Source organism: Platalea leucorodia (genome assembly GCF_965183815.1).
Source record: "Platalea leucorodia genome assembly, chromosome: 11".
In the NCBI taxonomy this organism is placed as follows: Eukaryota; Metazoa; Chordata; class Aves; order Pelecaniformes; family Threskiornithidae; genus Platalea; species Platalea leucorodia.
The window spans coordinates 12,700,483-12,844,107 of NC_138833.1; the positions used below are offsets into that span (position 1 = coordinate 12,700,483).

At 44.4% G+C, this 143,625-nt stretch overlaps 2 protein-coding genes across 2 annotated transcripts; both read left to right on the plus strand.

Moving 5' to 3' along the window:
* The first annotated feature begins 3,041 nt into the window (after positions 1–3,041).
* HNRNPA0 (heterogeneous nuclear ribonucleoprotein A0) lies at positions 3,042–4,835 on the plus strand. Its single transcript, XM_082323858.1, has one exon. The coding sequence runs from the start codon at positions 3,399–3,401 to the stop codon at positions 4,335–4,337; it is 939 nt and encodes a 312-aa protein (XP_082179984.1). The 5' UTR covers positions 3,042–3,398; the 3' UTR covers positions 4,338–4,835.
* Positions 4,836–12,698: 7,863 nt separating this feature from the next.
* Positions 12,699–63,733, plus strand: KLHL3 (kelch like family member 3). Its single transcript, XM_082323789.1, has 15 exons — positions 12,699–12,796; positions 25,417–25,533; positions 28,493–28,599; positions 34,078–34,199; positions 42,228–42,390; positions 45,390–45,499; positions 50,431–50,547; positions 51,584–51,733; positions 54,327–54,444; positions 55,182–55,379; positions 56,199–56,300; positions 59,036–59,164; positions 62,715–62,855; positions 63,070–63,213; positions 63,463–63,733. The coding sequence occupies exons 1-15, from the start codon at positions 12,735–12,737 to the stop codon at positions 63,489–63,491; spliced, it is 1,809 nt and encodes a 602-aa protein (XP_082179915.1). The 5' UTR covers positions 12,699–12,734; the 3' UTR covers positions 63,492–63,733.
* The last annotated feature ends 79,892 nt before the right edge of the window (positions 63,734–143,625 follow it).

The window sequence follows — 143,625 nt, forward strand, 5'->3', positions numbered from 1 at the left end:
TTCTGTCTGTTCATGCATTGAGATAAATGGATCTGAACACGTGACATCTTTCCCTGTAAGTGGTTGTCAAACATGGACATTTAATATTCCTGTCATGTTAATAAGTTACTCTTAACAGACTTGGCTATAACAGAAAAAAACCAAATCCAATTTAAGAAAAATCAGATTACTATATTGCAAGTATTAATCCTACGGGTTAATGATAATCACAGCCTTTGAGACTAAAGCATGAAAACTTGGCCCGCTGATAGAAATGAGGCCAGAATTTCACTAGCAGCATTAATCTCTGCAGATGACACCATCTGAAGAGGAATAAGGAAGAATCTTTGTGCTGAAATGTTCAGCCTCTCTGGACTTCACCTGGGGCTAGAGCTAACTGACCTTCCAGCGCTGTCAATGTTACGCTTCTGTCTGCAAGCCTTCAAAGGCGCATTTCCACAGCAGTTGATCTAAACCAGGGGGACGTTGCAGTTCTGCTTCCTCCCTCCTGCCAGCACCAGCACTCATGGGACCACGCAAAAAACTGATTCAGAAAGCTGAGGCAGCTAAAAACTAAGCCCTTTTTCAAGATAAGATTATTTTTGGCTGTCTCAGTTCTCTTAAGTGGATTGCTGTGTGTTTGTACAAGCATCAGGGCTGGCACAGGGGAGAAGGCAGGATCACAGGGCTGGAGCGCAGCAATCCCAGCGCAGATCACTTCAGACGACTGTGGAACTACGTCCCAACACGGTGCCTGACACAAAACTGTACCCACTGGGTCAGGAGGATCGGATTATTCAGCCTTTTTATTCACCTTTACAAAAGGCTCCCAGCATTGGTATTGGGGGGAAAACTTAAACTCTTCTCCCTGCGCAAGGGACCAGTAACGTGCCTGACAAGGGATCCACGATGTGATCTTGCTGGAAACCAGGTGGTCTGATAGTCATTTTTTTATTAAGCCCGTCCCCAAAACCTCTGATTTCCAGTACACTAATCTGGATTTCCCGTCTGTGACTCAGGAGGGTAGTGACTTGTGACTGTGAGGTCTGGTGTCAGTGTTCTTGGATGGTGTGGAGAATAAAATAGCACAGATACAGGCTTTCGAGACCCAAGGACTGGGATATAAACCAGGTATTACACAGGGGACTTCAAGGAAGATTTTTGCAGGTCAAACGCTTTCTTTGGAGGTGCAGCTCTTGAGTGGCTGACAAATACTGCAGTGGTCAGAAATGAAACTTTCAACCTGTGCTAATAGGTAGAGGTACTATGACCCTTTCCTAGGGAAGTGTCCTAAAAAATCTTGGAAAACGTCTATGGAATTATCATCACAGATGAGAAGACAGACCTGCTTTTTGGGATCTAGTGCCTGAAAAAGCAAAGCAACAGAAAACAAGGAAGAGAGCAAACTGGGAGAGGTGCCTAAACAGAAGAGGAGGTGTTACCATCTGATAGAGCCCACAGTGTATTAGCATATACATCCACTTAACAAAGAAGAGTGGGTTGAGTACGCTATTAGGGATGCTGTCACACTTCATGAGTTCGAGGTTTGTGCTCACTTTAAATATATTTATGTGATTATTTTTTCAAAGGTTGTCTCAATGTGTAAATGGAAACTTTTATCTCCTTGTGGATGTAACGAACAAGGGAAGAAGCTACCTGAAGAGGCTGTAAAATTGCCTTCGCCGAAGGTTTTAGAGACAGATTCGACAAGTGTCTGGGAGGACTGAGCAAGTTAACATGAGTTTCAGGAGCTGTGGTGCAGGTGTTAATGTGCCCAGTGAAATCTGAACTGACCTTTTCACCTTCGAGGAAAGAAAATTCCACCACAAAAAGTCGTTCTTAGCTCCTAGACAATTTCCAACATAAACCCCAGTGGGTGTAAGAAAAAAAAAAATCCTGTTTCTGATGAAAAATTCAATATGTTGAAAATAGCGCTGCAGTCTTTAAGCTGACAATGTTTAAGGTGCTATTAAAGTAAAAAAAGAAAAGGAAATACATCTCACTATTAGTCATTTCACAGGACTTGCACGCCCTTGAACAGCTCCAATTACTTCTTTAAGAAAATACCTCCTTTTTAGAGCTAAGAAGAGATTTAAGGGCGAGAAGAGGAGGCAGCGGTAGGGTTGGAACGAGGACTGGGAAACGGGGGAGGGAAGCGGCAGGACAAGCGAGCAAGCAGCTGCCTGAGCACAGACTGGGTGGTGGGAGCGCGTCGGAGAGCGGGAACGGGACGCAGGCGAGGAAGAAGAGCCAAGGCCAAGAGGAGCAGACAGGAACGGCGTGGGGGAAACCCCCGAAGGGGAGTCGCTGCCCGCCAGGAATCCACTGTCCGTGCTGCCGTACAGCCGGGGAGGGCGGCCGAGCCCAGGGCAATGAGGCAGGGGCCGGCAGAGAGCGGAATACAGCCACACGGTAAGGCGAGCCCTGCCGGGCCGGGCGGGGGCAGCCCTCGGTCAGCGGGGGACCCTCGCTGCCGGCGCCCGCCCGGCCAGGCCGAGCCCTGGGGGGCCGCGGCCCCGCCCCCCCCGCGCCCTCGGGCTGGGGACGACGGCGGGGGGCGGGGCCGTGCGAGGGGGCGCCTCGCGGGGCGGGGCGGGGGGCGCGCGGCGCGGCCGCCTAACGGTCAGCGTTTCAAACGCTCCCGCGCGAGCCGCCCGCCGACCCCCCGCCCGCTGCCCCCGCCCGCGGGGCGGGGCCGCCGGGGAGAAAGCGCGCGGCCGGGCCGGCGGAGGCCCATTGGCTCGCGTCCGCGGGCCTGGCGCATTGGCGCAGCCCGTGCCGGTCCCCGCCCCTCCCCTTCTCTCGGCGCGCGCAGGGGGCGCCCCGCATCCCCGGCCGTTGCAGCGCAGCTCCATTGGCTGCGCGCCGCGTCCGTCACCGGCGGACCCCGGGCCTTTTGCCGACGCGCGGCGGAGGTCGCGCCCTGCGATTAGTCGCCGCGCTCGTCGATCGCGGCCGCGGCTCCGCCCCCAAAGGTGAGTCGCGGGCGGCCCCGGCGGCGCGCTCTCATTGGCTGCGCCGGCGCGGGGGGCGTGCGCGGCGGCGGCCGGGCGGGCGGGGCTCCCGGCGTCCCCTTTGTGTGGGCACCAGTCGCCGGCCGAGCTCCGGAGTAGCAGCCGCCGCCATTTTGTGCGTGCCTGTGTTTTCCCCCACCCCCACCCCCCTTTCCGCGGGAGCGGCGGCAGCCGGGACGCCCCGTCTCTTCTGCGGGTCAGGTGAGGCGACGCGAAGGCGTTGGGCCAGGCCGAGGGAGCCATCGCCGGCGGCTGCCGCAACCGTGAGGTCGCGCTGCTCGCAGCGAGCGAGGGGGAAGAAGCGGCAAGACGGAGAAGGGGGGGAAAAAACCTTCGGAGCTGCCCCCCAACAGGAGGAGGAGTCTCGGCGCCAGGCCCAGGCGCAGCCCCGGCACCGGCGGCAGCATGGAGAACTCGCAGCTCTGCAAGCTGTTCATCGGCGGCCTGAACGTGCAGACGACGGAGGCCGGGCTGCGGGAGCACTTCGCGGCCTACGGTACCCTCACCGACTGCGTGGTCGTGCTCAACCCGCAGACCAAGCGCTCCCGCTGCTTCGGCTTCGTCACCTACTCGGCGGTGGAGGAGGCCGACGCCGCCATGGCCGCCTCCCCCCACGCCGTGGACGGGAACGCGGTGGAGCTGAAGCGGGCCGTGTCCCGGGAGGACTCGGCCAAGCCGGGCGCCCACGCTAAGGTGAAGAAGCTCTTTGTGGGCGGCCTCAAAGGGGACGTGGGCGAAGGGGACCTGGTGCAGCACTTCAGCCAGTTCGGCCCCGTGGAGAAGGCCGAGATCATCGCCGACAAACAGAGCGGGAAGAAGCGCGGCTTCGGCTTCGTCTACTTCCAGAACCACGACGCCGCCGACAAGGCGGCCGTGGTCAAGTTCCACCCGATCCAGGGCCACCGCGTGGAGGTCAAGAAGGCCGTGCCCAAGGAGGACATCCAGCCGGGCGGGGGAGGCGGCGGCTCCTCCCGGCCCTCCCGGGGCGGCAGAGGAGGAGGAAGGGGTCGGGGCGGCGGCGGATCCGGCAACCGGGACCACAACGGCCTCTCCAAAGGAGGCGGCGGTTACAACAGCTACGGCGGCTACGGTGGAGGCGGCGGCGGCGGCGGTTACGGCTCCTATGGCAGCGGCTCCTACGGAGGCGGCGGCGGAGGGGGAGGCGGCGACTACGGCAACGGGTACGGCGGGTTCGGCAGCTACAGCCAGCACCAGTCCTCCTACGGCCCCATGAAGAGCGGCGGAGGAGGTGGCGGAGGGGGCGGCAACTGGGGGGGCCGCAGTAACAGTGGACCGTACAGAGGAGGCTATGGTGGGGGAGGCTACGGGGGCGGCTCGTTCTGAGCTGGAGCGCCCATACCCATTGGGGGTGGCGTGGAGAGCCCTCCCTTTGATACGGGGCAGCTTCTAAATGGTTTCTCCCCCCATTCGCCGAAGGGCAGCTCCTTTTAAATGCCTCCCCGCTGCGGGAGCAGCTCCTAAATGCCCCCCGGGGGTCGCCTCTGCTGCCTGTGCCACTTCTTTCTCTCTGAAGATGGACTGGGCCCCACATACACATACTTTGTGTTACAGTCATTGATGGACTCTATTTTTTTATTATTACTTGGACCTTGGTCGTTTTTATACTAGCAACGAAAAATGTCTTGTTTTAATTTGTTTTTTGGGGGTACGGGGTGGGAAGTGTCTTGCTGATCTGGAGTAAAAACTGGGGAGGGTTACGGGGGAATTTGCTTTGTTGTAAGGACTCGATACCTGGCTACTACATTTTTTTCTACAAAATCTACTCGGATCCCATGACTGAAATTAACATTTCTGTAAAGGAGGAAAAAAAAATCGTTTTTACGTTTTTTATTTTTTAAATAAATCATTGTGTTCATTGACCTTTACATGTCTAATTTTTTTTCCTAGGATCCATTCCGTACGGTTTTAAGGCTTTTCTAGGTTTGAAGCAAGTGTTCCTCTGCTTTAAAATCTCTGTGTACTTAGAGTAAAGATTTTATTGCCGGTAAAGGTCCTAATTGACTTTTTTGCTACTCCCCTAGTGGATTTCTTGGTTTTCAAACACTCGGCAGAGAAATTTTTGGAAGTACTAATCCGTGGATGTGGTCTGTTTTTTAAATATTCGTTCTCACTTACGCAGTTTGTGTGCATCCACCATCTTGTACTAGGCAGTTTGACGTGCTGACATGGTTGGTCAATTTTTTCTATAGGACTTTTCCATCAACGTATGTACTGTGTAGTTTTGAAGAAACAGTTTGTGTTAAGCATGTGCTTCATTCATATAAAATGTTCAGAATTTCCGATTGCTTAGTTTCAAGTCCTCTTATCGGTTTGTCTGTGTATGATTCCTTCCAGGAAAGGGTCGACATTTATCCCATCTATTAAAGGCATTCTTGTTTTCATAGTACCGGGTTAACAGACTTTTCACTCTGAACTATTGTCCTTCGTTAAAGTTCCCCGAGAATCTCTCGCAGCACCATCTACCGACAGGATGGCAGCCCCCTTGCTGCAGGCTTCGTTACAGCAGGAGTAAAATTGGTCCGCTAACAATTGTGCTAGACTTTTGAAAGTTATTTTATGCCACTAGATGACTGGTGTAGAATGCAATGATATCTGCATGTGAATAAAGATGGGCTCTATGAGTATTGACTGGAAAAAGGAATGCATTTGCAATACCTGCCTCAGCACGTATTCTTTTTTTTTTTCTTAAATAATTGCAATTGCCCATATTTCAAAAAGTGATAATCTAAACTACGTGGGCAAAGTGCTATGATAAATGAGCCAGCTAAGTGTACCAGTAACATAGGTGCCAGTTGTAAAGCAAAAATATCTGTGTAGTCTGCTTGATTAACAAATGTATACTTGTAGCCCTTTCACGCAATAGAATTGAAGTTTGTTGTTTATTAAAAAGCATAATGTTTTAGGGGAAAACTGCCTTCCTGCATAGAAATATAGAATAGCAACGTTTATGGGTTTATGGATATCAAATAAAGATTTGAATTCCTTATATGTTTGAGTGAGAGTATGTATGATATGGGGCATGGATTTAAAAAGTACAAAGTTATTTTGACTTCAGGTTTCTAAGCACTTAGTCTTTAATGCTGATGCTTTATGGGACTGCATCTTAAAAGCTGATTTTTGCTTTGCTCCAGACATGCAAGATACTAGGCATATAATTCCCGCTGATTCCAGTGGAAGGTAAATGTCTAGGGCTTTGTGCTTCTGGGCTGAAGGATTTCGCGTGAAATTTCAAGGTATGGCCAGTCTTTGATGTCAGTCTTACCTGATGCTGATTTTAGTTGAAATGAGTCTTTTTGTTGCTATTAGAAGCAAAACTAGCATCAACTTAATTACCTATGTAAGCTTAAATAAACAGGACAAACTTTTGGTATCATCAGGATTTAAACCAAGACCCGAGTGTCCTCTTGATTGTGATAACTTCTGGCTCTTGCAGTGGAACTGATTCTCTTTTGCTTAGCTTTTATAAATAGGTTCCAAGTAACTTGCCTTTTTTCAATTATATTGTAAGGTTTTTTAATCTCAAAAGCTTGTGAGCCTCAGTTGTGAACCGGTGTCACTGTTACGTTGTTGAAAGTGCAAGTCATTTCAGAGAACTATTTGTAAAACACTGCAGGTACCAGCTCTTGTCGGCAGACAGGTTCAGGTGGTTGGTTTTATTTCAGTTCATTGGGCTTGAAGTTTTTTTACTTTACCTTTGCACTTTAAAACTGTGTTGGACAGTCCTCCTCAAACTTCACTTAAAGCACAGCTTTCCTTTTTGTGGCTGAGATGACCTGCCGAGTTCCAGGTCTCGTGTTAGTTGGGGCATATGATTTAGTCCCTTGTGATGGTGAATTGCCTTAACCTTATCAAGGGACAGCCTGGTTTGGAAAGAAATAGTTAAATTGACTTCTGTGATGTGGCTTGTCATTTGCCTTGGGAAGGTAAAGATTTGTGCACCAACTATAGCTTTATGGTATTTTTACGTTATGTGCCATAAAAGAATATGTTGATACTAGAAACAAGTAGGTTTTTAGGAAAGTGGCTTCATGTGTGAAATCTGACAGTTTTGCCAAGCTATAGCTTGATTTTGAGAATTGTACTGAAACATGCTGTTGGATGGTCTGTGCGTAATAGTCCTCTTGTAGGACTGATGTCCTCTGGCATAAAAAGTAGATCCGAGAAGTTGCACCTGTATTAGGGAGTATGCTACCTACTTTCTCTCTCAAAAGATTGTCATCTATTTAACGATGTTCTGTGGTGAGCATCTTGAGCAGGTGGGACTTGCTCTGCTCTGACCTCTTGTCTCTTGGGAGCGAGAACTTCCTTATGACAGTGCAGGTCACGTTTGAGAGGCTCGTGTAAGCGCTTGTTTAATAAGGGGCAGTAGTGCTAGGATGTAACGTGGAACATAGAGATGCAGATCTGTATTGGATGGTGTTAAAAACACAGTGACTTAAAGACTCTTTGAATATAAACCTGTTTCTAGTACAGTTCCTAGTAAACGGAAGAGATTTGTTGCTAAAGCTTTGCTTATGTATTTAGTAATTTTCTGACCCCTGGGAGGATTTGTCGGCGTAGAGGTGCGTCGGAAGAACGAAGGTGAAATGAAGTATATAGCTGGCATGGAAATAAAGAAGTATGTGACTGCACAGTTGCTCTGGGATGGTCACAGAGAGAGAATTAAAGTAACTTTAGTTTGCTGTTCCTTAGTTTGTAGTTTAGTTCCGAAGTATATGTGTCTGAAATTATCTCGATAACGTAATGACCTTCTGTTCAGGAATGAATGCTGGATTGTGTTGGTTTCACCTGTGAGAAATGGGAAGCGAGAGCAATTAGTTCACTTACAGCATTTAATAATGAAAGTAGAAGCGCAGTAGTTTTCTTAAAACACGGATGTTCTGTTTATTTTTGTAATCTGCCTGAACAAAAAAAAATTCCATAAAACAAAAGTTTTCAGAGGCGACAGTATCACAGTATAGCTCCGTGTTGTGATGCGTGCAGTTAGTAATGGGTATTTGTGTCTACTCTGAAGTATAAGTTGTTCTTGATTCTGCTTCTTGTGGGACTTGTAAATTTTATTTGGCTAATAAAATTAGCCTAACTTACACTTTTATAATACTGATGACTACTGCATTAAAAAGAAACATGCTGAACACCTGTATATATAATGAATTGATACTTGCAGAAATCAGTGGAAGTACCTCTTGCTTGTTTGTTTTAACATGAGGTGATGAGAAGGTGGTTTAGAACAGCAGTAACGGCTGAAACAGCTTTGATCCCAGTAAACCTCTGTGGGTCACTGACTGTATTACAGCTCCGACAGACTTGTGAAATAAAAGCTGCGCCTTGCCCTGCAGGCCTGTGTAGTATACCGAGGTGGACAATCTTTACCCTCCAGGACTGAGCAAGCTTTTGGGTTTGTGTTGTGAGTTGAAACAGCTGCAAGCGGTGCAGCTGCCGTACCAGCTCTTGGACTCCCGGTTCTGCTTACAGGAGCGCAGACCTGCCGGGGGGCCAGCGGCCTGCACAGCGGGGGCACTGGCAGGAGATGTGCTTGAACTCTACCAGATACTTTGTGCATAGATACTTAACAATCAGTGAAGCCAAAATATTTAAGATGGTTAAAAATGTAATTTAAAGTTCTCAAATGCTTTATGGTGTTCTCTACCTCCCCGCCCCCCAACTTAGATCCCTTCTGTAAAGCAAATTTTGCTTTCCTTTAGCATTAAAACACCTATGTGGTTAGCGTAGGTCAGAACACTGGTTTATTTTCCTGCAATATAATGGCATTCCTATTGCTGCTGAAGAGGGTCTGAGCCTGAGTGGTGCTGAGGACCACAACCTCTCATTCAAGTCTGAAAATAGAGCAGCTTCTTTTTTCTGTGTACCTCAGAACGTTCTTTCTAAAATGCAAAAGTTTGGTTTAAAATGTTAATCTCTAGAAAATAAAACTGAAGGACACCCTTCTGATATGCACACAGTAAAGAAAAGCACGGTGCGTTTTGTGAGAATGGGATTTTGCTCCTACAGTCTGTGAGATGATTGGTTTTCTAACAGAAGGTAGCTTATCCAAGCTTTTTAAAAAGGATTGCTTGTCCTGTAGTAGCTATTATGGGTTAGTGTTTACCGCACAATCAACAGTTTGTACAACATTTATGTGGTGTAAGTTGTTACGGACCTCTGCTTTCTAAGCTATTTAATAGGAAGAAGGCATTTCAAATACGTTTTTCAAACTATCTGTCTATATATACTACCTTAGATTAATATTAGATGATTGAAGGTGTAACCCCCAAAATTTCAGTCTTTCACCTTAGCCAGAGGTGTAGTTTACAAAACAATGGGTTATTTAATATTTTTTGCATAAATGATTCTGTGATCTGGTGTATGCATCCCTTAAAGATGAGTTTTCTGCTTGTTATTTTTGTATTTCTTAAATGAATAAAACAGTTACATCCCTGCTTCACTTTAAAATGTATTTCACAATGCAAGCACACCATAAGGAGTTTTGAGCCAGCCTGAACAAGCACTATTTGCTTTTGTTGATGGGCTTTTTTAAGGTCTCCTATTAAGGTATTACTGCTCTATTATTTCTGGTATGTGCGTGTATACGCACACATGTACATTACCTCTACTTCCACTTACCTTTAATGAGTATCTATTTGTAGTGTAATGTACAACTGTACTGTAATGTACTACTATTGGTGGATGTCAGATGTGTATTTCTTATAACACGATGAAAGTCTTTCTATCTGTCTTTACCTAGGAATTTTCTATCATTTACCTGTATACTAGGACTTGTAAAGGGGCTGATGGAGTTGGGTGCTTTCCTCCTTGATGTTCCTTTGACAAATCCTCGCCTTTTTACCTTCTCTGCTCCCAGAGCTCTCTTCGATTTCTGTTATATATAAAGGGGAGGAAATATATAGTCACTTTTGAACTGATACCTCTTGTTCGTATGGTTCTGAGTGTTTTAATCATACCTATATTCCCCTTAAAAACATATAACCCATCTCGAGGGGAAAATGGGTAGTGGGAACGCTGGAAGAGCAAGGGCTGTAAAGCTGTAGTTTAGTGCAGAAGAGAGTCATTCTTCAGATTCTTGTATTTCCTGTAGTTCTCCTATCTACTGAATAGACTGAACAGTTAAAAAGATGGAACAGTTCAGGTCTAGGCTATAGCAAAAAAAAAACAAAACACACAAAACAAAACAAAAAAACAACAAAACCAACAAACCAAACACTCAAAAAAAGAAAACCCAGACAAACCAAAAAACAACATAAAAATAACATTCAAGTATTGTTCGCTGTCCTTGGTTCAGCCTTTGCCAGTAGGAGTCCTTAACTAAAAGTTGCAACAGCATTTTCTTAAGTACTTTCTCAGTGCGGTTGATCTTGGTCTAACTTTTTTTTTGCTAGAAGTCTGTTAGGCAAAGCTGTAGTATTGCCTATTGCTGTTATAGAAAGCATCAAGCTTAGAGCACTGGCTATTCTCAGATTGTCAGCCATCCAAGTAACCAAAGCTCCTTAACTTTGAAAACTAGATGTCGAGCCCAGTCAGACTAATAATGCCATCTGTCCGAGGCATCTGGATATTAACCCTCTTAGTCTGATGCATACAGTTTCATTCCCGAATGCTTTCACAAATGGAAAATACACAGATTTGGAAAGAACAACTCTTCCTCAAAGGCAAAAAAAAAAAAAAAAACTACACTGTGTAGAGCTATGTATAATTTTGATACATATTGCATTCATTAAACTACTATAAATATCTCTCTTCCTGTGTAATGCAGTAAGGAATCAATGCCAATTTAGAAAGGGATTAAGTTTGGCTGGAGATGTGTCAAGATGCACATTTGCTCACTACCATCAAAGTGCAAATCATCGATGAGCACTGCAGAAAAATTCCTTAGAAGCAGAATGAGCTGATGAATCTGAAAATACTTCAGCTGTTCAAATGCTACTTTATACCATGCAATTGCCAACCAGTTTGTCTCTCAGAAGCCCTGTTCCCGCTGGGAATACTGTTTTGAATTGAAAGGTGTGCAAAGCTACACGTCTGAAAATATGCTGTTAGTCTGTAATCTAGTCAATATAAAAGATGAATATCATCTTGGTCTCTTCTGTCATTTCTGTAACTTTTGTTGCTTTCTGTGGTTTTACAGTGGACTTTTTCTATTTTGTAAGAAATTTTCCACAAAATCCTGGAGGGAAGGAAGCATGAGTCTAGTCACTGCAGGCACTGATTGGGAAGAAGAAAGATCAGGAGTCCAGTTGCGATTTCCAGCATAGACTTGGATTAAAGCAAATTGCTGGGTAAAATGCACGAGTAGCATTTGGGACTGGAGGTTCATGCTCTTTTTACTTGTTCTTTTTCTCTGTGGATCAATAATCTTGTTTTCTTTACTGCAGTTTCAATGGAAAACCTGCCTCTCCCAACTGCATTCCCAACCCTGATGAACAAATTACAGGAACATGGGCAGGGCATGACCCTGGCAGGAGGCTGTGCTTACCTTGCTATTGTATAAAAGCACAGCACTATCAGCTGTGTTTTGAAACAGTTGACTCCTATTTCGTCCTCCAGATCCCCTCCCTCCTCAAAAGGGATGTCCTCTGGTTGCTGTCCCGCTGACTGCTCCCTGGCTGGGTCGCGGAGTTGTGAAAGATTTCTGATGCTAAATTCCTAGTTCTCTGTGTGGTTATCTGGTACCTTTTCAGGTTTTAGTAATCTTTTAAGTTTACTGGGTAACAAATTCAGCCAAAGTCCTTCACTGTGTGATTTCATTTGGGCTTGGTTAATTGTTTTCTTTCCACCGCTGCTGGAATAATGATGCTTCTTTTACTGGAGAGAGCTCCTTTGAGTCCTGTCTGATTGCAAGTTCAGGACTTCTCCCCCGGAGATCACTACTGGGCTGCGGGATGGTTGTAGTTGTAATTGCTAATGCCTCTTGCCTAGAATATTCAGCAAAGTGCATCCTGCAAGAGAAGTAATGCTAGATCTCCACTGTTATTTTCACGGTGACATATCCTCCTGAAAAAGGGAGATCCCCAGGAGTGCAAGGGGGGGGTTCAAGCCTTTGTGGTAAGTAACCTGCTACGAATTGCCATGCCTTTTTCCCTTTAGGCCTGCCCGTCCATTATTTCCTGCAATTTTAAATGTAGGCAAATTATTTTTCCTGTAATTATATCATTTAGAAGTTATTACCGGAGTTTTCTTTTACTCACTCAGCACCAGCTAGAACCTGGGCTTCCGCTCTGTGCTATCAGTGTTACTTTTAAAGCCTCTTTGAGGCATGAGCTTGGTGCTGAATCAGCACCACGTGTTTTCGAAATGTTATGTTGGGTTTGTATGCAGCTGGTGGCAATGGGGAGCTCTTGTTTTGTGTGCACTGGGGAGTCAGCTGAGAGGGAGTTGAGAAACATCGCCTTGGGAAGGAAGGTTGGGAAAGAAGAGCTGGGCTCGTTTTATTGCTGGTGCTGCTCTAGGCCAAAACTTTTGCAACAAGCTGATGCCACACGCTTTCTAATGCCTTCTCAAAGCGTGTTTTCTTTCTCCCTCACAGGGTGCACTTTTGGGGGGAGAGAGAGGATGGGAAAGCTGAGCCCTGAAAAGCACACCGCAAAAGGTCCCGTAAGTGAGCAGAAACCCGAGCTGAGTCCCTGACATACAGTTCCCACTCTGAATTATGCTATGGAGATTGAGCAGAAAAAAGCGTTTGCCCAGAAAATACCAAGCTGGATAATGAAGGACAATCTGTTGTCTGCCGGGAAGACGTGCTGCATGAGACAGCTTTTTCTGCTCAGGTAAAATAATGTGCCTGCAGAAACAATCTTGCCTAAATTTTCGTGTGTGGCAGCTGTGTGATTTACTCATTCGTGTTAATGTTGCAGCACGTTGTGTTACGATACTAGGGTGGCGGACTGTGTTTCTTGGCTTTTGCAAAGAATAAAAAAATTAAATGTTTTTTAAAATTTCAAGAGGAGAGCAAAGCAGTGAGTGTACAAGGAGTAAAGAGACTTGAGTTGGGGTGGCGAGATCCTGAATGAGAATAGGTTTGTTGGTCTCTGAGTTACAGTGCACAAATATTAATTAAGGCATACGTCTTTATGAAGCATATGAGTAGTTTCCCCTTACTACAGAAGGTGGTAGTGGAAGCATTAAGGGATGTATTATAAAGACAAAGAATCACATTAAAATGATATCATAACACGTAAGCAAAAATTTTTGGGAAAAAAAAATCCCACATTTTGGACCGTAGCCTAAACTTTTTCTCAAGTCCATGTGTTCAGCCTGTAGCGAGAACTGTACACTTCAGTAGGTGCAGAAATGGGAGTGAAAACTGAGGACTCCTGCGGCAGAGGGACTTGGTAGTATTTAGGTATCTGAATACTGGCCTTTGCCTTTGTTCCAGTGCCCGCAACAGTTGTTTTTACAGCTTTCTTCCTGAATGTTTATTTTTCCTTTTGAGCCCTCAATTCTAAACCATAAAATCTATCTGAAAATCTTCCAGCAAGTTTCTGATAAATATGTGCTATGACTACAGGGCAGGAAGCCTGTGCTTCTGACATAGGTGGCTGTGGGTGACACCAATTGCTTATGCTGCAGGAAAGAGTGAGAGGAGGAGCAGGAAGAACATTTTCGGCTGACCTGCGCCTGCTGTGTAGGGCGAGCAGTAGCGTAGCCTGTGCCCCAGAAATCACAGCCGGGGGGTGAAGATGGCCAGGGGTTATTATTCTCAAGCTGGTAACGTTATGATGAAACTATTGGAGTGAAACCGCTGTTTTTATAGGAATGGTGATTTATGTTAAAGATTAAAGGAAACCACATTTCATAAACCCCGATTTTGCTGGCCTGTGGCAGACGGGAGTGTGAAAGTGGGACGTCTACCAGCAGAGGGCAACAGTCCCGGAGGCTGGAGGTGCTGAGAGCTCCGGCAGCACCTCCGCCCGGGGAGCAGGGTCCTGGGGGGGCGCTGGGGTGGGTGCTGCAGCCCTCTCCTCTGCAAATCGCATGCTTCAGAAGACAGTGCTTCAGTGGGAGTCCCTGCCTCTCAAGCTTCAGCTGCCACAACATCACTGATTCCAGCTCTGGGAAGGTCCCTACCTAGAAGGTCTCCTAGAGCTTTCTTCTGAGCCATGTGTTAACTTGGATGCCTGTGAGTTGCTGTAATGGCTGAATTTTAGCTGCTGGTTTGGTTTTGTTACGTGAAAGCCATATGGCATGCTCTAAATTCCAGCAGTGGTTAGGCAGCAGATAACCTTCAGGACTTCTCTGCCAAGGCGCCTCGCCTCGTGCTCCGGGTGCCTTGGGAGTCAGCGCGGTACCCGAGTGTCGCCTCCAAGTCACCTCAGTTAGCCACTGAGGTACCAAGACATCTGTTTCAGTAGATATCTTTCACTGTTTTTCTTATATTAGTTTTCTTAGTGGACCTTTTCCCAGAAAATTTATGGTCTAAATACAGATCTAGCTAAATGAATATTTATTTTATTAGAATCACAGAATAATTTTAATTGGAAGGGACTTCTGGAGGTGATCTGGTTCAAACATCCCTCAAAGCAGGACCAGCTTCAGGGTTAGATGGGGTTGTTCACTCAGATATAGATATTCACTCAGATTATAGATAACCTAAGTTTGATTATAGGATTGAGACACATATGTCTTTTAAACAGAATGAAAAATAACTGAGGCTGAGAAGATGCAGCCTTGGAAGCTTCTGTGAATGCAGTGTTTTATGTATACCTTTCACAGCTCTTCAATGCAGAAGCCATGGTTTGTTAAGAAAGATGATTTGGTGGAGGGGATTATACAACTCAAAAGGAGAGCTGTTAAAGGTAGCAAATTGTTTATGATGTGGATCTCTAGAACCCGTATATTGGTACATACCTGAAAACGGGTATACCCAGGGGAGTGAAGGATTCCTGACTTGCTGCTTGCACTGTACTTAAGCTGTATGATCCTGTGATTTGTGGCCCTTGCAGAGCCAGGAAAGGGTTTTTTTCCACCTTGATGCAGAGTTTGCTTTCTGCTGGGTTTTGAGGAGGGGGCTCTTTCTGGCTTCTGCTGAAGCTGTGGAGGTTAACAGAATTCTCAGAAGCACTCCATGTGCTTGACTTACAATCTCAGGGTTAAACCAGCTGCCAGACTTTGGGCTGGGAGAGTTTTGAATCAGATTGGCAGGGGTTGTTTTTATTCCCTCCCTTCCTGGCGTTTTTATTGTAGAAATTCCTTGCTGTCAGAGGGACACTGGCAATGCTGTGATCTCTCTTCATCTCTCCCTACGGCTCGTTAGAGTTGGGGGGGTTTGGCCTTTCACTGTAGATATGAAGATTGTCACAGGAATCTGGAAAGGCTTTGGTGGGCCAAGGGCTGGTGGTACTGGCTGGAACAGGCATCCTGTGGACCTTTCTGCTCTGAGCATCGGTTATACGGTTGCCAGTGATTGAAGGTAGATTAGATGTAGGAGGAATTGAGGACTACTCGAGACTAGGAATTTTTGAAAGAGGCTAGTGTTACTCATTCCTTTTAATTGCCTGCTCTTTCAAGATGTCAATCTTTGCACTTAAAAACAAGCAAGAAATTTTTGTATTGGGGTTGTTACCCAGTCATGATTATTTTGCAAGACTGCTATAAAGATAATCTCTGATTACTGGAACATGCCTTTGCCCCATCCCAGCCATGACGATTCACCGATTTGCTCTCGTCTGTCGCTGGGATTTACCTTTCTGTGGTTGCTATAGGCATATGTAGAGCCCAGAGGTACACGTGCCGGTGGGGCAAAGCACATGAGAAGGTATTGCTGGTTTGGTTCAATTTAGGTGCCTAGTTCCCAGGTTAACTGAAGTGAAATATAGTTTTTGGTTTGTTTTTTTTTTTTTTTTTTTTAATGGTGAAAGCCAAATATTTTGTTATTTAAAAACTATGTGTTAATAAAAATACACAGGTTCTTGGCAGCAATTTCAGGACCTGCTCTCGTATCTGGACTTTTTATGATTACTGAGGCACTTACTCAATGGCAACAAGTGCCGGCCCTCGTTTTCTAGATAAAGCCTAGTATTTTTAGTATGGTTACCTCTTATTTGGTTTGAACTCTTGCGTTTTGCGGTTTTGCGTGTTGTGCATCTGTTGTGCACTGGGGAAGTACTTGAGGATCTGGATGTGTTAAACCAATAGTTTAACAGGATTCTCAAAGGGAAATGCAGGAATCATTTCCTTTTGCCTTGAATCCTGCGTGAGGTTTGACTTCATGGCTTTATCTCCATTTCTTCTGCTTATGTGGGGGGCTGCCAAATGGTGTTTAAACAGCAGGACTCTCAACTCTCCATCCCCATGAGACTGTGATAAAGTCCTTTAACTTCCAGGTGTGTTACGTTTTCTTACCTGAAGAATGGGGCTGATGACTAGTTAAGATTCTCAACAAGCTTTTGAAGCCCTCGTGTGGCTGGTGCAATAGCATCTGTTCAGTCGTCATTGCTGATACGTTTTAAAAGATGTATGAAGCTTAGGTTGGTAAGGAGGAGGACATGGTTTGAGGAGAAATGTAGAAGAGTGAGATAATTTTATTTACAAAAGAGATGGAATGGCATCTTACAAGGGAAATCTCTCGATACTTCTACTTATCTCTTTCCTTTGTACAAGAACATTTTGTTAATGGAGGAGTAATGAAGAAAGCAAATGTTTCTGTCTTTATTATAATTAACCTCTGGGGCCTCATTGTTGCAGAATAAGATTGAGAAAATCTTTTAATAAAATGAGGAAAAAATATAGATTTAAGTAAAAGTCCCTGTATTTGTACCAATTGGAATAAAAATGGCAAATGTTATTTAGTCTAGTGCTTCAGGCTAAATAGTACCTGCAGTTTAGAAGGACCCGTATTGCCTACGCGGCGTGTACCTGGCCTGATAGACCGCATAGAAGGACAGCAAGATTTTTATAAATCGGGGAACTGGAAGCTAGATCCTGCTTTCTGCGGAGGGCGTGGGGAGACCTGGGACCCTCTCCCCCGTCAGCAGGTCTGAGCATCGCTGGTCACTGCCCTGTGTGCGGGCTTGACCTTGTGGTCAGTACTGGGGGCTTTCAGTCCGCTAAAACTTTTCTTTAGTCTACCGGTTGCAAGGACTAACGTGGTTACGGGCCACCCAGCTCCTCTGCCACCTCCCCAGAGGCCACCTCTCGAGCCGTGGAGGCAGCGGCACCGATACAGGGACCCAGACCAACAGCCGGCAGACGGATGGATGCTGGGGAGACGAGGGCCGCTCCCCGCGGCTGCCAGCGCTCTCCCGCCCCGCCGGGCTGCCGCTCGCCCCCGCCGCTCCCCGGGGCAGGGCGGCCCGCGGCGGCCCGCTGCCCCTTTTGTTCCGGGCTGCCGCGGTCGCGGCTTGCGCCAGCGGCGCTCACCGGCGCCCGGGCGGGGAGGGCGCTCTCGGGGCGGCGGCGGGGGCCGGGCCGGGCGGAGCGGAGCGGCGGGGCCGCCCGCCGCAGCTGCCGTTGCCCGGAGACGGTGGCAAGCTGGCCGGGGCGGGGGCGGCGGGGAGGCGGAGGGGCGGCGCGGGCTGCGGCGGCGGCAGTCGGTGCGGCGGGGCGCGGCGGGGACGCAGCGCTCCGCTCCCGCAGGAAGCGGCCCGGGGCGGGGGCGGCCGCTCGCAGCCATGCCGGGCCCGGGGCGCTGAGCCGGCCCCGCCGCCCGCCCCGGCCCCGGCCCCCGCCGCGCCGCACGATGGAGGAGGAGAGGTGGGTGCCGCCGCCGAGCCTTTGTGTGCGCCCCGGCACCGCGGCTCGCCGGGGGGCGCGGTGCCTGCCCGGGGGGGTGCGGGGCGGCGGGGGTGCCGTTCCCCGGGGACCTCTCCGGGGCTGTGCGCAGGCATGCGGGGATCCCCCCCATCCCCATTCCTGCCCGCTCGCAGAAATCCCTTCTGCCATCAGCGCCTGCCGCGTTAGTACGAGATGTTGCAATGTCATGGTGACAGGCTGCTTCGCCCCGTGTGCCCGACCCGAGCGAGCAGAGGGGTTTTCGGTGGGATGCTCTTTGTACGTGAATGAGGAGGCGAGGCAGGCTGCCGGCGGGTGTTCCCCAAAACCGCTGGCGGGGCGCGGGCAGGAGGGTGGGCTGGGTGCTGCCGGTCGTTCCCTCGGCCAGATGCGCCCCGCACAACGCTGGGCTTGTGTCTGCCCCGCTCCTATCTGGAGCCTCCAGCAGCTGACTCGGTCGTTCCGGTGAAGACATACCCCCGGCACTTGCTGCTTTTTTGAGTAATGAGTGAAAATCGGTAACGTCTGTGGGGCTTTCAGAGGTCAATTTACCTGTCGGTGTACGTAGAAGCTGGGCACCGCACGGGTGTTACGGCAGGCAGAAGGGGAATCCCGTCTCTCCCTCACACGGTGGCTGGGCCATATCTACTTTATTTCCTGCAAGGCAGCTATTTTGCTCTAAAACGTGGGTGCAGAAGTGCTTGCAGAGTCGACCCGATGCCCACGGAACAGATAAAAGAGGTTATTGCTGCGCGGGGACTTCACAGATGCCAGCGAGATGGTCAGTGTTTCTGCTCTGCCTTCGTGCTTCCTCCCCTCTGTCGGGGTGCCTTTCGCACACCAGAAGCTCACTTGTACTGCTCCAAACTAAACATTAAGCTGTTTTGTTGGGTTGGTTTTTTTTTTTTTTTTTGGTATTTTTTTAAAAACAGGATATGCTGAGTGCTTCCTTTTGTGCTGGTGACCTTGCAGGGGGTGGGGGAACAGAGAGGGGGCTTGACCCCTTGGTAGTACTAATTGTCAGGGCTTGACAGAAGTTTTGTTTAAATATGATACATTGGAAAATTAAGCTGGGGTCAACCCCCAAATTCTGGAAATTTTCCCTCTGTTGAGGGAAAACACTCGCAGCAGCCTGTGGGAGTTGCTTTCCAAGCTCCGAAGGGCAGCTTTCTACCCTTAGGTGACTGAAGGGTTGCAATTGTTTGTGTATTTAATGTGCAAAACAAAACTTTCAGCCTGCCACATCTCTCTTTAAATTACATGGTAGGGCTTCTGCTTCCCATAAGGGTGTGAATGGCCACCTCTGGTTATTAATCCAGGTATTAATTAACGTCACATACCTTGAAATCTTAGATTACCAAGCTAGATGGTAACCCATGGAACGGGTTTTCCTTCTTTTTTTCTTCATATGTATAAATGAATCTAGTGTTTGAGGAAGTGGAGAGGAGTTGTTTTGATACCCCAGGCTGGGATCATCCTTGGCACTATTACTTATTACCGTTGTTTTTTATGGTTACCAGCAACGGTCTCGTTTTGACTGAAGGTCTTTTGCTGAGGATACAGCGGTGAAAAAGTCACCGGCAAAGTACCTGGTCTGTTTTGCCTCATCCTTTTTTTCCAGACCATCTGTTTTTGGAGCATGAAGGACTGTCCCCATCAGCATGTTCTCTGCCTCTGGAAGTGAGAATGATTACCCAAATTGCTGCTTAGATTCCTGGTTTTTGGGAAGAGGAAGGCAGCCCTGAACTGGTCGTGGGCAGTAAAGATGTGGAGTTTGATTCTTGGCAAGGAAAGCTGGAAATATTTACCTGCTTTCTGGTTTGAAAAGGCATGTCGTGTGGGACTGTGCCGAGGCTGCTTTGCCTGCTCTGAGCAAGTCCTGGAAGGAGGTGTTGAAAAATGACCTTGGTGGGCAAGCACCGTGGGCTGGTTCTGTTCCCGTTTTTTTGTACTTTTGCCTCGCATTTCAACTCGGATCTATGTCATGCAGATTAGGCCTCAAATTTTACACTCTGTGACTTTCACGGCAGCGGACGTCCCCCTGGTTTTTAATGTTATTGCTTTTTCCATTTTTGTAGTCAGCGAGGAACGTGTTATTGGTGCTCGCATCGCCTCTGACTCTGGTCCCAAGCCTGCCCGGACTGAAATACCCTGATAACTTGCACATCAGAGTTGTTCAGTGGTATCATGTGCCCATGTCATTGCACGTGGGCAGAAGCAGCTGGGGACAAGGGGGATTTAATCTGAAACATTCACATTTGGCAAAAAATTATTTCAGAATCCTGATTTTCTTTTACTGTGCTGATAGGGACTTTCATTTTATGGAGGAATTACATAAGGCTGTATGATCGCGCATGGTACTGTGGTTCTGAATTTGCAAGATTTGTTTGCGTTTGAATAGGGAAAAAACCCTGGAATGCTAATTTTTTTTTTTTTGTTAAAGCATTGAAACGCCTCTAATTTTAACTTTATCTTTGAATGGGGGTAGTCTCTTCATAGTATTTGTTTGAGAAATACAATATGTTGCCTTTGAAAGCAAATTGTATGTCATATTTGAGTTATTTTGTGTTGTTTCCATTACTGTCAGCAAAGACTTTTCTTCTCGGTAGTTCCTGAAGTCTGCTTTTCCCCCGAGGTCTCTTTTGATATGAATATCCTTTTGGGGATCTGTTGTATACCAGTTGTGTGTTTTTCTAAGCTAATGTCTCCATGTTGATGTAAGCACTGAAAAAATTCAAAAAAATAGGAATATAATATTGCTATTAAAAAAACCAATCCTTTCCATTATGCAACCTCCCATGTGTTTTAATGATAATATGTTTCTCTGAAATCGTCTCAAAATCCGTCTCAGTATTTGGATTCCTTCAGTCACATTTTTCTACTATCTTTGTATAAACTTAACGACAAATTCAAAAATTGTCATTTTTATAAATATGCCATTGCACTGACATCTTTTTCTTACTGTGTCTGCCTGACTCGAGGAATAAACCTGTTGGGCATAATGTATTTGCACCTTGATTTTGGCCATTGATTCTAAACACAGAATTACGCCAGTTAAGGTAAAATGATCTTTCATTTTGTTAAGACTAAATTAATATTTTGGTCTCCATTTATCTTAGTAGAGGCATTTAAGTTTTGCACACTAGTAATTGCTATTGGGCGTTTATCAAATTTTTAGATCAGAGCTATGTCAAACCTCTCAGTAACTGAAGATTAACATTTTACGGTGATGATTGTAACGTATCCCACAAAGAAGCTCCGTAGGCTTTGAAAATTTACAGTTAGGATGTCACTTAAGTTAATATAAGGGTATGAAGTGCCGACAGAGGCGTTGGATTGCCCATGCTGCAGGAGGGCAGGTCGCCGAGCCCCATCGACTCTTCAGCCAGCCCTGGGGGGCCGAAGCTCCATGGCGTTATGGGACAGCCCAGGAGAGCAGACCTCCGCCTGTGGTGTGCAGGCAGATGAGCAGCTCCCCCAAGACGCCCCCCCAGTCCTGCACAGTGGGATGAGGCTGGGCTGGACATGTCTGGAGTCCCATCATCTCGCCAATGTGAGAGCCTGGTGGAGAAGGACCTTCATGGTGTCCATGTGTGGGCTAGGAGCTGAGCTCGGCAGCTCTTCTTCCAGAAACATAAGCAGAAGCTCATCCTTCTCGGCTCCAAAGGAGAGCGCGTTTGAGATTTCACCCTCCTTTAGGGTGAACTCCTGGCTTCAGTAAAGCCAGTGGTAGAACTGGTTTTGGCAGAGATGGGATTTTTGTTCCTGGGGTTTACCAGCTCTCTGCATGGCAATAATCTTGCCAGGGACAGTTTAGCTCTAAGGAAGGCTTTTATTCTTTCACGTAGTCTACAAAGACATCTGTAATTACTGCTGGTAACTAAGGCAACCCAACTTTATAGTTGATGCATGCATGCAGCAGAGCTATGGGTTATGGGTTTTTAAAATACCTTTCCGTTGGTTGGTGTGCAGCCGTGCTCCGGCAGGAGCTGTGCTACGAGCCTGCGGGTAGCTTGAGCCGAGCCCTGCAGTGGGTCTTGGAGAGGAGGAACACAGTGTAAACGGGGTTGTGATTAGCTTCGCTGGCTTAACTGGGGCCTCTGAAATTGGGGTTAATTTGTTCTACTTGGGGACAGCATTGAAAGGCCACGCAGGAGGTGGCGGTGGGGTTGGCACTCTCTGAAAATAAGAGCCTCTTTGCTTATTTTAGGAGAATCCTGCTGTGTCCCTAACAAGGATGTTCATCTGGCCCAGGGAAATTAAATCATTTGTCCATTCACTCTGTGCGCGGCCTCGGATAGCCCAGGAATAGAACAAATTGCTCCTGGCAGCCGGCTTGCGAGTCCCGCTGGTGTGGTGGGACATGGGCTGTGCAAATGTGAAGGTGCTGGGGGGAAAGTCTGTGGTCACGGGGTGCAGGGGCTCCTGCACGGCCAGGTGGTCTCGGCGGGTACCTTTGACCAGAGGACTCTGTTCCTCCTTTGCTTTGCTCCATTAATATAGTAACAGTGTAATAAGTGTAATAATTCTTAGTGTTGTAGAGGAAAAAAAACTCAGAAAAGGACTATGCAATGCACTGTTTTGGTCTTCTTAGGGGTGGCTTTTGCTTTGTGGCAGGTTGCATTTGCTTGAAGTGTTTACGTTCTTGCATTTTTATGTTGGAAATGTGTTGGTGATCTGTGAGAGTGCGTGCATGGGGGTGTGAAATCTTTCTCCCAGATACAAGCATCCTCCGTGCATTACTGGAACACAGTTCTGTGGAAGCTGAGTCAGTCTCCAAGATGAGTTAAGGGCTCTTGGCCATTAATTTTTTAAATGTGTTTTTTATATGAGTCATTTGGAAAAACTTTAAATAGCATATCTTGATTTTTTGAAACAAGTTTTTAACCAGACAATCTGGAGTATTTTCTTATGGTGAGCCTTTGGCAAAATGTGAAATCCATCCCTGATAATAAAGCTGAGGGTGTCTTTTGGGATGCTTTTTCAAAAGTTACTTTTCATGCTTTTTGGGAGGAACTGATTGATCTTTTTGAAAAATTCTGGAGCAAGGTTTTTGCTTTTAAAATACACAGACAAATGTTGGTGGAGTTGGGGCTTTATGAAGTCTTGTTGATCTGACATTTACTTTGGTGTTCAATGAAACTTGCCATGTCCTTTGAACTGTATCTCTTGCCAGTGGAAAAGTTTGAAAATAATGAATCTTTGGTCTCTGGCACTGGAGTGCTAATAAATAAATCTCAGTGGTATGCCTTTTCTTATTAAAGCCACCTCATGATTTTTGTGTGCATCACTTGATTTTGGGCCCCGCGAGGTCTGTCTTTGACGGTGACCGAGGCAGTGTCCGTGGCGGTCCAGCTGTCCCGCCCCAGGCGCGATGGGTACAGCCGTCCCTGCCACCGCCTTTCGGTTTCACTTTCTTTTTTTTCTTTTTATTTCTTTTTGTTTGTTTGTTTTGTTTGCTTCCTGTATGTGCTTCAGCTTTGGAGACTGAAAACTGGGGGAAGTCACTTGCACTTCCAGAGCCTCATTTTTCTCTCCTTGGCTCCAGCGCGTTGCAAGGGCAGGTTTAGCTGTTTAAAAAGCAAGGGTTTACGCTGGGGTGTTTAAAGCTGTGGTCAAACTTCACTTGGCCTAAGATTTCAACTAAGGCTTTCAATAGCTGCAACACTGAGGCTTAGCTGAATTTGGCTGTGTCCCTGGAGCAGGGAGACTCCTTGCTGGGGCGTGCAGGCGTGGGGAAGAGCCGAGTGCCGCCGCTGCTCTGTGCCCACGAACGCCGCTGGTGCTACATGCGGCACAGAATGAGTTCAGCTTTTTTCAGGGACAGAAAAGCTCGTTGTGTCGGTGTCTGGTACCAGTCCCTTGAATACCGAACATTTAACAAGAGGTACTCTTTCTGCTTTTTTTTTTTTCCTTTTAATCCAGCCATACTAAGCTCGTTGGATGATAACTGTAACGCAGTCTGGGACGTTGTCTCCCTCATCCAGGACATGTGCTGAGTGATGTGCTCAGCCTCGCCGCTTCACTTATGACTGAAAATACTTCACTTGCTCAGCAAAGTGAAGGAATTGGACTTGGCTGGTTTTTGGCATTAACCTTTGTCTCGGGCACAAAGCTGGAGGCCGCTCAGTATGCAGGCGTGTATTCGAGCTGCGTGCAGCTTGGCTGCTATTCAGCGTCTTGTTTCTGGCAGAAGGACAATGCAGTGCCCTGAGGGCAGCCTGGGGGGCAAAGAGCTTCGTGTGGTCTTGGGTGATGTGGTGCTGGTAACAGCCACTGGTCAGGAGCAGGCAACGGGGAAGGTGTGATGTTCAGCAAGGCCTTCACCCTGTCAAGGGATTGTAAATTGTGAATAATGGTGTTTTTCAAAGGAAAAGTCACTGTGTGTGAGTACAGGTGTATACAGATATATATGTGCATGCATACACACCTTAGCAGAGGCTGGCAGACTGTTCTGGGGAAGGATCCCTCCACGCTTCCCTGGCTTTGCACCCTTCTTCAGATATCACCTGGTCACCAGTAGAGTCAGGATGCTGGGCTGCCCAGACCATTGGTTTAGCCTGATTCAGCCTTTTTTATCATGATACAAGCCCAACTAAGAAAGGCAGCGGGGGGAGGGGACAAACGTGAAGCTGAGAGAGACCATCCTTTGGGAAGAAAACTCTGAGAAGGTCTCCAATCCGGTGCATGGTGGTGATGGGGTTACCTCCAGTGGTCTGCCATTCGCTTGGGGTTGGCTTTTGCCATGGACAACCTTGCTCAATTTGTCTCATTTGCCTTTGCCTGCTGGCGGGTTTGAGGGGTGAGCTGTGGATGTAAGCAGAACAGCGACCTGGCTCTAAGTGCTGCTTTTTTTGTAGGTGGAAACCTTTAGCTCCGAGTGATTTCACACACTTTCAGATCAGGGAGGTAGGGATATTGACCTGGTGTCAATTCTGTATAAAGAGCCAGTGCTCCCAACAAAGTAATGAGGACGTCTATGTGCCTTAGGCACCTGTTGGCCTGGTTAAACACAGCACATAACTGGGTGCATCTGGTTTGACATTACCTATATAGCTGGTGGTTCTGGTAGAAAGGTCTGGTTTAGTAATTCTTTCTATACGTTTCAGTGGCACTAAGTAGACCTATTTCTAAAATGGAAATGAGATGTGGCCTCTGTAAAGCTAATGCTTTGGAAACTGTGCAGGGAGTTTTAATAGCCCTTTTCTACTTGCCTCTATAGACGAAGATACAAGTCATGTATTGTACGCTTGTGCTTTTCAGATGGGACATTGAAAACTAAACTTCTTTTTCTCTGTATGGATGTTAAAGTATCCACGGTACTCTTGTAGTTCCCAGTGCTGAAGTCTATGTCTATTCACTGAAGCAATTATGTTCTGGCTTGAATTTCAACTTATACTGCTTTCCTGGCCTGAAGCCTGTAAGGCTGGGCTTTGTCCTCGAGTGTTTGGCACTTTTTCCTTTTCTTCCCTGCTGACTGAAATATGGACTGGGTTGGCTTTCAACATCCGTGCAGAAGTAGCTGCATTTTGTGATGCTCTTCGTACGGTGAACCTGAGCCGACTAACAAACATGCAAGTAACTCCATATAATACCCTGTGCTGCAGTTTTATGATTTTTTTTTTTTTAAAGTGTCATTGAATCAAACTTTCTACTCCTTTTTTCTCCCTGTTTTTAGCGTTAAGCAGAGTTCCCGCTCCTCTGAGGCAGCTGAAGATGAGAAGGACCAGCGCACAGTGACAGTCAACCCCTCTCACATGAGAAAGGCATTCAAGGTCATGAATGAATTACGGAGGTACACATTTGATTTAATGGGCACCCTCTCTGGTTTAGCAGAAACGTGCTGATTGGAACAGAAAGGCTTCTGGGAGACTTAGGAAAAAAAAAAGTACCATCTTTGTCACAGCTAATGGTTGCACGTAGGGTATTAATAAACAAGTAGGAAGACACAGCTAAAATATAACCCTTTCTTGGTGGGTTGCTCTTCCCAATCTCAGACCTCTCTATCTTCCCAGCAGAAGGAAGCCAGCTATGGCTCAAAAACATTATCTGAGCAATAGCCTTCATTTATAGATGATAATTCATTTAGTCTTTTCCATTACTTACAGCAAATTCAGCTGTAAACTATGTTCTTAACTGAGCTAATGGTCTGAAAACCAATAATAGAACATTACAGACATTAAGACACCTACGCATAATTACAGACCAAAGATTATTAATGTACTGTTCTTATTCTCTTTAGCTAGCCGCGTTGCTCAGTCTGGGCTTAGCACTCCAAAGTAGGGGGTGAAAAAAGAAGCAACAACTCAGGAAGAATGTCAGCTCTCTACTTGCAAATTTTAAAATCCTGATATTGGTTAAAAGAGAACACCTTGGTCTCTACACAGCTGCATGGGTACAGGGAGAATGGAGGCTGAAGAAAAATATCAGCAAACATGGTCTTCAAGAACCGCTGTCATCACATCAGCAATGTGGTGGCCGTGGTTAAACCTGAGTTGTTTCTTGGTGGTTGTTATCCCACAAACCGGATAGAAATGCAGCGAACATTTCTCCGACTAGTTCATTTGAGTCCTTTATCATTCAAATAGAGACCTAGAAACCCAATTTTTAAAATAATTCCTGTGGAAAGTACATGTGTCATACACGTGAACGTATGTGCTCCCTTGCTATCCAGATGGTATGATGAAAGCAGATAACACCCTTTACTTTTCCTGCACACTCAAAGTACTCAAAAGATGCTGTAATAGCCGCCTCTCTTCTGTGGACTAATTAGTTTCGCAATGTACGTGTTCTCCGGTGTGGAGAAGGATTAGAAATGTCTCCTTCCACAGATGTCTGACAGCAATTCTCAGTTGCATAGGAACAGAAAATGGAAATATCCTTCCCTTGTAACAATTACATGAAGCAGAGTATGGTTTTTTTGCGGTTTGTTTTTTTATTGGCATCCCTCTAGTCCTTTCTTTGTACTGAAGGCAAAGGATCTGAAAATAGAGGTTTGTGCAGCTATATTCAGAAATCTATTGTGCTGCTATTATTCCTTTGTTAATTGAAGCATAGCGGGAATAGCTGGAGACTGACAATGTTTCTTAGTGCCTATAGTTAGCTAGATCTTGTGCAATACTGCAGTGATAAAACATAGAAGACCGAAAGCTGCCCTTAAGCACCTGTTTGATGTTTTATTCTTCTGGGCACTCCTTTTTGTCAGCTCCTGTTGCTGTTCTGGCATATGCAGTTCTCAGGACTATTGTATGTGCATTGAGCTTGCAGTCCCTTAAGCTGTCAACAATCAGTGTTAATAGCTACCTTGAATAACAGTGCCTCCATACAAATGCATCCAGAAATCTCATACAGAGGGTCTAGAAAAATCTTGCTAAGCCTTTAACGTGTTTGCTGTATGTTCCTGACTTAAAATTTTTAGCTTTCAAATGTAGGTGAAATTAATTTCATGAGTGGTACTTTAGGTAACTATAGTCCAAAGAGGAATTGAACGGAGCACCTTTTACATAAGCTGAAGGAAATGAGGAAGCCTCCATTAAGAGGCTGTTAAAGAGCTTCCCTTATTGCCATCACCCCTTCCAAACTGGGGTGAATGTAGAGCACAGACTACCAGTTCCAACTTTCTTCCTGTTTTCCAACTATAACCCTCCATTTCACAGATGTTTTGTTCATGTATTCCAATATATGGAGGAGACATACCTAGTCCATTAGAAACTCTATGTGTGTTTATTTGATATGCAGTTTCCTAAAGACAAAGTGCAGTGTGGTGATAAGCATTTCTGAAGAGAAGGTGACATCTAGATTTACAGACACTGATCCTTTTTCAGGCTTGACATTTGAAAAGAACACCCTTATTTTGCATTTGTATGCTCAAACATCTTAAACCAACTTATTGGGAGGCTGAGCACTTCTAGCTGTCTGCATCTCCGAAGCCCTGTGCAAACATTAACTAATGAATCCTCAAAGGATGTATGTGGGGCTGGTAGAAAAGGTCACTAGTTAATGAAGTGACTTTTCCAAAGCTGTACAATGAGTCAGTGGGGGAGCTGAGAAGTTTTTTGGTTTCTGTTTGGAACCCTGTGCTTTATCCCAGTGACTCTTAATCCCAGACTAATTCATGTGGTAAAAACAAAGTCCTCAGGCCCATGGATAAACCCCAGTGATTGACCTCTCACTGGGAGATGGCTGGGGCAGCCTCTGCGCTGGTCAGTGCCAGGAGATGTTTTGGTGATCACATTCTGTGGGGCCAAACATGGAAGGAAGTACAGAAATAACTTCATTTTTTCACTCTACCTTTCCCCTGTGGAAAGATGAAAGCACTGCTGGTGTTCCCTTGTATGGCTATTTCTGGTCTTACAGATCTACTAGAGCTTGGCTCTAGGTAGTGCCCAAACTCTTAAGCTCTTCTGTGCCTTCTCCAAGCCCTGCTTGTTTGAGAGGTGGAAGGAGCCCCTTACCCATCCATTCTTCGGGCAGCATGTATGCCTAGTTTGGCTTCCAGATATTTTTTTCTGGGAAAAGCAGAACCACGGGCAGGGCTGCAGCATCAGGAGGATTCAGGCTTTGCTTTGTAGGCAAACACTGATAGGAGCTGGTAGCTGAAGGATTAGAGGACCTTCCACTGGGATTTGGCAGAAGCTCAGGTGCCTTGTCTGTAATGGTGGGTCTTCTGCTTACTTTTCCAGGCTATACTGATGTAGCTTTTTGTCTGACCAGGAGTTCTGAAATGATCTTTGTCTTTTCTGGTGTTTTTCCAGCAAGCGGCTCCTCTGTGATGTGGTGATTGTGGCCGAAACTGTGGAGATGGAAGCCCACCGCGTGGTCCTTGCGGCCTGCAGCCCTTATTTTTGTGCGATGTTTACAGGTACTCTTCTTGACATCAGACCTGTACTCGGGTTGAATGGGCCATTGCAAACCCAGAGGCTTCGGTTGTGTCTCTGGCAGGAGCTGCAGCAGAGGCAGTAGGTATGGCCTGCCGGGAAGGGGATTTCTTGAGAGAAGAAGTACGTACGGTTAGGTCTGCAGTTTGCTGCACTTGATGGATGATGCTGGTCATCCTTGACTAATTCCTTGAGGCAGAGTATATGGGTATGGGGTGGTTGCATGGGTGCGGGGTGAGTGGGTAGCATATGAGTCACAGGAAGGTTATTATGAGGTTTGGCTCACTGCTTTTTGGGTTGGCTTTTTTTTCCCCCCCTTAACAAGACCTTGGGTCATGAAAGCACATCATTAACATCAAGCACGTGTGCAGTGCCCTAAATGTTCGTGCTGCACATCAAAGAAGTTGCTGGCACAGGAGTTGTAGTTTCAAGGCTCGGCCCTGCTGGTGCTGATTTGCAGTCACGGATGTTTAATCTCCCATGGCACTTTTTGCTGCTGCCCGAAATAACACTGTTGTTCTCTCGATCCCAGTGTGTTTTAGCAGCCCTGCCTTTTTGCAGGGTGCGTTGCTGCAGTCCAGTGTATTTTGGTAATGGCAGATGCAACCTGAGTGTGAAGGAAAGAAGAGGACAAAATTCGTGCTCTGATCTCTTGATCCCTATCTCATGGGCCCTTCGGAGGCTGTGCCAAGGTGGGGCAGCACAAAAAGCCGTGCCAATGCCAAGGCAAGGGAGTGACCAACTTATTTAAGTCATTCTAGTAAAATTAATCTGGTCAGGAGCTGCTGAGCTTCCTTTCCTTTTCCTTGCCGTCCTTTCCAGGGTAGAAACTTACTTAACCAAATACAAAGAAAATGATTGTATGCTCCAGGGAATGGTTGTTACTGTCCCTCAGCTTCAGCATAAATGAGGTGTGGGGGTTTTGCCCTTGTTTCATGTCCTTTTGCCTGTGGTCTAGGGATTGCTTCTTCCTTTTAAAAGCCTTGGGGTTAGACCTCGTTTTATTTGCTTTACTGGAAGCAGAACACAGTGTTTCTCAGGAAAAAGCTTGTCATTTGGGAAGCTTTCTTCCCCTTCTGTAATGGAGGGGGGGAAAAATCCTCAGGTGTAAACAGATGTCTGAATGTGAGATGAGATGTGATGTTCGCCGTGATGGCTTTGTCAGTGTGGTGAGCTAAGGTGGAGAGCATTTGTGCTTCCCCCCACTGGCACTGCCTGGTGGATGTGGGTATTGGCCGTGGTGGCGAGGCGGGGGAGCAAACCCTGCTCAGAGGCAACCATTTGCGCAGGGCAGCTCGGGGAGGACTTGCGAGACCTTGTGATGCTCGTTCCTGAAGAGAAGTTTGAAAAAGAAAAATTATTGGAAAAACCCTCTGATCCTTAGAGGTCACCTGAGTGGGACGGCGGTGGCGCGGGGCTGCTCATGTTTCCATGCAGGAATTCTCCAGGCCGTGTAATCCCTCACGCCGCGAGTTAAACAGTAATCAGCTAACCGCTGTCACGTGGCTGGCTCAGCAGCTCCCCTGGGCTGGGTGACAGCCTCGGCGGCCACCGGTCCCCTCCCCCTGACACGTCCCTGGGGGCAGCGGGTCAGGCAAAGACCGGTTCTCCCTTTGCTTTCAGTCTAGCTAGTCCCAAATTTCTAAGGTCTGGATCTCCCTGTTGCAAAGATCAAGTGTGTGATCTCCTTCCAGCTGTGTGATGGTTCACTCTCTAGAGGGGGAGATTTTATAATCACAGCGTGAACATTAGTTGGTTGTTGTGGCTTTTTTTTTTTTTTTTTTTTTCCTTCCTTGCATTGCATTGCACATCAGTGATGCAACCCGATGACTCGGGGGCAGCCACACAGCATGGGTGTTTGCAGGACTGGGCAGGAGCTGCTTGTGCACGCTGGGTCCCCACTGGAGGAGCCACTTTCTGGGGGCGCGGGGAGCTGGAGGGGTCCCCCAGCAGTGCCAGCGGCCATGCAGTAGTGAGTGATCAGTGGGAACCAAACTGAGAACCCCAGCTCAACCACCTTTGCGTGATGCTTGCTCTGCATGCCCTGTCCTTGTAGGTTGGGCCTGACTTTGGACTCATGGATGACCTTGGGGTCTTTCCTAAACTATCTAGTGTCTTCTGGTTAGGCATTCCTCTTTGAAATAGCCTTGGGAAGTCTGGAAATAAGCAGGCACTTCTTCCATTTGTATCTTCCACTGCTGAAGGAGAGATGGGACCCAGCACTTCCTGAGTGTCCCTTCCCGTACTGGCTTTCTGGAGCATTTTGGGTGGTGGCTGGTCCTCCTTGGCACCATTCTGTGGGGATGATTTGGGAGAGTAATTTCCATCTGTTTAGAAGAGAACACAATAGTTTCAGAAAGGATAACAGATACTTCAGTGATGCTGCTAGGACTGCTCCTGTGAGATACCCAGGGGAACTTCAGAAGTGCTGAAGGAGGAAGCAGCAACGCAGAAACCTCCCTTGCAGGTCTTGCGTACCGCTTCAAAGCCCTTGCCCTATTCACGAGAGGCTGTGGTTTTGTTATCCAATGCACTCGTATTCTCCTTCAGCACATCTCTGACTTGGGAACAAAAGCTGTAGCTGTGCACTGGGAAGCCTCTCTGGAGTGCAGTATGTAGGAGGCAGGGCAAGCTGCTGTGCTGGGTAAACAAGGCACCGCGAGCTGCTGCAGTTTTTACTGTAGTTTATCTTGTGACAGAGCAGGCGAGCTCCGTTCTCTCCCTGCCCTCATGAGCAGAGGGGAATGGAGAAAGCACCGCTGGGTGTTGAGCGTGATGCATGAAGGGCTTGCCTTCACGGGGGGCTGGTGCCTGCGAAGTCTGTGCCCTAAAGAGGGTCTGCTTGGAGCCACTCTGCCCGTTTTACCTGCCTTTGCTCCCTTCTACCCTGTCCCTCCTGTCTGCTCGACGGCAGCGGTGCGGGGATGGGGTCTGTGCAGGGCAGCTCTTTCTCAGCGCAGCCCTTGTGTATGAGAGATGATGCTAGTGTTTTGAATTATTCTGTAATTAAGGTATCAAGTAAGGCTCGAGTCTGACTTATGAAAGACATCCTAGGAGTTGGGTTTTGTGGGCTTTAAGGTACGGGTTTTTTTTCTGAAGGGATGTGGGATGAGATGCCTTAATTGACCCACCATTCGGCGGCCCGCAGCCGTGCTTTAGAGGCTGGGTCTGTGCTTGGAGGAGGGGGCAGCTTGTTGCCTGCTCCCAGTCTGCACCAGTCCTTGCCTTCGTTCGCTTGTGGTGTGTTCAGGCTCTTCCTCGCTCTGCAGCATTAGACATGTCCAGAGCAGCACCCTCTGGCAAGTGGCAGGCACTTGATCACGCCAGCATGGCTGGAGGGGTCGGATCCCACCCGGCCGTGGGGCACAGCACACGAGACTCCCCTTTCTCATCGTGCGCTGGGCTGTTACCAGAGCAGAGGCAGCGGAGGCCGTTAGTATGCAGGGCTGGCAGCTTGCTGGTGGGTGTGGAAGCCCACACAGCCTTTATTTTTGTTGCCTGTGTCACATGAACACCACAAAGACAGATGATGTTATCGGATCGGTCCCTCCAAGCTATTTCTGCATCGATCTCCGGGTGCGCGCGTCTGAGCCTCCCCCCTGCCCCGTGGGTCCCGGCACGCGCTGCAGGGCTCTGGCTGCTCTGTTTGCCCTCGCTGTGCAGGTGGGGTTTGGCTGGGTGCTCCTTACAGGCACCTCCAGCACCACGAACGGACTGGCCTCTTCTCAGAAGCCCCCTCTCTTCTCCGGAGATGGTTGTTCTGGCGGGGAGGAAGTGTATGAAGGAGGTGACGTTTATTTTGTCAATTAAGAAGTCCTACTTGCTTTGAAGGCATCACAAATGTAGGTCATTTATCCCTTTGTACTTGTACATTTGTATTCATAGGCTTCTCTGAATAACTCTTTATTATTTAATTTTAAAAATTGGATTTGGGGCAAATATTATTTCAGTCTACGTTTCTCCTGGGACGTTGTTGGCTCTTCTGATACTTATGGTCTGATCCCCCTCCTGTTGTTTAACCTCCTTATTGGCATAAGTGAAGCCCTCAAAGTTCAATTTCCAGGATCCAGATTTCGCTCAAGCTTGGACCCCCTTTAGCGTCTGACTGTGTGCTGTGCACTTAATGTGTCCGGCCACGTCTTGTCACACACCGTACAGAGATGTAGGCTGTAATTACTTCTCCCATAGGCTGCAGGAAGTATTTTTCCTCTTAATCCCACAGCAATACTGAGTCACCGGATTTCTTAGAGTAGTGATTGTTCATGCCTAGGTTTAAGAATTGGCATTTCTTCACGCTCTCCTTTGTTTAGCTTTGTTTTTTTCACTTATCATTTTCTTTCCGCTTGGGAGTTTGTTCTTTCTTTTCTGTGGTTCCTCAAGATCTTGGCGATTAAAATCTGGGTGAGGTCACCCTGTGCGTGGACGCTGGAAGGGCCCCAGGGAGTCCTTTCTCCTCCTCCCCACAGCATGCTTTTGTTCTTGTGACGTGCTTCTGTTACACATGGGCTATGTGCGTATGGTGCCTGCACAGCGTTGGCCACAACGGCGATGGGCAAGGGGCACATAAAGCACTGGTTCATGTATAGGCCCTTACACAGATATGGGTTTTACTTGTACATCCATAGGAGAAATTATTGCTTTAGTTATGCATGTTTGTTTCGTTTTTTTTTTTTTTTTTTTTCCTCCTAAGTTATGTATTTGGAGAAAGGATACAGTTTGGATTCAAAGGCTGCCTTGCCTCTGAGGTGCAAGGTTGGGAAGGCGAGAGAAGAGAAATACAGCTTTCTGCACAGATACTTTGTGTAAGGTGTAACTGTGTGGATGGGTTACAGCAGGGCAATTTAGGAGAGAAGCTTGCAGCGCGCTGGGTGTAACTGCTGGCATGTGTGCTCGTTTTCCTCAGCAGGTTTCAGGTCCTTTCTAAAGAAATAGGGTGATGCTGCCTTGCTTTTATTGTAGGGTATACCACAAAGCATCCTAACTTAGCTGTTGCAACTTACTCACCTACCCATATATATGTATATATAAAATTTAAAAATATTTTTAATAAATATATAACTTACATATTTTTTTAAAAAGTCCTTCTAAGACTTGTCCACAGTCTCTTTGAGTCTGTCCCTGTGCTGAGACATGGCTGACGGTCATACTGGGGTTTTTTTTAGCCCCTATATGTGTTTGAGTGCAGGTGAACTATGGCAGGTTCTTTTCTGGCAAGAAATTGAGCTTGTTGCATTTATTGACTTCTTTTATTTTACACTAGTGTTTTCCAATGTTGAGATGTGTTTTAGGTGGTATTAGGAGGCTTCTGGGAATCTCCCTGGTTGTCCTTGGAGGGTCAGGGATAGTGCCAGAGCAGTCTTTTAGTCAGATACCGGGAGGATGTGCTGGATGTATGGGGAGCAAGGACCTGCAATGAGGTCCTGCAAAGCAAACTCTAACTGTCCTTTTGAAATTAATTTCAGGAGACATGTCTGAAAGTAAAGCCAAGAAGATTGAGATAAAAGATGTTGATGGGCAGACCCTGAGGAAGCTGATTGATTACATCTACACTGCTGAGATCGAGGTCACGGAAGAGAATGTGCAGGTAGGTCTGGTTCAGTGGCTCCCATGGAGACCCAAGTTAAAAGCTTGAAACTCAAAGGCACAGGTCCTTGGGGGTGAGTGATCTCTTCAGGCTGCAGAAAGTAAAAGGCTGAGCTTGAAAAGAGCTACTTCCAGCCTCTGTTTAGTCTTGAGGCACTTTGCTGCTTTCCCCGCACTTAAGTCGTGTTGCATTTAGCTTTTGTGTCGAGCTCTTATAACAAGAGTAGGCATTTGCCTTCCAAGAAGCTGTGCTGACTTGTGGGTCAGTCTGTCAAAGGTCAAAATAGACTCAAACAAGCAGTGAGTCAAATGTTGTTTTAAGGTCATGGTCAAGGAATCTGGCTGTTAGTTTTCGAATTCTTCTGGGTAGTTTGAGTTGTTTGGCAGAGCTTTGAGTGGAATATATTGTTCAAATGAGGGCATTCTTCCTTTTTTGTGTGTGTGTGCACTCCATCTTGAAGTTCTTTGAGGTAAATATTTGTCTAGAAGTGAAAAGAGTAATTGAAAGGCAGCCTACAGATAAAGTGGGATGCTCAGGAAGAGAGCGTTTCGCTGTGTCATGTGGCTGTGGCTGCTGGTAAAGCTTTTTTTTGACTCTACTTGTATTTGTGGTAAGAAAACAGCTGTGCGCTTAGCCACTGATTTCTGGAAGGGATGCTGGGAGCTCGTGCGTGCATGTGCTTTTCGGTTGGTCTCTGGTTTTGTTTGCAAGTGGCACTTTGAGTTTGTCATCTTCCTCTGTGACTTGGATCCTGGGCAGGGTAACAAGTCTGGGTTCGTGATGCTGGGGAGAGAGGGGCAATGCTGCTGCATGCTTTATGTTGACCTAATTAAGATGGCAAGATTAGACTGGTTCTGCTTGCAATGAGGCTCTTGCTGTGGACGGGACACGCTCTTCTGCTCCAGTCCCTCAGGGAGGGCGCAGGTTCTTGCTGTCCTGTAGCGTATTGCGCTTCCTGCAGGAGCTTGGATAAAACCCTGAGCTATGTCCACTTTGCAGTCCAAGCCGCCTGTCATCCTTCATGACCTAAGTCTGTGGGTGCCTTTTCTTGCCTCTTCTGCCCACCAGTTTTACAAACTTGACTTTCTGGCATGCTCTCAACCTGGCAGTTGTCACATCGGTAGGAATGTGGACTCTGGCTGCCCTATGGTGAGGCTGAGGACCAGCAGTGAGGAGACCTTCAAGGTGCCATTACAGCAAAGAAGCTGAGGCTCAAACCCAACTGTGGGTCGCTTGGGCTAGCTGTCTGCTGCGTAGCCCGTGCTTAATTGCAGTGTATAGTCAGGGTCATAAGGAGCTGAGATACAACATTACTTCAATGGGGAACTGGGATGGAGTTCCTTGGACCTCTAGGATCTTCCATTGCTGGAGGAAAAGTGACATTTACACAGTCTTAAGCTGGTCCCTCTTCCTGTGGGAAACGTGAAGACTATATCCACATGCTTTCTCAAATGTATGCTTTCCTTCCATGCTGCTGGATGTTAGGTGGCCCAGAAGCACCCACTCGGCACGTGGGATGTGTTGAGCTCGGGATACCATCTGCTGTGCTGGCCCCAGTCAGCCTGCATTGAATGAAGCTTGCTTGAAGTGACTACGCGTGCTCTGGCTGTTTTCCCACGAGAGCATTTCAATACTCGCGCATAGGGCTGCACCTGGGTATAAACTGTGTTGCGGGAGCCGGAGCCGGCTGGAGAGCCCGCTCAGTGCTGCGCTGCGCCGGCAGCATGGACCTGCCTGGAATGTTGATGAAGAAGTCCAGATGTTTTCTGAGCAAACAGAATGCTATCTTTTTTTACTAAAACCTAACCAAAGTCTGCCTTCTGATGGCTTAGGGATTACAAAGAGTTAAAATAAGAGCCCTGTCTAGATTTCTGGCTCACATCTCTGACAGTAGAATCAAAAATATAAGTTTGGTGAATACTAAGGTTTGGGCATTAAGTTTTTTCCCTATCTAATAAAGCAGCTCCTTTTTCTACATGATTTATTTAAATAACCACCCTGTGAATAACTTTTTAGGCTGGAGGTAAATTAATTCATGGGAGCTAAGAAATGAAGCTGATCTAAAGCAAGATTAACTGACTAGTTTAAATTTTATTACGTGTTAGAAACATCCAAGTTGAAAATGTTTTATGGAATTTATTATAATTTTGTGATGAAACCAACAGAAAGTTTAAAGAGAAATTCCCATCCTATCTCTGGGTGTTTTACCCCTGAGCAGAATGCCACAAATAGGTTAATATTCACCTGCAGCCACAGGAAGAAAAGTTTACAGAAAAGAATATTCTGTGCTTCATTGGAAGGGTTCACATCAGTGAAGGCAAACAACATGAACAACAAAATATTAAGCTCCTTGCAGTCTCTGGTTTGGACTAGCAATGTCAGCCTTAAGAAGAAGTGAGCGGTTTGATCCCTTACGTTGTCACATCCTCCTGCCGCACAGCTTTGTGTCAGCCATCCAGCTGGGAGGATGCCTCAGTAGCGCCGGGCTGCGTTGTTTCAGCAACGTTCCTTCACAGACTTGCTTGAGCATGGCGAGACTTTCTCTTTTCCCAGCAGGTATCTCCTGAGGTCTCCTATTGCTGTGTCGTGAGCTCTAATTTTCTAGCAGGGTGAGGGTGCATGTTAAAGGGCTTTTGTGCGGTTTGACACATGGTTTTTCAGATTTCCTCAACAGCTGGGAGAAGCAAGTTCTGGGTATAGGTGCCAGGTAATTTCATTGTAGAAACTGCAAGAAAAAAGATTGCTAAATGGCATTAACTGAACAGATGCAGCCAAGCTACCAAACCGTGAATAAATGAAAAGACAAGTTCTTGTCAGTGAGCAAAATAAAATGAGAACAGAATTGAAATGAGAAAAAGATGAGCAGCAAAGGTAACATGAGAGCGCAGGAATGAGTGTTCCCAAGTGTTCTCAAATGCTGAGCGGTGCCCAGCACTTCACAACAAGCCTTTTTACAGTATTTTTGTTGTTTCTTTTCTAATAGAAACTTGTCTCTTTTTGCTTTTATAGGCCTGGTATGGTGTTCAGGAAGTGAGACTCTATTTTTCTAAGCATGTATTTTTGTAGCTGGTTGTCATTTCATTGCACAAAGTGTTGTTTGGGTTTTTTTTAAGGAAGGAAGGATGTGTGTACAAGGGGCCAAGCCTGTACAGTCAGTTCCAGTCATCGTCTACATAGTGAACTACTGGGGTGGGTAAAGGGGATTTTCAGTCCACCCTAGCTCCATGAGGGAGAGCACTGAGCCCATGTGGGAGCAAATACTCTCTTCTAACTCCACTGGGGGTACGTGGGTGAGAATTGCGCCAACAAATGCAATCCTGCTTTATACATTGGAACCTCGCTTTGAGAGAGAGGTTTCAAGGCAATATAGATGCAGTAGTAGGAAGGCTCAGGAATGACAGATGATAGAGAGGCTTCTGTGCCGAGCAGTGTTTTGCCTCTGAACACACATTTGGGATTTAACCTCCCACTTGTTTGGAAGGCACGGAGCAAGGAAGAATTTCTGTCTTCATTGCAGTCACGTTGTAGTCTCAGGAAAATCCATCCTGAGATTTCTGTCCACACTGCCTTCTGTTGTTCCTCTTCTTTCTCACCCCACATCAAGGTTAGTTGTAAAGACATCTGATTCATGTTGAATGACAAAAAGATCTCATACATTTGAAGGTGGAGCTTGATAAATTTATTTGGAAGAAAGTTGTGCTGTACAGTTTCTGTAAAAGTAAGGAAAGCTAAAGTGAGTGACTTGAGGAAGTTCACAGATGCTCCTGTGCAGCCCTGGCTGGCTTCAATGGAAACCACACGCACATGTCAAACAGAGCACAGGGCCTGCTGCTCCATACCTGTATGGAATAGCTGGCTGTTTTAACGTATCAGTTCCTTGAATTTTGCACTTAGGTCTCAATTTTGCAGCTAAACATCGCTGCTTGCTTTCCAACACTCATCTCAAACGTGCCAGCTCAGTGAAGAGTGATGGGGGCGAAGTCCAGCGATGGAGAAAAGGCTCAACATGGTGTTCCTGAGCAGAGCTGAACGAAGAGGAGATTTGGGAGGAGGCTTTTCGTTCTCCTAGGCAGTCCTGTGAAGACACCTCGACCTCTGACTGTAGACAGTGAATACAGTCCCGCTTTGGTGTGTCCCACTCATCCTTACTGATGGCACTTGCAGGCAGCCTGAGAATTACCCTCCCAATTAAGAAAGTCATTACCGTTAGGGTTGTAATGATTCCTCTGGCAAAAGTCCTGATTAACCTGATTTCACACATAAATTCTTATGAATGAGGTGCAGCGTACCACATGTGTGGTGTGTCCTTGTATACTACCACAGTTTGAGATATGGCTCATATAGAAAGAAGAGCGAAGAGGTGTCTGGAAGGAAGGAGGAAATAGATGTTGAAAGTGTCAGCTTTGCAGACATAATAATTGTAATAAAAAATGGCTTGAGAAAGGAGGAAAAAAGCTTTGCTAGAAGCTGTAGCATTTCCTTTTCAGAAGTGTGCTTCTGCACCTCAGCTTCCCCTAGGGACTTAGGACTTCAGAACAAAGGAAGGAGAGTATCTGTGGCAGATGCAGTTTTGATGATACAGGGATGATAAGTGCGTCAGTTCATCTCCCTTCCCCCTGTTCACTCCAAAAGCTGCAACTATAGTAGGTGCAAGCCCAGGGAGAAGCAGAAGTCTTTCAACTCAGCTTTAGGAGGTGCAATAAATCAGGGCTATCTTCCTCCCTGGAGCAAAAGCTCCTTGCCTTGCATCGCCCTCCTGGAGTGCTGGAGAGCCCTGGTCAACAGCAGGGCTGACTCCTCTGGGGTGTTACAGCAGTTGGGTTGGGGGCCCTTCCTAGGCCTATGGAAAGTCTTTTAGATTGGATTGGCCCAATAGGAAGGTGAGGAGAAACTTGTGGCTGTGGCACCAGAGGACTATGCTGTGTCTGACGGATGTGTCTCCGCATTTTTATCCCACTGTTTAACCAAGGGATGGTGTAGCTGTTCTGTGTGGTGAAGTTGGAGAAGGTAGATCAGGAGGAAGGTTGCCAGCTGCTCCCTCATTTTCTCTCTCACCTCACTATCCCTTCTCACGCCGGATCCTGGAGAGGTTTTGTGTCTCTCTGATCCTGCTACACAAGCCTCTGCCTTGGCTATTTCACCCCATTTAAGTAGAAGTACCATTGTTCACCCTCAGCACTGCCTGGTAGCAGTTGGGGAGTCACAGAGCCTAATTGCCTTCCTAACACTAAAAAACCACGTTACAGTAATGTAGTTTTTATCTCTGTTACTTGTGCAGTTTTAGAGCTGTTCAGTTAAAACCAAGTATTTAACCTGCCTTGCAAATGCAAGATCTACTTGTTTCTCTGGTCCCGGATTCCCCTGGGAGGGTGCTTGGAAGCTATCTCCCTGTTTGGGCAGATGTGCAGTCCCAGCTGTGGCCCTAGATGTGCTGCTGAGGATTACAGACAGTACCCTTATTTGGCTTCCAATTTGACTAAATTGGCAAAGGAGCTTATAAGCTTTAATATATCCCCTGCCTTGGGGGAATGCTCCTCTCCCAGTTTTGCAGAGGAGGAATGGTGTAGATTAACTCTTGGCCAAGGTTACCTGGAAGGCTGTGGCAGAGCAGGGAACAAACCCCAGTCTCTGAAGTCCAGCATTAATGCCCTGCCTATTGAATGAACCTTATAGCAACACAGAGCACTTTTGGCTGAAATATGTTTCTAGTTCAGAGACATCAAAGGTTTATGAAAGTATTTAATTGCACAGGCAATGTTCTGTAAAACCTGAGATTGGTACAGAGTTGGCAGAGTGAGAGAGCACAGCTGGTGAACTAGATGGTTATGAGCGTGTATATGTATATATACACACACACACACACACACACCCCCACACCCCATAGGTGAGGTTCTGGATGTAATTTATTTAGCAAAGAAGTCAGTCTCAGTAGTAATAGCAGATAAATTTGACACAGTTTCAAAAGATGATTGGATTTTGGTTATGGAGGCTGATCTGGTAGAGAAGCCAGCTCTCTGTAAATTGTTCACAGTGGTTGGAGTTCAAATAGTAAGAGCCAAATCCAGACCCAAGTGAGTAACTTGCCTGGATATTAATGGGATTGCAGTTTGGTCCTGTTGCATGTTTAGGCAGGGCATTTCCTCTTGTTATTTCTAAAGGAAACAGACTTCGTGCTTGCGGATATCCTTTGCTTGCTTTTCGCCTTCCCTGGTAAAAACAAGATGAGTGGTGAGACGTTCAGCTGGGAAATAAGAAAGAGAAAATCCACTCATCTCTTGATAGGCTATTTATATTCTACTTCTAAAAAGTATTATATGATAACGCTCCTTTCCCAATAACTGCGGTGGCGTAAGGCTCCTTCTACGCTGCCCTGTCAAGCCAGCACGAGGCTGTAATGGCGGTACTAGGATGTCCAGCGGGCTGTAGCATGTGGTATTAGTGATGGTAGTGAGTAGCCTCTGTTTTAGAGGCAATATCCCAAAACAGTTCACATAAGCAGCCCACCTGGATTTGCAGATGCGTCCACTGGATGGATGGGGGTGCATGGAGGAAGCTTTGGCTGGTGTATGGCCAGAGATGGTTTGTAGAGAGTCTGACTTCTGTACCCACAGGCCTTATGCAAGTCAGGTGCTTGCCTTTCTGCTGATATAAGGAGATGGTTCAGCTAGATAGAAAGTGGTTCACAGGTAAGTTTCAAAAATGGGAGAGCATTGCTATCTTGATTTAATCAAAACTACAAACTAATCTCCTCCTGGCATCAAGGGGCTTGGGCCAAAACGGGCTCCTGGCTTAATTGATTTCTTTTTTCTTTTTTTTTTTTTTTTTTTTTTTTTAATTGTTGCCTGTTGGGTTGGCTGCTTGGCAGCAGTCAGACACTGTACAGCTGGACTGGAGCTGGAATGCATCAGTGACTTAGAAAAGACCTGGGGCAGGTTGTCAGTGTCCTGCCCCAACGTGGAATGGGACTTTGGGGGCAGGCAGGGTCAGGGAAGGGATATTTTATTCCTTTCCCTGCCATTGAGATCCAGAGAGGTGATTGCAATTAATGTGTTTGTTTTGTTTAACAGCCACTTGTTTTTTTTGAGTTGGAAATAATTTTCCAGAAATCTGTGCTCAGATGGTGAGCGCAGATGCCCGGCTGGAAGGACATGTGTGAAGCAGCCAGAGCTATGGAAGAGCCGGGATGAGACACGTCTGCAGTTGCTGGACGACATAAGAAAGGAAGTGGCTGATGTCATGGGCTGTAACATCCCGACCGACTTTATTTTCTACTTCCTGTCCCGCTCACTGGCCTCAAAGGTGTTTTTTCCAGCAGATGTCACATTCCTGATCCAATTCTGTCTCCCTTTTCTGTACTTAGTTTTGTAGATACAAAGCAGTACCTTATTTTCAGATGCAGTCGTGAACCACAGGTGTCCACAGCATTTTGCGTGGGTGAAAATGAGGGCCATTGGTTTGAGTAGTTGGCCCCATCTTTCCTGAGAAGAGTGAGTCTTGCTGGCACCAAAACCTGCTTGAGCTTCTGTGAACTCCCTCTCTGCTATGGCAGTTTGGGCACCCTGCTCACAAGCCAATGTAGTTTTGTTGGAAATAAGAAAGTTCAAGGCTTTGAGGTTTTGAGGGTGATGGAGTGCTGGGCTGCTATGGGCTTTGAATGTGATGGTAATGCGTGTAGATAACATAAAGCTTTTCAGGGGGAAAAAAATAAATCTGTGTGCAGGACCTACATGTAACAAAGCCAGAAATTCAGGTGCGTCTGTGGTTGCTTGTGTTTTGTCCTCCCTTTACCTGCCTTGAGGTCTTTTGGGGGAGAAGACATGTTCTTAGTGCAGCATGGGATGGCTGTTTCCATCTCTCAGAGCAAAGGCAGGGATCTTTTGCATACAGATAGTGCTAAAATTTTAACCTTCCTTCTTGTACCCCACAGGAATGTGTCCCTGTCTGAAGGGGAATTACATCTAATTTGTGCAAGCTATGAATCAAACTTTCTTCGCTGCTCACTCTAATTTCCCTTTCTTGCCTTTGCAGGTTTTGTTGCCAGCTGCTAGTTTGTTGCAACTGATGGACGTTAGAAAAAACTGCTGTGACTTTCTTCAGTCCCAGCTGCATCCCACAAACTGCCTTGGAATCCGAGCTTTTGCTGATGTGCACGCGTGTACCGAACTGCTGCAGCAGGCAAATGCCTACGCAGGTGAGGGATGGGTCGTCCGTTTGTTGGGTTAAACCTGCTTCCAGGTACAGCGGCTCGTAGGCTGAGGGAGATCAGCACATCCTGGTTGGTCTCTTCATGCTTCCAGTATTGGAACACAGAAGGGAGTACTTTATTGGGTTGTAGACTTGTAACTTTCTGTGATGCTGCAAATTGTGAAATGTGCTTTGGTCACAGGGGAACACCTAAGGAGGTAAAAAAGTCTGATCCTCTGAATCTCAGCCCACAAAAGAGTTGCTTAGTATATTCCTAGTAAGCTCTTTGGCTGCCTGTTCAACAGCACTGTGTTGGTGTGCTGGTGTCCTGCCCGTGTACGCTGCCCCGTGAGAGCAGTAGGCAATGCTGGGGATTTGTGTGTTCTAGGAATAAATGGCACCAGGCAAAATTAAATCTTGTGGGCGGGAGTGGGAACGCTCAGCTAAAATTGTCATGCAGTTTGAGCCTCTGATCTGTGGAGCAATGGCCACTTACTCCAAGGGTGGATAGACTCTTGTTTCCTTGAGAGTGGATGTGTCTGGTTGGAATAAGTAGGTGCCGAAATGCTTTCAGCATTTCTCCTCTATGTTGTAAATATAAAGCTATTCCAAGTGGCCTCATGCTCTTAACTCCCCAGCACTTTCCAGTCTCCTCTGGCAGAGTTGTCCTTGACCTGTGCTTGGGAGAAGCTGGCAGTTTTTTCTACTCAGTTTGTTTTTCTGCTTTTCTGTCTATTTGTGTAGGGAAAAATGCACCTGCTGTCTCCCAGAGCACCTGCTCTGTCCTGCAACATTTTCCTTGGTACGGTTTTGTCCTTAATTGGACCATAAGTAGGCTCAGTGGAATAAAAATGTGCCCACCAAGTCCTCCCCTGTTCTCCTGCAAATAAAAGTAAAACCTTTTCAGCTGCTCTGGCTGTATTATCCCCTGGAGGAAAAGGTATCCTGGAAGGAATGGTTAATTGTATAAAGGCTTGCTTGTAATATCTCATTATCCTTGCTTCCAGGCCCTGTTTAATCTTTAACCCAACAAGCAGTGCATTCACTGTATATTTATTTCGTTGTTTGGCAATTAGAAAGTCTGCTTTGTTGTTTTATTGGCCTTCATAAGTCCCAGTTAGTACAACAGCCCATGTAATGTTAATGGAACTCCATTAATAAAAACGCCATTAAAATTCTTTTCACTATGTTGTTTATGTAACAGCGTTAAACCAAGACACAAGTCCCCAGGCTCAAGAGTTCATGCGTGCATGAGCTCAGTTACTTGAGAAACACTTAGTTCTGGCCAATGGATAGCTTTAGGAGGCAGAGGAGCCTTCTTGGTGCAGGCACAAGTTACTTTATTAAAATCAGTAAATATTTTTACTTGCTTCCAACTAATAACAAGAGATCAAATATCTTTCTACTGCCAGATGCCAGTCCAGAATGAATAGGAGATTGTGTCCAGAAGTCGGAGTGCATCCAGCTTACTGCGTGGGGAGCATTTCCTGCTTCTCAAGTGTTTAAGGCCAGAAGAGTTCATTAGATCTTATATATGATTTCCAACATAACAGAGTATTAAACTTTATCCAGATACTGCTATTTTTAGTCAGAGCCTTTGGCTTAGCTGTGGTGTTTTGGTCCCTATTAGACCAAGTAGGGTCCATGGTTGGGGAAGCCCACGTGCCCTCTGCAGCACCAGATTGGTGAGTTGTTGTTCAGGTGCGATCTCCAAAGAGCTCCTCTCTGGAAGTTACGCCAGCTTGTGTCCCTGTGGTGCTGCTTTTTGGCAGGCAGAGTACTTTGCAGAGGTGAAAACTAGAGGCAGCAGGGATACCTCTTTGGATACATGAGTCTGAGCTTCTCAAAGCTAAAGGGATTAGGGCTTGAAAAAAGCTGCTTCAGATAAAGTGTCCGAGATTCATGTTTCTGTATTTCAGTCAAAGAGAAATCGGACTTAGCAAAAGGCGGGTGAGATAAAATTGGCATGATTTGTAACAAATGCTTGCAAAACTAAAATTGTCTGCAACTGGCCAACAATGGTTTTGACCTGAAAATCCTTTTCTAGAAAGTAATCCTTTTCTAGAAAGTAATTGTTTCCTAGTGCCCTTTGGCTAAATGTAAAGCTCAACAGATCTGATGATCTCTCTTGGATCTGTATTGCAATTGGTCACAAGTCTCTCAGTTTGGGATTATAAGCAGTGATGTGAATTGCTGTATTTTGTTTTTCAAGTGGCTCCCAAAGTTACAGCATGGAGGGATTTGGAGGCAAAAAGGGAAAAAAAGAAATTTGTACAGTTACAGACTAAGTGGGAAGAGGCAAGGCTGCTGGGGAAGGTGGGTGTTGAGGGTTTGGAGCAGGGGAAAGGTTAAATTTATACATTTTGGGGAAAGAATTTAAAAGTGGGATCAGCTCTTCTTCCATTTGTATGCATGGGATGAGGATCCCCCCCCCTTGCATCTCCCTGAGAGGATTCAGCTGCATGCCCTACAGTCCCTCACTATTTGCTGCTGAGTGTCTGCACCAAACTGACTGACTGATTCATGTTAAAGATGGGCTTTCCTTTGAATGCCTACAAACATCAAGGACCCTTGCTGGAGTCTCTCGTCCAGGTGTTGAGCAGATCTGATTCCGTCTAGCTTGTTGAAGTGGGCAAGAACTGAATCTCGAGGTGGCCATGTTATTTACCACTTTAGAAAGGCATTGGCACTTTTCTCAATTGCCACTTCTAATAATATTTGCCACTGGCAGGTACTCAGTGGCTTTGCAGAAAGTTAAGTTCCCATTTAGTGTCATTTATGAAAGTGTCTCATGGGGCTTGTGTTACTTGAAATAACTTAAAATTTCTTTAACCTGCTCTGAGACTATTTTCTTTTTCTGTTCCGCCATGCAGTTGTGGTGCATTGTTTGTCTCGGGTGCTCAGAGCTGTAATTATAGCAGTTCTCTGAATGCTGTAGTCCTTCCATTGACTTAAAGCATGGATTTCATTATAATTTTCTATTCCCCCTTTTCATTTGTTGAACAGAGCAGCACTTTCCTGAGGTGATGCTAGGAGAAGAATTTCTTAGCCTTAGTCTGGACCAGGTTTGCAGTTTAATATCAAGCGACAAGCTCACAGTCTCCTCTGAAGAAAAGGTACAGTAAATTGTATAGCAACAGTGAATGTAAGAATGCTGGAATGTTTCTAGATCTTACATCGGGAACCGTTCTCATGTTGTGCTCTTTAGGGGCCATTTTCCAACAGAGCTCATGTGGAAAGGAAAATTGAAAATAATGTGAATCCTAAAAACACATAAAAATGACCTTCACTTGGTTGTTCTTTGTCAGAAGTAATGATTCTCAGATCCATATCTCTTCCAAAAGCCCTGGGGGACAGAAGCAAATACCTTCCCTCTCTGGAAAACTAGGACACTCCCATCTGCTGTTGGTGTAAAGCTTGTGTTACCTGCCATAAAACCTCAAAAAAAGGCAAATTTCATTAGGCCAGGGAGAAGTATTGGTTTCTGTTGCATGTTGGACAGAACAACTAAAGGAGGCCCCCAGCCAAAAAGAAGGAAGGAAACATTTTTCTAGCATCATCAGTGTTTTTAATGGAAGAGGGGGAAAAAAGGCACTGGGTGATGTTGTTTTGTGGCTGAAATGTTCAGCACATCTTGTGTAGCCTGTAGTCCTGTTAGGAGGGCTGTAACCCTCCTACCGTAACCTGTACCAGTGGTTACGGTACTTGGTGAACACCAGGTCCAGCCCCTTTCTCTGGTGTGGGCTTCTTGCATGACCTGCAGCAGGTTTCTGGGGAGAGGTATGTGCCTTGAGTCTTTCAGCTCACCTTCAAATTGTTGCTGCAGGCAGATGGACACTTGTGGGAGGCTATAGGAGAGCTTGAGGGTTATGTGGCTCGTAACTTCAAGACCCTTGTTGAATGCCTGCGTTTTGGTGGAATGAGCCTGGACCTGGGTGTGCTTGGTGCTGCTGGTCTGTACTGAGCTGGTCAGGCTGCGCGTCCAGGTGTGTGCACCATCCTGCTCAGCCCCTCCGGGCTGCAGACAGGCGGGCGCTTGGGCCCATACAGACCGTAAAGCTTGCCAGAAAGCCCGCGCCACGTGAGGTGCGAACGCAGCGATGCTTCATTCAGATCCTGAGCCAGCAATCTCGGAGGCTTTGGGAGCGTGTTTCCGCAGGCGTGGGGCTAGCGCAGGCATCTCGGTGGGGTGTTGTGAGGTGCCACACAGGCAGGGCCAAAAAGGGAAAAAACAAATGGCGTGAACTCACAGCAGAATTGCTTTGCATGAGCCAAACAGCCTGCAAAGGGAAGTGCAAGTTTAGTAACCAATTTTTCCAGTCCTGTGCAGCATTGTTAAAAAGCTTTTATTGGCCTTGTGCCCAGAGAAATCAAAGTACTCCCTCCCTCATCTGAGCTTTATACAATCAAAACCAGTATTTCTTTGCTGATTGTAAAAGTTGAGAATGCAAGGCAGTGGAAGGAAATGTAAGCATAAGCTGCCCGTTCAAAACAGCAGATATGAGTAACAGGAGAGAGGCAGAGAACGGGATTGGAACATAAACATGAAATATGTGCTGGAGAAAGAAGTGCTGAAAATTGAGGACAGACTTGTAGGCTGCTGTTTTATGTTAGCTTCATGACAGATGAGCAGTTTTCCTGACCTTTTTTCTTCCTATCTGCTAATGTATGAGATATCTATTATAAAAAAATAAATATGTATATATATAAAAGTATATATGTGTGTGTGTATTTATACACACATACACACACATATGTGTATGCATGGGCACATGCGATGGCTAGATAACTATTTTTAAGCAACTAGATGTTGTAAGTAGGCAAATACTTCAAACATCTGAGAGCTAAATTGTCATAGCCAGATTTCAGGACAGGCTTTCTTGTTCCCGTTCTTGCTGTCTCTCATACGTGTGCTGCAGCCTGTGAGCCAGAGCGTTGCCATCTCTGGGCCGTTGGGAAGCGTTATAGCCGAGTCCTGCCAGGGCCAGGAGGTAACAAGGCCAGGGAGGGAGGTACTGCCCTTACAATGCTCCAAGGCATGTGTGCCCACATCTTGTGTGCTCTCCCCTTCCTCTGCCACCCCCCAACTAATACCAATTGGCCGAATAAAATATATCCTTTATCTCCGCATATTTTGGCGTACTTATATCCCTAGGCCATCAGGACTACAAAAATTGTCTGCTACCACAGAAATTTATTTTAATTGTAAAACAGTGACGTTTCCCCGTTATTCAAAGATTATCTCCCTTTCTCTTCCTCTCCCCCTTGCTGTTGCCAGCCTCTGCAATTGCACAGGCCCTTTTGGCCTAGGGCAAGGGTTTATTTTGGTCTCTGCCTGCTCTTTTTGCTATAGCTGAGTACTTTGAAGACAGTTTTATCAATGCTTTCTGTACTTGACCTAATTGGCTCTTTAATTATAACAGTGTATGCAAGCAAGGAAAAACTATAAAAAAAAGTTTATTCATATTTACTAATGATGTGTGAAATGGAGGGGCTCCAAGCCCTCAAGAAAGGGCTCCTGCCAACTCAGAACGGTGACGAAAGACGTTTTTTAAAGGTTTGGGATTTTTGGATTGGGGATTTTACACAGAGTCCAGTAATCGACTCATCTCATGCTGCTAATGTGCAGTAGAAGCTGATGCGCAGTTTAGTCCTCACTCTGGGAGTATCTAACAGCTGGATTTTTGGCTTAAGAGACCAGGAAAACATCTGGGCTTGCTCTTTGCTTAGGTAGTGTGCAGAAAGGGGATACTTCAGGCTTTTACCCTTGTATTCCATAGAGTGGGAAATCTGCTTCTCCCAAGCTCAGGACTGCTCCTACAGCCGGGCAGGTGCCAGCTGCTAACTCAGCCCATGCCCCTGCTCCAAATAAAGCTGTGCGGGTAGCTGCTTCGTTTCATCGCACCCCGGCAGCAGGTCTTGCATGGCTGGAAAAACCCCTCTCCTGGGGGAGCGGCAGCAGCTGCTCGGGGTCTGCAGCGGGCACAGCGTGCGGAGGGAGGGCATGGAGGGACTGGAAACAGATGTGGCCTTTAAATAGATATATTGCTGTCTTGGATTAAGATCCGCCCCCCCCTCCCCCCCCAAATTAGGAATCAGAGCCAATGGAAGGTGCAGGAATCTGATTTTTTAAAAATTTGTTATTTTTAGAGTAGGCACAGCAGGGCAGTGTATGCCTAACTCAGGAGCGGTCTCCAGCACCAAGGAAGCAGTTTATTCCTCAGGCACACTTGCTTTACCTTCCTTTAAGCCTTGTTCACTGTTATCTTGGTCTGTAGCTGGGTATATCCCAGTCCTGTGACCTGCTCTGTAGCTCAGCGTTTGTGCAGAAGAGGTTAATGAAAAGCATGTTTGTTGGCTAAACATTTGCTTTATGCACTTTCCACACTCATTTGCAATTAAAAATCTCACAACAACCTAGTTTCTACTTTAAATGCCTTGTAGCCAGAGTGAAATTGTTTGTTTGTTTGTTTATTTTCATTTTAAAATACTTAAAGGTTCTGCAGTAGTTATTTTCCTCTGTATTTGCTGGGGTTTGATTACATGGCTCCCCACTGCGTTGCTTAAATCCTCATCGCAGTGTCCTGAATTCCAAACAGTTCAGCAAGAGCATTTGTTGGCATAGGAAATGAGGCTGGTGCTTTACTGCTTTTTTTAAGGATATAGTTTAGCCTAAGAGGAGGAAACCCCTTTCTGCTCTGCCTCCTTTGTGGGGGGATGCGTCTGCCGGTGCCTCCTGCAAATACGTTTGCCAGCAACAACTGGGGACTGAGAGAGGTGCCCTCAGTTCTGGTTAGTTTTGTCAAATTAGCGACCTTGGACTGAACAAAATGGTTTCTTAGGGAGTGATGGGAGGGGTGGAAAGAAGGAAAAAATATCTGTGCAAATTGGCCTGACCATTTGGTGACCCCAGAGGGAAGTTGAAACCAAGGGCACGTGTGGAGTGTGCCGGGGCGAAGGGCCAGCCCTGCCTTCTGGGGGAAGCACGGGACAGCCGGGGCCGCGGGAGACGGCTGTGCTCAGCCCCCCAGGAGTAACCGGGCAGCGAGAGCACTCGGGGAATTTTGTTTGTAGGTGCGAGTTAAGGGTCAGAATTTAATTCTGACTCTGCGGGGAGGCTCCCCTGCAAAGGCCCAGATCCTGCTGTGCAGCATCTGAGACTGCACCAGCCCCTCTCCTTGCCTCGCTGGGTGTCTCAGGAAGCCTTTCCCACTCCGGGTGACATTTTTAGGCCTTTCTGCTGGGAGGAGTGAAGCTCACAGTTATATAAGCACATGCATATTCATGCCAGGAGCCCACGTAGGATGCTTCTGCCCACATCTGTTCGTCGTGCAGGGCTCAGCGTGCCTCCTGCTGCACGGGGTTGTTTGTGCCCAGTTCGTCACGGAGTCAAAGGCTGGATGCTTATCTGAACTGGTTGGATCTGGGAGTAAAACTAGATTTTGCTTCAGACCAGAAGTCCAGTGTGCCCTTGTTTCCCTGCAGAAGTATCTGGGTATTTTTAGCGGTGAAATGCATGTGTGGCTGCAGACGGGTTTTCCTGCACGTGTGGTGAACTTGTCCTGAAGACTACTTGGTTTTTGGGATGGGGGGGTGGAACTGGTGCAGTGATTAAATATGATGGTGAACATAGTGACTTACTGTGTAGCCAGACTCCTTCGGGAGGGAAGATCTCTCTTATCAGAAGTAATCGTTGTGGCTGATTTCATGAATAATGTCCAGTGCAAATGTCAGCAGGCTAATTAAGTTTCCTGGCTGCCTTCCAGTACTAATGTCCAAGAGGTATATGATTGTCCCGGACACATGCTTAGCTTTGAGACTGATACAGCACATCTAGATTTGAAGTTGCTTATTAATATGCACGGTCAGCTCACCTCTTTGCTACCATGGTGCTTGTGCTCTGTGCATAGTCATGACTTTTCATGTTTGATAGAGATCTTGTACCTCCTGCCTTCGATATTGTAAAATCACAGTGCTTCTGGTTTTGGGTAGGTGACTGTGCAAGCCAGTTCCCTCTTCTCTGTTTAATTGTACTTTATCTGTGTAGGTGTTTGAAGCGGTTATTTCTTGGATAAATTATGAGAAGGAATCTCGCTTAGAGCACATGGCTAAACTGATGGAGCATGTTCGCCTACCCCTTTTGCCCAGAGATTATCTTGTACAGGTTAGTCTGCAAATAAGTAATTAATACTTGCACTTAAGTTGCTGGTAGCTCCTTAATCAATGGCTTGGCTGTTTGTGTCTGAGATGGGTAATTTGGCATGTCGCTGAGTCTGTAAACAGAGGAATAAAAGGAAAGACTGGGTGGCCTCCAAAATCAATGCGTGTGCATAGAAACCTTCTTGTAAATGTGACCTGTGCTCTGCTGGGCAGTGCCGAGAGCAGAACTCCTGCCCCTCTTGGTGGAAGCATTTAGAAGTTAATATCTTGGGATTTTTCACCCTGAAAATACCCAGGTGGTGGTGTTACAGCCTTGTGCAGGTTTTTTCCCTATTGCACAGGTAAATTTAGCTTGGTGAAAACACATCATGTGTGATAATTTTGGTTTAAGAGGTCTTCTGCGCATAGAGATGCGTCTGTGTGACTGGCAGGTGAGATGCTCTCTGACTTAGTCTGACAATCTGACAAGATTGTTCTTGATGAGTTAATTCCTGGGATCTGAGCCTTGAGAATGAGCTGAGAATCCCCAAAGAAGGGGTTGGCATATGGGCTCTTTGACTACTATGCTTTTATCATGTATCTAAAAAAAAAAAAAAAAAATCAATACAATTGAAATAAAATTGGTATTCACAAGATGAATCCATCATCTGTTTTTTTCTCTAGACTATATCTTCTGATCGACTAAAAGATATTGCCTCTCCTTAAAAATTCTGACTCAAATAAAAGAAATTACTTTGTACCCAGACCTGGTGAATTCTCCTCTGCTGAGTTAAGCGTCTGGCAGAGGGTGGTAAAGTAGAGGAAGCACTGCTACTCATGAGTGATACTGGAAAGAAGTGAAAAGCTTGGATGTTACTGCATGTGTTTCTTTGGGAAGAGCTGGAAGTCTGTGTTTGTCTTCTGCATTTTTTTTTTTTTTTAAATGTTAGTACTTTGGAAGAGAAATTCCAGGTTTCATGTTCTTTCTACAAAGCTCCTTGTGACCTGTGCCACCAAGTACTTCAGTTTAAATGATCTTTCATCTGTGTGTGTGTTCTCAGACAGTTGAAGAAGAAGCTTTAATCAAGAATAACAACACCTGTAAAGACTTCCTTATCGAGGCCATGAAATATCATTTGCTTCCTCTGGATCAAAGGCAACTGATAAAGAATCCCAGAACAAAGCCGAGGACTCCCGTTAGCCTGCCAAAGGTAAGCTGAGTTGGTCACTTCGTGTCACCTCACACCATATTACTGGTGGCATTTTCTGTCTTTGAAAGGAGCTTGCATACTTGCCCCATTACTTCTCACTAACTCCATGATCGTCCTTTGAAGTGTTTTATTCTCTCTTCTGATATTGCCTGTGCCCACCAAGGATACATAATTAAGTTGGATAAACTTAGATAAACCCTTAGGAGAAGCAATAGCTCTGCCCCCAGGGGCAAGGGTCTGCTCTTGAAATGTTTTGTCAGCCACAAGTGGTTTTGTGAATGGCTGTTGCTCCTGGAGCTGCGGCTTGAGAACTGCTGGCCCGTGGAGCGGCAGCGGCTGCAGGCAGCTGCCTGTAGGGCTTGGAGGGTTGGCTGAGGTTTCTGCTGGCTTGTAGCACTGTCATGGAGCCCTGCTGAGGAGGGTCACAGTAGGTGTCTTTCCTTTTCCCGTATCTGTAATCGGAAGCCAGGAAAGCAGGAAACAGCAGCACCCAGACCTGTGGGCAGGAAGCCTGAAGCAAATTTCAATAGACTCAAAGCAGCTACTGAATAAATAATCTGTGTTACTTCTTGCATTTATCCTCCAGGCATGTGATGCTCTGGCCACCACATTATTAGTGAAGAAAAAAATGACAACAGAAACTATTTATCCTGTGCCCCGGTGATAAATGCAGTTTGGCACGATGTCTCTCAACAGACTGTCGCTGAAGTTATTAATAAGCATTTCGGAGATTGTAAGACATCAAAACCACAGTGTATTATTTTTCTAAGCACAAATCATAGGGAGCTTGGTTTGTTGGATAATGAATGAGATCTGTGCTATGAGGGATTATTCAGATGTTTAGATATTGGACTGTCCATCAAGAAATTGTGGTTCTGCAGAGAGTGTGTCGGCATATTGTGTCCTTTCTGCCTGCTGGCGCTGAGAGAAGTTGGTAGAACATAGCCTAGGGGGTATCATGAAGGGCTGACGTGACCCTTGTTCAAGGACTAAAGTAGTTAAGGATAAAATGAACAGTGAACCAGTGAGTTCAGAGGTTCTCAACATCTTCTATAGCACGACCTATGAGTACAAACCCAAATCTTCTGCAGGTCTCTCTTCCCCTCTTTTTAACTGTAAAGGGGAGAAGGTGGTGATCTTCCAGCAATCCTGTTACTGAGAAACTTTCATCTGCTCTGTTGGTCCCGCTGATGAGGGATTACTGTCTGCTGTGAAATCTCTAATTCTGTAATCGTGTGAAGCTCTGCAGCTTTCCATGGAAGACTGTTACACAACTAGTAGTCAGGCTGCTAATTTGGACTCAATTTCCTTTCTAATGTCACGTTCTCATCTTTGTAGATCAAACAGTCCACTATTTTCATAGTCTTCAAATTCTTTAAATTTGCTGTCTAGCTCTGTACTCTTAAAGCAACTGTGATTGCAGTTGAGCTCATTACCTGAGTGACCTCGAGTGACAATCTTATCCCCTCAGCTACTCACAGCTGTCTTGCAGAGGCTAAAGCCTGTTTCTCATCTACTCTTGGACTATATTTGAAGCCCTGTTATCTTCCTTCTAGCTCCTTGGCCTTGTAAAAATCAGATTGTCTTGGGTAGTGTTTGCTCCTGCCGATTTGCTGTGATAAGGGGAGCACGTCCTCCCTCTTGGTAGCTGTGGAGGGTCGAAGAAAATGTGTTCAGAACAAAGTGCAGGTCGAGCCGTTTGTAGGTGCGGGTGGTTTGGACACTGCCTGTGCAGGCGTTGGTTTGCAGTGCCCTCGAGTGCTGAGCTGCAGGCTCCGGGGACCATGGCCCCTGGTCAAGTCAGCGAGTCCATGGGGAGTTTGTCTTCTGGTGGCAGACAGGGCAGATTTAGGAGGGACCACGCTGCACGCTGTCCAGGTCTCCTCACTTTTCCACCAGTGCCCACCACTTGCCGTTGCTGGGAATGGAGTCTGGGCTGGATGGACCTTTAGCCTGATCTGGCAGAGTGTTTTTTGTGTTCCTGAGATTGCCCTTGATCACCTTCACCTAGATCTTCCCTATCTGTAAGGAATTTAGGGTTTAGTTACTGGATTTGCATCAATACATGTCGCAGCCAAAAGCTGTAATGAAGCTGACAAATCACTTCCTTCGGCAGCCCAGCACCCCGGGTCTTAATAGTCCTGGTGATTTCCCCGAGTGTTGTCTTCCCCGCAGGTGGCAATACAGCTGTCAGGTTTTATTTGCTAAGTGGCATTGATTATTTTTAGCACTGCCATGGAGATAATGACTAAACAGTGGGCTGGCTCTGGAAATTACACTGGGATCTTCTTCACTTAAAAATACTTCTGGAGCGAGTCTTGTGTGTGCCAGTGGTGCCAAGTGGTTTTGTGTTTCATGGGGAAATCGGGCAGGCTCCCCACTTCAGAAACGGTGAGGAATCGTTAACGGTGCTGCCATATTTAGCGTGCAATAAATTAGAGATAACTTTTTCTCCCCCTGCAGAGGCTTTTAGTGGGCCTGCAGCATGTTTTTGGCAGCTGCTCTTGACCAGGTTGTGCAGATAGTTTCTTTGCAGAGAGCAGCTTCCCGGGCTGGTGTCTGAGGTTTTCTAGCTCTCATTTTCCCTCTCCAGGTGATGATCGTGGTGGGCGGGCAAGCGCCCAAAGCCATTCGCAGTGTGGAGTGCTATGATTTTGAGGAGGAGCGATGGGATCAGGTTGCTGAGCTTCCCTCAAGGAGATGCAGAGCAGGTAATGGGAACTTTTCCTGCAACCTTCTTCGTTTTCCCAGTGCAGCTCTTCAGGGCTGGATGGATGTCCTCAGTTGTCCCTTCAGCCTTCCTCTGCACTCCCAGCCTCAAGCAGCTCTTTCTTTTTGCCATTCCTTCCTCCTCTTTCCCTACACACGTGTATCCTTCTCATTCAGGTGGATGCCCTGCTCTCCAGAGGGGTTGCCACTGCCTGTCTGTCCTCCATAGTCACTGTCTCCCCTTCATCACCTCTCACTCCTGGCTGCTTCTCCATCAGTGTTTTCCTTCTTCCTCCCATCCTGCTGGCCTGGCAGCCCGCAGGGATCTAGTTTTACTTGCCTAGTGAAAATCAAAGGAGCTGAGTCAGTCCCTCTCAGTGCTGAGGAGTGGGTGATGGAGAGCAGATCTGTAAGTTGTGAGTGTTCCTCTGAAGACATCTGAGAGGGTTGTGAATGTGGATCACCATTTGGTGTCCTCTCTGGCTCAGAAAATTACTCATTCAGATGTGAAATTCATCTGTGCCTTATGTTGCCGTGTATTTATGTGCATTTCACCTTCCATACGAGACATATGTTTTATCATACTTGGCTCCAATGCTCTTAACCTGCAGAAAATGCCAAAGACTTGCCCATGTTCTGCTCTTCCCTGCTGTCTTACACACTTCGACAGACGCCAGATGATACTCGCTTCCCAAGCTGTTTGTAAAACCTCTGTAAAATCTCTCTCCTCTTTTATCAGGTGTGGTATTTATGGCTGGCAATGTTTATGCTGTCGGGGGCTTTAACGGATCTTTAAGGGTACGGACGGTTGATGTGTACGATGGCGTGAAGGACCAGTGGACATCCATAGCCAGCATGCAGGAAAGACGAAGCACTTTAGGCGCAGCTGTGCTCAATGATCTCCTGTATGCGGTGGGCGGCTTTGATGGCAGCACTGGTAGGTGACTGAGCAAAAATGAGGCAGTGCCTGACCCGAAAAAATGTTTTCAGAGACCCCTGCAAAGACTGCAGAGCTTTAGTGAGGTTCCTGCGCCTTTCCTCTATGATTTTGTAGAGAAAGAGTGAGACACTGGGTTTGCTGTGTGTTCTAACCACATGCATGTTCTGACCCATCAGTAATTGCAGAGTATCACACCCTAGTTTTTTTCTTTAGTGATACAATTCTTTCAGTCTCGTTCTCTGTATGAATATGCTTATTCTGGACTGAAAAGGTTCTTCTTCCGTGTTTTAGTTGAATTTTTCATAGCAACATGAATAAATGCCAGCAAGGCATCTTATGGGGTATGTGTGTCTGGGATTTATCTTGGCATAACTGAATGTTTAGATTCACACCTCTGCCTCTGTTGTAGAGCTTTGCAACTTGGTTAAGCCCTAAATTCACTATTTCAGCTGGTGATGAGTACAATGCAACGGGGACTGGGGGAATTTTTAAACCTTTGCATGGATATTTTGTAATGCTTGAAAGGACGTGGGACTTTTGGGCTTGGAATCTGGACTCTGCTGCACCTTGGTGTCCCTAGCACATCAGAGGGGCAGCAGTCCCGGGGCAGGGGCCATGGGGTAACAGTTTTTCCAGCTGCTGAAGAAGTGGCGTTGACATGCTGGCCCCAGCAAGGGACTAGAAAATTGGGTTGCAGGAGTGTGGGGGGAATTACGGGCTTGGGAGGAGGTGGAAGGCAGATGAAAGTGCAACACCAATCTTTTTTTCTTCTCTTTTTTTTTAATTAGAAAACCTGTGTATCCCCTTTTTAACTAGGTCTGGCATCAGTTGAGGCCTATAGCTATAAAACCAATGAGTGGTTTTTTGTGGCTCCCATGAACACAAGAAGAAGCAGTGTTGGAGTTGGAGTTGTGGAGGGTAAGAAAATCAGCAGCCATTTCCATCAAGCAAATGTTACTGTGTCAAACAGAAGCCTGAACATTTACGTGCAATAGAAGGGAACTGCAGGAACTGTTCTCTAGACAATCGTTAGTTGGTAAAGATCTATTTTATATGATGTAATCGCTGCAGCTTTTTCCATTCTCCTCTTTGTCTTAGTGAAAAATCACATATAGCTTTCCAAGAGCCTCAGACCCATATCAGACCATCCCATGCCTCTTGTGAATGCCATTAGGTGCGTGCAGGTTTCTTTGAATCCTTATTCTTCCTGGGCTGCTTCTTGCTGGTGAAAGCAAATGGTGTTGTGCAGTGTACGCTGTTGCCATCAGCAGACATTGCGTGGATGGAGTACCCATGACAGAAAATCTACTCAGCGAGAGCAACAGGAGCATAGTTCATCCCACAGCCCCAAGCTGGTGGTTTGGCAGGAATACTAAAACCTGTGTTTATTGACATCAGGCTGGCCGGCACGCACGGCACGATTTGCTGTGGTTCGTAAATGAGCAAGGACTGACAAAAGCAAATGCTGGTGCTGCTGCAGCTTGGGAGCAAGGCAGGCGAGGTGGGTGGAGAGGGTGCTTGGAGGGATCGCGGCGGCTGTTGGCACCTACGTGTCAGCACCAAACTCGAGTGAGCTGGAACCGAGCAGCTTGGTTTGGATCCAGGAGAAAGATCAGTTTAAGTAGGAACCTTTTCTTCCTTTAGCAACATCAATTCTGAAGCAAGTGAATGGTTTTATTTGACCTTGTCTCTAGTGTGGCGTAGCAATTTCCAATTAGTTCAGTGTGGAGCAGCTGCTGGCACAAGCCTTGTTATAAACTGCGCTTTGAAGTGACTTGGTTTGACCTGTGTGCATGGGAAATACATGAAATGTGTTTATGTACATGAAATGTGTTTATGTGAGAAGAGGGAGGGAGATAAAGGCAGAATAAAAAGCAGTGGTTGTGCTAAACTTGCATATTTAAGAAGCATCTCCTTCAAAATTGGCCCGTGCTTGTGAAGTGCTGGGCTGCTGGTAGTCAGTGGGATTTGCTGAAGTGGGTCAATCATTTGAATGTGGAACAAATATTAAGTACATACCTGAGGGATGCATTTCTATGGACAGGTTTTCTACTGGAGACATATGAAATCCTTTTCCTTTGCTTTGTTTGAAAGTGCAAGTAAGTGTTGCATATGTTGGAGTCCATGATAAAAAAAATGAGGGCATGTGGTGGGGAAGAAGAGCTCATCATATTGGTGTAGGGAACAAGCTGCAGCCTGCAGTTAATCCACAGCGTTCATCTGAACGTGCTGAAGATTGATCTGATGTCTGTGGGTATTGAAAATATCTGATAATTTATGCCAGCCAGGGAACTTTATCTTGTCTTGCTCTGTCTGGCACCCTTGCCTTGATTCATTGACTTAACACCAGACAGGTTGAAACAACAGCAGAAGTAAAGAGTTTGAAGTGTTTATAGAGACAGGCAGATGCAGAAGGAGCGCAGTCGTAAACTTGATCCTTGCAAACCTCTCCTAATGATCACAGCCTGAGGAAGGTGTGAGTGGAGCTGAGGGAGGACAGGGGTCAGAGGCAGGACCACGAGAAAGACAAGAGCTGGCCTGTTCTTTGAGCCTTGCAAACATCAAGGAAACAGGAGGATGGAAAAGCGTAAGAGTGTAGATGATAACTGCTGGTGAGAGTCTCACGTGATAAAGAATTGCGTAGCTCATTTGTAGCCAGGCTCTGCTGTTATGGACTGAAAATTGGTCTTATTCATGGGTTTTGTACAAAAATTTGGGTTAGAATTTTCCTAGTATTTGTTGAACTTTATTAACGGTTGTTTGTTGCAGTGTCTAGGAGGCCTGGTCTAGAACCAGAATGCTTTTGTGCTAGGTGGTCTAGTAAAGAAACACAAAGAAACCCTCTCTGCCCAGAGAGTTTGCTGCCTAAATGCAAGACAAGTTGATAGACGATAAGGAGAGATTATCAGTCAGGACTGTGAACAGAGGACATGGTGGAGCATCAGCCTTGTTTTATGTATGGTGTAGTCCTGTGACATCTGACTGTGTTTTTCCAGTCTCACTAGGTGTATGTTGTCCAGCTTTTGTTGAGTTGAGGTAGGGAGGGACAGAGACGCCATACTGTGAGGGTCTCCTGTGGTATCTTCTGTGTTGTGATCACTTGGCATGAGTGAGCAGGCTGGCCTCAGCCATGCTAGCAGCATTGGTTGGTTTTGATTTGGCCCAGGTTCTTCAAAATCAGGTCTAGGTTTCCATGCAGGTATTATATTAACGTAAGAGGCTATTGCATATTTGTTGCTTGTGTGATATTGTAATTAATGTACAGTCTTGACCTTTGACAGCACGCTTTGCCTTGTGGCACCTGAACAGGAGGAAACGCTTGATCAGCAGAACGTGCTTTGGTATTACCTTGTCTCCTGGGCCAACAAGTCATTTGGAAAACCCTCTGGGCTTTTGGCTTCTAATTAAGCTGTTGTGTCATGTATTTCCTTGTCTTAGTTGACAGCTTTAACAGCTTTAAAAACAATCCCACCTGTCTGCAAGTTTACTTCAGATCTTTTTGGCAGGATTTTCCCCAGACTTCCCAGCAAGTTTAGGCGCATCTCCCAGGGCCTCCCTTAGTTGGGATCTGTCCTCGCCTGGGGCCATCAGGCGTGATGGTAACGTAAATCAGTCGTAGCCATAATGCCGATGCCAACGTGTGTCTCTTCCAGGTAAGCTCTATGCCGTGGGGGGTTACGATGGAGCGTCCCGTCAGTGCCTTAGTACCGTTGAGCAGTATAACCCAGCCACGAACGAATGGACCTATGTAGCCGACATGAGCACTCGACGCAGCGGTGCAGGTACTGGCTCAGAGATGAGTTCTTAAGAGTGGATGATTGCTGCGTTCTCCTCTCTCATGGAAAGGCAGAAGTGTGTTTTGGCATTGCTGCGCTGGCAAGTGCAACCTGTTATTTCCCCCTCACCCCCGTGAGGGGAAAAACCATAATTGCTTGGAAGCTCTCAGCAGCTGTCCTGACTATGTTTAAATCTGCCAAATTGAAATTAATTTCTGGATTAATGAAATAATGTTCAGTGTTTCTAAGTAGCCTCGCTAACAGATGCATCTCACTTGTAAGCAAAGAGTTATCTTTCCAAATTGCCAGCTGCAGGCTCAGCCGGGGACTGGAAAGCCAAGCTGTGCCTCCTTCTCTCCTATCATTTGGGGGTTGTCAGATGGATTTTCCTTTTGGATCTTCTCTGCAAGCATCCAGTGGGTGCTTTGCAGCACAAAGCACATCTGCACTGGGTGATGTGCATACCAAGTCAAGGTACCAAAATTCATCTCAGATTTCCCTGCTAAGCTAGTTTGTCAGCGAAAGGTACACTAAAAGAGCTGGTGATCTGGAGGATTACACCAAGACTTTCCTCTAATCCTCCAGATCACCAACTCTTTTAGGAAAGGACATGTAAAAAGGATTATATTCTAGTCTTGGTGATTTCTAACTTACTACGTGACATTAGGCCAAGTAGGCACTTGTCCTCTTAATGGCTGTTCCTCTCTGAAAGGGATAAAAACACTTACCCATTGCATTTAAAATCATCTTCGGATGAAAAGCAATGTGTCAGTGTTGGTCCCGTTGCTCAGCGTGTGCAGTGGGTCCTCCCTGATGTCAAATTGCACAGCCCTTGTTTTACAACAGCCAAAGCGGCAGTTGCCCAGAGGTAGCCAAGCCCGGAGGCCTGCCTTTTGTATGCGGGCTGAAGGGACCCTGCAGGTTAAGCTGTGGTGGGAATTTCCTTCTGTGCTGGGCAGTTGGGAGGCTGCTCTCTACACACTGTTGTTCTTTCCTCACTTTAATACCTGTTCTGGAACTCCAGGTGAGGCAAATATGGTCACACACTGTTGGTTTGAACTCAGCTGAAGAGGTTTTTACTATCTGCTTGATACTTAAACCTAGTCCAGTGCAACCTTATAGGAGAACAGAATGAGTATCTCATGCTGTTGACAGCGTGTTGAAACATGGCAAAACAGTTTGTGCCTGTAGTGAGATGGATTTTAGTGAATTTTCTTTGTTTGAAACACTCTGCTCCCAGCAGTGCTTTGCAAGTACATCTCCACATGGCAAGTCCCGTATTAGGAATGCTCTTGCTTGCCTGCCAAATAGCCTTGCAATTCTCTGTTCCCAACTTGACAGCTGAGCTCCTCAAGTTCTGGTTGCCACCCAGATGCCCCTCCGGCCAGCACGGGGAGGGGACTGCCCAGCGCCACTCATCACGAGTGGTGCTGCAGCATCATCTGTCGCACAGCTCCATAAATGAGACCCTGCTCCGAGCTGCCGGCATTGCCGTCCCGGTGCTGACATCTAGCGGAGGCGAGGACGGGTGTCCCCGGGTGTCCCCAGGTCCCCGGGTGACCCCGATCTGGGCAGCGGGGCTGTGTGGGTGTGCAGGTGCTGGCAGTGCTGGGTTTGCTGGGCTTTCCCCTCCTGGCAGGGCCGTCCCATCCGTGTGTGCCCTGTCTCACTGCACGGGGAGGCAGTTTTAGGTGGAGAAGCCTTAGAATGTTTCCGACTTCTTTACTTTCCTATTTGCTTAAATTAGTTTACTAATTAATTAAATTATTTCTTAAAAGTGTAAAATTTTTGCTAACAGCTGAGTATAGTCAAACGCTAAGGTGCTGCAAACCCAGGCTGCTGGGCTCTGACGTGGTAGGCTTTGCTCACCAGTTAAATGAGTTCCCATTCCCCAGTCAACTGGGAGGCACCAGCTCTGCAGCCAGGACGTATACTGGGACGTGTTCTGCTCTTCTTAGATGGTGCACATGGGAGTACCTCAACCAGACTGAGAATTTCACCAAGTAAAGTGGATATTTGTGGCAGTTAGAGATTAATTACCAGGGTTTTCCAGAGATGAACCATGAATCCCAGTGTCATGTTGGGATTTCAACACCTCTTGGTGTGGTGAGAGACGGCTTGTCAAAGCTAAACCCAGCAGCAGCAAGTTAAGAAAAGCTGGAGAAGAGAGAGGTGACGGTGGTAGACCTGCGGCAGCATTCCTGTCCCCCAAGCGGTGGTGTGCTTGCTGGAGTTTTAATTCATCACTTGGTCTCAGTAAGGTGCTGGCCCGTTTTTGGGTGAGGGAGGAGCAATAATGCTCAGATGGTTTCCCTCCCTGCCTCCTGTTGCCATCCCACAGGTGGAGCACAGCGGCTGCTGTGGTCTGTACTCCTGCTGACCATGGCGAGACTCGGAGCAATGTGACACATTGTGGTTTTGGGATGTGACACACCACCAGGAGATGTTCCTGTGGCGCGGGAGCTGCCGAGCCCAGATGGTGCCTGCTCTCCAGCTCACTATCACAGCACTGCTCCTGTGCTTGTCTTTCCCTGTGCTGCACGTGGCAAAGAGGACAGACATTTGCACAGGGGCCAACTTGAAAAGCCGTCGGTTTTATGCTGGCAGGGCCACTCTCCTCCCTGCGCATGCCTTTCTGGCTCTGCCTTTCCCTCAATCATCAGCACGAGTCCATCTTCAGGGCATGGGGGCTGTCCTGCTGGTTAATGCCCATGGTTGAAATGATGCAATTCAGATCTATGTTTCTGTTTTACTAACATCCCACCTTGTTAATTTTAATAGAGGCCTTTGAACCTATTAACGAAGATATGTTGCTGGAAGTTTTAACTGTCACGGATTGGTGAACATTTTAATTAATTAATTTACTTAATATTGGGCAGAAGCACCCTTCAGATCCCTGTCATTGCCAGAGATTGAGCCAGGGGCCTGTGAACATGGCTGGGAAGGTGGCCTTGGAGGCACCTTGTCTGCCAAGTGCTGCTGCCATCTTTGGGGGCAGGAGTGGGGGGAGAGGAACCCAGTGGCAGCCTCAACAACCAGAGCCAGTAAGTTGTTGAGAAGAGGAAGAGTGTCCAAAAGGTGAAGCCGTGTGCACAAAGGCAACAGGAAAAGCAAAAATAAAGCTCCTGGGAGTGGGAATCAAGCTAAAAGCAAAGGGCCCCATGGTAGAAAAGATCGGGCAGATAGGGACGAGGTGGGGTGGGATGCAGCGGTCAGGAAGGTAAAGGGAAGAGAGAACAAGTCAGTCCAAAGGGATTGAATAAAGGCAGATGAATGTTGTGGGACAAGACTATTGATCTCAGATAGACTAAGATCTACCTGAGAAGGGGCACAGCCCTGAAAGAACGGACATCTGCCAGGTGTTACTGCGCAGGTCCGCTGTAGTGCCACGTGGTGGTTGGGTGGAGAGTTGACCATGTTCCAGGTGATCTTGAGGCACATGTGGCCCATGGTTTGGAAATGCCTTGGAGAGGCCAAGGCAATATGCAGTGGAAGACCCAGGGATATGCAGCCCTTTCCCCTGTATGTTTGGCTAACGCTGGGCTCTGTTCGGCAGGTGTTGGTGTTCTCAGTGGGCTGCTGTATGCTACCGGGGGGCACGATGGTCCCTTAGTAAGGAAGAGTGTGGAAGTCTATGATCCAGGAACAAACACCTGGAAGCAAGTAGCAGACATGAATATGTGTAGAAGAAATGCAGGTAACCGCGATAAGCCTTTCTGTGGTGTTTGTTTGCAGCTATCTGTGTGGTTTTTAATGCGACTAATGTGCTAGTGATGTAAGTGATTGGTATTGTAAGAAAGTGATAAAAATGGAAGATGAGGTATCTGCTTGGGAATGAATCAGCATGTGGCAGGCCACGTGTCGTGGGGGTTGAGTTAGCCCGTGTCTAACCATCTGCGCTCTGCTTTGAGGTGTGTGTGCGGTGAATGGTCTTCTCTACGTGGTGGGAGGAGATGATGGTTCCTGTAATTTGGCCTCTGTGGAATACTACAACCCCATCACGGACAAGTGGACGTTATTACCAACCAGCATGAGCACGGGGAGAAGTTACGCAGGTAAGTAGTCAGTGCGAGAGTTAGCAACAGCTGAGGTCATTCACAAACTTGAGGGCTGTGCCTCCTGAAGCTTTAATCTTGTATTTTTATATGTTTTATGTGGCTTTCAGTAGAGAAACCTTTCATAGAAATAGTAGACACCTCTCTCTCTGGTAGCTGGTCTTTGGCTTTGCAGGGTGATCTTAGCCAAATTGCAAGCCAGGATTTGCTCCTATGATAACTGTGTCTGTCTCTCCATTCTTACAACAGGTGTGGCTGTGATTCACAAACCGTTGTGACACACGATCAAGCCAATGTGAGGAGCAGGAGTGAAGTGGATCCAGCTAGGTGGTGTTGGGAAGATGACTGACCTCTGACTTGACCCATCTCATTGCTGTTAACGTCTTAGCATGACAAGTGATACGTTACAAACATCATCTGCTCTGCGGTGGACTGCGTAGCAAAGCGAAAATCCCTCTGGGGACATGTTCCATGCTAGACACGAGGTGTTGCTTGTTATCTGTGGTGCAATCAACCGTTCTTCTCAATGGCTAGTGTCCTGAGATAAACACTGTGCTTGAACTGCAGGCACTAAATTTCTTGTGTGAAACAAAACTGCTACGTTTGGGCATGTGAGTAAAAAACAACACTTCTGGATTTCTTCACTACTGATGCTCCATGCACATTATCGGTTGGACCGTTTACTCACTGTGCCTGGAGGGTGGACTTTACTACTGGCAGTGGAAACTTATGAGTACCAACCAAGAGAAGCAGTGAGCAGAAATGGACTGAACAGGGTGCTCTGGCTTGAGTGTGACGCTGTCTCAGTCATACATTTGTATATGCCACTGGACTACTGTATGTATCCCTGAAATGCTTGTCGTATGGTGGAAATAAATACCATGTGATTTTTCTACTTGCCATGAATGCTGTTTGCTGTACGTGATGGGACCTGCTGGGCAGTGCCTTCCCTGGGGCTGAAGTCTCAGCACCTGAACCATGCAAAACTTTGCAACCCCACAAAATATGTGCTGCTCCCGTGGGGTTTATTGCTCCTCTGAAGCAAATGTTGCTTGAATAGAAAGTGTTCCCAACCCGTGCATTTCAGCTGTGCTGAAAGCCCCAGTTCTAGCTCTGTCCAGTGTCTCAATGCCATTTCATAATAGAGCGTTTAGATGTTAAAAGAAATCTTATGGTGCCATTAATGTAGAGATGCGTACAGCGAGAACCCTCTGTCACCCAATCAGTGATTAATGAGCAAGGTAAAATACCTGCAGTGTTTTGATGCTTCCAGAGTATGGAGATTAACTAATCACTGTCACTGTAATTGCTATTTTAATCTTGCCCGTACTGAAGGTGTTCCTCTATTAGTATGAAGAATTCATAAGATTATTCAAAACAGACAAATCTAGATCCAGCTGTAATGTAGCTGTCTTGCTTACATCCCAAATTCTTAAAGTTTTTTGTTTAAGAAGATGTTTGACTTTAAAACACCTTTTTGTGTCTCTCTGTGAGCTCTGGAATGCTTCTGCATACAGGGGTGGACTCCCAAAAGACTCCCCAGCTAAAGAGAAGTAATGAAGAAAAATATTTTATCTCCTTTTCTGTATTTTGTGGGTTTTTTTGTTTTTCCTTCTGTAGATCAGCTGAGGCTTTTTGTAGTGGGCAGCTGGCCTGTGGAACAGAATCTGCCCATGTTACTGTTGAGCTCCAGCACTTACCACTGTTGTTCTGCTGATTTCTTTCTCCATAGATCTGCTATCAAAAAGACTCCATGTGACCTTCTACAGTAGAAAACAAAAATACTTAAAAACCTATTTTGGAGGGATCTAAGGCTACATCACCTTGTGCAGCTTTTGTAGAGGAGTGGGTTACTTCTGTAAATAAGTAGATTTTTAGTGTTGAGGTTGACATGGTACTTGTAAGACAGGTGCCTGTTCACTGTGGGGGAAACAGCGCCTACCTTTGCTGTGTTACCTCCCATAGAGCGTCTGACCTTCGTGGGAAACGTTAGGTAGCACCCACTCCTCTTTGGATGTTCTTGTTTTTACAAATAAAAGCAAACTGTCCAAAGAGATGGCAGTATTATTCTTGATGTCTACCCTTCCATTGTATGTTAGCTCAGAGGTCTTGAAAATAATAATTTAAAAAAAATAGTCTTTTCTATAATACCCTTTAAACCTTTTGCTTTGGGTTCTACCATCTGCAGTGAAACGTGCCAAAATGGTAGTATGACATGCTGCTCTTTTAGGAGGTGTTGCTTACTGTAAAAGCTATTGAAGCTGGTAGGAATGTATCCCTGACTGCTGCTGCCTTCAGATCAGAGTCCTGAGCTGCATCTTCACGGTGACATAAGCATGATGATGCCTTGGTTTGCACTGACTCAAATTCACTGCCCCAAAAGCAAACACCAAAAGGTGTTTCCCTTTCATGCAGCCTGTGGCAACAGAGGATAAAATGGGACAGGCAAAGCGTTTTGGTCAGAGTGAGCATCTCTTGTTAGACTGAGATGACTGGACAAGGGTGGACGGGCATTTGGGCACACGTGGCCCTCGTTAGATCTGGTATAGGCATAGGGAACGTAAAGCTGAATAGCTACTGTATAGCCCAGCTGCAGCTCAATAGTGGGAAACAGTTACCAGCTAACCTTCTCGCACTCATAGCATTACTGGAGCAAAGGCAAATGTTACCTAGAGAGTAAGAGTTTATGAGGGGTAGAGATAAAAACTACTAGTTAGTGCTAGACAGATGCAAGTTTGAAATTTGCTGTGTTTGTCAGATGTCGTGAAAGGTCAATACGCCTGAAAGTTGGATCATTTTTCCCCTGCTGTACAGCTCTTTATAAACCTTCCTGGCTTACAAGGAAAACAGTTTTTGGTGTTTTTCTGCTATTGTAAAATGGCATTTCTGCCCACTGCTGGCCCAGACCTGCGGCTTGCTGGACAGGGCTAGGACTCGCAGCCCTTGCCAGGGATGCGTGATGGTGTTCCTGGCTGCAGCCAGTTCTTCTCGATGGCAAAGGACACGTTTCTTTCTTTCCTTCTCAAACGTTGCAGTGTTATGCAAGTCAAGTGACCTCGTTTTCCAGCTATGCAATATGAACAACCATAACACATGACGAACCAGCTGTATCCCCCCTTGAAATGCTTTTTGAATTTGTCAGTCTTTGGCGTGTGGTTTCATGTTTGTATTGTTAATTCTGAGCACCTGAGTGAGATCCTTTAAAGATTGCCTTTTTCTAGGACTGAAAACGTAGCATTAGCACTAACAAATGTTACTGTAAATATTTTTATAAGACAATTTTAAATAATTTTTTGGATTGCTTTTTATGGTTGTCAATGACACTTCTGTTAAATTCTGGATCTAATTCTTACACTCCAGTGCAGCTTTTGCTGGCCATGATGTAGGTGTGAATCTGTAGGTTTTATGCACAAGAAATTAAATGTTGTAACTAAGATCTGGGATAGCTCTTATGTTGATTCTAACATATTAGAAGGACAGCATTGGGCTCAACATTATGAGATAAATTAAAATCCATTACCTCAGTCACCAGTACGCTCTTAGATTATTAGTTATTTTACAACAATTTCAATACTCTGATTTAATTTTCTTGTGCCATGTATTTGCTTCCCGGTCAGCTTGGTGGACAAGCTGTCTCTTGGCGGTTTCGTTTCTCGTCTCCTGCGTGAGTGCGGTGCTGCTTGAAGATGGAGGATGCCATGCACGCAACGGCGTGCGCGTGCAAACCCCCCAGGCTGCCAAAACCAGTGAAATTATTGCAGGAGGTTTTGTGAAAGCTTTACAAACCGAACTCAGGCTACTTCCTCGCAATGGTCCTTTGTGAATATGAAGGCTTTCCTCAGCTCTCTTCTGTTGTCGGCTCTTTTTGGGGGTCAACATGTGCTGACGCTCTGTGGGATTCTGGCCGTGGGCTTCCCAAAGGTGACTTTGCTCTTGTGAAGAAAGCATCCCCAGGGATGCGCACCCACAAACCCCAACAGCATCGCGCGTGGGTACACGTGCTGCTGCGTTTGCAAAACGGGCAAGCGTATGTAAAGCGGGATAGATTTGCCTCAAGCAATCTGTTGTTTAAACAAGTTTGAATCAAGTCCATCTTTTCCATTTGTGCCTAATAGATAAATTGGGGGTGATTAAAACCAATTTTCCGTTCATTCAGTTTATCCAAATACTTTTTTGTACAGATGTGTACAGCACTGTAATTACCATAAATATACTTGGCAGCATTTGCATGACACCACCATGAAAGCTTAATACTGTTCTCTCGTTTGCAGTGTTTGGAGACTAAAATCCTTAATATCCAGTGATGTGTGATGCCTATTCATCAAGCTAACGTGATGGTTCAACAGATAAACGCAGTTGGTTTTTAACCTTTGGGATTTGTTACTAATAAAATGTAGTATCAAAGCAGTTGCCCCCTTGGCTTAACATCATGCCCACTAATCACATTCACAGGAGCATAATTTGTTGCTCAAAGCTACAGCATTTGGGAGTGTGTTAGACATTATCATGTGGAAATGACTGAATTTACTTTTTTCCTCTGCCCTTATCTTTGTTTATGGGTTTATAAATTATTTTCCTCTAAGTGACAATAAATAAATATTGAGAATTTTAATTTGTATATTTTATGTATAAAAAAACCCTTTAAGAAACATGGATGATTGTGAAATAATTTACCTGGGTGTGAAATTCTTTCGTTTTGTAAAACAGACTTTGTTGATTCAATAGCTGACAGTATAAAGTAACATGTTGGTTGACTGTTTAAGCTATTTTTTCTAATTAAAGATTTTTTGCATGAGTGTGAAGGACCAAGGACTTTGCAAAGTAATTCTCTTGACAGCTGTCTTGTTCAGTGTGATAAATGACTCAAGAAACATTCTTCACTGGCATATTTATATTATAAAAGAAAATCACATTGTAGTTCCCCATCCTTTAATTTGAATAAAAACTGGACTAATGAAACTCTTCTGGGTCTGTTTTGATTTTGTTGGCTTCTGATAGCAAGGAACAATCTCATCACTCCACATGGCTTTTTTTTCCCCTCTTCAATTACAGCAGATACGAGCCCTGGGTTTGCTTTGTCCCCTTCGAAGTGGGGCTGCGGTACTCATGCGTGCCGATGCTGAGAGGTCCAAATGCTGGAGGAGATGCCGCCGTGATGCCTGGCTCCGATGCTCTCCCGGGGTCTGCACTGCTTCTTTTCCCAGGGAAGTTTAAAGCCGTTTGGCTGCTGGGGTGCAGGAGAAGAGCTTTTCTCTTGGGGGTGGGAAAGCCCTTGGTTAGGAGGGGCATTGATGGCAGAAGGCAGGACCTTTTACTGAATGTGATTGGGAAGAGAGAAAACATGCAAAAAGAGAGTTTGCCCCCATGGGCTCAGTATTTCTTAATAACACCATAAAGTAACACATTTCCTACACCACTGGAAAGATCAACACATTTAACACATAACAGCACAACTCATTTTGTCTTACGCTTATGTTCCATCTCACTGAGCTCTCGTTTTCTAGAAATGCTCCTCGTGCCTTATCTGTTAATAACGATGTATGACATCAAACGTACCATGTGAGATCCTGATATTTAATTGCCTGATGAACACAGGTAATGACATCTTTTTAGCAAGGCCTGCTGCGACAGGACAAGGGGTAATGGTTTTAAACTAAAAGAGGGTAGATTTAGACTAGATATAAGGAAAAAAATTTTCACGATGAGGGTGGTGAAACACTGGCACAGGTTGCCCAGAGAGGTGGTAGATGCCCCATCCTTGGAAACATTCAAGGCCAGGCTGGATGGGGCTCTGAGCAACCTGGTCTGGTTGGAGATGTCCCTGCCCATTGCAGGGGGGATGGACTGGATGGCCTCTAAAGGTCCCTTCCAACCCAAAGCATTCCATGATTCTACGATATTGTGTGTTGCTCTGTGCAGCCGGGGGACTTTGCAACTATTCCTTATTTTATTTCAAAATTATTTGTTTTCTGCACAGTGGGCCCCCTCCTATTCATGTTTAAACTGATAAATCTGCAAACCTATGAAGTTGTAGCTGAAGAAGATCCTTTGCAATACAGGAAGAAATCTCACTGCCTTGATTTTGCTGCCTGAATTTTTTCTATTATTATTGTTTTTTCTTTTTGCAGCCTACCTTTTAATCTTTTGGCATGTGTTCCACCCCAGATTTCACCTTTGGCAGGGCAAGGACCATATAGCAGTATCTCCCACCTTGTCTCATCCACGTCGGAAGGGCAAGTGCTTTTGCAGGAAGGAAAGGAATAGTCAAGGAAAGATGGGGAAAACTCACCCAGCAGGGTTGTATGGCGGAGCAGCTCTGGTCCCTGACCGAATTGGGCACTTCCCCACGCCGCTGCACCAGGCAGCACGCGTGAGCCCAGCAAGTTCAGGTCCCACCTTGTCTCTGCCGGTACACCGCACTGCTCTCGTGCTCCTGGCTTGCAGGAGGTCTGTTTCCAGGGAGCACCACCGATGTTGTGAGATGTGGCGATGTTGAGACTTTTACCTGCTGAAAGGCACTTGCTATGCTCCCCCCTGAATGCTCTCTCTGATAACCAAGCTGATCCCCTGAACTTCTCGGAGGTGATGCTCACTCCTGTTTTTCTCCTGCAGACTCCCTTGCACCCGCACATTTCTCAGGCTGGGTGCCCCGGCCTGGGTTGCTGTTGCCAAGCTCAGAAAAACAGGTCCCCTCTTTGTTGCTGGGTAGCAGGCATTTTGAAATAACCCAGGATGAGATATGCCTCTTCTGCAAGAGTGATACCATATAATTTGGTACATGAGTCATCTGGAAACGGAACCAAAAGTAGGGCAGAAAACAACCTCAGCAATGGAAATTGCAAACATCTGATAAAACACATACCTATTTAATTGTAGACCCAAATGAATAAATATGGCCAAAGAGGGATTCCCTGCATCCCCATGCCCTGAACTATAGTGGGAAGTTTGCACAGAACTTCCTTTTTCCGAGCAATGATGATGTGGCCTGGAGAGTGGACATAGATGTGGTGGCTTCAGAAGGCTAAACTGCTTCTCCCCTGGCTGGTGGCTTGTTCTTTGGCCGTGCTGAGAGTGCTGTGTGATGGCAAAGAATAATAGCAATTAAAAAAAAAAAAAAAATCTGTTGGATGCTTCTATAAAAAAATAGCCTGTAGGAGGCACAGGACCACTACAGAAATGTTGCCATGAGCCACACAGGGGTTCCTAGAGCATCCTGCAGTTGCTCAGTGACTAATGATATTGCCTCATATAATGTTATTCTGCACTGTAAACAAGCACAAAATCACTTAACTACTTAGTGACATGAAATATTCTAAGAAATTTGCCAAAGTGATTAATGTTAATGTTCTTGTTCAGCAAATTGAATGAGATTTAATTGGCACAGCTGCTGAAGCTCAATGCATTTGATTTGGCCCCGATTTACAAACTATATTATTATGAGCCTTCTCCTTCCCCTTCTTTCATTGCAAACCTCCACAGCCTCTGCTAAGCATATTGCTCAGTAAATTACAGGTCTTAAAATGTTAGAGTCTCTTTTTTCAATCAGTAAAACTTCTAAAGAGACCCTTTAAAGGATGCATGCCTGTCCCAAAGGATCTGTTCTTCTTCTCTAAAGCATAAAAGGTTTAAATGTTATTTTTGAATGTCCTTCTCATACTTCTTTATGTTAAACTCTTTTTGCAATTTTATCTCACCCAATGGTGAGTTTGTCCTGCTGGACGAATACTGAAGTGTAATTTAAATCATGTGCTTGAAGTCATTGTCATTGTGTTGGGACAGAAATGAACCCTAAGATTTTATTTGATATTTATTAAGGATATTTAAGCACAAGCAGTTTCTGCTGGTGAGTCCCAGCTGCCAGACCTGTGCAGGCAACATCAGAACAACCGCACTTGCTCATAAGACATTTTTAATTGCATTACAACCTGGTGCATATGCTGGTTTCTTCTTTCCTTTTTTTCCCTGGGAAGTGGCATCCCTTTCTGCCCTGCGTTTTGTCCTGCACAGCTCGGCTTTCCTGAATCTACCTACAGAAATTACTGGGCTCCGTTTTTCTGCCAGAGGAGCAGGGAAAGTCACATGGATCTGAGACACACACAGACAGAAAGTTTTGTTTTACTTTTACTTTATGCTTTACTCACAACCAAATCTCTTCCTGGTGCCCCATTCTGCCTCCCTGCAGCTTTCCTACCTGGCACATTATGCCTCCTGTATGTCTTGTAAAATACCACACAGCTCTGGTGTGAATGGTACGAAGCTTCCAGCTTTGCAGGGCTCCTGTGCTTGCAAAGTCACCTTGTTGATGTGTCGGGGGAGCTCAGCGAGCCGCCCTTCCAGCTGGAGCTACGGGCACCCGAGCCAAATTAGAGTTCAGGCCTTAATGACTGGGAACCATTGCGTGCAGCCCCTCCTCCTCCCAGGCTGGAACCCTTGCCAAGTTACTCTGGGTTTTGGGTTGGTTTTCTTTTTTTTTTCAGGACAGAATTTTCTCTGATGGCAACTACAGTATTTATAGAGTTATGGCCTTCCAGACAGCTCTAATTTAATTCAGAATTGGATAATATTTCTTACCTGTGTAAGGAAAGTTTAATGAACTATCAATTTGCATGTTATCAGTTTAGTTTTAAATGCAATAATATATATATGAAGTATGTAATCACCTGTGCTTTAATGCAATGCTGTAGCATCCCAGGGCACAAGTCGTGCCAGGGCGTTGGAGCTTTAACCCGGTGCCCACAAATCCCTTAGGCAGCTGCACAGACCTGAAGTGATAACAGACCTCAGTTAGTCAGTGGAAAAAATGCTGTTGATAAGTGGCAGCTAATTTGTGGACTAATGGAAAACAGCCTGGGACACTTCATTTGTGGTTACCTAGAAAGGTGACCATCATAAAATCATTCCAGGAGTGCTAGATTTTGTCTAAATTGACTTTCCAAGTTCAGACTAGGTTTGAGGGTTTAAATGGCTGAGGGCTCTTATGCTAAATAAGTTTCTAAGATTTTAGGACCTACCTCTACCACCCAACCTGATGTTAGGAAACCACTTGCTGACTGTGACTCCGAGTGCTTCTTCTCCCTTTATCCTCCAGTCTGACTGTATCCTGCCAAAACACCCGTTGGTTAACAGGGTCCTATGAGATAAGTGGTTCATGACTTGCTTTGTCTTCTCCTCCATGGTTCTTAAAATCCTCCTTAGATCAGGCTTTGCAAAGAACAAAGGCTGCGGGCCATGTCTTAGACTGTATCTGCTGTGGTGCGCTGTGGTCCAGGCTTGACCCAATGGATGGAGCAAAAGAGAAAGGAAGTTTAAAAGGCCTGTGGCTTACAAGAGCCCAGAGTGTGAATGGACTTGTGGACTGCATGTCTTAAAGAACTGGTATGTCTCAAAAATCAGTCCAGTTACTAGGTATGTATGTTGTTTTTAATAGCTGTATCTTGGATGCAAAACATGTTTCTTTTTTGAAAGCATATGAGATATTTGGAATAGTTTGGCTTATCTAACAAGAAAATAAACTTATTTTTATATTCTTAGCTAAACCCAGTGGTTATTAATATACAGATTGATACAAATTACAAGAGCAAATGATCAAATCATCACTGTGAAATGAGTCATTCAGCATGATGTGAAGATTGAGGCTCGGAGCATTGGTAATTTAATTGTTAAAATCGCTATGGCTATAATTGATCCTGGTGGTTACTGGGAACAAGCAGTGACTGCAGTTGCTTTGTTAGGGGGCTACCTTAAAAAAAAAAAAAAAAAAGTAGGAAACCAGGTGGAAGTGAATTACTTAAAAGAGGAACACCTGCTTGATGACTTAACCTTAATTGTGAGCAATTGGTTCAAGCTGCATGTGCTGACTGCTTCACTTGCATACATCCCTCTGCTCTTTCCCTGGCCACTCTGTGCTGAGGAAGTTTAATCACTTTTTTGGATTTCCTTCTGCTTTTTCTTTGTAAGAAATGTGTGACTCCTTGTTTGTGCCAAACAACTTGTCCCACTTGCTGAAGATGGGAGAGTAGCTTCTGTGAAAGTCATTGTGGTAGAAGTCATGGAAAGCAGTGTTGACCATGAAGGAGATGTGCCGGAGCAGGTTCCCAGGGGTGTCGTACCCCCTGCGGCCAGAGGACAGGGCTTGTTAAGTGAGGATGAAGTCGCAGGAGAAATGGCATGTACCAGATGGGTGGAAGCTCTTACTACTGGGTTATGCATGTTGCACGGGTGGCTTGTTGCTTGGATAGAGATGGATGCAACCCCTTCTTGCTGCAAATGAGCCTAGTATCAGGCATTTTGCAGATGCTGGTGGTGGTATTTATGCAAGGTCACAGTGAAGTCTTATGTTTTCTCTGTTGTGCCTTCTCTCTACATCCCTAATAACTTATGCTGGAGTGCTGGGATCCCTCCCTTAAGTGTAGAGGATGTTTTCCTACAAGGAGGAAATTGAGCATACAGCATCACAGCCTTTCTCTTGGCTTAACCTGTCCTTGGAGCTGGATATTTTCCTGAATAACTATTTTACATTTAACTAGTTCCAGTGTTTAACACACTTGTTTATGGCAAAATATTGCAGCCTCTGGTGCTGAATAAAGGAATGCAGGACTCTGCTGTGATCTTGCTGGCGGTGGGATGCACTGAGGCGCTGGCTGCAGCCAAGGCGCTGCTGCTGAGGGGCTCCAGCTCGTTTGCAGGTGGGAGTCCTGGTTCTGGCTCCCATTGGGCTGTCCTAGCATGGGTGATGTATCGGTGCTATAGCAGCCTGTTTGCTGATGTAGGGCTTCTGGGTAGTACATGGTCCTGAATGATACATCAAGCGATACTGCTCTTCTGGTTCATTTCTAGGATGCTATTTATTATGACTTGTTTTCCTTTTTTTCCTGCTTCAGCATTTTCCCTTTGTCCCCTGCGTGCACATGGTGTCACTGACAACCAGCTCTGCAGCTGGGGAGCACGTTGCCGCTCCGGCCGGGTGTCCAGCACACTGGTGGCAGAGGGGGATTAGGGGTGATGTCCCTGTTCACAGAGCCCTGAGCTACAGCAGTGGCTGAAGAGACAAGTGTCAGTCTAAAAAGTGGTGCAGAAAAAGGTGGAGGTTGGGAAGCACAGCCAAGAACAAAGATCCTGTCTTCACAGAAGGATAGAGATTATAAGAGATTTATCAGGTTGCCATTTGTGCAGAGAGGAGAGGGAAGATAATTCCCATCTGGGCTGTGAAAAATGCCTCTTGCCTAAAAACTTCTTTTTTTTTTTTTTTTTTTTTCCTCACCCCCTAGGCTGAAGGTGGCATTGAGCTTTAAAAGTACAAAAAGTATGTAGGTATATTAAACTTGCACAGCAAACAAGCCTTAAACCCTCATCCACGAGGAGACCTAGATTTGGGTAAGGAAACCGTATGGTATTTTTGGTGCTACGTGCAAGCAAAAGACACTTCAGTTAGTTCCTAGAGCAAAGGAGAAGGCACAAGGCAAGAATCTGATCCTAACAAATGACAAAATACTTTTTTCCCCCTAAAATGTACAGAGTCAAACCAGTACTTTAAAGTTTCCAGTCTGGCAGATTTTTCCGTGGCTATTTACCTATGAGCATATCGTTTTCAGCGGAAGTGCTGTGAACCAAACCCATGCCATGAATAAGTGTTTGCAGAACATACGTATTGCAGTGAAGACACCTATTCCTGTGAGGATGTACTCTCCCTGGTAGATATATAGGGAACGTGTAGCAAATAGTGTCTGCAAGGCATACACCTGGTTAGTATATGTGGGGAGCGCTGGGTAGGAAACAGTCCTGGCACGCAGTATTCTGTCTTTGTTTTCTTGCTTTCCTGATTTTAATGCTTAGTCCTTTGCAAGTTTTGAGTAAAAAGATCACATCATTTATGTCTAAATACAGTAAGGGCTCAGCTTCAAGGGTGAGAGAAGGCTTGGTAAAGCACTAGAGCTAAGGCAGTGGTTTTCATGGAGCCCAGCTCTTCCCACATCATCTTATCTTCAAGCATCTTGACTGATTTGAAGATTGTTTTCACCCCTTCTCCCCTCCCTGCTCCCCAGAGTATAAATGTTACTGAGCAATGGCTCGTTTGATTTTTAGTAAATAAAAATACTTTATGAAGTGTCAATTTTTACTCCCTTCCTAAAGCCTGAGAGATGTAATTGCCCATTCACAGTTCAGCTGCGTTCTAGAATGCCATCTACCGTTCACTGCCAATTTATTATGATTGCACCTTCAATTTATGATGAAGTTCATGTAAATATGGGTAGGTCCTGTGATGCGTTAATCTGTGCATGAAGTAGATCCATGTATCTTCAATTATAAAGCAGCCAAAGCGTCACGCAGTAACAGAGTACCTATCAGAAAGGGGGAGAGACAGAAATGTTAATTGTGGTAATAACTTTGCAGGGGAGTAAAGCAGGTGGTTTTGCTCATCTTTGATATCCTCAAGGTTTTAAGGAGTATGCAATACCATGGAGGCGTGGAGTCCCAGTCGTAAGGGATGTTGAAGTACTCTGAATAAGAGTAGCCTAAAATGAATGCTGGTAGAAGGAAGGTGCAGATTCTTATCAGTGAGATCTTGACAGACTTTCATTGCTCTTCCCAAGTTTCAGGCTTGTCCTAAGACAACCAATGGGGGGGGGGGGGGGGGGGGGAAGTGAATTAAAACAAAACAAAAAACCCAAAGCGAAAAAAGCAAATGTGTAAGTTTGACAGAATTGTTTTCATTTAGGGGAATAGTTGATTCACAAGTTCTTTATTTGGAGCCATAGGGGTTTTTTTTGTTTGGCACTTCACAAAGTGGGCCCCAAATCAACATTTCTTTCCTGAACAATATGAAGAGCTAGACCTGTCAAACTTAAAGATTAAATGCAGAGGGAGTAGATCACTTTAGCTTCCCCTTCTCTACAAAATAAACTGACAACCTCTGCAAATTTTCCAGTAGTCAGAATGAGCACAGGTCCCCCCAAAACCATCTAGCCTCTTTGTAGGTGGAATAGATACCCAACCCCATCCTGGGACTACCTGGGTAGGAACGTTCCCATCTGCTTTTCTGGTTTCTTTTTGGTTTTGTTTTTTTTTGTTTTGTTTTGTTTTGTTTGTTCGTTTGTTTAATTTTTATAGGGATCTATCACATCTGTCCCACTTCTCTTGTCCCTGCTTACAAGCTGAATCTTGTATTTCTTCATGGCTGGGATGAACTGGCAGATGAAGTGTGGCAGGGACACCGGCAAGTAGGAGCCCTGGTAGACGAGTAGGGACCCCCACGTTGCCAGCTGGAATTGGCTGTATCTCTGCAGTATGTTGTTGCAGGCAGCCCAGAAAGGGCTCTACAATGGATTTGGCAGCAAAAAGGAATCGGGGTGTACCATTGCTAGAAAGGACATGATGGGAGAAGACAGCACTGTGAGACGAGGAGGTCACTGTCTTGCAGATACATACAGAGCTCCTCGGGGCATCCCTTGCTGGCTCAGCCAATTGGTGCTGCAGGGAGGTGTGCTGCCTCGGTGGCGTTCACATGGGAACCACCCTGAGTGCGTCCTTTTCCCTGCCCTTGTCCTTCATGCAACTCTTGTAATCATGTTTGCCTTTGGGGACTTCTGAGCTTTAATCGATATGCTCTATTGTCCTGAGTTCTGAAACTGAGAAACTGTTTTTCTCAATAAAAAAAGAGAAGAGTCACTTAGCTTTCAGTGTCCTCCTGTGCTGGAGTGGTTTTGGTCTCCATCACAGTGGTTTTTAACATTGCAACTGTGTTCTAAACAATAATTTCTCTTAATGCAGCAATCACCTAAGAATAATTAACCAAAATTATCCATCTTTGTTTTCTGTGTGTTTAATAATGGTTGATTGGCATGTTTGATAGTTATTAATGTGGCAAACAATTATTGGAGAAAAATGGAAATAAAAGTTCTGAAGATGTACAATAGAAAATAGTACCACCTTCTCCCTGACTCAAGCAGCAGAAATGAAGGATTCCCTTCTGCCACAGCTGGTGCTTATCTAGTGATAATTTGGGTTTTGTCAGGTGTGTGGCTGGAGATATTAGATATAATCAAACAGCTTCCCCATGAGTTTCTCTATATGCTTTGATTGTAATGCCTATGTATTTTTTTTCCTTATCTAGTTAATTCTGCAGTTTCTTATGCATGCAGCAATTTGAGTCGACGTGGGGAAAATGTCTGTTTTCTCTCACGCTATCAGGGTGCAATCATCCCCCGCCTGCAGGAGCAATCATTTTGGCAAAACCTCTTCGAATTAGTGGCGGTGGGCGGAAAATCTGTTGGCGACCGGATGGATTTCAGCATTAGGATGTGCCATACAGGGCGCCGGACTCTGGGGGTCAGCACAGCCAAATAAATGAGTGCAAGCCTAGCTAGCAAGAGCCATTTGCAATGCAGGCTGTCTTCCTGAAAACAGTATTTGGGGGGGAAAAAAATTCTTCTCAAGCAGTGCAACTTCATAATACAGGCACCTGCGCAATATTTTGCGTATAGATTGGGATCAGAAGTACTGTAATACAAATCTTTCCTGCTCTGTTTTCCAGCTTCACCATATCTGAGCCCCTCATTTGGTGACACATGTTAAAAATAACTTGTGGACAGGAAGCAGGAGTTTTTAAGGGGTATTTTTTAATCCCTGTGGTTTGTCATCTCTTTTTCTAGTGTGAGGCACCTGAAGGGGCAGTGAGCTGAGCCACAGCAGATGGGAGCGAGGAGCCTTTAAATTGATCTTAAGGGCAAAACCTCTGCACTGTGGGGTTGTAGCCTTAATTAAGCTAATATTGGCTACCTGTGAACCCTTAGGGGTCATTTACACTACAGTTTGATTCTCTGCTAATTGTTATCCCCCCAAAAACCACCAAAGCAGAAGTTATCCCTCACTGATGGAAAAGAGGGAGATTGAGGCTGTCTCTCCAGCTGGGGCATGCCAAGGATGCCTGGAAGAAATTTGGCCTTTTGCCTCTTGTATACAGGACTGAATCCTGCCAAAGCATGTGCTGTTCCCTGGGTGCAGATGATGAGGACCTGGACACCCAGTGGTGGTGGGTGGTCCATGACACAGAGTGCAGGAACAGCATGCCTTTGCCCATGCAGAAAAATGCGAATGAGCCCATCTGGAAATGAGCTTAGAAAAAAGCACCGTAAGTGATCAGATCTCACCCCTGCCACATCGCTGTGTGAAAGCTGGGGCAGGGAAGGGCTACCTGGGTGGTCAATGAGAAATTGGGAGTAAGGACTGGACCGCTTCTTTTGGGAGCAATGCAGGTTTAGGTTGGCTTCAATGCTGTGTGGTCCAACATCTTGGATCCATGCTTTATGGCAACTTAAGCCAAACTAACAGCTGGTTTCACCCTCTTCTCGTCCTCAACTCTGTTCTTCTTCCCACCTATCCAGAAAAGAAGTTAATTTTCTGCTGATTTTGCTCTGAAAGGCCTCTGAGGTGTGATGTGTGCACATAGAGGGAAGGAGAACTGGAGGAGCTGGATCAGCATGGGATACTGTGCAGCCTTTGGTCTTCTTTCACCCCTCTTGTTTTTTGATTCTTCAAATAGCTAAAAATCGGGTCTCCTGCACACCTGCTGTGATTCACTGCTTGTGTATGTGGATGAATAAATGAAGGAATTATTTCAGTTACATTCATTTTCTTAAATCTTAGTGGCATGCTGGGCATGCGATAGGTGCCAGGCAGTCACATGGGACTCCTGCTCATGGGGAAAAAGATGAAGGCATGGGGAAACCTCGGTCACAGGGACCTGCAAGAAACCTGCTGGTCCGGACAGATTTTAGGGGGCAACCTCCTCCTGTCATATATTTTATCCACACCAAGTTGTACCATGCATAAAGCTAGTGCGTATATATAAAAATATATATAATATATATAAAATATTGTTTGCTTTTCTAGATAGAACTTTTTGATGGAAAGTTCTGGGGAAGCTGAGGAAAGTGATCACGAAGCACAGTAATTGATGAGACTGGGATTTGCAGCAGGGCATGATGACTACCTACCTGCTGGGCCACGGTGACTTTCCAAACTCTCTTTTTTTTTTCTGGCTGTTTGCTGCCCCACAGAGCTGTATTAGTTCAGTGTTTAGTGGATTAGGTCTTCATTCACATGGAGTCTCTTGGTTGTCTGAGTGCGAGGTTTCGCAACTGTACTGCTACAAGACCTCCTTGAAGTCCCCTTTTATACCAGTAGAAACTGGAGTTTGCCCCATCAGCACTGCCCAAAAGTCTTGTTAGCAATAAGACATGCTGTGCTTGAAGTGCTTCATTCAAAACTTAAACTGAAGGAAACTCCCTTTTGCAAAAAAGTGAGTGATTTGGAGATCCCCTTAGAGGAAGAGTGAGATGGATGCTCTCCAGCTGCTGAGTTCTGGGATTCAAATCTAATGGAAACATAGTTTAAAATTTAAATCTCAATGACATTACCTAAAAGCTGCTCAGCTCTGTACGTAACATTTAGAAATTTCTGGAGGTCAGAGACTATGCTTTTGTTGAGCATGTACAGGTGGTTGCAGGGCAAATAATTACTCTTGGCTGAAATAAGAGCCCCTTATTTGTTTCATTTATTTCTGCCTCCTGCCTTGCCTGATTTTTTTTTTTTTTAAATATAAACTCAAGAAATAAGGCCCAAGAGGTTATTAGCATCTCGCTTTTCTATCACAACACAGAAGCAGGCATTGCCTAAGAAGGGACTGATTGCCTATGCTGTCACTGGCTTGTTGATGAACCAGAAAAGCTTCTATTCATTTATGGAGATGAGATTTAGACTTACACAAAAGCTTGACACCATGCCATGTTTTTAATTAGTTTTTTTTGAAAAGATACGTGAGATGAGACATGCATACACCACTGGTTCTTAATGTGGCTGTTAAGGAGACGGTCTTTGGTTCTGAAATGTGTATCTTTTTGCAGTTAACTCGTTTTATAATTGCCATTTAAACAAATTGGGGCCATACTGCTCTAATTTTGCTCTCCCTAGAAAATACCTTTCTTCTTCAGTTGGCCTGTTGCTTTTAATGAGAGATTGTCTGAATTTGATCCTAAGTAAATGTAAAAGCAACAGGTAAAATCAAGACATGATATATTTTACCCTTACATAGTTTTAGAACTAATTGAGCCCTTTTAATTAAATATTTTTCCTTGGCATTTTTAATGTTATGAAGCTACAATTGGTTCCCAAATCTCATGATTTATGGATGGGATTATTAGTGGAACCTGGTCATCTTGTGGCCTCTTGAAGGAGTTACCAACTTTCTCAAGCCCTTTTTTCTTTTGTGGAAGGCGAGCAGCTTTACATAGGCGAGTCAATGTGAAAAAAAGGTAACTTGCTCTGTTGTCTTATCACCTTAAAATATCCCCTAAACTGTTCAGAGCATTTCAGTCTCAGATTCTGACAGATTAACAGATGACAATTTGTCTCATAACCTTTGGTAAATCCAGCTTTAATTAATTGACATTATAATGGTCCCTAAGTGGTCACTGGCTTCAGTGTAACTTAATTTAATTTAATTTGTTGGGCATGATTCTGCACACATGAAGTCTGTAGCCAAACTTGTGTTCATATCCCTGCTGTAGCAGTGCCAGTCTGCCATCAGTCATTCACAAGTGTCATTAAGAGCTGGTCCAAAGCCCAGATAAAGGCAGTGTAAAGATAGCAGGAGGCTTCACAAGCTCTCCAAGTGGCTGAAAATTTGTAAACAACCGAGGAGTTAGGGTTTTTTAAGTTTTTTAATTTTTTTTTTTTTTTTTTAAGATAAGACAAATTCCTTGGAGGAGTCATGCTGGTAAAAAACGGTGCCTGGAGGGTGCCTTGCTGTGGTACTGAGGACTCTCATGCACATCAGCACAGCCCACTCCTCCCTAATTCACTTTAATATTGTCTCCAACCAGCTGTGAGAAACCTCCCAAAGAGGTTTTCTTTACTAAGAAAGTACTGGTTTGTAACCTTGCCAACATCTGAGGTTGGCTTTCTAAAGGAATAGAGAGGAAAAACACCATAGCCCCAGTGCTGAGGCATCTCTGAATTGCTGAACCCTTGCTATGTTGAGGGGATCTATTTTCTGCAGAAATAAATGCTATTTGAATAATCTTCTCTAAAACAGGTATTATAAACTTAAAATAGTAACTTTACATCTCTCCTTCATTAAATATATTTTGGGTTTCACTTTTCATCCTGTATCTGGGCTCCAGCCCTGGAAGACAGGCCAGAGAAATACTTCCCCTGCTCTTCTAATGCAATTCATATTTGTCCTTTTGAATGAAGCTGTCTGTAGCTTAAAAGTACACAAGAGATGTGCAGAGCATAAGCTGTACAAATGTTAGCACTTGGGTTCGAAGGCCTCTATTAAATTGGCCTACATATATTTGCATGTGTATTTACTTAATTCCTTCCTTTTACCAAATATAATCAGTATGTCAGGGGAACGTTTCTGTGGTTTACTTGCTGGCAGGTCAGCTGTATCTCTTCTCACCTACAAGTGGTGTTGCATCAATCTATGTGTTGCCAAAGATGTTGATTTACTAACAAGCTAAAATACTGTGTTTATAACAGAAAATTTAATTTAGTGATCTAGAAAAGAAATCTCTGTGCTTGATACCTTAGCTGTCCTGGTCACTGTGCCTCTAGCTGGAGTATGTACAGCTATTTTTGTAAGTTGTGTACTTGTTCTCCTTAATGGTCAAAGAGTACAGAAATGTTCTACAATGCTGTGAACTGGTTTGATAACATGTTATGTTCATTTAGTACCTTTTTTGTTCTGATGGTGCTGTATAAAAGCTTTTATAAGCTGATACAAAAGCAGGTTTAGACTATTCATTTTTACATATCTACCCCTTGTAATTCTTGAAGGGCACATTTAGCATCTGGAAGGGATTTACCCTTGTTATGGGAGGGCGGTGGAATCTTGTCAAAACCACCAGCAGGTACTATTCAACATGTTTTAAAGATAAATGGTATGACACCCCATTTTACTCTAGCATAGCTATAATGAACAATAATTTGATAAGCTTACCCTGGGAGGCTTGGAAAGACTATGCCAACCTTGATGTGATGGCTTTGCTGTGTCTGGATTCGTCAGCTGTGTCGCTTAGAGACAGTTTCTCTCGAGTTTGTAACCTTGATGGCTGGTTTCCATCCTTCACTTCCCTGCTGTGTTGACTGAGTGATCTCTTAGCCTCATTCCAGCAGGGTTTATTTAAAACAGTAATAATGGAGTTGGAATATAGAGGAATTATGTACAACCTGGTGATGTAAGGCATTGCCAAGAACAACTATGGAATAAAAAAAGACAAGTCTGCTTACAAAGCCCTAGATAATAGGAGGATTAGCAAACTCAGCTGCTGACAGGTAGCGATTTAGCAAGCGAAACTCTTACTCCAGCAGCCAAGTGCCCTCTCCAGCATCAGATCCCTGCCTCTCTGGCTGTGCTCCTCTGCATTTAGCAGGAGGATGCCCACCCAGCAGTGCCCTGGCAAAGCCCCTCAGGGGTTCACCTAAAGGCCATTTGTTATGCTCAGCATGTGCTGAAATTATAATTAAATAATTAAGTACTAATATTTTTAAATGTAACTATTACCTCAATGCCTCAAGGATTTAAAGGAAAAGTTAACTTCTTGATCAGACCAATATCTTGGTCTGTTATTGCTTTTACAAACTTTTCAGCAGAGAATGGGAAACCTTGCCAATATTTTGAATATTGCTAAATGTTGGCTTTAACCATGCAACATTCTAGCACACAGAGGATGAAATTAATGAATCTGATAATGAAGGTATAACTGAATGAGATGAGCATTATGCCTAGAGGCTAATCATCAAGTAATTTGAGTGAGGCTGCAATTATAAGATTAAGATTTGTGTGATAATATTGCTTACCTTTATATAAACCAAAATCCAATACTTAATAAAGCAACAACAAATTAAGTTAGAGGAAGAGAAAACACAGAGATTCCCCCCCCCATTCCTTATCTGTCACAAAACAGGTAGATTTAGTTAGCTGTATTTGTTATTCAGAAAAACCAGGCATTTCTGCAACCTGAAACGCAGAAGGAAATTTGCTTGAGACCCTCGGGGAAGGCAGGGATCTCTCCAAGGCAGATGAATGCACGGTCTTTTTTGGTTGTATCATCCTTGTGCAGGGTACAGCAGACAGTCGTGGTGGAGAGACCAGCCAGGAGCCACTGCCTCTCAGTCATTAGCTATGTGTGAATTTTAGTAAAGCCAGAAAGGTTTCTGCTGATGGTGACTCAACTCCAGCGCTCCAGAATGAAGCACTGCAAATACTGTCCTGCTTTCTATATTCTCCGCTTGTATCCAGGTGCTTCATTAAGAAGCAGGACTTGGAAATGAAGAAATTTTATCTCTATTATTGTCATTCATCCAACGTGCTTGCCTACACATATGAGGTTTTTATTCCTGGTGTTACTCAGCTTTTGCTGGTTGATAGGCAAATGGCTCATCTGGCCTATACTGGGACAGTAAAATACATCTCATGCAGATCAGAGGTAGATCCAGAGGTGGGCAGATCGCACATTCTCAAGTTCTTCCTTGGCAGCTCCCCTGTTAGAAAGGCAAAGTTAAAGAAGCCAATCCCCAGCTGTGCCCCAACTCCTGCTGCCTCCCCTGCGAGCCAGTGCTGCTCCGAGCTGGGCTTGACACTGTTCCCTTCTCCAGCCCCACCAGCCGAGGTGCCTGGAGAGGGTCAGGGCAGCCTGGGGACCCCTGGCCGTGCACCTCTGGGTGAGGGGTGGGTGCCCTTCTGCTTGTGGCTGTGCCATAAGCAGCAAAGCCTGGCTTACTGTGGTGGTGCTCAGGGCGATGCTCCTAACTCGGGTACCTGCTGCTACACGGGCAGGATGGTGAGCATGGCTATCTCACTAGGCAGAGGTCTGATAGACCTAAAGAACCAGTGTTTTGTGAGTTGGGGCATGTAACTAATGACTGATGGAGCAATAGGTAATTAGACACAATAGAGGAAAGGGTTTCACAAGGGAGCTGGATCCATGCGTTGCCTCTCCTGGTCATTCTGTCCACCAGCACACCTTTGCAGCAGATCACCTGAAATATGCCTGGTACTGTTTCGCTTCACAGCATCAGTCACCCTGGTGAAGGGGACAGGGAGGATGGGGTGAGAGTGCTGGAGGGACCAGCTCATTTTGCCTGGAGGTAGGGTATGTTCACACATTGCAGGGAAAGAGGGAAGACGGAACTTCTATGAAATGGATGAGGTTGGTACACTGGAAATAAAACTGCAAAAAAATATGAGTGAAACATCTCCAGGTGATAGAAAGGAGGAAAGAGAGAGGTGCACAGAGTGGTGCGAGCAATATATGGCTTTCTCTGAAAGAAATCAAAAGTAGGGCAAGAGTGGAGGTGTCTGAAAGTAATGAGTCTGGGAGCAAAAGACTCAGCAAAAGAGAATAAATTGAGTCATTTAACATAAAAGATGGTGGTGCTGGAATTAGCTGCCTCAGTGTGGGCTGTCCCTGGAAGCACTGTGGATGCAGGTTTGGTACCTCAGCTATAAATGAGGAAGAAATCTGCATGCAGTTTTGATTTCTAAAAGCTCATGTTTCAGCTAATTTCACAGTGCTGGAAGAACCATTTAGAGTTTAATAGAAATACAGTTTTGAAGGCTGGGAGTCTGGAGGAGAGATGTAGGTTTGGAATATAGTCACTGTTCTTGTAACACTGAGTTAGTCAAGGATTATTTTGGCTATTAAAGGATACCAAAACCAGCAGGAGACTGATTTTTTTATTTTTCCACCACAAGATGGCATCAATGCAGTGAAGGAAGGAAAGATTGCAAAAGGGCCTCAGACTGGAGACAAGAGTGGCTTTAAAATAAAAACAACATCTTAAAATTAATAGCCGACTGGTACGAAACAAGCATTTATCACACAAGTGTCTCTTAGAAAATTGTATTATCATCTAAGGGGTTATTTTGGATGCATAAAATGAAATTACCACTCATCAGATTAGCCAGTGTGGCTGCTGATTGTGATGCTACTGGCATGAACAAAATTTTGCTTGCAAATGCTTTTCTGCTGTTTGTGCATACCAGATCTAAATGGGTTTATGTTCCCTTATAGGCCTCCTAAAGCCTATCAGTTGTTAGCTGTAAGCTAACAACAATATTTACCCTTGTCTAATACTCATCTAATGCGTCACTAAAGGTCTTTATTGCAGTTTGTTTTATGGAAGTCCTCATTTAGATGCTCGATGCTTCACATATATATTTTTTTTCCAATCCTTTTTCAGGGCTCCCTTTTGACTCTATGTGGCCTCATAAAGTTTGTTTAAAGTAAAAATCCACCTAAATACTCATGCTGCCTCATAAATCTCTGTGAACAATCCCCAGCTGGCCTGAGATTTATATTAATTCAGATAATTTTGCAGCTGCTATTACAAATATAATAGTAATCTACTAGTAATCTCAGAATACCTTGGTACTTCTTGGTCTTCTCTTTTCAGAGATGTCAGAGTTGTGGTTTTTTCATTGATAAATTTTCTTTTTCTTTTTGGTTAAGAAAAATTTCTAAAATCCTGTCTTGTACCGTGTATCTGTGGTATTTTCTAAGAGGAAGAGGCTCTTTACAGCATTCTAATATGGCCACACTCCTATACAAAGAGCTAAAAAATCTCATTTCTTCTTTTCTTAATGATTTATATCTCCCTTTTTTTGCTGATTTGGTTTTAAAAGCAACAGTTATCAAAATGTCATGCTAGAGACTGTAACTTACAGTGTCACAAGATTATGGCATGGCATTTTGAGATTTATCAAGTGCTAACCATAGGTTCTCCTTTGTCGTGTTTTACAAGTTAGAGCTGTCAAAGGCTTATTTCTTTCAACTGTTGTGTGTGTTGCTTTGGCTTTCATAGGACTCACAGAATTCATGTTTTATTTTCTTGTTTTTAGAAACAGTCATGGGCTATAATGTCTTTACTGTGTGCTTATGGTAGAATAGGAGCATAAGATAGTGAATTGTCTTGGTAGACTTTACAGTTTAACCAGCTAACGTGTATGGCCCAAGTAAAGTATGAAGCAATGCTGAGCCTCCATTCAGTTGCACAATAACGTGCATGCTCTTTTGTTCCTCTTGCAGCTATCAATTTATTTCTGAAGCATAAAGTGCTTTTGTAAGTGGTATTATAACAACGACGGTTGTGCTTGATCTTGCATGTACTTCATACAAGGAAACTCCACTGAAGTAGATGGGTGTTTGAGCTAGAGGGCTTCCGAGCCAGACCGGTGATTGGTATTTATGACAATATTCAGTCCCTTAAAAAGCAAACCCAAAAGATATTGCTTGACTTGATATATCTTTTCAGCATGGCTGATACTGGAGAGTTAAACAAGATTAGACTGACATAGAGATGAAGAAGGGCTTTTTCAAAACATAGCCACTCCCTGTAACAGTTGTACCCTGACTCCTCAATTAATTTTATCTAGATGGCCTCTGACAGAATTTCCAGATTAGCGCTTCAAAATAACCAGGAGGTGGTTGCTTCCACAGAGCAGCCCCGATGGCCTGCTTATGGAGAAGGTAATTACATTTGCACTGTGAGAACCACTCCAGTGCTGAGGCACCGGGGGGCGGATTTCATGCTATTCTCACAATATTTTAACTCTTCACCCCTTTGCACTGAAAGTCGAAGGAGCATTAAAGCAGTGACCACGTCTGCGCCTTGAAAACTGCCTGCAGTAACCCTCACCCTTTCCCCACCAGGATTTGCTTAGCTGTCCCACAACAGACGTCATGGAGCGAAGGCATCATCTGCATTTCCCTGGGGTGAGCTGTGTCCTGGTCATCCTGGGTCATTCCCAAATAGTATTGGCTTTGCCTCTTAAACTGGCAGGGCAGGACTGTGCCATGCTAAGGAAAACCAGTTTTTTCTAACCCAGACTTGCCCCTCTCAGCACAATGTGGTTGGGATGTTATTATCTATTTTTCCCCTTTTCTGCACAATTTGAGGGGGGATTACAGCTGTGGTGGCTTTTTGTTAATTTGCAGTTGTGAATCGCCCATGATCTCTTCTGGGTTTAAGTATGCTGCCCAGCAGCATTTTCTTGAGCGAAGAAAATGTTAATTTCTGGTGTCTGTTACCCTCCTTCCTGCAAGCAGAAATGTTTCTCTTCATTTTTTTTAAATGCCCCAGGAGGTAGGTTTTTGTCTTTTGATCTCAGAAATGTTTGACAATGTCATCAGCCTTTTGTTTGAAATGAGCTGGAAATAGTCTTATTATTTTGCCTTCAATTCTACCTTCTTTTCATAGTCCATTTTAACTTCTTAATCATGTAGATGTAGCATATCATTATGCAATTTTCCCTCTACATGTCCACTTAATGGCTTTTTACCCTTCTTAGTTCAAGGCACTTCTTAATCAATCCTTCATCAATTTATTTTAAACATTTCTTTCCTCTACTTTTTTAGAAAAGGAGATAAGAAAATAAAAAGAGAAATGATATAATTGCAAAGTTGGTTCTTTTGGCATCAACGCTCTAGCGTCTTTGACAGAAAACCCTCAGGACTCCAGAGCCTGGTGTATAACAGCAACGCCTCCAGCAGCTTTGCACATTTGCATTCACGGCAGTGTAAGAACTGTTTTAGGCACAGTTTGGGGGAGATTTTCCTTTATTTTTGCAGGAGTACTGCCCTGCCCCTTGGACAGCTATTGCACAACCTTGTGTTTTATGGCACAACAACTCACTCTGGTTTTAGTGTAATTCTTTATAGTGGTTCTAGTGAGACTCATGCTCCTGACCCTGTGTGCAGCTGTACGCTTCCCTCCTGGTTAAAAAGCAGCTGACAGAGAATGTCTTTCAAAATGTACCACTTGTTGTCTGACAGTATAGAGCATGTGTTGCTACCTGTTGATCCCCTATGCCATGAAATACATGTTTGTATTAACTTCATACAATTCCTGTATCAGGATTGAGCGTGGTATGCAGCAGCGCAGGTAATTTGGCCCTTCCCTCTTTCAACATTCAGCTTTTTTTTTATTTAACTCCACTTATATAGCTATACTATCATACATAATGTATTCCTAAAGATGTATTCAAGTCCGAACATGGTCCCCTGGGTTAGAATCAATGTTATTTACAATTGAATAATCTAATGGGTTTGTCCCCCTGCACGGAAGATGCTGGGGGTATGGGAATGAATCTCCTCCAGTCTTGGGGAAGTGAATCAGCACTTTCAAAGTAGCGGGAGGAATTCCTCAAAATGTTTCTAGGCTTCAGAGAAGGAAGTGGAGAGCATCATCAAGCTTGGAAGGTGCGCTCACAGCATGTCGTGTAGAGAAAGGAAAGAGGTGGCTGGATGCTGATGAAGGTACAAGGTCCAAACAGGGTAGAAGTGCAGGTTTGAAACCAGAGGAACTGCTTGGAGCTGCTTATCTAGAAATGAAAGTAATACTAAATTAGCTGGAATTCTAAAGATTTGAACTGAAATGTAATTAGAAGTTCAGTTGGATTTGGATAGAAGTTTCTGGGCTGGCACATTTCTACAACAAATTCTGTTTGCATTACAATCTTATATTCTGTGACCATCATCTGCAGTCCTTATAAGATGTTCTGTTCTTAAATATTTAATAATCAAAAAGAACCAAAGTCTTCCTTTAACACCTCCACAGCCAGAGGTTTTGCGTTATGCAGTTATGTACCCTCCTGCTGCTCTGGGGGAAGCAACATGCCGGGTGTGATGAGGGTAGCACGGGCAGGGCTGGCACCATGGTCAGTGAGAAGCTCACCCAGAGTCTCCTCCAGAAACTGGGGGAGAAGAACTAATAGATCCCTCTCTGCTAACCCTTCCCTAGCACACCGATTTATCCGACTCTGTTGCTTGGATAGAATTGCTGTGATGTTTTTTCTCTGTTTCTGGATGGGGAAGGAAAGCTTTTTCACTGAACAAGAGGATATTTCCTTGCTAATCAGCAAGGGGCTTGGTCAATCTCTAAATTCTTGGAACTGACTTTAAAGCGAGAGATAGGCATATGTTTGTGATTATTTTATGCCAGCATTATTTTGTAATTGGATTGTTGGCAGTAGCTGTTATTGGGAATTTTCCCTGTATTAATTTAAACTGAGACTCAACAAATTAAATTCAACTAAAGAATGAGGCACTCTGAGTTCAATACCCTTCCTCTCTTCCTTCTTCTGCCTCTGCTCCCAGTCCCATATATAACATGAGTCTCCGAGGCCCTCGGCCAGCAGCCGGGCTCCAGGCTCGGCAAAGTTTTCTCTTTTTGTGAGAACAAAAGCTGTAGTGAGCCCAGAGCAGTCCCCTCAGACTGGCAGTGTGCACAAAACAGGCAACAGATGCCGGTATTTTTTGTAAACCCAAAACCTAATTATGCTTGGAGCAGTCCCACAGGTCTGGAAAAAAAAAACCCAAAACAACCTGATTTATGGATTCCAGTCATCACTGCTGGGTTTTAAAGCAGCAGAATATGTTTTTTAGTGATGCTCCCTCTCCTCGACCTCAGGAAAGCAGGCAGGAGTGTTATCTGGGTGGGAAGGGTGGTGCTTTTAGTGCCTTCCCACCGCAGGGCTGCACGTTGGGGCTCTCCACATCACCAGTGGGAAGCTGTATCCTCATTGGGGCATGAAACGGGGAACCTGGTATTTAGCAGACATGCAGGTGTGGTCCCAACAGCTTCATTTAGTAAGTGTTTAGGGCTGATAAAGCTGCTTCTGAAGTGCTTTTAAGGATATCTGTCATATTATGATGTCAAAAGCCAATGTTAATCTGCCCAGCCTATTATTTTTGCTGTTTCTTAGTGGGTATGATGTCTTGTTTTCATTTATATTGAACAGAAATTTTATTGTTATCACAGTATCTGCCCTGCAAGCCTGGATAGCTGGAGAGCCTTGACCCTTTTCTGACCCAGGCTTCCAGAGACTCAGAAAGATTCAAAAATATGAAAACTGCCTTTCAAGAAAACATAAATTATAAAGTGAATAACAATTTTTTCCCATCAGGATACAATTTGTGTACGCTTGAAGGAGGAGAAAAACTACACAGAGGAGAGGCAAGGCATTTCCCAGTGCCCTGAGAGGGCTCCCTGGCTCTGATGAGCTTCCAGTTCAACTGGACTAACATGGCAGCTTTTAGATACCTTTTGTGTCTCTGAAGATCTCATTTTAGGTGCGAAAGACTACTAACAGATTTTATTTTGCACATGGAGGCTAAAAGATTTATATTCTGTGTGCTCTGCTTGTGGACGATGGAGAGATGTTACAGCCTGTAGAAAAGTTCATTTGAATTGTACTTGCAAAACACATTAGCAATAAGTAGAAAGTAAAATAGTCACTTCTGGGTGGAGATGAGGTAAAGGAGTGTGGAAATAGGGCTCCCTGGGATAGCTGGGAAGTGTCCCTGTGTGCTGGGGAGGTCTGCAAACCACCAGGATGGCATGGGCAACTCCTCCAGCACAGGGTGGACCTGGAGGCCTGACAACAGCTTTTGACATGAGGTCTTTTGGCAGAAGCATCTCCTCTTCCTTTGGAGGGGTTCAGGCCCTTGAGAGCTGAAGTCTCACTAGAAGATGTAACTGAGGCAGGGACTTGGATTTCAGAGGGTAATGGCGGTTTGTAGAGGGGTGAGCTCTGACTGGAGTTAATAGAAACTCCATGCTGATTGTGAATCTGCTCATTACGCGCTCGTTTGCCTGGGGAAGCTATGCGTGTGTGGCTATGTCTACATGTGATGGGTGCACTCAACACCTTGACCCCACACTGGCGGGTGGTTTGGTGCAGGCTCGGAAGAGGTAAAGGCCTGAGCCGTAGCTGGGCCATGAGCTCCTCGTGTTTCAGTCTGTTCTCTGAAAATCCACAAAGGAGCAGAGCGACACAGTCAGCATCGATGCATATGAGCTTGGAACACCGATCATGTGATTAGCACGTGAATATCGCATGGCTTTTCCAAGACTCCTTTATCAAGGAACAAAGCAAGCTGTGGGTACAAGGAGTCTCCTGCAGACCTTTTCCATTGCATGTAATTTGACTACAAGCCAACCACTTTATCCTATAAATATGACAGCCTAAGTGAGCCTTCTTTGATCTCTCCCTGCAGGGCAGCATGGCTGCGTGGTGGTGATCTCCCCTTGAGCTGGGACACCTCTCAAGTTTGCTCCTCGAGGCAGAGAGACCTTTTACCAACGACAGATCTTTGGTAAGCAACTGATACCGCACATGTGGTAACTTTGGTTTTGCCTTGGTAACTTTGATTGCATGCTGAATTGATGCTAATGAAACATTAGAATCCTTTAGACATAAACTGTTTTCCAGGTCTGAGACTAAGATTGGATCTAGCCGCACCTAGACTCCTCTCTGAGAAAGGAGTTTAGAAAGCAAAGGGGTCTACTCTGAATCTCGTGACTCAATGGGAGGATCTTCCTTACTCTTTGTATTTATTTCTTCCATTAGACATAAACCGTTGTCCAAGTCTGAGACTAAGACTGGACCTAGCTGCACCTAAGCTCCATCAGGAGTTTAGAAAGCAAGGGGGTCTGCTCTGAACCTTGTGACTCAACGGGAGGGTCTTCCTTACTCTCTGCATCTTTGGTCTCTCTGTGAATCATTCTAACTCGAGGGTAGCTCAGTTTTCCTTTGTATGATTCTTCCATGCAGTAATTAATAAAGTGAACCTGGACATTGAACTCTGTTAAGTAACACTTTTACACCATCATACACTACTTCCTTAAGTGTTCTAAATCACCCATTTGCGATACTACGGTAGTACTGAGGTTTGGACAAGAGCGTGCTTTTGAAGTGAATTGCCTGATTGTCTCCACTTCTTGTGCCTTGGTTTGCATTGCAGAGACATCTCCAAGCGCACAGAGCAGATCCACTTCAAATGAACCCATCTGGTGCGTGTAGCTGGAATATGCCCCAATGCTAATGTGCATTTGGACAAGAGCTGATCTGAAGCAAACTCCTGTAACATCTGTAGTTTGGCCGTGGGCCCCTAGCACCAGCTGTCCGACACTGCACAGCCCATCGTAGACCACCACATTAGGTATAGCCTTGGCATGGCTGTAGGAAAGCTAATGCTGAGACAACAATTGGACAAAGCAGGATCAGTCTTTTTAGAACCCTGGCATGAGTTGTTACAGCTGAGTCCTTCCAGCAAATCCTTAAGATTTTCAGCAGCTATAAGCTTTTTATAGCAAATCAGATTTTTGCACCCATCTGGTTATAAACATACATCTCTCAAGTTGGCTTGTCATGTTTTGTCTGTATTAAAAAGAAAACCCACAATGTGCAGTGGAGTATTCATCTGTATCTGCTTTTGATGACTTATGCCTCTTGCAAATGAACACAAATAACCAAGAAAATCGGTTTGCATATGAAATCCCAAAGACAAAAGACTCAAGCACAACAAAGCAACAGGCTGGTATGTTGAAAACATCAAAGCAGGCTGACCATGATTGCTGCTCTGGGTCAAGCATTCTGGTACAATGAAGAGCTTATGGGAAATTGATAGTGAGCTGTCTGGTTTTTAGGGGTGCCAGGCATCCACCGGTATTGTCAGGGTGATGTGCCTGACTTTAGGCATCTGTATTCAAAAGTATCGATCTGGGCCTTTGGTGTAAGCTTTCACTGAGGGATAAGCAACCCTAATTAATTTTCCTCCTTTCCTCTGAATCTAGCTAATTTAAGTCTTATTGATTGTGATTTTTGGCAAGTTAAATTTGTGTTTTGTGCACTGTGAATGCAAGGAGAATGGTTTGCCATTAAGGGCTGCAGTCAGTGGTAGCATGCTGCTACTTGCTCAGCATGGGAGGAGTGCTCTACTTACTTCTCCCTCTTGCTCATTTGCTGTCATTTTTATTGCTTTGGTGCCTTGTTGTAGGTATTTTGGGTGGATTCAGTGATCACAACTACAAAGGGTCTGAAGCATTTGTGCCATTAAAATCTAGCAGCATAGCTGCAGTACAGTCACAGCAGATTCAGGAGATCTCAACACTGGCCCAAGATAAAGCCCAGACATAGCCATGTGACATAGCTGTAAATCTGTTCTGGGCTATGTCTAAGTCCCACTGTGTTCCATAAAAATACAGATTTCCTCGGTTTAAGGTACAGAAAGGATACATCTGCCTTTCCGACCAGTGCAGTGCAAATGGGGAAGAATCTGGGTTTGTTTTGCTGTGGCTTGGTTAGTCTACATGCCTAATCTTCAGGTGATAGTCGATATTTACCTCTCTTCCAGCGTGTGTATGATTTTGGAGCATTTGAAATAGAGAATCTCTGATGCTCCAATACGATCTGTTGAAAGAGCATTATTTCCACAAGCCAATGAAATCAGTTGAATGAACGATTCATTTTTAAACCTCTGTCCTCCCCAACCCCACTCCCTCCTCCTCTGTGTGTGAGAGGAATCTGGAGGAATTCAAGCAAAATGTGGTCTGGAAGTGTACGGCTTCTGGCTGGCTGCCAGCAGCTGTGCTTTAAGTCTCGTTACCTGTAGGATCTAAAATGTCAAAGAGCGAGACTGCCACATATAATGTGAAATTTTTGAAGGGGGAATACGCTTTGCAGTATAGACGACTCTTTCCATGGAGCCTTTCAGACTGCTTGGCAGTTACGAGCTTTTTATAGCAAGTCAAATTTCTTCACCCATCTGCTTGTCTGCTTATGAAAATGTATCCCTCTGGTGCACTTGTTACATTTCATTACTGTTAAATAAAACAAAAAGTCAACATACCTTGCCCACTGGTTTAGTCATCTGTATCTGCTTTTGATGAACTGCATCTCCTATAAAATGAACACAGATGCTCTGGACGCAAATATCGCCCCCTGCTACAGCTTCCAGGCCTCTAATAACAAAATCGACTTCATTAATGATGAGTATAAAGGTAATGCACACCAAACAGAACAGCTGCACTGGGAAACTTTCCAAGTGAAAATGCAATGGATACATGATGCAGATGTTGTCTTTCATGAACAATTAAATTTCCCTTGATTACACTCTCTTGAGAAGGAAAAATAGAAAAGGAAACAGTATTATTAATAGTCAGCTTTATTTCTGATTGCTTAAGTGCCTTTATTAAGATAAGATTCAGTAAAAGAAGTCAGTAAAAACATTTGAACAGAAATGTTAGAAATTTACTCAGGCCTCAGACATTCTGTATATCAAACAAATCTCACGCTGTAGTAATCGTCTGCGCTCCCTCTGCAACACTGTTGGGTTGGTCCTCTCCTCACGGGGGAAAGAGGAGCACAACAGCCCTGATCTCTAGGGACAGCCTCAATAGCTTGCCCTAATTTTGTCTCGTTGTCTTTAAGGTCTTAAAAATCAAGAACGCGTTTTATTGCGCTGCGTATTAACAGGCAACCCCCAGTGGGAAAGTTAATTAAAATGGCCAATGCATCATATTACCAATCATCTGAGTAGTTCTCAGTGCTCTCTGATCTACAGCCTCCTGACCATAATTCAGGTTGTACGGATGTGGGTGCATACAGACAGCAAGACTTGTAAGATGCTCTTAGCTGTAGGTTCATCACGTGTTAAAACAGAAATATTATTTGTTGTAAAGACAAAAATTTCTAGGGTTTAGACTAATACCATGCCAAAGAATAAGACATAGCTAATGAAACCGTGCCTTAGATTAAATACTAATCCCTTCCCCTTTCCTTTTTCCTTTCTCTTTCCCTGTATCTAATTATTTTCAAGTTTCCAGGCCCACTTGCTTGAGGTTAAAAGGGCTCAATTTCATTCTGTTTTTCTTTCTGTACCTTTCCATCATCTTAATGGTTTTTATTTTTCATTTCTTCCCTTTGCTGGCATTTCCTTAGCTGGTTGGTGCCTAAAGTGGATTGTTAAGAACAGATTTTACAGCTTATATGTAGTCACTAATATCCACTCACACTGGCTTCAAATTCTGCTTCAGGTGAGAGCCTTTTGCCTCCCTACGTTTCTTCATCATCTTATTTGAGAACAGTGTCTTTTTCCATCCCGAGCTGGTTTGCAGCTAATCAGCTGCCACGTTTCTATGGCTGGTAAAGTGATTCCTATGGGTATTTAATTTGAGAAGCATAGTGGGTTCCCTCAGTATGACAGTGTGAATGCATATCCCTATATTCCTCACTTTGTAAGGAAAAGTCTCTGTGCGTGATCCAATCATTTAGGTGCTGCTCATGGGACACCAAGTTTTATTTAGCTGGATTTATTTTAAAGTTCTTACCCGAGGTTGTGGACAGCCACACACACCTTAAAACCAGACAGTACTAAAGGTCAGTACTACCGTACATAAACTTACCCATCCTTCTCAAAAACAACCCCATTTTTCCTTTAAATAACCCTTGCATTATAAAGTAATGATCAAAGCCATGGTCTTTTCATAAGCAGCTGATGCCTCAGTCCTGCTCTGTGATGTATTCTGGTACAGTAACTTCCTTTCTGCAGGGGGTATCTTAGGAAGCTATGACTGTGCTCTATCTGTTTATTTATAGGATCAAGATTAATGTAGTATGGATGAAAAACATGTTTATTTATAGGATTGTGACTAATGTAGTGTGTGCATTCTACATCAGTAAACATTAATGAATATTCCTCTGCGTGAGGCTGAATAAGCGACTCAGCGGTCGTGTTGTTCCCACACGAGAAGGCTGGGTGCTGCAGGTAATTCTGGCTCCATCGCACGACCTCATGTACTGTACCCATTACGGGGGCCAGAAGCCAGCGTTTCCATAGCGAATAATGACTTGGGGTACTGAAATGTTTATTGGTATTAGCCAGGGGTGGCATTAAACCTGTGGGATGGCACTGATAGTACAGAATCCATTTTTTTCATGTAGTACCCTTCAGATTTAACATATTTCTAAGTGCTTGACAAATAATTGAAATCCTGAGTGTTTGGTGACTATGATAGCAATTATACTAGTCATTATGAAATGAGATGGAAAACAGTGAAAGATCTAAAAGAAACCCCATAAACCATGATAATATAGCACTACCACCAAGATGTAACCCAGTCACTCTACCTCAACCCAGTCCTTGCTGTGGCTGCCTGTATGCAGCAGATGACCAGGGTCCTCAGTGCTGTGTGGGCAGAGCCCAAAGGGACAGCTAGGGCCAAGAATTCACCGTGCTCTTTAGGCACAAAGATCCTCCTGGTGGCTCTCACCTCTGAGGACCTCGAAGCACTTGCCCAAGAATCAGTGTAACCTCTTTGGCAGAGTAAGGAATTGAAATATGAATTGAAAGAACCAAGTCAGGATCATGGTATTCTTGTTTTTAACTATCTGCTCCTTTTATTGGAACCTACCTGCTTTGCCTTTTATGTGCTTACTTTTCCTCCACTAGTGGCTGCAGTGCATCTAAAACTTGCTGTGCTAGGATGTGTTTCCGTAGGCTATCGAGCATGTGCAGAGGCTGCAGGCCAAGAGTAACTGCCCTCTACCTTGGGAAGCACTTGGGAGGAGTGCAGAGGCTAGTCACCTCCTCCTTTGGAGATTTGTGAAGTTTTGTCTCTAATCCTTCTTGCAACTCTTCCCTAGGTACATCTTACTCCATAGGCATTCCCAAAGCTCTTGTTTTTTGGCACATTCAGGATGAAAGACTCTCAAAAAACCAACACAAAAATTTGTTCAAAAAATCAAAAGAAGTGCTCAATGATATGCAAAAAATAACCACAATATAATAGGCAAAGAAAACACGTAATGATACATATTCAGGTAATAGGCTGTTCCTGCAGGTGCTTTTCAGTCTGTTGGAAGAGCGAGTAGAAGTGAGTTACCTCTTTGGATCCGAATCCTGCCTGGCGAGGTTATATTTCTGGTGCAAGAACCCAAAACGAGGGAAAGCGGCAATGTTTGCCCTTTACAGTCTTTATGATACACTGAACTTTTCAGTCTTTCCTGAGAAGGGTGGCCAGAACCACCAGCTTTGGGGGGATTTTTATTTCAGTGCAGATGAGCAGGTCATGGCTTGCCACAGCTCTGCGTAATGCCAGTGTTAGCTGAGCAAGATCATGCCTGCGGAGCTGGTTGTGCCAAGCTTTGTGGCATCTTCATTTTACACAAAAGTCTTTGCAATGCAGGAAAAAGAAATTACAGAAAATCCACAGATCTGAGTGGGAATTTGAATAATTCCCATGGAGCACAGTTGCATTCTTCTACTTGCATCAGAGCCGGACAGGCACGATGGGGCACGAAGGTCTCATCCGAAATGACGTCCCTCTCAGCTCAGCACCCCTCTCTTATCGCTGTGCAATGCAAATGCCTGTGCAGGACTGGCACCTGAGGGCTTCCAGCCCCCAAGCAAGAACTGCTGTCGGAGCTCTTCTGCAGCTTTCTTTTACCCTGACAACTCCCCGTACAGCTTTCCAGCCACCCTACATGTTTAAATTCCTCAAGCAGTTTTGTGTGCAGTTCCTGCAAATTCATCTAAATGCAGGAGCACCTCTGTATACCTTCCCTGTCTGCTTCAGGCTGTCACGCACAGGCTCCGTGCCGGTACAAAGTGCAGTAATAGCATAAAATATGCTGACAGTCCTGCCTCCGAACCACGTTGCTGCAGGTGATTAACAAGCTTTCCTGGTACCACTTTATTGTGCTTGCTGGTCTGTCTACACGGGTAGAGAGGGGGAAAAGAAAGGGCAATAGGGACTGATCTTGGAAATATGAGTCAGGGGGATGTGCTATATTTGACATACTAAACTGACGTATTTGTGCATCAAATATTGGCTGAGGGAACCCTGTCAGGTCCTTTCTGGCTGAAAGGGAGAAGCCTCTTTGGCTGTGGCTTGTACTTTACCTTGGGATATCATCTGCAAAGGTGCCTGGCTGGCAGATGCAGCCTGGGATGGTGGATGCATCCTTTGTGTACCGTTTTGAGGAGGCTTTAAGCCATACCTTGCTCTGGCCTGTTCCTGCCTCTTCTTTGCTCCCTCCCAGCTTGTTGCATCATTTCTAAACCCTCCCAAGTGTGAAATGGCGAAGGAGCCCGCTCTGCAGCTGATTCTCCCGGCACGACCTTGCGTTGGAGCTCCAGGCTTGTAAAGGGAATGGATTGTGCTGGGGAAGTAGTTCTGGTCCCTGGCCACAATTTGGGAAATAAGACAGAGAGCTTCCTGCGGGCAGCTTTATTGGATATCGTGGCAAGAACAAAAGCTACCAGTCAAGGAGCGTGCTGCTTCAGAGCCCCAAAAGAGCTCCTTCCCGGGGTTCTGTGTAATGTCGCCGCACTTCGTTATTCCCCATTAATATTTTATCAAGCAGCAGAAGAAAGTTTCCCTTTGAAGTTATACACTAGTAAATCAGCTTCTTATTATAGTATTAAAATAGTGACAGTTTTGCTTGCGGGAAAGGGAGGCAGGCAGCCCAGCTATAAATACTGTATTGGAGCAGTTAATAACTTTAGGAATAAGCAAGTGGTACAAACTAGAAATTTACTTTCTGTGGCCCCTAAAGATGAACCTGCAACAGCTCTGATCTTGTTAGTTTGTTCTTTCATCCTTTCTGAGCCTAATGCAAGCCCTTGAGGGAGCACTTCAGGGCTAGATGGTACCAAGTACTAAGGTACCATAAAAAAAGAACATTTTCAGGATGATGTGCTGGGCTAGCTGGGAACAGAGAGAGAAACATATTGGGCTTAGACCTAACTTTTTCTATCAATTACTGTAATAGGTGAAAACGTGTATATGTCTTTATTGCGTAGTTACAGCTGGCCAGGCTAAAAGCTTGTCTGGGAAAAAATCTTTCCTAGTGGACACTAAGGAAAGCACTTTGTATGGTAAGTATAATAAAAACTGACCAGCACAGAGTGTTGTAAAGATGAAAAGTGCTGTAAATGTGTCACTACCTGTTATGTTGTTTATATGAGAGATTTGTAGCCATTGAGACAAGTTGCCCACAGGGAGTACATTAGGAATTTGGGAAAGGGGATTGTACTTACAAGAGGATCAGACGTACGGATACCGGTGTAATCCTTCCCATGAAGAACTTTTTTGAAATATCTGTTATCAGTGGCAAGATGGTACAATCTAAATATAGACCCATTTGATCTGCAGCGTTGTCTCTATTTCCAGGATCAAAATAGGTCTCAGCAGGACAGTTCAGCTGTAATCAAAGAGAGGGAGTTGGGAAACCTCTTTGCTCTCCGGATCAGTGCAAACACAGTTACCGAGACTGAGCAAAAGTTTGACTTATTTGCTTGAGTAGGCAGGGAAAAAATTTAGAAACCTTTAATAAAAACTAATTGTCCAAGCAGTGTTTTGCAATGGAATCTCTTTTGATGGGTTTTGCTGAAAAGAAAACTTCATCCTGATCAGCTGATGGCAAGTGTAATTTAATCTCGTTTTCCCTCGGGAGGCCTTGTCTGCCCCATTTCATTATCTCTTTGCAATTTGTTCATTTGGGAAGGACTTTTTTATCATTGCTTTTTTAACTACATGTTTGCATAGCTACTGGCATAACCTCAAGTGGATCTGTCAATAATGACTATGTCATAAAGTGCTAACGAAGACGTGCCCTGTGCAGGCATAGGAAAGTGCTTGGGTGTCTCAGAGCTGATGCTGTTCCCTGCCCCTTTCCTCAGCCCAGGAGAGATCCCTGCTCTTTCCTGGCTGTCCCCAGCATTGTTCTGGGGAGAAAAAGCAATGTCATTATGCGGATTTCACATGTATCTTCAAAAGCCTCTAGTGTTTAAAGCTAAAAGCTTGGCCTATCTTATCCCTTATTATATCTAGCTAAGGTTTTATCCATCATAAAAATGAAATGAACAAGGTAATCCTTTAAGTTAATAACTTAAGGAATCAATAATAATTCTAGATGCCATGATTTGTTTTCTGCTTTAAAATTTGGCTTAGCAAACTGTGTACCTTCAGCTCCTCTGCTAGAAAACGGCCAGAAGATCCCCTTTGAAGTGACGGGCTCTTTTATGGCTTTTTATCTGTTAATAGTATTTATAATCTAATGGAGAACAACATTCCAAATCTGTTTGAAATATTTCCAAGCTGCTTATCATGATGTAGCATTATAATCCAGCACTAATTCACATTAGCTAAGGGTTGGATTTCAATTAATAGTCACAATACTTAAGTTTATTTAGCTAAACCATTGGCATTGGTGTGGTGCTCATAAAATCAGCATGCAGTTGCAAAGCTTTCTTCCAAATTCCAAAACTTTGGACAAATTTTGTAAATTATGTAAAAAAATGAGATTTTTTTTTTTTTTTTTTTTTTTTTGAGTTTTTAAATCCAGGGGGCTCTTATCAAAAATGAGGCACATATTTCCTTGGTACCAAGTCTTCCTCTATTGCCTTTTCAAACGCTGACAGAAAGAAATAGCATGAAATCCCAGTCCCAGTATTGCCTTGCGTGTTTATGGCCAGGCTTGCCTTGGTGGTAGCAAACCCAAGCTAGGGAAAGGTGACATGTGCAGAACAGAAAGTGCATTTCCAATGTGCCATCGGGCTGAGTTCAAAGCAGTTCCTTTTACCATTTCATCCTCTAAATTACTTGAACAGGATTCACTCATTCTCCTGGCGTTTCTGTGCATATTGCACAAGTGCCCCGCAGTACAAAACACAAATAAACATCAAAGCAGGGAAAATAATTTGACTTCCTCATCTTTTTGGATGTGTCGTTTTTTTAATATATATAATTCCTGAAGTACCCTGTGGCTTATATTAAAGTGCAAGCATTTGAAATAAAGTGACAGGGTTTATCTTTCTGGAAAAAAAGGAAACTTCTAAAGTGATGTGATCAGATGCTGAAGTCTGAAAAGAAGTGTAATAAAAGAGTGGAAGCCTCCCTTCAACAGAACAAGCCTGAGCTTCACTGAGTTTTACTATTTTTCTTCAGCTCTCTGCTATGGGGCAGGACCTTAATGGTTTCCCTGGGGAGCAGATGGATGAGAGGGAGACCAGAGGCACCTGTAGCTCTTCTGTAGTTCTTGACCTCTTCATATCTCTGTTCTTTCCCTGTCTCACACACTCTAATTTTGGGTGGTTTCTCTATGTCGCACCAGTAGCTGCTGCAGGACCTGGGCAATCTTCATTATTTCAGGGTGTTCATCCTTTGGCGACTGGCAGCAATGGAATAACAGGAAACATTTCATTCAAAGTGGGTATCAGCAAGCAGTATTTTTATGGAAACAGCTTCACATAGACTCATATTTATGTGATGCTTTTAAAAGAAATCATAAAGGAAAGCTGGAAAAAAACGTGCCCTCCTGTGCTGAGAGGGTGTGAGGGTTTGGAGCAGGGCTGGGATCAGGGGCGAGCGCTGCAGGGGTTGTTCCAGCCTTCCCTCTCGCCGGGCTCACTACCGATTAACCTGCCCACTCTCGCTCCTGGCCTTGTTATAAAGAGGGGTCAAGATGTGCAGGGGTGGTTATTGTGCATTTACACACTGCAGGAGAAATAGAGAGTGTTAGGTACTGTGCTGCATGCCCAAACCAGCTATTGGGGAATTGCTGAGACAAATGGACTTTTTGGAAACTTTCTGCTGGGTGGAGGAGCTGCGTAGCTGCGTTTCGTACCCGTGTGAAGCTGGCAATCAGCTGCTGAGATTGTTTCTCGCCTTTGGGAATACTTGGTCTCTGTTTGCATTTCCTTGTCACAATTTAATGCCATGTATTTCACTTTGTCTTTTAGGGTTGTGAGTGTGCAAGAAAGCCCGAGTGTTCTCTGGGAAACCTCCATTTACCTGGTGCCTGCCAAGCAGCATGCACTCTTGTTCACTGGCAGCATGCACTTCTCACCTCTCGCTACTTCTTGTGTGTCCCTACAGCCTGCTTTGAAACCTTTTAATGCAGAGGGATGAGCCTGGGACTGCCCTCAAGGTACGCTAGCACTTGAGCGGAGATGAGATGTGGCACCCTGTCACTCCCCAGCCTACCCCAGGATAATCCAGGCTGGCTGCAGCAGGGTGCAAAGCCTCCTGCTCGCCTGCAGACTGGCGATGGTGTCAGCATGAATGCTGCTGCTTCAGCATCTGCTCAGATCCAGTGGCTTAACGGCTATCGCGTTTGTCTAATGCTGCTCAGGGGTGCGTGTTTGCTTGCCTATCACTTTTGATCACCAACAAAATGACATCTCAAAAGCATGCAGATCTCCCACAAGGGCACTTTGAGAAGCTGAGTGCCTTCGGGCGCTTGGTGAGCCATCGTGCTCCTCACAATCCTGTTTTCACTTGCTTATCTGCTGCAGTGCTTTGGGCTATGTCCTTCTGTTGCAGGGTGCAGACCTGGCTCCAGGCTTTGTGCCTCCACTAGCTCACACGTATTGCTCCCTTCAATCCATGCACAGTTCCCGAGCAGCAAGAGCTTTGATATTTTCTGGCTAGAGTAGCACAGAGGCATCTAAATCTAGGTGTTTCATTACTCGAATTGCACTGGGGAAATACAGTGCTTAATGGCTTTGTGTCACTTGATCTAACAGTCTCCTCCTGGGCCATGTAACATGGCCTATAGAAATGGTGCTGAATTTGCAGCCTACTAAAATTTTTCCTTGTCCTGCTGGGACTTGTGTTCTCCGATTGCTCACCAGTTTGCAAGAGGCAGAACATTGCTACTGTGGTGAGGAAGATGGAGCCATTCTGGCAATATGAGTTACCGGCTCTATCCTTCTCCTCCTCTCCGACCGCCCTACAAGACAGAGTAGAAAATTACATGGCTACTTTCCACCAGCAAATACAAGTCGGTGAAATGTAACAACTCCAGTAAAAAACAGCTTGTGATACTCTGCTTTTCAGCCTGGCTTATTTGCTTGTTTACTCACTAATTTTTTTAGCTTCAGCAACTTGCAATGAAATCTCAGTTGTTAGCAGGAATTAGCAGGATTTGGCTGCCTGGCTTTCCAGAGTAAGCTTATTTGTTTTGTGTAGGCCGTGTGCACATATATGTGAAATCTGAATTTAAAGAACAAAAACTTCATAACAAATATGGGCAGCATAATATATGCTATATTCTCTGTCTAAAATCAATGTATATCTTCATGCAAACTCAACCAGATCAGGCCCTGGTTTGAGCAGGGGGTTGGACTCTGGAGGTCACTTCCAGCCTAAATTGTTAGATTGTAAGGATGAGGGACCCCTTCCCATCAACATTTCTTCTTTCCTCTCTAAGGAACAGAAGGATCATCTTTCTCCTCCAGTGCTGCCATGGACTCCAATGTTCTTTTCTTTTTTTTTTGTTCATCTGTTGCCTCATCTCCAAACCCCAAAAGGTTTTTACTGTTTTCTACTTTTTTTGCAGGTTGAAGCTCCCCTCCATCCCCCATGAGGACCGTTTTCCTTGTTCTTTCCCTACACCATCAGGTGTTCTGGGACCACACCTCACTTCAAACACCCTTGATTTAATTTACCATTCTTGCTCTAGAGGCCCTTTACTCCCCACAGTTAGTAGATGACTTCAGCCCCTAATGATTGTGGGGGAAATTGTCAGGTGCATCATCCGTGGCATGTGCTGATTGACATGTCCCAAGTGCCCAGTTTATTCTCTCTGCCTTCAGAGTCCATTACACCAGTAAAAGGCACTAATGACGACTCAAGACCAACTCCTGTTGGCACGAGCAGAGCTGAGAAGGGAGATTCATCTGGAGTGGGTAAGGATGGAGCAGTCCATACTCATCTTTACCTGGCTGCTGCCAAAGGCTGATGGCTCCTCCGTGACAGTGGTTACTGCCTATCCAGGAAAGCTGCTCTTTGCAGAGCAGTGCAGGGCCATTCTCCCCATCTCTGCCCTTAGCCCTGTAGCATCCTCCTTTTCTCTCCATAAATGTGTCCTCTTGTCTACTCTTTGTACATGATGTGTGGGATTACTGGTGCTTGCCAGTACAGGACTGGGTTTTGCTTCCATCCACAGCCCACTACCGCCTGGTCACCTTTCCACGCTGTCTGGTTTTCTTTTTATACTACTGGGAACATGCTTTTTATGTGAACTTCTATTCAAAATGCACTGCAGAAACAATGATTTCTGGGAATCCAGAAAACATCATGGGTTTGTTAATCCTCATGCAATGCAGAATGCTGGTGGGATTCAGTTAGGGAAATTATCAAAACTGCAAAGAATGGTTCAGATAAAATAAAGGAGTTCTCTTGGTAGTATTATATGTTCCTCACAGCTTTGTATGCTATTTATAACAATATATTTGGAAATGCAGATTAAATACATTCTCCTTGCAAGATTCAGATTTGGAGCTGGAAAAAACAGGGTACCTGGGTGTCCGTGTGCAGCTGGACATTGAATGCTGAGATTGCATTTGCGTGGGGGTTTCTTGAATTCTTTTAGGGAAAAAAACATTTTTTGTTCAGGTTGGTTTTGTGTCTTTCAAAGATCCAATTTCTCTCTGATTTTGCAGTTTGACAACAGAGGCTTTCAACTGTCATTTGATTGCTTCTGTAGTGGCTTTGAGACCACCTCTTCTTCTTTCCTCAGCTCCACTCACTGGCTGGGCACAGCAGCCCCGCTCCCAGAGGTGTTTTTAGCTGAGCCGTGGGCAAGCAAAGGCAGTTTGCCTCTGACTGATGCTAACGTGGCTCTGGGAGTGAAGGAGTCCCTTTGCATCCAGCGTTGCTACAACATTTTCCGAGTACTACAGCCACGCTCCTTCTGCCGCCTCTAATTCTGGCTGACAGGGAGGAGGACGGAGGTACGGGTGGGGGTGTGAGTTGTAAATTAGTGGGACATCCTACAGACTATCACTCTGGGTTCCCAACATGTGTGAGAAGTGACAGGGACATTTTTTACCCAGCCACACTATTTTTTTTTTAGTTCTGGTTTGATATAGCCTGAAAATGTGCAAATAGATTCATGGGCTTAAAGGGGGCGGGGGGGGGGGGGGCAATGTTGGCCCACACTGCTGTTTTGTGCTGAGCTGTGTGGTTTTAACAGCCAGAACCCAAATGCTCCAGGGATTTTGTTTTTGGGGAGCTCACAAGGACTGAAGATTAGAGATTTCATAACTGCTTAGGAGCACCTTTGCCATCAAAAGCCAAAGGGACTCACGGGCCTGAATCATTTAGGAGTATAGAAAAATCCCACCCTGAATCAGATCTAGATTTTTTTTTAAGGCCGTGAGCATGCCATAAATAAATAAAAATGAAAACCTAGGGGAGATCAAAATGAAAAGAAGCTGTGCCAGCATCTGCCAAAAGAAAAGACAGACTCTTTTCTCTATCTTACATCTCTCACATAAATTTCCTACACAATTTACGCTTTAATAATAATAATCCTTTTTACCCAAGAGATTTCTTAAGGCTCTGGTCTAGTTATCAGCTTCAGATTTTAGTGAGGTTCAAATCTGGTGCTGGGCTTCTCATCCTAAACAACCAGTCTGTTGTCAGCCATCACTCAAACCTCTGATTTCTCCCTTGACTCAAAAAAGGTTTCCCCCCCCAACATTTCTTTTAGCACACTCTGCGCTTTTCCTCTCATTTTCTGGCTCTCTTGAGCTTTAAGAGTATTCTGGGAAATAATAAGAGAAAAGATAAAGAGTTGATTTAGTGCTTAGCAAATATTGGTAGGAGATTTGTGCATGTGATTAGAATTTATTTGTTCTCTTCTTATGTAGCAGAGGAGGGTTTGATGTAATAGCTAAGAACGTATGTGGCAGAAGTTGCTGAAGAAGGCTTTTCAATGTTGACAGTCTATGAATTTAAAATTAGCAACTGCAAGTCATAGTTAAAGAATCTTTTATGAGGTGAAGAAGGATTTCTTACCAGTGTAGACAGGGCTACAGTCAATAGGCACAAATCCATGGCATGCCGTTGCAAGGGATTTGAGGTGTGCCAGAAACATCCCAAGAAATGCAATGGGGAGAAGTGTTTGGAAAAAGAAGACATTATCCAGCAATTTAAAAAGTTTCTCTCTTGTCTTGTTTGGCATCAAACCCTCATTCAAGCCCCATTCTGCTTGGGCTGGGGAGCAGTGAGCGGCTACAGCCCCCCAAAGGTGAATTCTGGCCTGGGCCAATGATCTCTGAAGCATCTTCTGGATTTGTGTGTGTGTGAGATACGGAGGCTGGAAAAGCTGAGCTGCTTTGATGTCCAAACCTCAGTGTGTGGGTATTATTGGTACGTTGTGAAGGGAAGACCTCATTAGGCCATGATGAATCAAATGCAAAGGCACATAAGAAACGAAGGAAGTCAAGGGTGATGGGAACTGGAAGAAGAATTTAAGAACTGTGTATTTAGAAAAAGAAGGGATCCCTGTTTGAACAGATAGTCTTGTAAGAAAGTGATATAAAAATAAACTTAATTTGCTTCCTAACATGACATTGCAGCAACATAAGGTTGGAATAAATCTTGAAAGGTTTTATTGGAGAGAATATAGAGTAGAGCTTGATCAAATTGTTTGCGTATAAAGAATGAAAGAACATGTAGGAAAATGGAATTGTATTGAAGAAAAAGTATGTTACAGAAGGAAAACAGACATGTGGTTCCAGTTCAGCAAAGCCTGTAAATGATGCTTTCATCTTTCTCACTGCTGAACATGAGGAGACTTTATAATGAGCTAGCAGGAAAGAAGGTGCAGAGTCAGACCTCAGACCAGCTGGAAACTGAGGAACTGGATGGATCAAAGGGACTGAGGATGCCCAAGGGCCACCGCTCACTGGCTTCAATGGGGCAAAGCAGCTGCGGCTCATATGCCAGCTCCAGCATCTTCTAGGGTTTGCTCCTGGGTGAGCACTTAATGATTCCCAAGGGGAGATGAGAGCAAGTAACACATCACTGTCCTAAAAGTTAAAACACTGAAAACATACCTAAATTAGCCATCAATTTAGAATCCCAAAAGCATTTAAAAATGTTTTGTTGATTCTTGTTTTTGATGGCAATGAAAGCAACAGAATCTGAGAAATCGATGAAACACAAAGGCCAGCATTTGAAGTGAGATATTGTTAGCAAGGTACAGTGTTTTTTGTCAAGATTTATGTGTGGTAGGGAAAAACCAAAAGAGAGAGTATAGCAAGCCAGATGAACTGTCAGACCTAAAAAGTGTCATCATTCTGGAAGCAACTGAAAAAAGTAAATAGAAGACAATTGACTTCAGATAAACTGTCAAAAAATGTCAGCACTTGAGGTTCAGAGAAAGGCCTCTTGACAATGGAAACCTATGGTTTTCCCTGATAAAAGTCTGTTAAGATTATTAGTAATGCATTGGTAGAGAGTTTATAGAGCAGCTTTGAAAATAAATGATGAAAGGAAAATGACAAAGAGCAGCTCTGCCAGAGGTAGGAGAGCTACTGTTCTGTAGCAAAATGACCTCTGATAGGGAGGGAAAAATGAAAAGCAAGTAAATGAAATATATATTTCTTGATATCTACTTTTTTATGATCACAAAATGCTATGATATGGAATACAAAAGAAGTTTCATAAAAATGTATAATTCCTAAAAGAGAGTAACCACTATGAAAGTTGAGGTATACAACTACTCTGGTAACAATAGTTCTTGTACCTCCAAAGACTCATTTTGCAATCTTTGCTTATAAAGATGGCTGTTTATTCATGTGAATTGTCCATTTGCTCTCCTCCATGTGCTATAAAAAGAGTAAGAAGAAAAACAGAATTTTACAGTATTTTCATTCAGTAAGCCTGGGGTGCCGCAATACGCGACTGAAATCCAGCAGCAGCGTACAGAAACCCTGGGTGGCCTACATTTGTGAGGTTGTGAGTTGGGATACACAGCAAATCAGAGCCCTCTTTAACCCTTCAGAAATCAGTTTTGGGAAAATGGCCTTCATAGCATTCACTGCTCCCGCCAAGCAGTGCTGAAAGGAAGATGTTGATGTTAAAATGGTCCAGACATTTCTGTGGATGCTGTGAATACACTGGGCTGGGGGAGGAAGGGTTGAAACAATTGGTTTGTCTTAAAAAGAAAGTCAGGAATTATGAAAGGGGTATAAGCACTCTTATCCCAGTGCCTGAGCTTTAACAGCAACAGGAAAGCTCCTTGCAGACAGGTTCTTCTTATGCCTTTCTCTGAAATAGTAATATTCACAGAGATGGGATGCTAACCTGAGTGAACTGTCTGTGTCCATCAACATCCCAATTCCTGGGATCCACGTTTACTTGGGTTCAAATTCCTTGCAGCTAATAAAGTGGGATGTGGGGCTTGCTCTGCATCCGTTTGAAGGAGATCTGCATGCGGAGTAAAACATGACATCTGAAGGACTCTATCTTGATATGATTTATTTAACTCATGAAAAATGTAAGAAGATTGAATTATAATGGAACCATATATCACATTGCTGGATGAAAAATTAAGATATATTAGTGGAATTTAAGTGACTAGTTTCTTACTGAATTTGCATTATGATTAGCCCAGCTGTCTCTGCAGTGAGCTCTGCCACGAGCATGAACAAGAAAGCAGCAGACAGATTGTCTAAGTGCTTCAGGAACTCCAAACTACAATAAAATGTGCAGAGGTGCGTGGCTATTATGGAGTCACATCTTGTCTGCGTTTTGATGATATCAAACTTGATAGAGTGGCAGGAAAAAATTAAGAGGGAGGATTTGCAGTAGGGAGGAGAGCGTATGTGAAACTTGAAGGGTTTTGTTCAAGTCTGAGGAACAAAGGTGAGGCAAATTGCAGGACAAAAGGAAATTTAAAGTGTGTTCTCCGAAATACTGTAATTTGTCAGTAACAGCAGAAGGGGAGAGACAATTCCAGTAATCAGCAAGAGAGGAAGAATTCTTAAGAAACCATCAAGAGTCCTGTCCATGCAAAGGTTTTTTCCTTATTAATAAAAAGCAGGGAAGAAAAACAAAGTAGTTAATAAACATAGTCTTTAGAGTTATTTTCTAATCCTAATTTTCAGTTATATATTTTTATCCTTTTTCTAAATGCTTTCATGTCCATCTCCTAAAGGGCAATAACCTTGAATAAAAATAATTGAATTTATATTAATTGCATTCTAGGATTTTCCAACCAATATTATTCTACTCAAATTTTCATGAAACACATATTTTAATTCTCAATTCAAGTCTTCAAAACCAAATCAAATTAGTGATTTAATAGTGCAGTTTATTAGCTTTATGATCCCTACTTTTGACCTCACCCTTGTGCCACGTTTGACTCGGTGGTTGCAATTTCAGGTTTCTATGCATGGTAAAATGGTGCCTAAATGGCGTAGTTCCCATTAAAATATGGCTGGATGGTGCTGTGCTTCCTCTCACCGGGCTTTTCACCTGGTGCTTGCTGCACGCTCATGCTGTGCAGCATCAAGGCCAGGTTTAAAGGACTTCTTGAAAATGCCATGTAAGATGCAACCGCACAAATTATCAATTCAAAGGTTATGGATAGAAACGAGCCGTCCAAGGAAAAACTACATCATGTTTGAAATCTAGACTGACTAAGTGGCTTAAGAGGGCAAAATTTAATTAAATGCCTGGAGCCAGCCTGAACTGTCAGGAATAAATCTAAATTAAATATGATTACAAAGTGATCTAATAGAATGAGATAAGTTATACATAAATTAGACATAACTTGCGCGACAGAAACAAATCAACTGAAAGTCCTTGGGTGTATATCAGTCCTAGTACATTTTTATGACGCAGATCAAAATAGGATGAGAATTCCTGACTGTATGGCAGAAAGGAGCCTATAAACACGATTGACAAATCTGCCAACAAAAGTTGAGTCTGTGCAGGGTGGAGATGGATCGTGCAGCGGTTTCTGTGTAACATGCTTTTAGTTGCTGAGAGGTTATAAATTATTACAAAAAGGCTGGGTTGCTGCTCTGGTTCTTTTAATAGTAGAAATAGTGGTAGATTTAAATGGAGAACACTTGATAGAGAAATTAGATGTCATTCCCAAACCACACTTAATGGTTTTACCTTACTTTCTGCCAGGGGAACATGGCTTGCGACCACAAAGATAAGCTGGAGAAATTGTCTACTAAATTGGAATACTCTTCGTGATTAAGCCTGACCACAATTAACAAAGTAATCCAAGGATTTGATCACTGATAAAAACATTTTACAGCATGTTTTTGTGTTACAAAAAGCAAACTGTAATTAACTTGTAGCCATTGCTTGAGTAAAGCCAATAAATAAATTAAGATGAGGTTGGCCACTTAGCAAATTGTATGAGCAGAAAGACAAACCAAATCAGAAGACACCTCTTCGATGACAAACATCAATGTTATTACAGCTGGCAAGAGCCAGCTCTTCCCCAATTAAAATAGCTTCAGAGAGAATTCCAAGACTTCTGTTATGATAAAAATAACCTTAGAAAAAGGGAATGTGTACAAATACAGCAATTCTTCTTCAGCTTATTGCCCTTTGAATATTTGTGCATTAGTTATTATTTCTCTTAGCACAGTCACACACAGCAGGTTTGGGGGAGAGAAGCATGTGAAGAGCAGACCCAAGGGAAAAAGGGCCAGTGAAATGAAAAGTTTGAAATTTGACTATACCAATGTTTTTTTTTTAAAGGAAAACATGAACAGAGGAAATGGCAGGAGTGTCAGGAGGCAGGTGAGGCTGCCCGCAGAAATGCAGTCTCGTGGGACAATGGTATGTGACTGTCTGATTCTGGATGGCAAAATAGCAGACCGTAGTGGTATCAGACTACTTACTCCTGAACAGATGTCAGGATCAAAAAATATGCAGCATTTTTGCTAAAATCCTGTTGGTAGTCTTTGAAGGAAGCCTGGAGGCGGGGTAGCCTGGAGCGCTGTGTGCTTCAAAATTGTCCTTCGATGTCAGGAGCTGGGGGTGTTGCAGGGCTGCAAACTTTCTCTTTGGTGGTACCACATGTGTTGTGCAATGGAAGAGAGGGTCTTGTTCTCTATCTGCAAAGGGAAACTAAAAGTCTTTCTGAGATAAAGATGGTATCTGTTTCAAAGCTAGAAAAAAAAATAAAATCCCCTTTTTCTGGTCTGGAACTGTCACCTTGCTTGTGGGAATCTGTACCATCTTTGGGATAGTGTAGAGGTGCCTGTCATATTCTTACCACCCCTGTTATCCACATTTGGATGGCTTTCTCAGCCTGAACTGTAGAGCACAGATATTCAGCAATTCACTACGATGAACTGGAATGGTGATGGGGAGAACTAGACCGCATGTTTATCTCTAAATTTCAGCATAAGAGAGGTCAGATTTCTTGTGAAATCATGGTTCTTACAGCCTGCATTTTATTAATTGGCTGTAGAGCCTATTGCAGAGACTGATGATCAGCAAAATAAGACTGTCAAGTCCCCCCAGGCTGCCTCTTTCTTTTGGGTAAAAGTACAATGTTGCCTTTTATTTTCTAGTCCTTATCTTGCTTTTTTAGTACAGTGTGAACCGATGCTGGCATGGAAAAACATGACAGTTCCCTGAATCAGCAGTCATAGGTTTAAGAATGAATAGGGCTTCTGTGGGAAATTTATTAGGCTTAGAAGTAGAATTACAATGTTGGTGGATAAAATATAGAGGAGCATAATCTTGTGCAGAGAAAACGAAGCAGTCTTCTTTCCAGTCCTCTGCCTGCTTTTCAAAGTCGGCTCCATACAATCTTGAACAACTATTTCCCAGCCATCCTTTTAATTATTACTCTTATTTAAGACTTTTGTCCATTTTGTTCTGCCCCTGCCTCTCCCGTGTCCTCAGCAACTGGATGTGCTTGTGGCAATGTCGCAAGAATAACGTCCCTAGCTGTCTTTAGTGGTAGAGGCAAGTGGGTGGTGAGCATTTTTAAATGAGGGTTGTAACTTGGTGTGATCTGCAGGAGGAGCGGAGGGGAGAGGATCCAGGGGAGCTGGACAGTCAGAAATAGCCATATCGTTTCCCTTCCCTGGTTAGTATGGGACTAGCTGATGCTTTGATCTAAGCAGGAAAAATGTCTTTTGGGAAAAGACAAATCACACCCCTATAACGTTAAGTAGGTTGTAGCCTCAGGACCTGAATTTGTCTCGTAAGTGTGACTTGATTTGTACTTTCCTTCCACAGCTCCTCATATTCTTTTTTTAAACAGCAGGCTCAGTCCTGAGTAGGTCAGTGCTGCTTTGCTGGGGGGTTATGCCCAAGGCATGTGGCTGGGCACGATGGTGGGATGTCCTGCAGGAGACGTGGATGGAGGCACCTCTCTGCACCTGTGGGACATGCAGGGCTGGCCCCAGGCAGTGCTCACCAACATCTATGCTTCGTAGGTGCAACCGCTTCTTCAGATATAATCCTGTTCTCTCTCACCTGCAAATTATGGAGCCGAGCTGAGCAAATGCTTTCTAATAGCTCATTTATTTGACAAATGCATCCTTTTTCTCTGTATGAGTGTCCCTAAGTCAGCTGCAATTTGAGTTTACACTGTGGTTGGCCGTTTGATGGGTAAAATTTGAAACTGGAGCTGTGGTTTTGTGATTGCTGGCAGAAGCTTGGCCTCTTCTGCTCAGCTGCACCAGTTCATTTCCTACCATGGGGCTGCTGATTTAGAGCTTGCTTTAGGAGCCAGGTGAGTGCATTTTCAGGAATATTTGATTAAATCTCAGTTACATGAACACCTGAGGAGAGAAAGTACAGAACTGGCACAAATGCAGCCGATATGAACTCATTCAAACAAACATTTGCCGAGCCACCACAGGGACCTTTTTTATTGCTTTTGTATTGGAATCCCTTTCCTGAGACAGCCTTACTTATTAACGATATCCATACACGAAAAATGCAGTACAAATACTCTGGGTCAGATTTACAGCTGACTTTGCTGCCCTGCTTCATCTGGGGATTTGTCCTTCTATAATAAGGTAGAGGGGAGTTGTTCCTGGTCAAAATGCAGCAAAACACATTCATGGATCAGATGTAAAATGAATTTACTTACAGGGCATTAGTCATTCTCGCCATTTCTAGTAACTGTCATTGGTGAAGCTAACTATCTTGAATTCAAACCCAGAGAAAGGCCAGGATAAATGTTTCTTGTTGGCATCTTAATTTTGGAGCTCAGCTCAATTCTGTTTGGTTGCTTGTCTCATGGATCTAATAATTACTTTATTTGATATCTCTACTCTAGTCTGTAATCATTCTGTAGTTTCATTAAAGAGAACAGGATATCAAGATAAATCAATCAATCAGCCTTTTCCCTTCATCATGGGGCAAGATCTTTGGCAGAGGAAAAAGCTCTTTGTCACTCCCTACACTTTGGCATTGCTTAACTGCTGGTTTCATTCCATCTTGGGTTGCTGCTGAACTGTCAACCCATGAGCTCTCTTGTCTTGGAGGCAGAAGTTGGTGGACTTGGCAGTGTTAGGTTTATGGTTGGGCTCAATTATCTTAAAGGTCTTTTCCAGCCTAAATGATTCTATGATTCTAAGAAGCTGCTGCATATGTTGTCAGAAGAAGCTGTAGCTGCTGCCTCCCCCGAAAATAATAATATTGTGCTCTGGTAGTGCCCCTGATGCTTCATAAACCAAAGGGGACAGGCAGAGCCTTGCGTGCCCTGCTCTTACTGGTGCTGGAGGGGAGGATGCTCAGTTACTGCCACTGCCCATCTCCGACGGGGTCGGGCAGCAGTGGGCACACTGCCCACACAGGCTGTGGCCACTGGCGTCACTCAGCACTGGCCAAGACTTGGCAGCAACTCTAGTTTTGGACTTGATTTCCATTTTTATTACTGCTGCACTTTAAAAAAATGAAAAAGTTAGTTATATCTGTGTTCACATTCACGTCTCCATTGTTAGCCATGACCTAACATGCCATATTTTGCTGTTGCAGCACCCAAGTGAAATTGCATTTCTTAATAAGAAAACTCGGTTACATGGAGTTTGGAAGGTGCTCTACAGAAATGTAATAACTGCTTGTTCACCTGTCAAAGTGGAAAGTAAGTTTGGTTGTTGCTTCGAGCACAATTTTTGCTGCTTCTGTGTCATATTAGATTCAGATTTAATATTAAATAAATCAGAATTCATGAAAAAGGCTGCTCCTTTTTATAGCATTAAATGGATTTTGAATACTGCACTGAACTGACAAAAATGGCACTGAAGGCAATGATTGCACAGACTGCAGACCTTTAGACTGCATTTGAAAGGGATTTAAAGACATTCTAAAGTTGGCTTTCAAATATTTGTATATTTTCTTACCCCTTTCTGCCCCACTCTCCCTCTCACCCCCAAAATCATGAATATAATTTCAAATATCTTGGAAAAGTCTTGGCATAAATATATGTAATTTTTAAACCTGTTTAAAGGGATATTGTCAAATATTTTTCTTTAAATAGCTTCCAACATCTTTGTTTACTTCTCTTGCTTGCACAGTTTGCAGAAGTGCAAAAATATAATCCTTCTTGACCTATTGAAGCCTTTTTCCATTTATCAAAAATTGATTTTTGTGTGTTTCTAGTAGAGCTTGAAATTAACAGAACTGTGCTGATAATTAAAATACAAATGATCATAGCAGTAGCCTTTTCATATGTAGATCACTTCATATAAGCATCTAGATAGCTATCTGTAGCCGTTACGTATCATTTGTCTTTACACATAAAAATGGAAGGAAACTTGCTTAATTTAATTAAATGTTTTTTTATTGGTTAAGGAAAAAAAAAACTATAAAAAATTTATTCATCAGCAGGATAAAATACTTGGGTCCTCTTTTCCATTGGAGTTGTTGTCCTGCTGCTGGTGACCCTCTTTGGCAGGGGGTTTGGCCTTTTCGGCGAGGCGAGGATAGGCAGCACCAATCTCCTGCTGCCAGTATTAGGTTGGGATGGCAAAGCAGAAATACGGGGAGCTGGCTGCTTCCAAAGGCGCCGGCTGCCATCGGCTCTGGCACCTCATGGAAAGGCTTTGCAGCAGCAGTGTTGGGGTGATGGAGAACAGGACCCAAATCAAGAAACCTCTCCTGCCAAGTGATGCAGGAAACCGAAGAAACCATACACTTTGTGAGAACAGACCTACTATTAGAAATGGAGGAATAAAGTACACCTTTTCCTCCTCTGCAAGCAACTGCACTGACACTAGAAATGTGGAGATGCTATGCAAATATACTGGTGAGAAGTGGTGCTGGCAGGCTGAACAAACGAGGGATGGAAGAGCTGGCAGGGCAGTAGCAGTGTGGGGCAGGGCAGAAGTTGTCCTATTGCTCCCATCTATGAAGCAGATGAGGCACAGGAGCTATGACCAGATCCGGGAGTTCGCTTAGCGAAAACCCACTTCCCCTCTGCCTGGAGAGAGACAAAGTTCCTCCTGGGATGGTTGGACCCTGGTTGGCAGCAGTTCGGTGCTACATCTCCTGGGCCTGGAGAGGGGCTGGTGGGCGCCGGGCTCTGCTGGTGCTGTCACTTCATGGCATTCCTGCTTCGTGCAGAGCAGAAAAACCTTTTACATTTCCAGCGTGAACATTTGTACCTGCCTTGCTGCCTCCCTGCTCTTGGCAGCATGAGAGACTCTGCCCCAGCCAGGCAAGACAACTTCTGCTGTTTCTAAGGCAACCATCACTGGCACATCCATTTGGACACATTTTAGGAGGCAGAAAGAAATCAAACCCACACCCCAGCTCCTTCTGCTTTTCCAGGTCTGGGTAGTAGAAAGTTATGCAACAGTGTGCGTGCACAGACATCTCTGTCGCCTGAGCATCTTCAGGAGACCGGTGGATGTGTGCAACAGTCTCCTGAAGATGCTCAGGGATGGAGGTGAATGTAAATATACTGAAAATAGGCATTATCAGTTAAAAAGCAAACCACAATGAAGTTCTCAGGCATGTGGACAGACAGATTGTCACCATCCACTGAGTTGCCCGTGGTGTACCAGTATGAATGGAGAGCATCACCCTCTCTGTAACTAGGAAAAACCCATGATGGGCATGGGGGCCCAGAGCTGAATTTTATTGTGTGATTCTGCTTTTTACAGGAAACTGCAAATCTGGGTGCTAATATCTTGCATTGGTTCAGCGTGTGTTTGGAGACGTGCACTTGCACACAGCCTGTGTGTGGTGTGCATGTCGTGTCTGAGTTACGCCATTGAGAGTCGTATGAGATTATGAATTCTGTGAGATTATGAACTTCGAAATTACTAGGTTGAAACTTTTAAGAGTAATGCTTGAACAGCAGTGGCTCTCACACTTGGACAGGAGTAATTTTTGGCTGAATTTAGGCCAAGGAGGTGTGTTTCCTAGATCAGTTACTTGAAACCTGATGTTAAAGGAGTGAATAATTTCTCGGTACATGTGCTCTTATCCAGAGGTGCAGCAGAGGCACGAATCACAAAGAGGTGCAGATGGCATTGCTTTGCAGGATTTCTGCAGAGATTTTAGATGTGAGTCAGGTTGGGAATGATGTTTGCTCTGTTTTGGCAGCTGACTGCAGTGAGAAGCATTTAGGTTTTGTATGTAAAAGCTTAAATGACTCTATGACCCTATTAAAAAGAAAAGAAAAAGTATTTGGTTTAACAAAACAATCTATATTCAAAATAGGTGAGCTAAGGTGACCTTCTGACCTTATTTTGCTTCATTCCTTTAGGAAGAAAGTACTTGGCTGCTTTTTACAGTGGGAGGTGATAATGCATAAAACTTTCCAAGGACTCTTTTAGAACAGCAAGTTTTGGGGGGGAAAAAAAAAGGAAAAAAAAATCTTTTGGGTTGTGAGTAGTCAGTTGCTTTCTTAGGCAAGCAGTGAGCTCTTTGGGTGGCTGTAAACAATAACCTTTTATCCTTTTTCACGGTCACCCTGTTGTTTGCTGTGTTGTACCCCGATGACAAGCAGAGCGCTGCAGGACGGGCGGGCGGGAGCCCGGCTGCTCACACACGGCTGACTCCCAGCGTCACTGGGCAGCTTCACTGGAGCCTATGGGCAAGGGGCGAGCGTGCGACAGATTGCTCGTTTGGAGGGAGAGCCAGTGCCGCTCGCAGGGTCGGCTTGAATTAGGGGCTGGAGCTGCAAAGGGCTGGTTGAGCTTGCTGCACGCTGGGCTGTGCGCGCCGCTGGGGAAGGTCACCGGGGCTGAAACCCTGGATTGATTGTACTGTTGTACCTTGAATAAAGGTTAAAGGAAAAGTTTTGTACCATATGAAGTGAGTATTGATTTCCTGAAGGCAACTGGGAATTGCACTATGGCTACACTTTCTGTTACTGAGATAATGCCACTTTTTCCCTTTTTTTTTTTTTTTTTTTTAAAGGGCCATGATGTTTCTTTAAGGAAGCTCTCTGCAGTGTTTAGTGGTTGAGTGGTTAGCTTTCCGGTTTTGTGAGTGATTGAAATGCAAGTATGATTTTAATGTTCCCTGTTGCACCACCCACCAGTTCTGTGTCTATAAGATTTCATTAACTTTAATGATACAATAAAAAAACCCCTAAGTGTAATAATGCGGTGATGATAGAAAGGGAGTATCTCAAAGCAACTCAGAGCACTCCTGTTGTTAATGCACTCCATATGAGAGCTTGCCTTTAAGTAATTCAGAAAGCAAAGTTGCAAGATTAATTTGATTCATTTTGGTACCTCAAAGTCCAGTGTTACAGGACTGCGCGTGCAAACCTCTCTCTATGAGGATAATTTTGGCTTTCACTTGCTACACTTGTATACAGACATAACAGATATGTCAATAAGCAGATATCTGGCTGAGAAGATCAAATGACTGTGATTGAGCTCTTGCAGAAAATGCTAGGTAAATAGCATGGCTGTGTGTCTTGAAAAGGCACCAGAAGTGTACACAGTGGTATAAATTAAGAGCTGTAGAGCCACGGCTTACCCCCTCCACCCCCAAACTTTTAACCAGCAGTGATGCTTCTGATTCATAACTTCAACTTAGCAGAGCACAAGTGCTGACTTCTTCTTTTTCAATACATGGTTTATTCAGCAGTCCAAGGCGACTACGAAGTTATTGCATGCTCTCAAATAGTTCTTGCAGATAAGGTTTTGTCATTACTGGAATTTAACACTTAATACAGCCTTGCCTTGAAATTGTCTGGCCCTGTCACCAAACCGTCACAGCTGTCCTTTTACTGTGACCATTCTGTAAAGAAGATGATGATTTGTAATTTATTTTTTTGCAACAGAATTACTCACTTACTGTGAGTGGGGAGTACAATTTTGCAAGGCTGATTTAACTTGTTTTCTTGTTTCAAGGACAGATATAATCCTATATTTACAAAGTAATTACATGGTCCTTCATGTATAATACTTTGTTTGTGGAAGCTATTCATCATATAATTAAATGAATGGTTACTCTTTACAATTTCTTGTAACAGGTAAAGGGTCCTCCAAATTTGTGCACTACTAAATACAGCTTTACCCAAATTGCAGATGCTGGTTAAAGTGACCAACAGTTTTGCTACATTATAATTATGTATTCTTTCCATCGCTTTTCTTTGAAATTAATTCAGGTGCATGAGTATTTAACTAGACTTTGGGCTTTTTTTCATTAACTGGTGTGCTGAGGAGGGTTATATCTGAAACCAAGGATTAGAAAATAATGATTTTGCAACCTGTCCCGTAATACCCAAAGCCTTTGCCAACTGTTTAGAGCATTCAAAATAATGATAACGATTTTTCATTCATTTAGGAAAAGAGAGGGAGAAAATGGAGGAGAGAAACTGAAGTGACCTTTCGTGGTAAGCAGAAATGTGCCAATATTGAAACACAATTATCTGAAGTGCCTGTGGGTACCGGCTTCCTGTTGATAACCTGTGGTGCTAATTACCTGCAAGAATTCAGGGCAGATATTTGTGACTTGAATTAATTGGCTCTTGGGGAAGACAGCACTTGCAGAAGCTATTGAGAGAAAGTAATGCAGAACAGCAAGATGGAAAAGATGCTTGTGATGATGGTGGGGCCTTTTGGTTCTGGTTTCCACCGTTCTCTTCTACAGGCACAGTTGTGCCGCAGCCTGAGTGCCTCAGCTGGTCTGTGAGATACCGTGTTTTATCACACTCCTTTAACCTTCCCAGTGATTAGAAATGTGATTTGGTAGCTTTTCCACCTCTTCGTCCCTCTATAGCCTTGAAGACCCGTGGGGCAGAAACAAGGTGGCCAGTTAATCAAAGTACAATGTACTGAAAAGGTCAAAATAGTAGAGCAGACTCAATATATTTTTCTAGAATGGGAGGCATTAATATTCTGTGTCTTCATAGACCACAACGTAATGTCAAGGACTGCAACATCTGAGCAGAAAATAGAAAAAACGCCATAGATTCCCTTGACAAAGATTTTAATTAAAATGAATAATGATACAAAACTAACTAGAGGGTTTTTTGCATGTCTCATTTTGGAAGATACATGGAGCTCTGTTAAGTGGCTCAGAGGATACTTTGTTTTGAAAAGGAACCAAATGATTTGCACAGTGCATAAAATCAGCAACTTTGCTTTTGGAGAAAAAAGTGCCAAAATGCCCATTGATTTTAGTGGAGGTAGGACAGCATCACATGGCACGAGGTGCCCATGGCAATTCTGTGCCTAAGCCTTCCTGGCTCATCTTCTATAGCTGAGCTAATCTGCACATATCCTGGTGAAGAAGTAAATTGGTGTTACATTTTAAAAGAGATGGGGTGAGATGAGGTTTTTCAAAGAGCTTGGTGCCTATCAGGGTGTTAAAAAAACAGAAAACTTTTGTGAGGGCTTGAATCCTGCCGCCTCTGAGCATCTGGCCATGGAGAGCCTCAGAAGATGCTGCAAAATCCAGGGAAGTTTTGCAAAGCTAATCTTTACTGCCATGCTGAAAAAGCAGCTTGGTTGCTTCTACCTAGCCGCTGAGCCACTGAAGACATGCTTTAAGCTTCAGAAATGCTCTACTACCCACAGCTCAGCCCCTGTGAGGACAGCTAATATCTGTACACAGCAACAGCAAAACGAGGGCACCTAATCAGGTGCCTCTGTCTGCTTAGTTAATGCAACCTGACCACGTCCTAAGTGACATTCCCAAGGTCACACAACTAGCCAAAGCCAGGACTGGGCTGAGGGTGTGCTGACACAGTCTTTCTGACCCGTGACTCCTCTAAAAGGTGTATTTTGGCTCCTGCTCCCCCAGTGAGACCCCTCTCCCCTCCCAGGGGGGCAGCTGGGTGAGCAGCACACAGGCAGGCGGACTGACATTTTCTTCCACCCTGGTGACAGATGTTCCTTGCAGACATGTCAAAATGTGTTCTTTCTACTCCCTCTCTCCTTTTCAGGGTGTCTTTTTATTGATTAGTCCAGGCAGGTAAATCTGAGCCTATAGTAATTACCTTCTCTCTGTTTCATAAGGTCCCTGGGCCCAATATATTTTAATGACTTTCCTCCCCTTTAATGGATATCAAATGACTCCTCATGACGTCCATCATTTCTCCTTGGTGACACTGGTGGCTGGTTACAGCTGGTTCAGACAATTCTGGGCAAACAGGCCTTTTAAAGATAATTAACATTCAAAAAGGTCAGTTATCCTTGCAGGTCTGCATGCTGATGTTCAGCTGTGAGTAAGAGAGTTTAGTTACCCTTTATTATAAACACCGAATTGAAAACCCTAAGCACTGCCAAATCCATTTGTAATAATCCCACACAGGTATGGCTTTCGCTGCACAGCATATGAATATTGAGCTTTTAATTTTTTCCATTTCTTCTACCAGCAACCTGCTCAGTTATTTCAATTCCTGTAAAATGTTTACAAATACCAGCTTCTCCTGCTGCCTCCTGCCTGCCTCCCCCAGCACTCACCTCCTCAGTATAATATTTGCATTTCTTTGTCCCCTGACAGCATCGATGAACATTTAATTAGGGCTTTTGGAGCCCTAACATATGAATCTACTCCCTTGTTCCTCTCGGCCTACCTCCAGTGCTCCTTTCTCAGTGAAGAGCACTTGCTCCTGCCCTGCCCATTTATCAGCCCCAGCTTGGCTCCTTCCAGCTGTGATTGATGGGGAACGTGTACCCAAAGGAAATGCCTTTGAAGGTCAGATGGGAAGAGCCGTTGCAGCTTGTCAGGATAAGTAAAAGTTAATGCAGTACTTTCACATGTTTTCTTGCATGCGCATGTACACACACACACACACACACATATCCACAGGTGCATATCAATATTTAGGCATGAGAACAAGCATAAGTCCAGCAAGCTGTGTAAGATGCATGGGTGCTTTCCCGAACTGGAGCTGTTGCAAGGGGAGTTGTGTGTGTTCTTGTGATACAGTTTCTTTACCAGAATATATTTAAGGAATTGCAAGGCCTGGAGATGGTGATTAGATGGCAGAATAGTTTTGTAGATACTGTCTTTCTATTTTGGCTGAAGAAAATGGCTTGGTCTTTTTTATTGCATTTTTAAATGAGATCAAGACAGATACAGATTTAACCCAAATTGCTGAGGCGAAAGTGTCCCAGGGCTGACTGTATGGACAAAGCAGCTTTCCCAGAGAATGACTGCTTATACAATTGTGCAGCTGACCCAAATAAAAGGGTCCATTAGAAACTGCAAATGGAAGCACTTTCTGAATGCATATCCTCCTACAAACTGAACTTGAATTAGGATTTTTGTTTCTTGAGAAATCTGTATCTGAAAAAAATGTTTTTTTTTTCTCTTGCTGCAAGGGTAGTTCATTAACACTGAGCTTCTGTGCTTTATTATTCCAATGTTACATGTTTATCTGCCAGGTATTTGTCAAAGCAGGCTTTTCTGTGGACAAGGAAAGCAAAAGGAAAATGTAATTGTTAGCAAGGGTCACGAGTTCTGGCCAGCACTTAAGTATCACTATGCCTGCCCTATCTTTATCTTCTTACTTTTCAGCCTGTCCTTTGCTTTGCACAAAACCTTTTAGTTTTCATGATTCTGCATCCATAGACATCATGGCATGCAGGCAACTGCAGTGGCTTCTGCAGAGGCGTCTTAGGAGCAAGCAAACCCTGCGGAGGTAGTGGATATATGAGGCATAAGTAATTTGCTGAGAGTCAAATGGCTATTTTCAGGATGGTTCATGTCTAAGTTTCTGAGTTGGACGATTAATGTGCGAGCTTACAGATATATAAATAATAAAATGAGAGACAAAAAGGTTTTTGACCAAAACATGCCATTTATCTCTTCTACCAATTCTGAGAAGACGAGGCCCAGGTCCTGGCTCCTGGGCCCACCATGGGCCCTGACACCCAGAGCCCTGAGGTCAGCCCCCAGGCTGCTGTTTGGCATGGCTTTGGCAACTTTTTTCTAGTGGGGCTGTAAAGAAACACAGCCTGTGCAGGAGCTACATGCCCTGCCAGATCACAGTGGAGGGCTCAAGGGGTTTTGATTTTTGGGCATCCAGATGGTCCCAGCAGTGTTGCAGTGAGGGATGGCCATTTGAGAAACAGATGTGGAGTTTATTTCACAAGACCGAACAAATCCATGAAAACATGCAGTCTTAACCCATTTATACATGTTGTCTTTATTTAAACTACTGCTAGAGGTAATCATTCAAAGCTGCTCAAATTGCACAGGTGACTTTGGGAAAGTCACCGCTGGCACCAGCCTGGGCTCTGTTGGACAATATGTTACAGCAGGAGAAGGTGTCATTTCTCCAGTTTCACTACTGCTGATGGTTATTACTGTCTTCTGGAAATCTCCCTCCCACTGATGGCTAATCAATGAGCTTGGCATCGCTTCGAAAGAAGTTGTAGGTCAGTAGTAAAACTGCAACAATCAGCAAGTTTGTCTTTTGTGCCAAATATTGCAGCATATTTCCCTACCTCCTCCCTAAATAGTCTGCTTATTGAATTGTTACTTTTTTGACACTAACAGATGGTTCCTAGTGGCTGGCATCTGCAAAATTTGGGAACAGATTGATGAAATTGATAATGACCGGTTTCTGCAACAGATGGCTTATAGACAGATTTCTGTGTAAACTGACAATGTTGCATTTAAAGAGAAGTTTCCAGTGAACCCACACATTACAGCTATGATTACAACATTACTTAGACCCTGAAAAATGGATCTAAGCTTAGCATAAGTGCTACGTAGTGTCTAAGACAAAGGTTAAGAAAGATTGATTAGATAATTAGCATCGCTTTATTCGCCTTTCACCACATCTGCACAATGTTCTTACATAAACATTCCCTGCCTAAAATTGCAATGATGATGTTTTAATATTTATTGTGCAGATAGGAGAGAGCTCAATTTATTTTATAAAATATAGTTGCCTCAGATTTGCAAACCGCATCTTATGGAAAATTATACACAGCAAAATCATAAAATAGCAAGAGTGAGCCCCACGCTGTGGTCGGGATGGAAGCACGTCGAATGCAGCTATGGCCTTTCAAGCCTGCTCTCACTCATATGAGTGGAGCAACATCTCACTTTGCAGTGCAGACAGGCCTGGAGAATTGCTGTGGCTGCAGAATTGCTCTTGTGTGCTGGTCCTCTGCTCTCCAACAAGGTTCTCCACAGCCTTTCAGAACAGCTATGTTGTGCCCCCCTTTTTTTGGATAGCAAATGTAAGAACATCCTTGTGATGTGGTGGTGCCATCACTTTGACAAGGGCTTTTGTGGCTTCCATGGCATGAGAGGAGTCCAGGTTTGCAGCACCTTCACAGCTGCAGGCATCTGAGATGTGGTTCCTGGTGCTTGCTGAGCCCTCTGATGTCTCTATGTGGTGCAATACCAGGCCAGGCTTGCTCCTGGGTTTGACGGTGTCATTGCATGTCCTGTGTCAGAGCAAATGCTCTGTTGCTTTGATCACCTATGCCTTGGGTGATGATTGAAGATGTACTTCAGCCGTGTGCCTGTAACTGGCTTGCAGGTCTATCACCCATGTTTTAACTGGCCACAGAAAATGGCTTTGGGCAGTCCATTGGCTCAGATAAGTGCCAAAATCCCAAAGCAGGGTCGCTGAGGCAGAAGGAGGGCTGCTGTGCTGCCGAGCAGTGCTTCATGGCTGTGGTGTTCAGGCTCTCGTCTTGCCACTTAATATGAGTGAGTTCGTAAAGACAGCATCTGCAATGCTTCAAGTGAGACATGCAGGAGAACGGTAATGCCCAGCACACTTTTACTTGTGTTGGGTATTTTTTTCACTTCTGACACATTGCTTTATTCTCCCCAAAACTGCCTAGGCTTTTGCTATCTTCCCCATGCTTTGTCGCCAGTCATTACAACAACTCATCGGCACATCTCTGCTGGCATGCGCCACCTCCTTGAGATGTTTTCCAGTTAGATGGCTGCCTCTGTTGCTTTTCTTCAGAGGCTCAGGCTGAAGCACTGTGATCAAAGTACTAATGAGCTATCGTCCCTCCCTGGTAAAATGCAGGGCATGGGGTCAGCGTGTGGATGACCTTTGAGTTAGCAGAGTATCTCTGGAGTAAAGGCTGAAAACTCTGCCATCGATAAAGCAGTGACTGCAGGTTCATCCATCACAGGCTCTCAACCCATCAGAAACCCCATGGCATAAAGGACGTTAAGAGTTGTGTGAGGACTTGGCCTCACTTGGCACTGGTTTTTCCTACCTCGATCAAGGACTCGACACTGTGAAACAAATTATTCAAAACTTGCCTGGACACCTTAATTTGTGCTGAAGCTCTCAGAGGTCAATGGTGCTGGAGCTGTGAGGCCGGTCAATGAAGATGTATGCAGTGTGTACTCCTCATAAATTCACCTGCCTAAAAAAGTCCCATCAGGGTTGCCTTGGGTAGATGGGGACAGGGACAACTCTACAGAAGGACTGTATTTGCATCTTTACTGGTAAAGCTGTTGATTGCTACCCTGGCATTTTTTTCTAGCAATGAGAGAAGTGAGATACCATAGAGGGTACCACCACATGAGGAATTCAGCATTTGTTGGCACAACTGGCATCATGGGATGTTTTTTTTTGTTTCCTGCAACTGTATTTTTAAACGCAAGCACTCTTTCTGTAGGTAAAATTGAAATAATTTAACTAAAATGAGTGTAAAAACAAATAAAAGTGGAGCAAAGTCCCTTAGGGAATAGCAGTTTAACTGAAATAATTTCCTCTGGTTGAATTGGACAAAAATTGGACATTAAAACTCAGCTGCATTAATTTAACTAGATAGTCCTAGAAATATGTGTTTTGTTGGTGTCTTACAATGCAGAAGTGCAGTTAGTTAAAACCCTCTGAGCTCTCTGCCCTGCAGAGCTGCACGTCTATACTGTTTCTCCCAAGAGACTTTTTTTTTAATTTGTTCCTTCTTATTTTGCTTCCTTTTTAAATAAAAAATGTTTTTTTTTAAACAGCTGCAGAGGTACAGGTGGCTAGGGACGGTGTTAGGGTCTCGCAGGAGTAACAGCTTCAAAACTACCTTTTTTCTGAGTGGCAATTTCTCAGAGCTTTTTCTAAAATATTCTCAGCTCTGGTTCTGATACAGACATTGTGATTGATGTGCAATTTTCACTGGGTTTGAGTAAATCTGACAATCTGATATCAACCTGAAATTGCATTAGTAAACACAGAATTGAATTTGGCTGCAACTATTTCCATCTAGTATCTGATTGTGGAAAATAGTTGTCCACCAAAGAAAGTGAAATATTAAAATTCTTGAAGCCCTTTAATCCTTTTTGTTCTTATTTTCTTTCTCTTATATAAGGTTCCTTCGGTGTAGAAAAACAAAACCCTTGTACAATGCAAATGTATCAAAATGCTAAGGTTAGTTTATTTACATAAATGTTGCTTTCACTGTCTTCTCTAGATTATTTTCAGTGCAAACCACTGTTGCTTGAATGTGCGGTGCTTATAATGATTCAAAAGCTATTATGGCTTCTGCACTGAGGGATGATCTACTTCAGCAGCAATGCCCAGAGAAATGTTCTGCTTCCTAATTGTTGCTCAAAGGCAGCTAATTTGCTCTTTTTCTGGTGTCAGGAAAAACGAGGCATGCTTGCATTGGTTTTTATTTATCTGGATCACTTGGGCTAGGCAGGGTGAGGGAGATGGGGGCAGTTGGTATGAATGGAAGCATCTGCAGGCCCTTCTTAGCTGCAGGCTTCTCCCCTGGCATCTCTGCACCATCACTGGGGGACATTTGGGTCTCTCCTCCGGGGAAAGAAAGGCTGGGGGCATTTCTGCCCTTGCTGTTTGCAAGACTACTCAGGTGGCAGCCTGGGTTTTGGCTTGGAGACACATTCAAGTCTGAATCCATCCTCCTGAGCATGAGAAGGTCCCATCCTTGGACTATTTGAGTTTATTCTTGTTCTGCTTTCACATGGGTTCTGGCTTCCCACGCACTCAGGAAGGCATTTTTAGCACTCATCTACCATTGGTGCTGTTGGCTGGGACATGTTCCTGGTGCTAAAGGTAGATAAATGTCCTCCCAGTCTATTATCTTTTTGATCAGGCTTTAAGGAAGCCTTGTTTTATCAGAGCTACCATGCATCTCCACATCTCCCTGTTACTGATCAAACACGACAGTTCTGGTGAGGGATCTGCATGTAATCACCACATGATGAGGAGACGTTTTCTGCCAGCGTGCTACAAGGCAGCTTATTCTCCAGTTTGATGAAGGTAAAACAATTCCATACAAGGATAAACTGGAAACCAACTAAGATACTGAGAGTATTTTTTATCACTTGTAAAAGTGGGAGAAGTTATGTGGGATTTTACATCGTTTATGAGCCAATGATCTAATGTCGTCTTTGTAGTACAGGATTAAACACTGACTAAGGTGTTTCTTCTTCTTCCCTTATTTTAAATGCCCAATTCTTCTTTCTGCCCTTGTCAGATGACAGGTTCCCAGGCTGGAAAACTCATGCCCAGAGGCAATGGGAAACTTGGGTTAATTTTCAGGAAGAATGAGGGAGCTTCTGACAGTAATCACTTCCTGCTGTAGAAATAAAGCAAAGAAAGGCTTGCCTGGAGCATCAGAGATGGTTGTAATGGTTTTGCACACTTGGGCTTTTAAAGGAAAATATACAGAGCAAAAAAAGGCACAGGTAGAACCATTTCAGGAAATTTTCACAAATAAGATGTTGGCTGAAAAGTGTGACTTATGGACAGTGTCACTTCTTGGGTTGTCTGGTGACCACATAGCTTGCAGTTATCACACACTAATATATTCACATGAAGCTTTGCGTGGGTGCTCCCTCTCTCGCATGCTCACACTCATGTGCGCACCCACACAGTCACTAGTACACAAAGGAGGTTTAAACCACAGTAAAATATCAACAAGAAAGCACATAAACTCCACAGCATAAGAAATTTGGGCTTCAATAAAAACTTGAGGCGTGTTGCTGTAATGAATATTGAACTGTGTTCTGGGCTCCTAATAGACACCTTAAAAGGGGGCATCTTAAAAGGGCAGCCAGTTCCTATTAGTTTAGCAGATTTCAGGGACTGCTTTCTGGCTATTGCAATGAATAACAAAAATAAAATATTCATTCTATCTTCCTATTTGCTTTTTCTAACCTACTGAGTTCCTAGAGCACTGTGGAATTGAAGTGCATCTTTGATTGATAGCAGCAAGAAAGCAACTGAAAGTAATTTTTAAATTGCTCTAAGATTTATAATTTAAAAAAAAAAAAAGGAGCGTTGTTTCTTGTTAGTGAAGGAATTTATGGTCTTACTACGTAAATGGTAAGTAGCAGCCCAGCAGAATAGAGTAGGTCTGAACAGGAGTCTTGCTTAGATTGGGCTGCAGGCTGAGGTCCCATGCAGATCTCATTCAGGCTTGGTAATGCCACTTTGGAAGAACTCCCATGACCAAGAGTTTTAGGGACAAATCTTTTTTGGGGAAAAGCCAGCATTGTATAGTAGTTCAAGAGACATTAAATGGGAGCTAGCTTTTCAGTGTTTATTAGTATCGCACTGCTTGCTTTCTGCCTCTGTAATGGTCTGGGTAGGACCAGCCATCTCCTGGGATGTTTATTCCTATAGAAAATGTGTTCACATCCAGAGTCAAAAGGACTTAGGTAATAACAAATTATTCTGGTAATTCTGATTTTTGTTTTTCAGATACTGCTGGCATACAGCTTCTGAAAGGGCCAGGAAAAAAAGGCACCTTTTCCTCTCCAGTGCCTGTGACATTCGTAATCAATAAATGCTATTGGCTGCACTTCCAGTGTCTCTAAAAGGGATTTGCTTTAGATCTATTAGGGCAGTGGTACTTAATTAGCAATTGATTAAGGGAGTTTGCTGATGAGTAACAGCTATTTTATATGTATGTATAGCTTTATCTATGTATAAAATGTGATTCACAAGCATTGAAATCTTTTTTTTAAAGACCTCGCTGGAACATAACGTGTTTTGCTTCAAGCAGCAGTTGCACCATTCACAGCGGTCCCTGACTACTGTTTGCCACTGGCTGATGGATGATCTCCTGTGAGGGTTAGAAGGTCCTTTCAGGGATGGGTCGTGGCTACAAGGGATGTAGCAGGGCTCTCCCCACTTTTCCAGCGACCGGTTCCCATGTGCTCTCACCCACCCATGCACTGTGGCACTTGCACATGGGACTCTGCGAGAGTAGAGCAAACTGGCGTATAAAAACTGCCTTTCAGATTTGGAAAAATGCAAATGCTGAGTTTGGGATGAATAAATTAGGCTTCTCTGGCTGCAGCTGAGCAATGGCTGCAGTGTGTTGTTGCTCCACAAAACAGTCCCCCCTACTCCTCCCGTGATGGCTGAGAACATGGGCGAGCACCCCAGAAGCAACACCCTGGTGTTCAGCGCCCACCCCTTGCGAAAGTTAGGTGGGCTCAGCATCGTGTCAGCTCATCTGCCTGCTTTAGCTTTTGTGCCCTTCACCCTCTTCTGCTCCCCACATCCTATTGCTTCCTCTGGCAGAGAGCTGCCCTGCTTTGCCCTCCCTTGTCTCGCTCCACTTGCGTCACGGGTTTATTTGGTTTATGTGCATATATATGTTTTTTACTGTTTTGGCTCCATCATTTTGTCTCTTGGGACTGCATTTAGCACAATCTTGCTTCTTTCCTTTTATATTCCCTACGTCCTGAATTGCTCAATATATCACCAAATATCATCCTGTCACTTTACCATACCCATTTACTGCTGCCGCTGCTTCAGGCTGTGGCTCTGCCTAAGCAAGCAGGCAGATAAATTACCTGGAGGGCTCACATCGCACCACCCGTGATCCACGGGCCATGCAGCAAGTCACATTTTCCCTGGAAATGAAGTGATCTTTTCCCACTCTGGGCTTTGGGATAATAAAGGACGTGCTTACAATAGAGTGGGCTTAAGGTGGCAGAAAACCAGGAGTGATTTACCCACTCTACCTACTTTTATTTATAACTTGTGGCTTCTCTTCTGGGGGGAAAAAAATGGGTGTTTTGACTTTCCATTTCTGGATTATGGAGTGGAGGGTCAAAACCAAGTTTTGACTTGATGATCTCATGACCTGAAATAATGTTCAGGAGCAGAATGACAAATTACCCTTTAAAATGTGTGCAGGTGTCACTGAGAGTAAATTGGGCACAGAAATTGATTTCATGGTATTTGCCTTCTATGTTGCGGTAACAGCCTGAGCAACTTTAGACTTTCAGTAATTTGGGGCACCTATGTCTCTCTCCAGACTTGCAAAGTACCAGGTGTATTTTGTGTGCAACAGCCCTATATCCTCAGTTCTTGGGAACTAATGTGCTATTGCTGCCCACAACCAGTAGCATCATTAAAATGGGACAAAAATGAGTATTCGCCATTCACACTTACAATTTGCATCACTGTGCCCATTTTCAAAGAAAGTGAAGATTTGTGAAAAAAATTACTTTTTAAAGATTTTCAGGTGGAAGTAGTCATTTTCATACTGTAATACTCAGAGGTTCAGACCTGGCATCCAGGTGATGGGTTGCGTCTCCAGCCCTGGGGCAGCTTTCGGTACCCTTACGTGTGCTTGGGAGAGCACCCAGCAAGGGGGTGTCCCGGGGCAGGGTTGGTCCCCTTGTTTTTGCTTGCCACTGGGCTGAAGGCACGACTTAATTCTTGCTGTCACTCCTTGCTCTGAGTTTAATGGAAATGTTTGGAAAATGGACATATTTAATCAACATTTTGAACTTTTGTACTGATGGGAGAGAAATCAGGTTGCACAGCTCTGGAATATCATCTCCTAGTCTCTCTGCTGTCTGGACTGTCTTTATCAGCAAGCCTTTCTCTATATGGGCACTATTTGCCATATTATCATGCTAAATATTGCACTGAAGCCTGCTAAAGTCATTAATGGCAAAAACCAGATGTATGGTATCAGCATGCTCTCTGTTACAGGGTGATGAGGTTGCTCCTTTCTGAGTGAGATCTCTTTTGTCATGGTTCAGGGCAGTGGGAGCATCTCCTGCTCAGTAAAACTTCTCGTATTGGTTGTGGTGTGCCTGGAGCAGAAGCAGAGCTCCTGGGCATGGGCTGCTGGTTGCTGTTCTTTGCTTTAATGGAAAGGGATTCTGCGTTTCCATGTCCTGCATGGGCAAAGCCAGGCAGCTTTCCCAGTGATGCTGGCGTTCCCGCATTGAAAAGTTAACTGTGCTTCCACATCCAAAATAGCTGCAGGTGGAGAGTGAGAAATAGCCTGGAGCTGTGTCCCAGCATGGACATGTGTGGTGGGGAGCAGGTTGAGGAGGGAGTGGAGACAAGGAAAACAGCTGCATTACCATGGAGGCTGCTAATCTCCATGAGTCTTAGAAAACCAACTTCTAATAAATACCTTAATTTCCAAAACTACATATTTTCCTCTCTTGATCTCAGAAACTTAAATAATTTAATTGATTCTGAGATTCTGGAAAACAGAAATCATCATCATCAATCATACACTTCCTCTGCTTGCCTACCCGCTAGGTGATATTAAAGAAAAAAAGACATTAACGCTTTTCTCTGTAGTTACCTTCAAGCGCAGAGGATGTTTGTGCTGTGGTGTTATGGCAATCACAGCAGAGCAGCAACTTTAATTGTCAGGCTATCTATCTATGAAACGTAGCATAACTCCCTTTGCAGAATTTGATACCGTGGCAAATGTATCTAGTGAATAGATTTTCTTAAGTAGATAAAATAGGTCATATATTTTTAAATGGTAAAGGGTGTTTTCATTTGTTAAATAGTGTTTCCCATTTTCAGTCTTTTAAGAGGATTTTCATCATACAAACTGGATCCTAAAAAAAAAAAAACCCTCACATTATGAATTTATCTCTGTAACCGTAATAAAAATCTTCATTTTTGCTCAGTTTAACAGAGCAGGTTTAAACAGCTATTTGGCATGACAAGGATAAATCTGTGCTTGCTATTCACAAAACAGGTCAAATGTAGTAAAAAAAACAAAACAAAATTGCTCTAATGTGACTTAATCATCAGATACTAACTTTGCCGTATTAAATACCCAGACTTCTTTGGGAGAACAGCTTAGGAGTAAAAAGTTTTACAAAAGTGCTGCCTCACCCGTGATACCCAGTGTGATTAGTATAGCTGGCTGCAGACACTTACATATTTGTCCTTCCTGCATGACCTACAAAAGCTCTCTTATCTTCCTGAAACAAAATATCTGGAGCAGAAACAGATGCGATGTCATCTGTGGTCAAAACTTGTGGCTCTCGCCATACCTGCAGGTTGCCCCATTGCACTGATGCAGCCAAGAGCTGTTGGTGCCAGGGCTGCAGCCAAGAGCTGCAGCACTTTCCTGTGGCCACATCTAGGGATGCGCTTAGACAGGTGCTTAATTCAAAGCACACAAAACATCTCATTGATTCTATATAGAGCTGAAAAACACTTGTGCAATAAAGTACAACACACTGTTGGCTCAAACAACAAGAGCTCACGCCTGGCTCTGAGAGACATGAAAACCACAATCAGATGAACTAGCTGTATCACAGCAGTTTCATCTCAATATGTATGATATTGTTATTTAAAAAGTAACTTCAGCTGTAGTGCACTCATTTTTGGAAATAGAGCAAGTGTACTAGGAGCAGCTATTTGACCTTCACTTGAAATGCAGTTAAGTACTGCAACTGTTTGCTGGATGGTTGTTCTCTGTTTTTTGTTTTTTGGTTTTTTTTTTGGTTTTTTTTTAAAGAACTTCAATCTAGACTTGAGTTTTGTGGGTGCAGTCATCCCCCCAATCAACAGCACAGTCTCACCATCCCATACCATGGCTACAGCTATAGGAACCTACAGGTATTTACAGCTGTAAGTACTTGTTACCCAGGGAATTTGGGATTGCTCTGATCCTTGCCCAGGGATGCGGGTAGAGGGCTCCAGAGTGTGCTACAGGGGTGCTTCGCTGGAGTTAGAAACATGGGGTGCGTTGAACGAGAAAGTGCCTCTAGAAAGAAAGCCCCTCTCTGTCTGTGATAACCTTATTCCGTGTGGAAGGCAGGGTGGCGAACGGCCTTCACTCCTCAACATGAGAGCAGTTTGCAAGACAACTTACAGCAAAACCAAACCAAGATCATGCTAACAGAAAATGACATTTCTTCCAGAGCAAAATCCCACGGCATAGGGCCTGGAGCAGCCATGGCTTTGCTCCATCCCATCCCTCTGCACCAAGGTGTGCTTGAACCTGCCTTATAACCTGCAGCTGTCCCTCCGGTAGCACCCAAGTGATGTATTGGATCCGCAGTGACCGAAATAGCACAGACCAGTTTGGCTCTTGGTGTCTGCACGTTGTGCACAGGACGAGGTGCTGGGAAGTCGCAGGGATGGGCTGAGATAAATGAGTGTGAATTTGGCAATTAAATTTGCAGCCGCCTTCACAGTTATGGACATGCACAAATGGAACTGATAGAGTTTCCTTTGCTTGCTAAAGGAAGCATGAAACAAATTATTTTATGTCCAAAGTTTGTAGTAGAGCCGTGAGGGACTTCTAATTAGAGAGCTAATGTGCACTTTCCCAGTGATTAGGTAAACATATTTTTTTGTTATTTATAATAGCTTCTATCACATGGATTCAACTAATTACAAAACCGTCCCTTGTAGAAACCATTTACAATTTTAATTCCAATTATTTTTTGATAATTCAAAAACATTTTTCCTACTATTCATCAGAAAGCAGGAAGTTAATCCACTCATTACCACACTGAATGGCTGATTTGAAACCAACCATGGATTAAAAAGTCAGACTGAAGGTGAAAACAGGACTTCGCTGTGCAGAAAGTTGGGGGGGGAAATAGCTGCAAAACCGCCCAACAACACAGTGCTGAAAAAATGAACCATTTGCAGAGCTGAAGAAGAAAGGTAGTGTTACATTTGCAGCTTGAACATTCCCATGTCGAATGAGTCCTTTTGTAATGGCAGTAGCAGAAAGTCCGGGCCATGTGTCTGCTCTGAAATTTCTGCAGCTTAAGGAAGCCTGTTCAGTGGGCATGAATCAGCTCCAGTAACATCAGATCCCCATTGACTTGTGTGTGGGCTAAATGAATCTGGATACCAATAAAAGCTGCAGCTTATATTTGAAAACACTGGGTGAAGGGAAGTAGGAACTTTGACCCACGGGTCTGTTTTGCTCTCTCAGTGCTCAGCCACGTGCTGAGGCCGGTGTTTCCCAGCCTGCTACGAGCCTGCAGCCTGCCAGGTGCCTTGAGCTCCTGCTAAGTGCCAGCCTGGGACATGCAGGGCAGGAGATGGCCCTGGCTGTTTCCCTGCCAAAACAGAAATGCTTTTGAAATAGCAGGTTTTGCACCAATGCTAAGGAAAGCAGCCATAGTGAGGGGGAGCACTAAGGATGCCGGAGGATGGGGCTCGTTGCCATTGCATCCCAGAGACATACCCCAGGACTGTGGGATTGTGGGATTCCACATCAGTCTGGTGGAAATTGTAGATATCCGTTATGTGATAGCTTTGCCTTTAAAAATATTAGTTTTAACTCAAAACGAAGGTTCAAAGGGCCTTTATAAGCGCTGTGTGATGACAGCCAATCTCCTGTGATTCCTTCTGATCCAAAAATTACAGGTCAGGTCCTCCCTGGTATATGCATCTCCTTAAGTTATGTGCTTTCAGTGGAGCTGCACTGATTTACAGCCCCGGCCAAGGAGCAAATACATTTCTTTTCACCTAAACGACCTTTTTTTAATGTACCCAATCTAGGAATTAAACATCCCATCTGATCTCCCGTTTGTAATTTTATTAGACAAAGCTCTCAGACATATACAGCTTTTTTTATTCTGAAAAGTGATTATGCTCTTTGTTACAGTCATATAAAATCCTACAAAATTTGCTTCTAACTCCCAGTTGTGTATACCAAACTCCAAATTTAGAGCCCTATAAAACTAGTTTATTGAATTCTGTGTGAAAAGCATTGATTTCTGTACATAAATACTTTAAGAAATGCATTCTTACTATCTCTTACCTTCTCCAAATATTTACTTAAATACACTTTTCAAAAGACAGTTTCAACCTTCAGAAATGAATTGTTGCCTAAAATGGGTTCAAAAAGCCATGAATGCAGCATTTAGGTCAGAAAATACAAAATGTTTTAGTTTTGAAATACATCCTGCAAGGCAGCTGCATATCTTTTGAAGGTGCAAACTCCGAAGGCCCATCTCAGCCTGTGTTTCTTAGCAGGGCAAAGCTGGCAAGTGATGTTCGGGAACCCTCTGTCCTGGCACTGGGGACTGAGACATGTTGGAAAGGGCTTTGTAGGGAATGAGGCAGAGGCAGGGAAGAAGAGGAGGGACGTGAAGGACATCACACACGAGCACAGTGGGGGCAGATTTGGCTTTTCGGTCCTTTAGAGTACATAGAGAGATAAGATAGAAATAAAGACATAGACATAAAGACATATCCTTTAACTTGGCTATGCTTTTATCACAACCACCGTTACCAACACTACCAATGTGCTCCAAAAATATGCACAGAAAGGAAAAAGCAGGAGACAACAAAGCGTGAAGTCTCAGCCACTTCTTTGAGGGCACCAAACTCATCCAGCAGCCTTCACCTTTCCTGGGCATAAAAAATGGTTCAGTGAACATCTATTGTCCTACCCCTCTCCAACCCTTTCAAGTATCCTCACTCTTATAGCTAGCTTTTTCTTTTAAATCAGTCTGGAGATAAGTGTCACATCTCCCTCTTACTGGTACAGTGTTGCCCAATTAACTGGGGCTTTCGCTGAGACAGAGCCTGATTTGCTTTCAGCAGCTAACAGACATGGTTGCTTTAGACCTTGTTGACGTAAATCCTCCCTTGCAGCCTTGCTGGACAGAATAAATCAGATCATGGGAGCAAAACGCTCTAAGGCTGTAGGGGTTCAGTGACAGAAACCACAGAGGAAAACGAGTCTAGGAGCTGCAGCACAGAAACCGCAGCTGAATTTCTGCTGAATGTTGGGCCTCAGAACCTGAGGGTGACAAGATTTCCTCTAGGCACGAGTCACTGCTGAGCTGGCACTTCTGTATATGCTGTGCCGTGTCCCAGCAGACTACTTGCTCCCTTCCTAGTGTGCCACTTGTCTGAAAACAAGCCTCTGACCCAAAGCAGGCCTTTCTTCTTCCTTCACCCTGCTCTGGTGGTGGGACGAGACTAAAACTGGGAGGATGATTAGCTCTGTCACAGCTTGGAGCTGCAGACTGGTACATTTAGGTTGAATATTGCTGGATATTTCCTGGGGGATGCTGGAACTACAAGAGACTTCATGCTAGAGAGCCAGAGCTCAGACTGGCTCATGCCTAGCAGCTAATGAGGATGGAGAGGAGGCAAAATGATGGATCAACACAGCTGCAGTGCTTTCCTGCACGCCTTCTGCATTCAGTTGTCTTACGGAGCTGTATAAAGCAATAGATGTGTTCAAGTATTGCGATGGCTTACAAGGGCATGGGTGGCAGCTGGTCTGCACTTGCCAAGCTCTGGGCCTGGGATAGAGACCACTAAGAGAGCAAATACCAGCAAACAGGTTTGTCATCTCTTCAGCTTTTTGGAGAGCCACCATCCGTAGGAAAGGCCAGACTGCCTCAGTAAATGAATAAACACAGGTAACGAGTCCCAGACCAAAGCATGTTGGATGACTTCCTTGCAGGATGGTGGGAGGGTTTGTGCTTTTTGGCACTCACCTCTGAAGAGCTGAGCCTCCTGCCTCGCCAGCCTGAGCATGACAGCCTGTAAAGCTCCAAAAGCAAAACCCAGACAGCAGGAAAAAACCCCTAACTGCTGTTAATAAGCGAAGGGACCAATGAGGCTGGAGCTGAGGGAGTGCACTTAACAGCCCCACCTGAACGGGGAGCCTCCTCGTGGCAGCACTTCGCTAGAAAGGATCCATTTGCTTCACAACCAAACCCAGTGATGTGCGGGCAGGGCTCTTACAGACTCGTCATTAAAGATTATTACTCCAAAGGGAACACCATGTCTGAGGTCTGCCAGAGCCAGCACGGCTCCATGACCCTTTCAGCCCACTCAAGTTGCTTTATCAGCCTCCAAGGTGACACAGCAATACTGGCTGGTAGGAGAGCAGCACTGAGGGAGGGCATATAATTGCTAAGAATTTCTAACAGTCCCCTGGGAGGAGGGAAACTGCACTGAGAGCTGAACCAATGTGGACTTGAGGAGCAGGTCAGCAAATGCTGCCGACACAACGTGCCTGTTGCGTATGTGAGAGTACCAGTCTCCATAGGAAAAAACTTCACAACTTTTTATTCCCTGCCCTAGAGTCACTGTCATCTTCAGATTCTCTGCAAACATGAAAACAAATCATGCTGTCAAAAAATCATGCATTAGAAACAAATTATGCTCTCTAAATGCATCTTGGCAATATAATTGATAAACTGTGAGTATGTGAAATAATTGAAAAAGTAGGGGGGGACATGTAGGATAAATGACTAAAATAGGAAAGTAATGAACACGTGTAAATAAGAGCCACAAACAATAAATATAAATTACGATGTGACAAACTGTAAATAATCAGAGCATTTCAGGCCTGAAATGTGATCCCTCTTCAGGGAAAACTTGTGTTAGTAAATCCGCAAAAGCCTTAGAGAAGAAAACAAGAAGAGACGAGGTTATCAGGGCTCTTTGAAATGGCAGGCACGATGGATTAGCCCCTGGATTCATTTCTCAAAAACTTCACCAGCAGTAAGACGTGTTACCAGTCCACTTCCTACCTCCACCCCAACGTACAAATGATCCTGGCAGGAGTGATGCTGCCAGCCTTTCTCACACTGCTATAGATAGATAGATTAAAAAAAAAGGGATGGCATTTATCTTCCCCAATTTAGCCATTTGGAAGGGGCTTTTGATGGCTAACTCTTGTCTCTTGATTCACTCTACTTTCCCCCTCCCTCCCTGAGGTCTCGGGAATCCTTGTGATGTTCAAAAATAAAGGGTCACTGTCCCTAGCTGCTTCTGCAGGTGCACGTGTCAAGACAGTTTTTTGTCCACCGTGTAGGACTTTAACCGATCTCTGTGTTTCCAGGTCCTAAATCCTTTCCAGATCCTTGGGATTAAATTCTCATCAAGACCAGCCTGTGCCGAGACCCTTCAGCATGAGCAGGACTGCGGCCTGAATTAGGGATGAGGCTCAGCCACTGCCGCAGAGGTTATAAAGCAGCTGGATATCAGTACTGAGGATGGACCAAGCCGTGTGGGAAGAGATTTGGGATGGATGAGGGCTGGTGGATTTACTTCGTGGCCTTCTGCGTGACTCTCGACTTCTGAAAACAAAGGTGAGGGATGACACGTAGACCTTCATTTGCTGTTTCAGAATATGGTTGCTTTGTCTTAGGACATTTTTAACTCATTGCCCAGAGCACAGCAGGAAGGTCCCTGCTCACCTGCCCTCCGTGGGTAGACTAAATCCCTGAGTGTTTGGTGAAATTGCTGTGGGTTTATGTCTAGTTAGATGCAAGTGGGTTAGGACTGAGAAAACATTTCCTTAGTGGGCAGATTTGAAGGAAAATATTTGCTGCTCATGCTGACTGAAGCTCATTTGGAAAGCACCCTCAGTAGCAGTATTTCAGGCAAAGATTGCACCCCTCTACCTTGCTGCTGGCTTGCAGACGGTGTCACATGGTAGAAATACATTGTGCTCCATGTCTAGGGGTAATAAGAAGAAAAGAAATTACATTAAAATGCAAACTATTGTCTGTGGTTATTTCCATGGATAGTCCTCTTCCATTTAATAGCACAGAATCCATCATGTGATGCCTTATTTCAGCTGTGATTGCTCTCGAGAAAAGATGTAGGTCACATCGTGTCGAACGCAGTGCCTTTGAGAAGAGGTCACAGTGCAGTTTTCAGGTAGCAGGGGGGAGGGTTGCTTTGCCACTTTATTTTATAGCCATGCTGGCACTCACACTGGGCCAAAAGTGGTAGAAAATGTCGCTAACTAAAATTGGCTGTGGGGCTGTACCACTCTGTGCAATGTAAGCGGTGGCTGGTGGTGTAAAGTGAGAGAGAGGCAGCCCTGGAGTTCACAAATGGAAGGAGCTGCTGCTAGGGGTGTAGAAGGAAAAAAGGGGGAGAAGTTTTGAAATTTTGGGGTACAGGTGAAAACAAGGTTCACCCACCAAATCATGCACCTCTACAGCAGCCCAGGAGCCCCATTCAGTTAATGCTGTGCTGTGACTTGCACCACAGAGCCTGGGGGAGATGGAGCAGCCAAGATGTCCTGATTTTAATGTAACCCTACAAGAAATGGTTTGGGACATAGCCTTGCTCCAGTTTAACAGAGGATTTCACGAGACTCAATTAGCAAGGTTATTAATTAATCAATTATGTAAACCAGATGAGCAATCAGATATCCTGTTCTACAGTGATACAGCTCATTGTTAAAACTTAATTAACTCACAGGCTTGGGGACAAAATTAAAAAAAAAAAGGAGGAAAAAGCCCAAACCCTACAGAAGAATCTGTTAGGAGAGAATGATTTCAACTGAGGATGGAAACTGGGCTTGAGACCAGACGGGACGACAGCCCTGCTCTGAGAGGATATCGGAGTCATTTTGGGTAGTTTAACAACCAGCCTGATGTTTGTCTCTACCACTACAGCTGGCTGAGCCAAATTGTGCTCTCTCGCTTGCCAAAATCTATCTATGGTAGTTCCTTCTGTATAACCTTTCAAAGCTGGCTGATGCGGTGCACGACAAGGGAGGAGATTAGCAGACGTATTTAATTGCACCCCCATCTCCTCTCGCTGTAGCAGCAGCTATTGCCGCAGGAGTGGAGGTGAGCTGCAGCATTAGTGTCACTAACAACCACCAACGCTCATTGGAGGTGTTGGATTCTTACGTGACTTGTACCAAAAGCAATGGGAATATTGATCTTCTGTAATAGCCCCTTGTAACCCAAAGTATTTCAATAGCCTACATTAATCTGTGAAAACCTACATCTTGTTACAGTCTCAGTTTTATTTAATTTTACTTTAGGCTAGTAGTTATTTAGGTCAATTCCTTGCCAGTTGTGATAAATTGATACATCATCTGAGATGGAGCAAAGCTGTGTCTGTATGCTCCTACTTGCACAGACTCTTACCTGAATATATTCGCATTAACTGGATTTGTGATATTCAACATAGAAAAATCAGTGTCAAAACCTGCAAGTCTCTCAAAATCTGCAAATAATGTCAGAGGTAATATGTTTTCAAAGCATAAACCAATGTGCTTCTGGACCTTTCCTCTAACAATATGCTCTGGGTTCGATGTTCCCATGTTTAAGGGCCAGATTGCAAATGTATTGGCTGGGAATGGAAGTAGAGTCATGCTCCAGCAATGATTTTTATTGAGTAACTATAGATGAGAAAAGGCAGTTACTACCTGGCAAAGACCCTGCATTTTAAGTTTTCTTTACAAACTCTCTCTGCCCAACCCTTTAGCGTGGAATTGCAGGAATTTACAGTGATATGTGAAAGAAGTTGATACTCAAGACCAGTAGCTGCCAGACACCGTATTTCTTTCTAAATCTGTTGTCAGGAGAGGGGTTTCTTGCACAGCTACAGCTGGGAGGCTGGCTTCATAGCCATTGAATGCACACATTAGAGCTTTTTACATACCTCTGCCTCATTACTGGCCTGATGTAGTGCTGGCAAAACCTGAATTTGCTTCTGGCCTTGCTTTTCCCTTCTTCCTGGAGTGCCACTGTGTGGTTTGGTTTTTTTAATGCTAGTTTTCAGGGATTCATTTCGAGCAGTTACTAGATACTGCACTCGGGGGACAGGACCAACCCCGCTTGTAGCAGGAACCTGCCTCTGCAGTTTGTGGGTTGTGGTGGGCTGACCCTGACCTGCTCAAGTCAGTGGGAATTTTCCACTGAAGAAAAGTAGGCTCCGAACGGAAAGCAGCAGGTAGGACTGCTCTGTCCATGCTCAGTGGGTCTGTCCCTCTCATTCACAGCTTACCTAATTCTATTTGTTTCACCTTTTTTTTTTTTCTTTTTCCAAGACTGCATAAAGCCTGCTCTTCACCCTGCCTCCCCTCCTCTGAAAAAAATGGTCTAGGTTCAAAGATGGGAGTGCTCAGAAAGTCAAAAGCTTATTAATAGCTCTGTGCCTCTTTTTAATCTATTCACAAAGCTGTACAGTGTGCAAAGCTGTTGTGACATGTATTTTCTTTTTAATATCTCACCCTTTGACTGTCAGTATTTAAGGAAAAATGAAACTAATCATCAGTGAAGGCTGTAATGCTACTGTTTCATAGATGCTGTGGATCTCAACAGAAAATTTTGTAAGACAGAAAATAAAAGACTGTGTATGTGTGTGCGTGTAAGTGTATGCATGCATCTCACAGTGGAGGTTTCACAGAACAAACCAAGAACAGTAGAGTCATTAGCAAAATAATATCACTAAGATAAAGAAAATATTTATATATTGGAAAACAGGGGGTAAAAGGCTAAAACACTATTTATTTGTAAATGGTTAATTTTGTAACTTGTCATGTGTGCCCCTTTCCATGCAGAAATATCAGCCCCCCCCAGCGCGGTACTGCCCCGTCTGGCAGATTTTACTGAGGATGCAAAGTACAACGTTTGGGTGAGGATGGACTCCACTGTCCTCCAGGTAAGAGCCACCCCTGCTGATCATTTTACCTTAAGCCCCGACTGACCTTTTACCATTGCTGGAGCAACATTTCAGCCACAGACGTTCCTTAGTATCACTAGGGAAGCAAAGGCTGTATCCCCTGGCAGGGAGTTAATGAAAATTAGTCCAAGATCCTCATCCAAAATGGAGGACAGAATCATGGAAAAGCTAAATCAACACAGCTTATCAGGACATGACAAGTGGGACATAATAATCTACTGTGAGTATTTATTTTAATGTATGAAACCAAAGTACCAATTCACAGCTTCTAGCCCGGTACAAGTCCTTATAGAAGAGATTAGCAAAGTAGGGCTGATGATTGACAAAACACCAGCTAAACCTTATATGAGGCATGGAAGGAATTCCCAGCAGTGAATATCACCAAACCAGGAGAGTCTAAAGACAGCAGTGACTGAAGCAGAAAGGTGGTAACAGGAGGGACCTGCCAGTTTTCTGCACAGCAGCTCCTCAGAGACGGCAGCAATGTGGCCAGCCGGGCTAACTGGGGGTTCAGTCACCAGGCATATTGTGAGCTCTCCCTTGCTCCCCCAAAATGCTTTGGCACTTTTTGGTCTTGATCAACACGTCTCAGGGCAGGTGATCATAATAGTATGTGCGTGTATATATATATACACACACATATATATATACACACACACACACACACACATACTCTGTGTGTATATATATAAGCACACACATATGTTATGATCATATACATACACACTTTTGTATATAGAAAAGAGGGGGCTGTGTGTATAGCTATTCATGTGCAATACTAAACAAAGCTTGCAAGATGCCTGCAATTTTGAATCTAGAAGGGATATTTAAAAAAAAAAAAAGAAAACTCCAATCATGAATCCATCCTGACAACTAAAAACCTCTTTTGCAACTCACACAGCCTTAAGCTTCGGATTTGGTTTGCTTGCCTTCCAGCCCTCATTGCCACAGTATCTGATATCTGGTGCAGCTGAATCACTTAAACATGGAAGATCAAACAGTTCAAAGAGTCTCAGAGTGGTTTTGGAAAGGGAAAACCCATTTGTTCGCAGAGTAAGGTAAGGCAACATACTGGAAGTAATATGTGTGGTACCCACAGTAAAAATAAACTAATGAATGCAGTCCATTTAACAGAAATTCAAGGCAGGTTCTGACCCTAAATGACACAACTCAGCCAATGGTGTTATAAATGCATTACCTGATGAGATGATAATTGCACAAATGTTTGAAAATAGATTTCACGCTTTCATGTGGTACTTTAATATTGCACATACAGAGGAAAGGTGATGAAATAACATTTTAAACTCTGTAATTAGCACTGTAATAATGGCTGTTTATATTAGTTAGTAATATTAAAGAGGAGCTCCGAGTTAATAATAGAGACACAAAGCCAGGTATTTCTAAGTGAGGATGGCTTCCCACCAATTGTATTCAATATAATTTTGTCTTCATTTGTACTGTAGATAATGGCCACTGTAGAATGTGGCTGTGCTTATAGAATTGCCCTGGATACCTTCAGAAGAGACAAAAAAACAACACGATTTGCAAACTGGGGAGAAAATAAAAACGAAAGCTTCCCCACCCTCACCCCTGCTAGTTCCTTAAAAATCAATTTTAATGTAATTTGAAAAGTTCTGATTTTGGTAAAGTTATTACTTTCAGTTTGGTTTCATTTCTGCTTTTAAAATATAGCTTTCCAGAGACCTTACATTAATTTCACATATTACAGCTGACATTGAACAGAGGTATAAGGGATAACCCAAATATAAAAGACCATCCATTTCCATGCATGATTAAATGCTGACTCAAGGTACTGCAGTATTTTTGATCCCCAAAGTTTAATAAAATTCAGGACAGGCAATAAGGAGTCGCAGACAAATTAAAATTTATTGAGACAGACAAAAATGCAACTATTTCAGACTACAGTTAAGCATTTACAGTTAACCAAAGATAGCAAAATGCTCACATTCCACTTAACTCCTTATGGAAAAAGCATTCAGAATTTACTATGCAATTCTACTTACTATGACAGTCTACATCCATCTACAGTAGGGACATCAAACTGAAACACATAATATTTGGATCTCTCCTTACAGATCTACACACTTAACAGTAATGGACATCAACAGCATTGAGAAAAGTATAAAAAGACCAAAACCCACCTACTGTAGAAAGGGCTTTTTGATGTATAGTAACTGTACAAAGCAGTCTATGTATTAAAAGAACCTGAATGGCATACAGAAGGAACTGCAATAAAAGCCAACAAATGTAGGAAGCTAAGCTTGAGTGATCTGGTGGTCGGTATCAAGTGGTGACCTTAGATCTATGTCATTTGCTGCTTGAGGGAAAAAATGCTACAAAACTTCTAATATCAAAATATTCCCATGCCAGAGACTAACAGACTAGGCTGGAGAGGCAAAGAGAAGCATTCACTAACAAACAGTGTTGTTTTAAATATAAACTTTACATTTTCAATATAAACTGTAGAATAAATATTAAATAAACACTTCAAATGGTTTAAAATAATAGTACAGAATAGCTTAAAAAAAGGCAAAAAAAAGGAAAAGGATTCTTTGTGTTCACAGCAAAGGCCAGTAATGACCCAAAAAATCCAACTGTGCTGAAATCTGAACTCAAGGAGATTTTGATTTAACCACAGTAGTTAAAAGGACACCTTGAAACATAAAGCAATACCTAACAGTATTTCATAGTCTCTAATATGAAAAGAAAAT

Bases quoted from the DNA above. Each gene is read 5' to 3' on its own strand.
- HNRNPA0 (XM_082323858.1), top strand. From the start codon at position 3,399: ATGGAGAACTCGCAGCTCTGCAAGCTGTTCATCGGCGGCCTGAACGTG.
- KLHL3 (XM_082323789.1), top strand. From the start codon at position 12,735: ATGAAGGACAATCTGTTGTCTGCCGGGAAGACGTGCTGCATGAGACAG. The intron at 56,301-59,035 runs GTAAGAAAATCA...TGTCTCTTCCAG, and splicing joins TGGAGTTGGAGTTGTGGAGG to GTAAGCTCTATGCCGTGGGG. The intron at 62,856-63,069 runs GTAACCGCGATA...CTCTGCTTTGAG, and splicing joins TATGTGTAGAAGAAATGCAG to GTGTGTGTGCGGTGAATGGT.